General features: G+C 42.8%; 1 protein-coding gene across 1 annotated transcript; it reads left to right on the plus strand.

Moving 5' to 3' along the window:
* Window positions 1-37,397: 37,397 nt before the first annotated feature.
* DESI2 (desumoylating isopeptidase 2) lies at window positions 37,398-111,994 on the plus strand. Its single transcript, XM_075862903.1, has 5 exons — window positions 37,398-37,878; window positions 72,154-72,226; window positions 75,672-75,765; window positions 102,964-103,105; window positions 105,175-111,994. Exons 1-5 carry the CDS (start codon window positions 37,840-37,842, stop codon window positions 105,409-105,411), a joined length of 585 nt encoding a protein of 194 aa, XP_075719018.1. The 5' UTR covers window positions 37,398-37,839; the 3' UTR covers window positions 105,412-111,994.
* Window positions 111,995-144,179: the final 32,185 nt, after the last annotated feature.

A 144,179-nucleotide genomic window follows, 5' to 3' on the forward strand; every position in this document is an offset into this window, starting at 1 on the left:
GCATCTCCATAAAGCTTGTCAGCAGAGGGAAGAATGAAGTGCTCTAAAATTTCCTGGTAGACGGTTGCGCTGACTCTGGACTTGATATAACATAGTGGACCAACACCAGCAGATGACATGGCTCCCCAAACCATCACTGACTGTGGAAACTTCACACTGGACCGCAAGACACTTGGATTGATGCCTCTCCACTCTTCCTCCAGACTCTGGGACCCTTTCATATGAAAACAGGACTTTGGACCACTGAGCAACAGTGTTGGTCCACTGTGTTATACCAAGTCCAGAGTCAACGCAGTCGTCTACTGCATAGGAAATTTTCGAGCACTTCATGCTTCCCTCTGCTGTCAAGCTTTATGGAGATGCTGTTTTTATTTTCCAGCAGGACTTTGCAAAATATTCTCATTTTCTGAGACACTAAATTTTGGGTTTTCATTAACTGTTAGCCTTAATCATCAACATTAAAAGAAAAAATGCTGGAAATAGATCACTCTGTGTGTAATGAATCTATATAATATATGAGTTTCACTTTTTTAATTGCATTACTGAAATAAAAAAGCTTTTTGATGATATTCTTATTCATTGAGAAGGACTAGTATAGTGACCAGGTCCCATGTTACTCTGTGCAGCACTGAACAACTACGAATGACCCCAGTTAATCTGTTGATTTGTAGGCAGCATGGTCACTAATACCAAGGCCCTAGTCTACAGGCAAGAAGCTGAATAGTCCTCCAGCCCGGAAAAGGATTGCATTTTTTTTTTTTTTTTTTTTATAAAAATGTCTATAAGTGTGTTTGGTGCAACTTTCTAAATACTTTTTATTAAAAATTATTTTAACTTTTTGACATACAGCTGCTTTTGTATTCTGTATACAGAGCAGCATCTAGCGCTAGGACCTGAATCCGTCAGGTCAGCGGCACTGACGGATGCAGTGTCAGCGGGTCCTGCGTGTCTCTGACACATGCAGGATCCACCTGTTATCGATTACATCACTGCATAACATCCGGTGCCCGGATGCAGCCTAAACAGCTGATCGGTGCAGGGTCTGGGTGTCCGACTCCCACTGATTATAAACTAATGACCTATGTGGATGGGTCATCAGTATGAAAAACCAGCCCGTGCCCAGACAAACCCTTTAAAGTGTAGCTAAATGTTTGACAAACATCTGACATGTCGCAGCGACATGTCAGATGTTTGGATTGGTGGGGGTCCGAGCACTGAGACCCCCACCAATCGCTAGAACGAAGCAGCTGAAGCGCTCGTGTGAACGCTCAGCCGCTTCGTGTCTGTTCGGCTTTTTCCGGAAATAAATGTATTGGTGTACGGACTCAATAAAAAGTCTATGAGCCCGTACTCCGATACATCGGATTTCCGGAAAAAGCCGAACAGAAACGAAGCGGCTGAGCGCTCACACGAGTTCTTCAGCTGCTTCGTTCTAGCGATTGGTGGGGGTCTCAGTGCTCGGACACCCACCAATGCAAACTTCTGACATGTCACTACGACATGTCAGATGTTTGTCAAACGTTTAGCTACACTTTAATGAAGGCCCCAGATCTGCCATCGTTCTCCTCCTATTAAGCGCTGCCAAATGCAATATTAGGCTATGGGGGACCGATACCTAACAGAAGACCTTAAAGGGGTTGTCCGCTATACCATCATATTTTCAAAAACCCCTTTAACCAGGGGCGTAGCTAGAGGCTCATGGCCCCCGATGCAAAAATTCTTACTGGGCCCCCCCCCCCCGCAAACTTCTCATGGCCGACGGTCCGCTTTCAGCTGCATCGCTGGGTCTCCTAAGTGACCCAACAATGCAGCACTAGCAGCCGGGGCGTCACTAAGGCTGGGTTCACACACACTATTTACGGACGTAATTCGGGCGTTTTAGCATTGAATTACGTCCGAAAATGCGGCTCAAAAGCGTCGGCAAACATCTGCCCATTCATTTGAATGGGTCTTACGATGTTCTGTGCCGACGGTCATTTTTTTTTACGCGCCGCTGTCAAAAGGCGGCGCGTAAAAAAGTGCCTGTCACTTCTTCAGACGTAAATGGAGCCGTTTTCCATGGACTCCAGGGAAAACCAGCTTCAATTACTTCCGTAATGGACGCAGCAAAAGACGCCTGCACATGCCATTAGGGCTGAAATTACGGTGCTGTTTTCTCCTGAAAACAGCACCGTAATTTCAGCCGTAACAGACGCTGCCGTGTGAACATACCCTCAGGGCTTAAAATGTCCGGGAAATAGCCCCAATACATATGTGTCCGCCCCAAAAAAAAAGTGTGTATATGAGACAGCATAGCATATCTATAGCACTACGACCCTATAAACTATGGATAGGATTAGATACAGTGGCTGAGCAGACAGTATCACACATGATAGGATTAGATACAGTGGCTCAGAAGGCAGTATCACACATGATAGGATTAGATACACAGCTCAGCAGACAGTATCACACATGATAGGATTAGATACAGTGGCTCAGCAGACAGTACCACACATGATAGGATTAGATACAGTGGCTCAGCAGACAGTATCACACATGATAGGATTAGATACAGTGGCTCAGCAGACAGTATCACACATGATCGGATTAGATATAGGGCCCAGCAGACAGTATCATACATGATTGGATTAGATACACAGCTCAGCAGACTGTATCACACATAATAGGATTCGATACAGGGCCCAGCTCGCTGACATTGCGGCTCCAGCGCTGGACCCAGGATAGGTAAGAATAATAATTTTGCTTCTTTATGTGTTACTGATTATTTTTGTGTGTTTGTGTTTTTTTTACAGGTTCGGTTGTTGGACTTCGGATACGAGGACTTCAATGACGGCGTTTTTTTTATTCTCAATAAAATGGTTAATGAGGGTTGTGTTTTTTTATTTCAATGAAATATTTTTTCTATGTGCTTGTGTCTTTTTAAACTTTATTATCACCGCCTTAGTAATGGCCGCTGGCTGATTGACAACCTCCATTACTAAAGCGGGGCTTAATGTTAGCCGGTGCAGAGGCTATACTAACCCCCATTATTACCCCGGTACCCACCGCCACCAGGGGTACTGGGAAGAGCCGGGTACAAACCAGTACCCGACCATCTGTAGTGACGGGCAGGCACCGGGGTGACCGCAGGCTGGTAGTATTAGGCTGTGGAAGGCCAAAAACAGTGGCCCTTCCCACCCTTGTAATGCTGCCTGCTGCTGCTGTGTTGTATCTGGCTGGTTATGAAAATTGGGAGGGACCCGACATCGTTCTTTCCAATTATTTTTTATTTTTATTTTTTTTAAATGACGTGGGGTCCCCCCCATTTTCATAACCAGCCAGATACAATAAAGCAGCAGCAGGCAGCATTACCAGGATGGGAAGGGCCACTGTTTTTGGCCTTTCCCCTCCTGATAATACCAGCCTGCGGCCACCCCAGTGGCCGACCATCACTACAGATGGTCAGGTACTGGATCGTACCCGGCTCTTCCCAGCACCCCTGGTGGCGGTGGGTACCGGGGTAATAAAGGGGGTTAGTGTTAGCCTCTGCATCCGCTAACACTAGGCCCCGCCTTAGCAATGGATGCTGTCAATCAGCCGGCAGCCATTACTAAGGCGGTAGTAATATAGTTAAAAAAAAAAACACAAAGACATAGAAAAAATATTTTATTGAAATAAAAAAAAAACCCACACAGCCCTCATTAACCATTTTATTAATAAAAAAAAAGCTGTCATCGAAATAGTCCTGGAATCCGCCGTAGTCCAACGACCGAACCTGTAAGAAAACACACAAAAAATGATTAGTAACACATGTGTTAGGGTATGTGCACACACACTAATTACGTCCATAATTGACGGACGTATTTCGGCCGCAAGTACCGGACCGAACACAGTGCAGGGAGCCGGGCTCCTAGCGTCGTACTTATGTACGACGCTAGGAGTCCCTGCCTCGCTGCCGGACAACTGTCCCATACTGAAAACATGTTTACAGTATGGGACAGCTGTCCTGCAGCGAGCCAGGGACTCCTAGCATCGTACATAACTATAATGCTAGGAGCCCGGCTCCCTGCACTGTGTTCGGTCCGGTACTTGCGGCCGAAATACGTCCGTCAATTACGGACGTAATTAGTGTCTGTGCACATACCCTAAGGCTTAGATACAGGGCCCATGTATGATACTGTCTGTGGGACCCTGTATCTAAGCCTACCACAAGGTAGGCTTAGATACAGGGTCCAGCAGACAGTAATCTTATACAGTATAAGATTACTGTGTGCTGGGGCCCTGTATCTAAACCTACCATGTGATTGGCTTAGATACAGGGCCCAGCAGACAGAATCACACAATCTGTGATCCTGTCTCATGGGCCCCCTAAGCCTGCTACATCGTAGGCTTAGGGGTTGTGCAGTCCCTAAACATTGATGGCCTATCCACAGGATATTTCTTGGACCTAACCATCAGCTATGACACCTTGACCAAACATTTTATCACAAAAACCCATTTCAAATCCGTCGATGTAAACAGCTATATCGACTTCAAAAGTGCCCACTATCGCCCGTGGTTAACCAATGTACCCTTCGGTCAATTTAGAAGAGTACGTAAAAATTGTAGTACCAACGAAAATTTTAAAACAGAGTGCAACATTTTAGAGGGGAGATTTAGAGAGAAGCATTTCCCTCCACAACTTATTAAAGATGCAAGACAAAAAGCTTCACTATTATCCCAGGACTCCTGCCTGATCCCTGCACAGAGAAAACCAGTAGTAAATAAATATAACACCAATTTCATCACAACGTTTAACCAAGGGAACAAAACAATCATGTCAATATTGCACAAGCATTGGCACATCATAAAAAGTGACCCTTACCTCAAAGATGCAATACCCGTTCATCCAAGCATCACTTTTCGACGATCACTAACTCTGAAAAACATTCTGGCACCCAGCAGAATTCGCAAACCCAAAACAATAGCAGCAACGTTTCTTTCCAGACCCAATGGCTCCTACAAATGTGGCCACCCACGATGCCTATGCTGTAATAGTATTAATAACAAAAAATACTCATACACATCAATAGTTACTAAAGAGTCCTTTCCAATCAAATCATCCCTAAGCTGTAGTAGTACATATGTGATTTATCTATTGGAATGTACATGCCCACTCCAATATGTAGGGAGAACGACACAACAACTCAGATCCAGAATAAATAAACATAGATCTAATGTGAACACAGGTTTTTTGAAACATAGTGTGTCTCGTCATTTCACTCACATACATAAATGCCAATTCAATCAAATTACAGTTACACCCATTGAAGAGACACATCACGACGTTCCCAACAGATTTAATAAACTCAAACAGAGGGAAAATTTTTGGATTTTTAAATTACAGACTTTACAACCAAGAGGCTTGAATGACATCTCCGAATCATCATTGGACTAACCTACACCCCAAACGTTTAAGAAAATATTTGAGGCTAAATGATCTCCAAATTTATGCCTGATACGGCATTCATGTGCATTCTCTTATCTAAACAATATATGTCTTTCAAGCGGTTTTTAATATTTTTAATATTTTTAATATCTTACCCACGGCAAGCATAGTTCTACCAATCCGTTCCTTGTCTATGTTCTCCGCTTGGTTGTCCTGGTAACGAGGCCGCGTCCCGGCTTCGTCCACTACGAACTCACTCATATTAATTTACATCCCAGTTTTTAAAAATATGCTGCATACTCTAATTAAAATGTACATTCCAATTCTTAAAAATATGCTGCATACTCCAATTATAATCAGGACGGGACCAGGTTGCTAACCACGCTAAATTGAGTTACCTAATGTTTTATCAGCGCAGCTATATAATAATGCTTATGCCCGGGACGGCATTCAAGTGCATTCTTTCATTTAATACATGCCTTTAAGCAGCTTTCAATGGGTTCAATATCTTACACACGGTTAGTAGTGTTCTATCAATTCGCTCATTTGCTATGATCTCTGCTTGGTTGTCCTGGCAACGAGGCAGCGTCCCGGCTTCGTTCACTCCAAACTCAGCTATATTTTTCATCTTTGTCTTTTATTCATTCTTCACTTATCTCTTTTATTCTTTTAATTGTATCCCATTTTATGAAGAAACATCTAACTTGTATGTTGAAATACATTATGCAATTATAGCCCCGCGATGTGAACATTGTGGAAGTGTGTAAAAAAACCGGGAGTGACGTCAAGATCGCACCTTGACCCCGTCAGATTTGGCGGTTTTTTTCAATTATGTTAATTTGTACCTACATGTTATATAAGTTGTGTCCTTTCTGATATGTACATGGCCTGAGGAAGACGATTGTTCATCGTCGAAACGCGTAGCCACTTTCAATAAACTGAACTTATTAATAACTCGGGACTCCGTTCCACATCATCTCACCACACAGCAGCGCCATCAAAAAGATCCACTTTTTTACCTGCATTTGTTTCTATCCACAGGATAGGCCATCAATAGCTGATGTGTCGCCCGGGACCCGCAATTTAGCTGTTTTGAAGGGGCCGCAGCACTCGTACGAGAGCTGCTTCCCCTTCATTTCACTACTCGCCCACACTGTGAATCGCCGACACCGATTCACAGTGTGACCGGAATGAAGTGACAGGAATGAAGCGGAGCAGCTCTCGTACGAGTGCTGCGGCCCCTTCAAAACAGCTGATTGGCGGGTCCCGGGAGTCAGACCCCGCCAGTCAGGGCTAACCTTACCTTCCTCTTCGGCCGCGGCGGGAGTTCTGTAGTCTCGATACTGTGCGCGGCGGCATAGCGCTGTGACGTCATGCGCTGCGCACAGCGCTTCACGTCAGGACCTCCGCTGCGATCCGGAACCAGGAAGGTAAGTAAAGTATGTTACTATAGTAACAGGGGCCCGCGGCCCGAGTTACTATAGTAACTTTTTATTGATGTGGTGCGGGGGGCCGTGGGCCCCCTGGCTTCGGGGCCCGGTCGCAATTGCGACCGCTGCGACCCCTATAGCTACGCCAGATTGTTTTCTCGTGACACATTGGGCTTCATGCTCGTGGCAAAATTTGGTCAATATATTCAGTGTTTATTGGTGAAAAATTGCAAAATTTAGAGAAAATTTTGAAAAAATTGCATTTTTCAGAATTGAAATGCATCTGCTTGTAAAACAGACGGTTATACCACCCAAAATAGTTACTAGTTCACATTTCCCATATGTCTACTTTAGATTGGCATTGTTTTTTGAACATTATTTTATTTTTCTTGGATGTTACAAGGCTTAGAACATAAACAGCAATTTCTCATATTTTTAAGAAAATTTCAAAAGCCTTTTTTTTAAGGTACCTCTTGAGTTCTGAAGTGGCTTTGTGGGGCCTATGTATTAGAAACCCTGATAAAACACCCCATTTTAAAAACTAGACCCCTCAAAGTATTCAAAACAGCATTTAGAAAGTTTTTTAACCCTTCAGGCATTTCACAGGAATTAAAGCAAAGTGGAGGTGAAATTTGCAAATTTCATTTTTCTTGCTGAATTTCAATTTTATTCATTTTTTTTTCTGTAACACAGAAGGTTTTACCAGAGAAACACTACTAAATATGTATTGTCCAGATTCTGCAGTTTTTATAAATGTCCCACATGTGGCCCTACTGCGCTCGTGGACTAAAACACAAGCCCTAGAAGCAAAGAAGCACCTAGTGCATTTTGAGTCCTCTTTTTTATTAGAATATATTTTAGGCAGCATGCCAGGTTTGAAGAGGTGTTGAGGTGCCAAAACAGTAGGAATCCCCCAATAGTGACCCCATTTAGGAAACTTCACCCCTCAAGGAATTCATTTATGGTTGTTGTTACCATTTTGACCGCACAGTTTTTTCACAGCACGTATTTGAATTGGGTTGTGAAATGAAAAAAAATTAATTTTTTCCAATAAAATGTCATTTGTGATCAAAATTTCTTCTTTTCATAGGGAACAAAATACCCCATTTTGTTGCCCAATTTGTCCTTAGTGCGACAATACCCCATTTGTGGTGATAAACTGCCATTTAGTCCCATGGGAGGGCTCAGAAGGAAAGGAGCGCTATATGTTTGTTGGAGTCCAGATTTAGCTGGATTGGTTTTCGGGTGCCATGTCGCATTTGCAGAGCCTCAGAGGTATCAAAGAAATGGAAACCCACCAAAAGTGACCCCATTTTGGAAACTACACCCCTCAAGGAATTCATTTATGGTTGTTGTTAGCATTTTGACCACACAGTTTTTTCACAGCACCTATTTAAATTGGGCTGTGACATTAAAAAAATGACATTTTTTCCAATAAGATGTAATTTTTTATCAAAATTTCTTATTTTCACAGGGAACAAAATACTCAATTTTGTTGCCCAATTTCTCCTGAGTGCAGCAATACTTCATTTGTGGCAATAAACTGCCGTTTAGGCCCATGGGAGGCCTCAGAAGGGAAGGAGCGCTGTGTGTTCTTTGGAGTGCAGATTTTGCTGGTTTGGTTTTCGGGTGCCATGTCGCATTTGCAGAGCCCCAGAGGTATCAAAGCAATGGAAACCCACCAGAAGTGACCCCATTTTGGAAACTACACCCCTCAAGGAATTCATTTATGGGTAATGTGACCATTTAGACCCCATAGTTTCTTCACAGAACTTATTTGAATTGGGCTGGGAATTTAAAAAAAATATATTTTTTCCAATAATATGTCATTTTAGCTCAAAAATTCTTATTTTCACAAGAAATAAAATACTCCATTTTGTTGCCCAATTTGTCCTGAGTGCGGCAATACCCCATTTGTGGTGATAAACTGCCGTTTGGGCCCATGGGAGGGCTCAGAAGGAAAGGAGCGCTGTGTGTTCTTTGGAGTCCAGATTTTGCTGGATTGGTTTTCGGGTGCCATGTCGCATTTGCAGAGCCCCAGAGGTATCAAAGCAATAGAAACCAACCACAAATGACTCCATTTTGGAAACTACACCCCTCAAGGAATTCATTTATGGGTGTTGTGACCATTTTGACCCCATAGTTTTTTTACAGAACTTATTTGAATTGGGCTGGGAATGAAAACAAAATTATTTTTTTCAAATAATATGTCGTTTTGGCTGAATTTTTTATTTTCACAAGAAACAAAATACCCCATTCTATTGCGCAATTTGTTCTGAGTGGCGCAATACCCCATTTGTTGTGATAAACTGCTGTTTGGGCCCATGGGAGGGCTCAGAAGGAAAGGACCACCATTTGGCCTACTGGGGATTTTCTAGTGCGAAGTCATGTATGCAGAAGCCCCTTAGGTACCAGTACAGTTGAAACCCGCAAGAAGTGACCCCGTTTTAATAACTACACCCTTAAGCATTCATCTAGAGGTGTAGTGAGTATTTTGACCAGAGACCTACACCCCATAAACTGTAATGTGGGTTCTCCCGGGTATGGCAATACCCTACATGTGGCTGTTATCAGCTGCCTGGACACACAGCAGGGCTCAGAGGAGAAAGACGAGGGGGGATAAGCTGTGCGGAGTGCATCAGGGTAAGTCAAATTGGGGTAAATTATAAACCAAGGGATGTATGATAAATTTTAAAACTGACTTTCATACAGAGCTCTGGTTATTCGGGAAACGTGTCACATTGATATATTGTGTCATCCCTTATCGCCATCTTATAGCAGACTTTGCACCTCTTGACTTTTTCCCTTCTTGCCAGTTTGGGGAACTTCTCCTGGAAAGTGTTGCCGCCTTGGTACGATGCGTGTGGCCCCGCTTCCAGAAGTACTGGGTGCCCCCCCTTCTTGGTCCCTAAAGATTAGGTTCTTGATAATCACCTCTTGAAATTCCAGGAAAGTTCCCGTCTGGCCTGCACATCGACGTAGCACGTACGCATTGTACAATGCCATCTGTATGATGTGCCTGGCCAGCTTCTTATACCACACCGCATGGCGCTGTAGGGCTTCAGGATTTGATCTTACAAGTCCATCCCTCCCATGTACCTATTGTAGTCCAGGATGCAGTCTGGTTTGGGGGTGGCCTTTCCTTCATATAGTCTAAACCTGTAGGTATACCCGGATGCACTCTCGCAGCTTATACATCTTCACGCCATACCTTGCCCTCTTACCCGGCAGGTACTCGCGGAATTGAACCCTCCCTTTAAAATGTACCAGGGACTCATCAATAGAAATACACTTCTCAGGGGTGTATGCTTGGGAAAACCGGGCACTGGAACGGTCTAATAGGGGTTTCCGTTTATACAAACGGTCAAAACTGGGGTCATCTCGGGGTGGGCACGGCTCATTATCAGTATAATGTAAGAAGCGAAGTATTGCCTCATTTATTTATTTTTTTAGGTTCCAGTTCAGTTCTGAAGTTGCTTTGAGGGGCCCATATATTAGAAACCCCTATCAAATACCCCATTTTAGAAACTAGACCCCTCAAAGTATGCACAACAGCATTTAGAAAGTTTATGAACCCTTTAGGTGTTTCACAGAAATTTAGAGCAAAGTAGAGGTGAAATTGACTTTTTTTTTTGTCAGAAAATCCTCTTTATACCATTTTTTTTATAACACAAAAGGATTTATCAGAGAAACGCAACTTAATACTTATTGCCCAGATTCTGCAGTTTTGAGAAATATCCCACATGTGGCCCTAGTGCGGTAATGGACTGAAGCACCGGCCTCCGAAGCAAAGGAGCACCTAGTGGATTTTGAAGCCTCTTTTTTATTAGGTACCATGTCCGGTTTGAAGAGGTCTTGTGGTGCCAAAACATTGGGAACCCCCCAAAAGTGACCCCAATTTGGAAACTAGACCCCTTGAGGAATCCATTGTAGTTTTCTTGGGGTGCATGCGGCATTTTGATCAGTTTTTATTCTATTTTTAGGTGGCGTGGTGACTAATAAACAGCAATTCTACTATTGTTTTTTTATTCTTTTTTTTTTACTGCGTGCACCGTGCGCTATAAATGACATATTCACTTTATTCTGCGGGGCGATACGATTACGGCGATACCAGATGTTTATAGTTTTTTTTATGTCTTTTGCGTTTGCACAATAAAATACGTTTTGTAAACAATCATTCACTTTTTCTGTTACCTTATTCTAAGATCCATAACGTTTTTATTTTTCAATCAATAAAGCCGTGCGAGGACTTATTTTTTGCGTAACGAACTGTAGTTTCGATCAGTACCATTTTTCGGTAGATGCGACTTTTTGATCTCTTTTTATTTTATTTTTTGGGAGGTGAAGTGACCTAACAATTGTGATTGTGGTTCGGTTTATTATTATTTTCTTTTACGGCGTTCACCGTGCGGGATAAATAACGAAATAATTTTGTAGTTCAGGCCGTTACGGACGCGGCGATACGAATTATGTATAGTTTATTTGTTTGTTTATATATTTTTATTAATAATAAAGGACTGATAAGGGAAAAGGGGGGATTTTTACTTTTATTACTTTTAAAACTTTTATTTTCTTATTTTTACACATCTTTTTTTAACTTTTTTTTTACTGTATTACTTTGTCCCACTAGGGGACTTGAGGGCAGGAGGCCCTGATCGCTATTCTAATACACTGCACTACATGCGTAGTGCAGTGTATTAGAGCTGTCAGCTACTCACTGACAGCAAGCATAGTGGGTCCTGCCTTCGTCAGGACCCACTAGGCTTCCGTCTATGGCATAGCCGGACGCCATTGTTTGGTGTCCGGTTGCCATAGTCACCATCGCCGGCCGCTATCGCGTAGCAGGCCGGCGATGGCAGCTTAACCCCTAAAAAGCCGCGATCTCTATAGAACGCGGCTTTTAAGGGGTTAATCAGCGGGGACACAGCGATCGGTTCCCGCTGTAGGAGCTGTGACAGCTGCTGAACAAGACAGCAGCTGTCACAGCTCCTGTATGTGTCGGGAGGACGGCCGAAACGGCCGTTACTCCCGAGACGTACTATTAGGTCATGGAGCGCGAATGATACAGCTGCCATGACCTAATAGTACGTCCAGGAGCGGGAAGGGGTTAATGTGGGAAAAGTTGAAGTGAAAACCGCAGTATTTGCAGATGATATCTTGCTGTTTCTCTCACACCCATCTCAGCATTTACAAAAAATCTTTGACTTGTTTCACGATTATGGGTTGTTTGCGGGGCTAAAAATTAATCCGAATAAAAGTGAGTTACTAGGTTTAACGTCTCATAATCATTCAAGGGAATTGGAACTCAAACAGGCGGGTATTAAAATTGCGAAAACCCATATAACATACTTAGGGATCCAGATAGGAAACACGTTGGGATCTTTATACCACTTAAATTATCGACCACTTTTTCATAAAATAAAAAGCGAACTCGACAAATGGGCCACATTACCGCTCTCAATGTTTGGCAGATGTCACCTGGTTAAGATGATTTGATTTGCCAGGCTACTATATCCATTACAGACTTTGCCAATACTATTGAAGCATACGGATGTCAACGCTTTTAATACTGCTATCTCCAAATTTATATGGTCACACAAACACTCCCGTATTTCGCTAGCTAAGTTGCAGTGCTATCATTGGCAGGGGGGGGGGGGGTAAACATTCCACATTTGAAGGGATACAATGTAGCCAGTCTTTTTTGACACATCCTAGATTGGATATATCACACTAACTATTATTCTAACTATAAATTGGAATCAGAACTAGCGGGAGCATGTGATCTCTCGGCCCTTCTACATACTAAAATTATTTCTTTTCCGCGACATGTCAAGGGATCCATTGTGTTGAGAGACGCTATTATGTTCTGGAAGGAAGTGAGGAAAAAGCAGGGCTTGTCCTTTCAGTTATCTAAATATTTGCCTCTATGGTCACATATAGACTTCCCGGCTGGGATGTCTAGTAGCCTGTTTAATATGTGGAAAACGACAGGGTATTACAACAGTGGGTCACATCCTACATGCCTCAGAACCTAGAATAAAAACATTGTCCGAACTGGTGAGGGAATTTGGGATACTGCCAGCACACTTTCTCCAATACATGCAGGTCAAATCTTTTTGTACTACCATGTTAAGAATTTTGGAGAGAGAAGTTGTTGATAACCCATTTGATGATTTTGTTGGCAATGGCCTGCATAGGAAATCATTATCAGTTTTATATAAAACAATTAAAGATTTATACTTAAGAATAGACCCGAATGATCATTTTGATTATTGGAGGCGCACCCTAAAAACACCAAACATTAACACACATCTACTGGAGGGATGGAAGGTAGTAAGGAAATACATCATCAACGAAATATGGAGAGAGACCCATTTCAGACTGATGCATGTGGCCATCTACGCTTTCAACATACCACCCAACGCTAACAACCCACATAGACTGCATGCATGTCCCAAATGTAACCAGCCGCACACTGACCTGTATCATGGCATCTGGTTATGCCCGGATACACAAAGATATTGGAGGGAAATACTCGACTACATCCACAAACTCTGGGATAGAACATTCCCGTTTGCTCCTATGCTACTTCTATTTCATTCTGTAGCTTCACTGGATGCAGAGGAGGAGGGGGCCTTGACATATGTACCATCATTAGCACAAGCGATACTGCTTATTGCCAAAAGATGTATTTTGAAAAATTGGCTGGATTCCAGTGTTCCGACACTGGACCAACTAATTCAACAGTTGAAGGTTTGTCTACATTCAGATAGGCTTGACACGATTACACATAAAGAGAAAAAGACAGCACGCTTCTTCAAAAAATGGAAGCCGTTTCTAATGCAATTATCTGATTCAGCAATTGTAGATGTAGTAGCAGGATTTCAATATACTAAGTGGTATCTTACAGAAGATGTTAACCCCTTCCCGCTCCTGGACGTACTATTAGGTCATGGTAGCTGTATCGTTCGCGCTCCATGACCTAATAGTACGTCTCGGGAGTAACGGCCATTTCGGTCGTCCTCCCGACACATACAGGAGCTGTGACAGCTGCTGCCTCGTACAGCAGCTGTCACAGCTCCTACAGCGAGAACCGATCGCTGTGTCCCCGCTGATTAACCCCTTAAAAGCTGCGTTCTATAGAGATCGCGGCTTTTTAGGGGTTAAGCTGCCATCGCCGGCCTGCTACACGATAGCGGCCGGCGATGGTGACTATGGCAACCGGACACCAAACAATGGCGTCCGGCTATGCCACAGACGGAAGCCTAGTGGGCCCTGACAACACCGCAGAAGAAATGCCTCCCGATCTGACCCCCTTAGACTTTTATCTTTGGGGTCATCTGAAGGCAATTGTCTATGCTGTGAAGATACGAGATGTGCAGCAACTGAAACTACGGATACTGGAAGCCTGTGCTAGCATTTCTTCTGCGGTGTTGCTATCAGTGTGTGAAGAGTGGGAGAAGAGGCTTGCATTGACAATCCAACACAATGGGCAGCACTTTGAACAAATGTTATAAGTGGTCAGAAACGTGTAAATAACTCATGAAAGAATAAAGTAACGTTAAAACCAAGCACACTATTGTTTTTCTTGTGAAATTCTCGATAAGTTTGATGTGTCACATGACCCTCTTCCCATTGAAAAAACTAAAGTTGGATACAAAATGGTTGACTTCAAAATGGCCACCATGGTCAACACCCAGCTTGAAATGTTTCCCCCCTCCCATATACTAATGTGCCACAAACAGGAAGTTAATATCACCAACCATTCCCATTTTATTTAGGTGTATCCATATAAATGGCCCACCCTGTAGAATTGCTGTTTTTTAGTCACCACCCCAACTAAAAATAGAATAAAAACTGATCAAAAAGCCGCATGCACCCCATGAAAACTGCAATGGATTCCTCAAGGGGTCTAGTTTCCAAATTGGGGTCACTTTTGGGGGGTTTCCAATGTTTTGGCACTACAAGGCCTCTTCAAACCGGACATGGTGCATAATAAAAAAGAGGCCTCAAATCCACTAGGTGTCCTTTGCTTCGGAGGCCGGTGCTTCAGTCCATTACCGCACTAGGGCCACATGTGGGATATTTCTCAAAACTGCAGAATCTGGGTAATAAGTATTAAGTTGCGTTTCTCTGATAAATCCTTTTGTGTTATAAAAAAAAATGGTATAAAGAGGATTTTCTGACAAAAAAAAATAAATTTACATTTCACCTCTACTTTGCTCTAAATTTCTGTGAAACACTTAAAGGGTTCATAAACTTTCTAAATGCTGTTGTGAATACTTTGAGGGGTCTAGTTTCTAAAATCGGGTGTTTGATCGGGGTTTCTAATATATGGGCCACTCAAAGCAACTTCAGAACTGAACTGTAACCTAAAAAAATAAATAAATGAGGCAATACTTCGCTTCTTACATTATACTGATAATGAGCCGTGCCCACCCCGAGATTACCCCAGTTTTGACCGTTTGTATAAACGGAGACCCCTATTAGACCGTTTCAGTGCCCGGTTTTCCCAAGCATACACCCCCGAGAAGTGTATTTCTATTGATGAGTCCCTGGTACATTTTAAAGGGAGGGTTCAATTCCGCGAGTACCTGCCGGGTAAGAGGGCAAGGTATGGCGTGAAGATGTATAAGCTATGTGAGAGTGCATCAGGGTATACCTACAGGTTTAGGATATATGAAGGAAAGGCCACCCCCAAACCAGACTGCATCCTGGACTACAATAGGTACATGGGAGGGATGGACTTGTCAGATCAAATCCTGAAGCCCTACAGCGCCATGCGGTGTGGTATAAGAAGCTGGCCGTGCACATCATACAGATGGCATTGTACAATGCGTACGTGCTACATCGATGTGCAGGCCAGAGGGGAACTTTCCTGGAACTTCAAGAGGTGATTATCAAGAACCTAATCTTTAGGGACCAAGAAGGGGGGGCACCCAGTACTTCTGGAAGTGAGGCCCCCGCATCTTACCAGGGCAACACTTTCCAGGAGAAGTTCCCCAAACTGGCAAGAAGGGAAAAAGTCAAAAGAGGTGCAAAGTCTGCTATAAGAGGGCGATAAGGGATGACACAATATATCAATGTGACACGTGTCCCGAATAACCAGAGATCTGTATAAAAGAGAGTTTTAAAATTTATCATACATCCCTTGGTTTATAATTTACCCCAATTTTACTTACCCTGATGCACTCCGCACAGCTTATCCCCCCTCGTCTTTCCCCTCTGGGCCCTGCTGTGTGCCCAGGCAGCTGATAACAGCCACATGTAGGGTATTGCCATACAGTTTATGGGGTGTAGGTCTCCTGTCAAAATGCTCACTACACCTCTAGATGAATGCCTTAAGGGTGTAGTTTTTGAAACGGGTTCACTTCTTGCGGGTTCCAACTGTACTGGTACCTCAGGGGCTTCGGCATACATGACTTCGCACTAGAAAATCCCCTGTAGGCCAAATGGTGGTCCTTTCCTTCTGAGCCCTCCCATGGACCCAAACGGCAGTTTTTCACCACAAATGGGGTGTTGCGGCACTCAGAACAAATTGCGCAACAGAATGGGGTATTTTGTTTCTTGTGGAAATAAGAAATTTTCAGCCAAAACTACATATTATTTGAAAAAAATAATTTTGTTTTAATTCCCAGCCAAATTCAAATAAGTTCTGTGAAAAAACTATGGGGTCAAAATGGTCACAACACCCATATATAAATTCCTTGAGGGGTGTAGTTTCCAAAATGGGGTCATTTGTGGTTGCTTTCTATTGCTTTGATACCTCTGGGGCTCTGCAAATGCGACACGGCACCCGAAAACCGAACCAGCAAAATCTGCACTCCAAAGAACACACAGCGCTCCTTCCCTTCTGAGGCCTCCCATGGGCCCAAACGACAGTTTATCACCATAAATGTGGTATTGCCACACTAAGGACAAATTGGGCAACAAAATGGGGTATTTTGTTCCCTGTGAAAATAAGAAATTTTGATCACAAATGACATTTTATTGGAAAAAATGAAATTTTTTTCATTTCACAGCCCAATTCAAATACGTGCTGTGAAAAATCTGTGTGGTCAAAATGGTAACAACAACCATAAATGAATTCCTTGAGGGGTGTAGTTTCCAAAATGGGGTCACTATTGGGAGATTCCTACTGTTTTGACACCTCAACACCTCTTCAAACCTGGCATGCTGCCTAAAATATATTCTAATAAAAAAGAGGACTCAAAATGTACTAGGTGCTTCTTTGCTTCTAGGGCTTGTGTTTTATTCCACGAGCGCAGTAGAGCCACATGTGGGACATTTCTAAAAACTGCAGAATCTGGACAATACATATTTAGTAGTGTTTCTCTGGTAAAACCTTCTGTGTTACAGAAAAAAAATTGAATAAAATTGAAATTCAGCAAGAAAAATGAAATTTGCAAATTTCACCTCCACATTGCTTTAATTCCTGTGAAATGCCTGAAGGGTTAAAAAACTTTCTAAATGCTGTTTTGAATACTTTGAGGGGAATAGTTTTTAAAATGGGGTGTTTTATCAGGGTTTCTAATACATAGGCCCCTCAAAGCCACTTCAGAACTCAAGAGGTACCTTAAAAAAAAGGCTTTTGAAATTTTCTTAAAAATATGAGAAATTGCTGTTTATGTTCTAAGCCTTGTAACGTCCAAGAAAAATAAAAGAATGTTCAAAAAACGATGCCAATCTAAAGTAGACATATGGGAAATGTGAACTAGTAACTATTTTGGGTGGTATAACCGTCTGTTTTACAAGCAGATGCATTTCAATTCTGAAAAATGCTATTTTTTCAAAATTTTCTCTAAATTTAGCAATTTTTCACCAATAAACACTGAATATATCGACCAAATTTTACCACGAACATGAAGCCCAATGTGTCACGAGAAAACAATCTCAGAATCGCTTGGGTAGGTTTAAGCATTCCGACGTTATTACCACATAAAGTGAAATATGTCAGATTTGAAAAATGGGCTCTGAGCCTTAAGGCCAAAACAAGGCTGCGTCCTTAAAGAGGCTCTGTCACCAGATTTTGCAACCCCTATCTGCTATTGCAGCAGATAGGCGCTGCAATGTAGATTACGGTAACGTTTTTATTTTTAAAAAACAAGCATTTTTGGCCAAGTTATGGCCATTTTTGTATTTATGCAAATGAGGCTTGCAAAAGTACAACTGGGCGTGTTGAAAAGTAAAAGTACAACTGGGCGTGTATTATGTGCGTACATCGGGGCGTGTTTACTACTTTTACTAGCTGGGCTTTCTGACGAGAAGTATCATCCACTTCTCTTCAGAACGCCCAGCTTCTGGCAGTGCAGACACAGCCGTGTTCTCGAGAGATCACGCTGTGTCGTCACTCACAGGTCCTGCATCCTGTCAGACGAGCCGGCACCAGAGGCTACAGATGATTCTGCAGCAGCATCGGCGTTTGCAGGTAAATCGATGTAGCTACTTACCTGCAAACGCTGATGCTGCTGCAGAATCAACTGTAGCCTCTGGTGCCGATGTGGCCGACACGATGCAGGACCTGTGAGTGACGTCACAGATCTGCACTGCCAGAAGCTGGGCGTTCTGAAGAGAAGTGAATGATACTTCTCATCAGAACGCCCAGCTAGTAAAAGTAGTAAACACGCCCCGATGTACACACATAATACACGCCCAGTTGTACTTTTACTTTTCAACACGCCCAGTTGTACTTTTGCAAGCCTCATTTGCATAAATACAAAAATGACCATAACTTTGCCAAAAATGCTCGTTTTTTAAAAATAAAAACGTTACTGTAATCTACATTGCAGCGCCTATCTGCTGCAATAGCAGATAGGGGTTGCAAAATCTGGTGACAGAGCCTCTTTAAGGGGTTAAAGGGACTTTAGGCAGGCTGAAGGTCGTAGTGCCAAGAGTTTAGTTGAAGATAGATAGCTGACGGGTATGATAAGGGAGAAGGTATGAGAAGACCGAACAAACTTTAAAATGCCTGCCAAAGTTAAAATGTTAACTGTTTTCAGTTCTTATTATGTTTATTTTGTATGCATTGTCAAGATTGGACCGAAATGAATACTTCTAGGAAACAATGTACGGATAACAGGTATCTGTTTGACAAAATTTAAATGACATACTCTGTATCAATGAGCACTTTCTTAAAATGTGGGCAATGCCATGTTTTGCTTTTGTATATTGTATGTTCAATAAAATGTTATAAAAAAAAAAAAAACCCAAAAAAACCCCTTTAATGCATGTAATTTATAAATGTAAATACATTTGTAATATACGTAAATTTTCCAAAGTGGCCCCGTTTCCAGATCCTGCCGTGGGGAACTTGACTGGTGACGTCACTCTCTGCACTGGCTCTGGCTGCTTTGTTGATCTTGAATTCTTTGCCGGGTATATGACAGGTCACTTGTCACGTGGTGTATATCGACTTGTTCTGCTCCACAGCCCGTAACACGCATGCGCTGACACTCCTGTTCTCGCGGTCCCTGCTGTTCTCGAGATAACAGCAGGGGCCGCGCATGCGCGTTACAACAGAATAGGCCGATATACACCATGTGACAAGTCACGTGTCGTATACCCGGAAAATAATTCAAGATCAACAAAGCGGCAGAGCCAGAGCAGAGAGTGACGTCAACGGTCAAGTTCCCCACGGCAGGATCTGGAAACGGGGCCACTTTGGAAAATGTAAGTATATTACAAATGTATTTACATTTATAAATTACATGCATTAAAGGGGTTTTTGAAAATATGATGGTATCTCGGACAACCCCTTTAAGGCTGGCTTCCCACAGTATAGATTTGCCGCAGATTTTGCATGCGTTTTTTTTTTTACGTCAAAGCCAGGAACGGAATCTAAACAGAAGAAACATAAGATAAGTATTTGATCCCTTGCTGATTTTGTAAGTTTGCCCACTGTCAAAGACATGAACAGTCTACAATTTTTAGGCTAGGTTAATTTTACCAGTGAGAGATAGATTATATAAAAAAAAAAAAGAAAATCACATAGTCAAAATTATATATATTTATTTGCATTGTGCACAGAGAAATAAGTATTTGATCCCTTTGGCAAACAAGACTTAATACTTGGTGGCAAAACCCTTGTTGGCAGGCACAGCAGTCAGACATTTTTTGTAGTTGATGATGAGGTTTGCACACATGTTAGATGGAATTTTGACCCACTCCTCTTTTCAGATTATCTGTAAATCATTAAGATTTCGAGGCTGTCGCTTGGCAACTCGGATCTTCAGCTCCCTCCATAAGTTTTCGATGGGATTAAGGTCTGGAGACTGGCTAGGCCACTCCATGACCTTAATGTGCTTCTTTTTGAGCCACTCCTTTGTTGCCTTGGCTGTATGTTTCGGGTCATTGTCGTACTGGAAGACCCAGCCACGAGCCATTTTTAATGTCATGGTGGAGGGAAGGAGGTTGTCACTCAGGATTTGACGGTACATGGCTCCATCCATTCTCCCATTTATGCGGTGAAGTAGTCCTGTGCCCTTAGCAGAGAAACACCCCCAAAACATAATGTTTCCACCTCCATGCTTGACAGTGGGGACGATGTTCTTTGGGTCATAGGCAGCATTTCTCTTCCTCCAAACACGGCAAGTTGAGTTAATGCCAAAGAGCTAAATTTTAGTCTCATCTGACCACAGCACCTTCTCCCAATCACTCTCAGAATCATCCAGATGTTCGTTTGCAAACTTCAGACGGGCCTGTACATGTGCCTTCTTGAGCAGGGGGACCTTGCGGGCACTGCAGGATTTTAATCCATTACGGCGTAATGTGTTACCAATGGTTTTCTTGGTGACTGTGGTCCCAGCTGCCTTGAGATCATTAACAAGTTCCCCCGTGTAGTTTTCGGCTGAGCTCTCACCTTCCTCAGGATCAAGGATACCCCACGAGGTGAGATTTTGCATGGAGCCCCAGATCGATGTCGATTGACAGTCATTTTGTATGTCTTCCATTTTCTTACTATTGCACCAACAGTTGTCTCCTTCTCTCCCAGCGTCTTACTTATGGTTTTGTAGCCCATTCCAGCCTTGTGCAGGTCTATGATCTTGACCCTGACATCCTTAGAAAGTTCTTTGGTCTTGTCAATGTTGTAGAGGTTAGAGTCAGACTGATTAATTGAGTCTGTGGACAGGAGTCTTTTATACAGGTGACCATTTAAGACAGCTGTCTTTAATGCAGGCACCAAGTTGATTTGGAGCGTGTAACTGGTCTGGAGGAGGCTGAACTCTTAATGGTTGGTAGGGGATCAAATACTTATTTCTCTGTGCACAATGCAAATAAATATATATAATTTTGACTATGTGATTTTCAGATTTTTTTTTTATATAATCTATGTCTCACTGGTAAAATTAACCTAGCCTAAAAATTCTAGACTATTCATGACTTTGATAGTGGGCAAACTTAAAAAATCAGCAAGGGATCAAATACTTATTTCCTTCACTGTATATATATATATATATATATATATATATATATATATATATATATATATATATATATCCAAAAAGAAAGTTCAGCAGCGATTTAAAGAATGTTCTGTTTTCTTGCATAAGAAATGTATGTTTTATGTTGTTTTTAACATCAACGTATTGTTTTCACTATTTGTATCGATTGATGTCGTTTCGATACTCTTTCTTTGTTGTATCACGTTATTTTGAGATGTATATATCAACCTCATTATTTTAATGAGATTGATGACACTGATTGTATACACACTATATAAATCACTGAACCTGTATGTATCACTATGCTTGAGAAAGGTCCCAAGGTGGGACGGAAACGTTGCATTGCCATGTTGGCTCAATAAACTTCACTTTTTTACTTGGATCTTTGGAGTGCTGCTGAACTTTCTTTTTGGATGTACGTATGGTCTTTGGATCGGGACTATCAGCTGGCACCCTGTATTACTGGAATCTATATACTGAATCAGAGTGCTGCCGTTTTTTCTACTGGTGTGTATTGGATCCTATCAGCTGGCACCTATTTTTTGGAATTTACTAAATTGTTTTCACAATGGAACGAAATGATGTTAATAATGAAATATCGTCTGCCAACACTGCTGTTGTTTTTACGGAGGAGGATATCGCCAGGATTCTGAACGGAGCAGAAGGTGATGTGTCCTTTTTGAGTACACCCTCATTACCGGATGTTAAGCGGAATTTGGAGTTTGAGTCCAAGAAATTGATCAATTGATCAATGTCAAAGATCCAAGTAAAAAAGTGAAGTTTATTGAGCCAACATGGCAATGCAACGTTTCCGTCCCACCTTGGGACCTTTCTCAAGCATAGTGATACATACAGGTTCAGTGATTTATATAGTGTGTATACAATCAGTGTCATCAATCTCATTAAAATAATGAGGTTGATATATACATCTCAAAATAACGTGATACAACAAAGAAAGAGTATCGAAACGACATCAATCGATACAAATAGTGAAAACAATACGTTGATGTTAAAAACAACATAAAACATACATTTCTTATGCAAGAAAACAGAACATTCTTTAAATCGCAATATTCACCAGCTGGGTGAGATTCAGAGACTGCACGACCACTTGACCAATCAGAACGCAGGTATTGTTGTAAGACGTATAACACTTGTCATTCACAGCCAGAATCTGTCCAGCTCCACTGCGCATGCGTCGGATCAGTCCGGACCGGATATGACGTCTCGCTGTAGTAACTAGGATACCGATCGTTGATAAACAAAAGTACTCGTAATATATGCCGTTTTTTCTACTGGTGTGTATTGGATCCTATCAGCTGGCACCTATTTTTTGGAATTTACTAAATTGTTTTCACAATGGAACGAAATGATGTTAATAATGAAATATCGTCTGCCAACACTGCTGTTGTTTTTACGGAGGAGGATATCGCCAGGATTCTGAACGGAGCAGAAGGTGATGTGTCCTTTTTGAGTACACCCTCATTACCGGATGTTAAGCGGAATTTGGAGTTTGAGTCCAAGAAATTGATCAATGTCGATTTACATTTATTAACACTTGGTCAGTATTATAAGAATAAAATGGTTCCACGTGGGATGCGCCCACAGATGAAACCTACTATGCATGTACAACATGAAGAATTTAGATCTAAATATGAGCAACTATCAAATAATTACGCTCTTGATACGATATTATTAAATATGGATTTCCTACATCGAGACCAAATTAACTTAAAGAAAAAAGTTCAAGAATTGAGTGATATATTACGTACCCTTATGTCTATTGAGGAATTTGGATTGCACATGGAAAAACTACAGGTCACTCTCTCTAAAACACGAGCTGAAACAGAGGAAGTCAAAAAACGCAAATGGTACAGAGATCAACTTGATTATAAAACAGGTCAAATATTTACATGGGACCGGGCTTATGATCGAGTGATGGATCCACCAAGGAGGGAACAAAGAGGACGTGGTCTTAAGAATTACATTAGTGGAGACAATCGATATCAGGAACATCGACTTAAGGAAAATGGTCAATACCGATATGATAATCAGACCAATGATTTTTTAGGAGGAACAAGGATGGAGCACAGAAGTCAAAACCCACCAGGAGGGCTGGACATAAAAGAAACCGAGGAAGGAAGAACCCGCTCACAAAAGCAGCAGCGTCAAGTGAATCAGAGGACTGTGTACAACACCCAAAAAATGAATGTAGTGAAACCGTGGTAAATATTTCTTCCCATATATTGTCTGATGCACAATTGCAATTGTTAGCCAGGGGCTTGTCTTTCTGTCCGAGTCAACGTCTAGATTGGTTTCAATTAGAACTTGATTTATATAATTTTATTAGATCAATTAAACTGAAAGTGTGGTTTGACTCTAAGCCCCACGACAATATAGTGGAGACTGAATCTAAACCAATTTGTCTTAAAGACTTTGGTTTATTTAATAAGAGTGGCTTTCAGCCGCCTGTGATATCGAATTCTATTGAAACATATGTGGAGTTAGTCAAGAAAGATCTGTCTAAATTACGTGTACAGAACCATGATTGTCTTAATCACCCTAATGTCACTACTGCAGAAATGACGGCTATGCATGAGTTGATCCATAACCACGACCTCACCATCAAACCCGCTGACAAAGGGGGTGCGGTCGTGGTTATGGATACCGCAACATATTTGTTGGAAGCTCATAGACAGTTGAGTGATACAGATATTTACAAATTATTAAGAACTGACCCTAGGTGTGATATTGAGAAAAAGATAAGTAATTTTCTGACATTAGCAGTTGATGAGGGTATTATTGACTCTGCATTATATACCTTCTTGCTTATAGATCATCCAAACACTCCTTGTCTTTATTTACTTCCCAAGATTCACAAGGGATTAGTGAATCCGCCAGGTCGCCCGATTGTATCTGGTAGGGGTTCTCTTTTAAATAATATCTCGATTTTTGTAGATAAGGCATTGAGACAATTTGCAACAGACACTAGATCCTATATTAGGGACACCACAGATTTCCTTCAGAAATTAAAACAGATAAAACCTCCAGCAGGGGCTCTGCTGGTGTCTTTTGATGTTGTCTCCCTCTATACCTCTATAGGACATGATAGAGGTATGGAGGCAGTGAGACGTAAACTAATGGATTCTGACTATGATAACCCGTGTAGGGAATTCATCATGTCTCTCCTAGATCTTATTTTGACTAATAATTACTTCATGTTCAACGACAAATTTTACATCCAATTGAAGGGGACGGCGATGGGGTCCAATATGGCCCCTACCTACGCTAATATTTTCATGGACATGATGGAGGAGACATGCGTCTATGTGTCCCACCACTTCACTCATGTACTGGGGTGGTGGAGATACATAGACGATGTCTTCCTCATCTGGACGGATACTGTGGCAAATTTGGAGTCTTTTCACCAGTTTCTGAATCAGATTGATCAAAATATCCAATTTACTATGACCTATTCTAATGAAATGGTACAGTTTTTGGATGTCAATGTAATACTGAGGGATAATGTCCTAACTACTAAGCTATATACGAAAGATACAGATCGTAATACCCTTTTACAGTTTGAGAGCTGTCACCCTAAGAACATGATACGGTCCCTGCCATTGAGTCAGATGATGAGAGCAAAACGGATTGTAGATGATCCGAATGATTTAGATATGTCCCTAGATCTCATGATCGCTAATTTTGTACCAAGGGGATACCCTAAACATTTATTACATGCTCACAAGATGAGGATTAAGAGTATTCCGAGGGAAACATTGACTAAACCGTATAAACACATTAAAAGCAAAAGATTACCATTTATATCTACATATAATGTGTTGAGTGGCAATATATCTAGCATTTTGAATAGACATTGGCCTATTATCAAAAATAGCTATAATCATATTTGTGAACTAAACAATCCACCCTTAATGTCTTACCGTAGATCTAAGAATCTACGGGACAATCTTGTTAGAACCAGAGTTGGTGAACAACAGTTAAAAGGGACACAAGCGCTATTAAGGGCTTTAAGACCAGGTAATTTCCCATGCCATAGATGCATTAATTGCAATCTTATGCAGAGGGGTAATACTTTTGATCATCCTGTGACACATAAGCTATTTAAGATTAAACATCATGTAACTTGTGATACAGATTGGGTCATTTATGTACTTTGGTGCCCCTGCCATCTTTTGTATGTAGGGGAAACTACATGTGATTTTAAAACAAGATTGAATAACCATCGGTACTCAATTAGAAAAAAGAAATGTGACTTACCTGTTGCAAAACATTTTACTGATCATGGCCATACTGAAAAAGATCTTAAATTTATGATCCTTGACCATATCCCTGTATCCTATAAGGGGGGTGATCGACATAGGGCACTTCATAAATGTGAACTTCAATGGATTTTCCAATTGAATACCTTGCGACCTAATGGTCTTAACGTTGAATTTAATGTAGCCAGAGTTGCTTCTTGAGACCGTTACCTCCTGTTGTGTCTTGACTTCTGGTGATGTTCTCCTCCATAAAAATGTGCAAAAATGTGTGATACATATATAAAAAATTTTTTGACATATTTTTAATAATCATTTTTCTATTATAGATAAACATGGGACTGCAGGACCACTTCAGATCAACTTTATTGATATTACGATAACCAATACTAGCGATATCTCCGATTGAAAAGTGGTTGAAATGTTCTCTTGCTCAATGTGTCTGTTTTTCAGCATATTAGATTTTTCATTAGTTTCTTTCTTTCCCATGGCTGGGTGATATTTACGGCACATCTTTTCTCTCCTTTTTATATTTATGTTTATTATTTTTAATTTAGTGAGTCCGTTACACGGGTTATAGGTGATACGGTTGGGACCGCGCACACGATGTTGTGTGCGTTTCTTTCCATGAACCTGATTGACGGAGACCGCCGCCCACGGAATGTGGTCGGGATCCCGTCTTCCTCGTGTGGATTCTATCTGTTGATTTATATATCATTATGAATGAGTTTCTGTCATCGTAATTAAGATGTGCGGTAAATAGCCTATTCGCATATAGGATTTATATTTGGGTATATTTACCCGGTTGGTGCTGTATAAAGACAAGAAGAGCAATAGATTCTTTTAGTTAATTCATATTTTCTATCTGCACTGTATGTTATGGCCTTTTCGGAGGATCGATATGTTTAAATGCTTGAAGCAATGTGTCATTTCTGGGTTATACGGATCGACCACATACTATTGAATATTACGAGTACTTTTGTTTATCAACGATCGGTATCCTAGTTACTACAGCGAGACGTCATATCCGGTCCGGACTGATCCGACGCATGCGCAGTGGAGCTGGACAGATTCTGGCTGTGAATGACAAGTGTTATACGTCTTACAACAATACCTGCGTTCTGATTGGTCAAGTGGTCGTGCAGTCTCTGAATCTCACCCAGCTGGTGAATATTGCGATTTAAAGAATGTTCTGTTTTCTTGCATAAGAAATGTATGTTTTATGTTGTTTTTAACATCAACGTATTGTTTTCACTATTTGTATCGATTGATGTCGTTTCGATACTCTTTCTTTGTTGTATCACGTTATTTTGAGATGTATATATCAACCTCATTATTTTAATGAGATTGATGACACTGATTGTATACACACTATATAAATCACTGAACCTGTATGTATCACTATGCTTGAGAAAGGTCCCAAGGTGGGACGGAAACGTTGCATTGCCATGTTGGCTCAATAAACTTCACTTTTTTACTTGGATCTTTGGAGTGCTGCTGAACTTTCTTTTTGGATGTACGTATGGTCTTTGGATCGGGACTATCAGCTGGCACCCTGTATTACTGGAATCTATATACTGAATCAGAGTGCTGCCGTTTTTTCTACTGGTATATATATATATATATATATATATAGAGGCCTTATTGGTCTCCTCTCCTCGATCCAATTCTGGTTTTGGAAAAAAAAATCTGCAGCAAATCTGCACCGTGTATTACTGACGATATCGGCTGAGGATCCCTACCTGAAAGATGATTTTTAACGTGAACGGTCTTATGGGGACTTCATCTATGGGTATGTTCACACACAAAATCAAAAACGACTGAAAATGAAGGAGCTGTTTTCAAGGGAAAACAGCCTCTAATTTTTAGCTGTTTTTGTAGCGAAAACGTTTTTTGAGGCTTTTTTTTTAGCTGTTTTTTCATTGACACAATGCGCCGTTTTTTAAAACAGCGGCGTAAAAAAAAGCCCCATCTGAACTAATTGCCATTTTTCCCATTGAATTTAATGGGCAGATGTTTGTAGGCGTTTAGCTAGCATTTTTCAAGGCGTATGTCGAGGCACTTACGCCCTGAAATATGCCTGAAAACTCTGTGTGTGAATATACCCTATAGGTTTTTGTTTTTTTTAAACATCATTTTTATTAACATTTTTCATATTTTCTTACAAACATTTCACAGAAAAATTGCATCATAAATGAACAGCACGCAACTGCGAACAAAACAAAAGCAAAATAACAACATACAATCATGGCATATACTTTTGAATCTGCTTAGCACCTAAAAACACGACTTCCCCTATCCCTGAACATGACTTAGGTCATCAAAGAGTAGCAATGCCCCGTCTATCCCCTATCTAGACTGAAGTTGTAAGCCTCCTAAAGTGCCAGCCAGAAGCTGCGTATGATACCACGCTGTGTGGCTAAAAGGCGTAACTATTTCCACCACCTCAGTCGCTGTGCATTGCGTTTCTATAAATATTTGCCACTTAGCAAATAACTTCTTGGATCCCTTTTCTTTCTTTCCTTCTTTCTACCTCCACCCTCTTAAGAGCTAATAATTGTTTCAAGCGAGACATGATCATGTCCAGACCCGGTGTATCAGTTTCCAGCCATTTACATAGAAGGCATCTCAAGGCCACCAGTAAAATTGTGTGCACCAAGGGGGGAGGAGATCTCGTCCCTCGAGCACCCTCTTACTCTGGCGGTCGCGCCTTATGGAACAGCAGCGGTTGAGGCGTCATTGGAAGTTTCGCCTTCCAATGATACAAAATATAGCTGTCTACCATCACCCAGTATCGTTCAGCATGAGCACAGCCCCATTGCATTTGGGACAACTCGTAATGCGATCGGGGAAGGACTGCGAAGGTAAAATTTTGAAGCCATATATAGCCGAATGTATCAGTTTAAAATAGGTTTCCCTCCAGCTCTCGTTCATGATCATCTTCCGTACCATCTCCCAACCATCCAATATGATCTCTCCTATAGCCGGATCTTGAGTCCATCGTTCCCAGGCTTTGAACATAGCCCGTGGTCGCGGGCGGACAAAATAATCCCCGAGTACTCTATACAACCTCGAGATAGTCTCCCGAAGAGTCATTGGGCCTATGACCTCATCTAGAGTATGAGTGGTGGCTTCCGTATTCAAATCCCTAAGCCTAGAGGTACAGAATGAGCGCACCTGGAGAACTTGTAAAAAATTAACATTGCCCTCTAAGGGTCTGAGTTTAGCGGTGATTTCTGCCCCGGTTAACCATCTCCTTTCCTCTGTATGCATAAGATCCCCTGCGCTGCTAATACCTGCATCCCCCCAAGAGGCAAAGCTATCCCCACTATCTACTCCCTGTAGGAATTCCGGATGTCCACACAACGGCATATGCTTGGAGAGCAGGTGAGGCAAGTCAAAAAATGTACGAACCGCTTTCCAGGCTAGGACTGTATCTCTCAGAACAATGGAGGTTTTGAGACGGCACGGAAGAGAAGCAACTCTACAGTGTAACAAGGCTTTTAAGTTCCAGGGTGAGGCGTACTCCCCTTCTAGCTCTAAATTGGAATAATGACTCGTTTTATGGAGCCAATCCACTACATGACGAAAGAGACATACCACATTGTATCCCCTAATATTAGGAAACTTCAGCCCCCCCTCATACTTGCCCATCATGAGCTTAGTGAGTGCAATGCAAGGCCTCTTTCCTGCCCATATAAATTTTGTAAATGCGGAATTCAGTTTGGAGACATCCCCATGTTTCGGCAAGAGCGGGAGTGTTTGAAAGGGATATAACAGTCTGGGGAAACTAACCATCTTAATTAAGTGGCACCTCCCCAGAAGGGATATCGGCAACTGACACCATCTGGTGAGTTCCGCCTGTATTTTTTTAAACAGCGGTGGATAAGTCAGGCCATACACGGTTTCAGGCACCTTCCCTAGCTTAATGCCTAGATAAGTTATGCACTGTTTCACCGGGGATATCCCGCATCCCAAGGATTGCCAAAAAGTCCCAGGTAACGGTTTGCCCAACTCCAGCAGTTCGCTTTTAGCTATATTGACTTTGTATCCCGAGCATTGCCCAAAGTCCTGCAAAAAATGAAAGACCGGCAGTAAATGCTCTTGAGGATTTGACATAAAAAGTATAACATCGTCAGCAAACAAGGCTAACTTAACTGCCAGAGACCCCACCTGAATACTTCTGAACACTGCGGACTCTTCCAGAAATCTAGCCATAGGTTCCAGTGCTAGATTAAATAAAAGTGGCGACAGGGGACATCCCTGCCGGGTCCCTTTATACAATTGGAAGGGAGCCGACAAAAATCCTGAGGAGTAAACGCGCGCTTGGGGTTTAGTGTAGACCCCTTTCAAAAAGATCCGAAAGGCTCCCTGGACATTCATCTTATCCAGCACCATCCCCAGCCATTCCCACTGTATGTTATCAAAAGCTTTCTCTGCGTCTAGTGCCAAGAGTGCCGGTCGGGTACCTGGCTGGGGATCATGCCTGCCTGTTTCTAGTACCGTCAACACCTTACGCAGATTAGTCACTGCTGCCCTACCCTTTACAAAGCCCACTTGGGATTTACCCACCAATGTAGGTAGATAAATAGGCAAGCGATTAGCTAAAATTTTTGTGAGTAATTTCTGGTCTTGGTCTATCAATGAGATAGGGCGATATGACCCCGGGTCAAGAGGATCCTTCCTCTTCTTGGGCAGCACTTTTATATGCTCTTAGGGACTTAAAAAATTCTCCCGTGAACCCATCTGGCCCCGGGGCCTTTCCGTTAGATAAGGTCCTAATGGTACTCGAGAGTTCCTCCACCGTGACCTCTGCGCTCAGCAGATCGTTCTGCTCCTGCGTGAGTCCAGGCAACTTTACCTTCTCCAAGAATTCCCTACCTTTTTGGGGGTCAATGGGCGTGTCTGAATTTTTTTTGGATCCACTGTAGGGATTCCGTTGGTGTCTTTAAGGGATCAAATGTGCGACGGTGTATACCTCCCCTTCGCCAGACGTGCTAATAATTTGCCCGCTTTATTGCTGAAACGCATAAGGTCAGCATCAAATTGGGACCGATAAATACTTTCTCTTTTATCTAGCCACTAATCAAATTGTCGCTTCACTTCCCTCCAGGCCTCCACCAGAGACGCTGACGGAGATTGTAAAAATGCCGTGTATGCACACCTTAATCGTTCGCTCGCCGTCTTGTACCCTTCGGTGGTCTTACGTTTAAGATTAGCCATAAATTGTATAATTTTCCCGCGAATTACCGCTTTAGCTGTACGCCAATACAACGACGGGTCCGTACGATGCGACGCATTATCCCCGTCAAATTCCGTCCACCATCCCCTTAGCTTCTGTAAAAAACCCTCATCCGTCGCCAGAAAGGAGGGGAACCTCCATATAAAATCCAGTCCCTTAGCTACTGTGTCGGTCAGAGTAATGGTAATTGGGGAGTGGTCAGAGATTACGAGATCTTCTATTGCCGCGTCACGTAGCCGACGGGAAAAGGCTTCGTTTACCAGTAAGTAATCAATACGCGACCACGATTGATGTACATGAGAAAAGTGTATGTACTCCCTAGCATCAGGGTGTAAACTCCTCCAAGCATCTGTAAGGGCAGTGTGTCTCAAAAAGTATGGCAAGATCCTATCCCTCTGTCTATGCGAAATGGACCCTACACTTCTATCTTCCCTAGAGGACCGTACAGTATTAAGGTCTCCCCCTAGTACCAATAATTTAGTGCGATCCTGCTGGAGTTGGGCTTCCAATTGACCAAAAAACCCTGTGTTGGCCGCATTGAATTTGAATTCTGTCTCGGTAAGGTGAGTTTCCTGCAACAGGGCTACATCTGGATGCAATCTTTTCATATGTCGCAAAAGTTTGGTCCTTTTCTGTGGGGATCTAAGCCCCTTGACGTTCCATGAAACTATTTTCATGTTATTGGGCTATGCCTAAGATGAGCTAAGGTGTCAAAAAGCCGTGATCGGTTCGGGGAGTCGGATCCATCTTTCCCTAATTGCCATGTATAAACATTGAGAACACGGCCAAAACCCGGCCTAGCGAACAAAACTAAACTCTAACTCAAAGCCATCAGACCTTGTTCAAAAGAAATAGAAAAAACGCCTGCGACAAGGGCAGTCAACCCCCTAGTACCCATTGGCGTAAGAGACTTCACTTTTTTCTGTTGTGCACAACACATCCCTCCCTCCCCTTCCCTCCCAGACCTGCGTAGCAAAAATTATAAACCACATATAGTGACAGAGCTACACCAGCCCATCACCGACCATCAAACCCTTGCAGCCGATACCCGGTCTTATATCAGAGGGCCAAACCGCCCAGCTATCGCTCAGATTACCGCATATTATATAGACCTGAACACTGCTCCACTTCAATGCTGCCCCGAACAGCGACCCAGAAACCCCTGCAGAGACCCCCCCCCCCCCCCCGCATATTTGACCTGCAACGGCCCTATCTATTCCCGTAGGATATAAAGGCCTTGTAAAATTCTCGGTCGGAGAGGCACACAAAAGAGAGGGCTTAGAACGGGCCCTAACTCAGGCTCAAACCCCCTGCAGTGTAAATACGGCAATGCATACATTTTGACCTGAGAACAGTTGACGACAAACAAAAATGCTGCAGTAAAAGACAGACGTGCATTCATCAAGCATTATCTGGAAACTTATCTGCGATAGATCGGAACTTTCGATTGATCTACAGCGTCCACAGAACCATCTCATAAGATATAAGGGTCCTGAAAAACTTCACTCGTCAATCAAGAGACATGGACCTGGTGCGGTCCCGCGGCCGTCTCTGCGGCTTCGGAGCGTCCCCTCTGTTCCTGGATCTTCCTCCGCAGTCTCTTCCGGGTGTGGGTAATAAAGCTTCTGCCCAAGCTCGCTCCATAACCAAGCAACTCCTTCCAACTTCTCTTAGCTTGCGACGTGGGCTGTGTTCTGGAATGCGTCACTCCTCATGCGGGGGGGCGGCTTCTACATAACTCTGCCAGCGCGTCCTCCGCTTCCTTCGCTGTGGTAAATGTCTTGATCCGACCACTCGCTTGAAACACCCGTAAAATGGCTGGATATTGCAGGTTAAAACGCACTTTCGCTTGGAACAGCGCGGTACAGATCTTGCTGAAAAAACGCCTGCGTTTCGCAACTTCCGTAGAATAGTCCTCGAAAAGTAGCACTCTCATGCCCATTATCTCCAATGGTCGAGATCTGCTGCGAAATGCCTTCATCAGTGCCACCTTATCATTGTAATCCAACAGCTTAAAGATGACTTGTCTGGGGCGAGGCGAGCTGCTGCCGTCCGCTGATGGAAGATTTCTTGGGTCCGGTCCCACCCTGTGCGCCCTTTCCACCCGGCATGGACGCTGGAGGCCCAATGCTGCTGGTATTGTTCTCTCACTTAGACGCTGCAAATCAGAAGGGACCACCGCTTCTTTCAGACCCACAAGTCGCAGGTTGCTCCTCCTGGAGCGGTTTTCTAGGTCCTCCACCTTGTCCCCCAACTGCGTTGTAGTAGACAGCACCACTTTAAGTTTGGATTGCAGGCGCTCATAATCATCCTCCAGCAGCGTTATACGCTGCTCTAATTCATCAGTCCTGGAAGTTACTTGTGCCAGATCCGCGTGCATGCGGTTAAGAGAAGATTGCACCGTTTTTTCCAGCGCTTTTTGCAGGTCAGGAGCTATCCGCTTAGCCACTTCATGGGCCAGTGCTATATAGTCCACAGGTGCAGGGTAAGAAGAGGCTATGGGCTCTGCAGGGCTTGAAATCGGGAACTGGGACTGGGGCTGCAGCAGCTCCTCATCCTGTGAATACAGCGGGGGAGCAGTGGCAGGAAGCGCCGCCATCTTACCTCCCCTCTCCACGCCCGCGATTAGATCCTCCATGGCTGGCTTGTGTGCGCTCCGGAGGAGGTATCGTTCCATGCAGGCACCACCGGCTACGCTCCTGTGTGCAGGGCCAGTGTCTATCAGCTGTTTTTCACCGCCGAAGCGACTGATGCAAGCAAGCAGGCTAGTTGGGAGCGGGAGCTCAGTCACACGTGTCCTGCATCGCCAGTGCCGGAACCTGAAGTCTACCCTATAGGTTTAAAAGAAGGTTCAACTAACCCTGAAAGAACCAAATTTAAATTGAAAAGATGGGCCAGATTTTTTGTTTATCTTCTGTGTAGTTGCTCCTTTTAAATTCCTTCTATATGCCTTAGGCTGGGTTCACACTGAGTTTTTTGCAGGAAGAAAATCTGCCTCAAAATTCCGTTTGGAATTTTGAGGCAGATTTTACTCTGCCTGCACGCCGATTTTTGCGGTGTTTTTCGCCCACGGCCATTGAGCGCCGCGGGGAAAAAAAAGCGGAATACGCTTTCTCTGCCTCCCATTGATGTCAATGGGAGGTCAGAGGCGTAAATGCCTGAGGAAAGGGCATGTCCCTTGAAATCAATGGGAGCCATTTTTGGCCGTTTTTTGGCGTGTTTTCCGTAAAAAAAACTTCTGTGTGAACTGGCCCTTATTCTAAGCCTTGTGGGGATCTGAGGAGGCAGAGGATGTTTCAGGGATTCAAAGAACAGTTTAAGGCGGGATTCACACGACCGGGTCGTTCCTGAGCCCGAGTGTCGGCCGGTAAAATCGGCCATTTTGCCCGGCCGGTTTGCATTAAGTTTTGCATCCGTGCCGGGCCGGGCAGATCCGGACAGTGACATCAGCGGCAATTCCTGAAGGGGAATCCCCATGTGTTCGGGGATTCCGCTTCAGGAGTTTCCCCTGATGTCACTGCCCAGATATGGACAGAGACATCAAGCGCTCTGTCCAGGAGCGGAATCCCCGAAAACACGGGGATTCCGCTCCTTCAAGGAGCTAAAGTGCGGCTAGCACATGGCAGGAAAAGAGAGTTGGAACCAGCGCTGAAGTGGTAAATCTGCTAAAAACGGGAAACTTCTTCCAAGTTTTAATGTTTGCTTTGGTAAAAACAAATGGACAAAGATATGATGGTGACGGGTGGGTAATGTCCGAAGTACAGAGGGTGATGAGAAAATAGGCGTTGGCCTACGCGTTTCAGACCCCTACTGGGTCCTTAGTCATGGCTTGTAGTTTGTCTGACTGTGCAGTCTAGACTTTTTATAGCCAGTCGATCTCGTCATTAGTCAGTTAATTGCGTTTCAAAGTGGAGGAGAAGGGGAGGAGTCTTGTGGAACGCAATCTTTATTCTGTTACCTAGGCATAAGGAATGTTATCAGGTATGTAAGAGGACGCGGGCCGCCGGGGGTCGCGTGACTGAATTGTATGCAAAAGAATTCCTTTGTTTGTATAAATAATTGGTTTAAAACTGAAAGATGTGTTTATGAATATTTGTGTTCAATATATTTGATTAATTGTTTAGAAATGGTATATGCCAGAAGAGACAGGTAACTCCGTATTTATGGTTCGATCTAGACGAGATAAATTTTGCATAGATTCTTCTTTCCACAGGGGGGACATGACAAGAATGACGATCGAAAGTTTCATTTCAATGTATCTATTGTCAGGTGACTGTATAATACCTAACTGTCGTTACATTATGAAAATTGTTCAGCGGAAGAAATTCCGTTTTTTATTGTTTTTTGTTATTTTGTTAACCTGAGAAACACCGAAAGAACGGGTGACTGGCTTAAAAAGTGGGGTGACGCCTATTGTTGGTTTGGGTAGAGAAAACGATGGATAAATGATTGATTGTTTAAAAAGTGGGGTGAATTGATATGACGTACAATTAAAAGAACAAAAAACTGTTTTTTTCTAATTAATTTTTATTGATTCTTGCTTTCGTTTTTAATTTATATTTTTATTTATATTTATTTTTATTAATTAATAATGATGAGAGAAAGGCTAACATATTTATTGGCTAACATATTTATTGGATTTTGGTATTAGGAGTATTTTGTGATGAATGGATAAATAATGCTAGTCATATTAATAAGCTCTTTTGTATTTTTGCTTGACAGCGCTGTTTTTCAATATTAGAACCTCCCTGCTCTGCTATAGTGGCGTCGCTACAGTAGTAGCAGCAGCAGCTGCAGCTGCTAGCGGCGCCATCGAAGGTGTCGCCGGGCCAGGGTGCTTTTCAAGCAGGGGAAGGGAGCCAGCGCAGCGCTCCCTTCCACCTGCTGTACACCCCGGCCCTGCCACACAGTGTACAGCGATGCCATTCGTCAGAATGGCATCAACTCCTCCTCCTCACATGCACTCTGCGCTGTGAGGAGGAGGAGATAGAGCGCAAGCGCCGGAAAACCCGGCCATCACTCGGGACACATCCCGGTGATGGCCGTGTATTACCCGGCCCCATAGACTTCTATGGGAGCCGTGCGGCCGGGTACCCGGGCGAAGATAGAGCATGTCCTATTTTTTGACGGACGGTTTTTCCGGCCGTCAAAAAATCGGTCGTGTGAATAGCCCCATTAGGGGTCTATTATTCCTGATGCAGCCGGGTGCCGGCCGATTTATGAACGGCCGGCACCCGGCCGGGAAACCCTGCCGTGTGAATGAGGCCTAAAGGGAATGTGTTGCTAGCAAAAAATGTATTTTTTTTTTTTAGTTAAACAATTAGTGTGTAGGTGATTAAACATTGTTCTAATTTTTTTTATTTTTTTCACGAGTCAGGAAATATTATAAATTAGATTCTAATTTATAATATTTCCCAGTGCTGGTCACTAGATGGAGCAATTCCCAAAATTGCAGCATTGCATGTGGTAAAGCAACCACATTGCTTTATGCTGCAAAATTTGAGAAAACTCACTCGCTCTAGTGAGCTCTCAGAATCCCCCCTCCTTTATCCTGGCTAGTGCCGGGAGAAACGAGGGGATTGAACGGTCAAACCTCCTACACTGTGTGTCACCATTTTTTGAGCTAACACACAGTGTAGTAGGTTTACATACAGTAGTAATCACACACTAAAACACGAACATACATAGAAATAACTTACCTGCTCCTGCCGCCGCCGCTCCCTCCGGTCCGTCCGCTCCGTCTGCTGCCGCTGCTCCCAGTGCACAAGTCCGGAAACCGCGACCGGAAGTAGTAATCTTACTGTCCGGCCGCGACTTCCGGTCCACAGGAAAATGGCGCCGGACGGCGCACAGTTCAACTTGGACTGTGTGGGAGCGGCGCATGCGCCGTTCCCACCTAGACGGCGTACACCATAGTGGATGGAACGGGCCCCGTTCGCATTCACTATGGGACTGTAGCTGCCGTATTCCATGTCTGTATGTGTCGTTAATCGACACATACAGAAATGGAAAAAAAAATGGCAGCCCCCATAGGGAAGAAAAAGTAAAAAAATAAAAAAAAGTAAAACACAAACACAAATAAATATAAACGTTTTTAATAAAACACTAAAATCAAACTGATATAGAAATTTTTTTTTTGGGTGACACTGTTCCTTTAATCTCTGAAACATATAGAGACAGCATTGTGCTATAAAACAATGTTGTTTTGGGGGCTTTTTCTTTTGAAATGAACATAAATCACATGTGATCTTCCCCTACACAAAAATATCATGCGATAGTGTGTGATATGCGGTCCACCACTAAATCGCATTTCTATGGATAACATTGCAACGTGAAAATCCCACTTTGCGGTACTCGTGCGATAACGTCATCCTGGATTAACCCTAAATGAGTCACATTAGCGATGTTTTTTTTTACCACACATGAACTGAAAACAGTCGACGACAAACATGGGAGAAAAAAGTAATGGGCAGACACTAAAATAAATTGTTTGTAGAGACCACCCACTTCGTGACGTCACTGTCATCTCGTCATCCTGCCAGCAGCACCTACGCTTACTTGCCAAAAAAAAAGAAAAAAGTACCTCTGCGGCTTCCGTAAGTGGTCATTGCTGGGATATCTGTATTGACACTACGGCCAGTTGAGCGGCGGAAGGAGAGGCAGCAGCTGCTGCGCCGGAACTACTTTGACGTATCATTGTTTAATACCAGTCATGTTTCTATTACGGGAATTGGTCTGAGGTATCGGGAGAGGATGCGGCTTTTACTGGGCGCTGCACGGCTGCCTCCACTGTTTTCATATAACCGCTTCCGCCAGCGTTCGGGCTCCTTCACATCTCTGTGACTAGTGTATAGAGCCCGCTACCAGGTCATGACCCGTGTAGCATCTTCAACCCCGCTGTAACCGGCGGACACCGGACTAGGAGAAAGAGCCTGCTCGAGGGGAGGTACATTTCGGCGGCTCTGGCTGGAAGCAGCCCTCGGTGTTTTGTCCTGTGCGGCTGCAGGAGGAGGCTGAGACCCGGGTTACATGAGGAGAGATGGCCAACCAGCCGGTGATCCTTAATGTGTATGATATGGTAAGCGTGTGGGCGCCACGTACTCCTATATATATATATATTAGTGTTTTGTGTGTCCCAATTTACTCAATTGCTGTTAACGATCAGCCACATTATGAAAACATGTCTGATACATAAAGGTTATGGGAATTGGCGACTGATTTCTGATGGAAACTGTAGAGGTAGCGCTTAGATCGTGTGCTTATGGGCGACCTTCTAGTGGTGGGTCCTTCAGTATCATGTGGTGAGGACATGACAGTCCTATGTGATGGAGAAGTGTGTGCAGTCACTTCTGATAAGTATTTAGGGATGAAGATGTGACTTGTGGCTTCCCATTTATTTTTTTGCTTTGTCAATGAGCCATGTTGGGTCAGAAAAATCATTGTTTAGCAGGGAAAGTTGTGATGACGTGGATGGCTGTCGTCTTATCTAGTATGTTTAGCTTTCATTAGATGGACTGCATTATGTTCATAGTCGCAAGTGGTTGCTTCTTTCCAAGAGCCACCTGTTTACAAGGGGAGCGCAGAAGAGGATGTGAGACTGGTGCAGACTGATTCCCATGTAGAGATGGGTTTCCACAAATAACTGGTCATCATTGTACGACGGTTGTTTAGACGGAGCACTTTTTCCTTTTAGAACCGTGATCACATTTATGGCTATTGGGAGACCTGTCGTTTCTATACTATTGACTGAAAGGCACCTGTTTACTCCAGTGTCTGACATCATACATATTCACATGTCCATCTCAATGGCTGGGAATAATTGAAAACAATGGCGTTCGTTTATTTGCATGTCGCTATACGTGTTCATACCTATAATCATAGTCTCTTCTGAAAGCTCTATTGAATTATAGTGAATAGTATTGTAGTGAACAGTATTGTTGTACTTTGGGGTTTGCCTTCACGTTTCCACTACAATTACAACGCGGTAATTCATTAGTGCATGTGGCAATCTGCTGCCCCCCCCCCCCCCCCCCGACTATAACACAAGTTCTCATTAGCTGCTCGTCTGTTTTTATTAGTAGTTTTTCTTTTTTTTTTTTTTCTTTTTTTTATCCCTTGTAGATTAAAAAGGGAAGAAATACAAACCAGAAACCCTGCCATGTTTGTTTTTATAGCAACTACTTTCTATAGCATATGTTTTTTGGATGTGACCATTGTGTTTCTCATCCCATGCTTGACATTACTGTGTGAACCCAGCCTAAGGATGTGTGGCACATGGAGTTGGCTGCAGACAATTATGTAATTCACACCGTATGACCAATCATGTCACAATGCACACGACCGTAAAATCGCCCGTAATTACGGGCCCATTCATTTTTATGGCCGACGGACACCTTCCCTTATGTCTACGGGAGGGTGTCCGTGCCGTAGAAACCGGCCCAAAAAAATAGGACGTCCTATTTATTTATATATATATATATTTATTTATTTTTTAATTTCACGGATTGTGCTCCTATACTTTATAATGGCAGCACGGCTCGTAAAAAGGGCCGGCTGCCTTACTGTGTAGAAATCTGTTCTGTCAGACCGAAAAATCTTCTCAGGAGAAAACAGCTGCGTCGTTTCAGACGTAAAAGCTCCTCCTCGCATTATGCGAGGCGTCTTTGACGCCCGTAACCTTGAGCTGTTCATTGACTTCAATGAAAAACGGCTCAAATTACGTTGCAAATAAGTGTCCTGCACTTCTTTGACGAGGCATTCGTTTGACAGCTGTCAAACGACGACGCGTAAATGACAGGTCGTCAGCACAGTACGTTGGCAAACCCATTCAAATGAATGGGCAGATGTTTGCCGACGTATTGTAGGCCTATTTTCAGGCGTAAATCGAGGCATAATACACCTCGTTTATGCCTGAAAATAGGTCGTGTGAACCCAGCCTGAGGCCTGTATAGGTTTTCATCCTTTCCGTCAGTTCCTCACAATTTTATACACAAAGTACAATACATAGTAAAACATATGTGGACACCACTCCTAAATGTTTCAGCCACACTAATTGCAAACCGATGCAAAAAAATCAAGCACGTGGGCAAGTAAGCTCCATAGACACACTACTAGTAGTATGGGTTGTACTGAAGAGCTCAATGGCTTTAAATATGGCACGATCGTAGGGTGCTACCTTTGCCACAAGTTTGTTTGTGAAATGTCTTCTCTGCTAGATTTGCCCTGGTCAGCTGTAAGTGCTACTATTGTGAAGTGGAAGTGTCTAGGGGTAATAACATCAAATCTCCTCTACTTTCCTTCTACTGTAATACGCTTCAGGTTTTCCAGATAAAAAAAAAAAATTCCACAAGATTTACGTCCTGTGCGCAAGGGGGCTGTGTAGTAGCTCTATATATTAGATAGTGGTTTTTGTTGTGACTTCTAAAACCATGGGGAGAGACACACACACACACACACACACACACACACACACACACACACACACACACACACACACACACACACACACACACACACACACACACACATCCCAAAATGCCCGTTTTTTTTCATTCTACAAAGTTAGTACAAGAAGAATAATTTCTGAACTTCTTCCACCTTTCATATGACCCATAATTTGTAAAACATTGAAAAACAAGCTGCAATAATTTATTGTAGTTTTTATTTTTCCCCTCTAATGTGGTTGCATAAGTGCGAACTCTCTCTTATAATTGGATGTGGTTGTGTTCAGAATTAGCCAATCACATTTAAACGCCTGTTAAATAGTAGCTGCCATTATTTAAAGTGATTCTGAGTAACCTCATATAAAGTTCAGCTGTTCTATTAGGATTTTCCTGACCTTTCCCTTGTTGCATGTGACTGCAAAAGCCATGGTCCGTAAAGAGCTTACACCACATCAAGTCAGTCAGGAGAAGGGTACCAAAGAATTTCCAAGGCATTAGATATACCATGGAACACAGTGAAGACGGTCATCAAGAAGTGGATTACATTTGGCACAACAATGACCTTACCAAGAACTGGATTTCCCTCAAAATTTGATGAAAAGACCAGATGAAAATTGGTTCGGGAGGCCACCAAGTGGCCTACAGCAACATTAAAGGAGCTGCAGGACTTTCTGGCAGGTACTGGTTCTATAGTGCATGTAACAACAATCTCCTGTATTCTTCATATGTCTGGGCTGTGGGATAGGGTGGCAAGACGGAAGCCTTTTCTAACAAAGAAAAACATCCAAGCCCGGCTATGTTTTGCAAAAACCTAAATCAAGTGTGCCAAAAGCATGTGGGAAAACGTGTTCTGGTCTGACGAGACCAAGGTTGAACTTTTTGGCCATAATTCCAAAAGATATGTTTGGCACAAAGCCAACACTGCACATCACCAAAAGAACACCATGCCCACAGTGCAGCATGGTGGAGGCAGCATTATGGTTTGGGGCTGCTTTTCTGCAGCTGGAACTGGGGCTTTAGTCAAGATGGGGGGAATTATTAACTGTTCCAAATAGCAGGCAATATTGGCACAAAACCGGCAGGCCTCTGTTAAAAAGCTGAAGATGAATTTCATCTTTCAGCATGACAACGACCCAACACATACCTCCAAATCAACAAAAGAATGGCTTCACCAGAAGAAGATCAACGTTCTGGAATGGCCCAGCCAGAGCCCAGACCTGAATCCCATTGAAAATCTGTGGGGTGACCTGAAGAGAGCTGTACACAGGAGATGCCCTCGTGATCTGACAGATGTGGAGCACTTTTGCAAGGAAGAGTGGGCAACAATTGCCAAGTCCAGATGTTACATAGTTACATAGTTACATAGTTAGTACGGCTGAAAAAAGACACATGTCCATCAAGTTCAACCAAGGTAAGGGAAAAGGGAAGGAAAAATTACTACACATAGGAGCTAATATTTTTTTGTTCTAGGAAATTATCTAACCCTTTTTTAAAGCCATCTACTGTCCCTGCTGTGACCAGCTCCTGCGGTAGGCTATTCCATAAATTCACCGTTCTTACTGTAAAGAAGCCTTGTCGCCTCTGCAGCTTGAACCTTTTTTTCTCCAGACGGAGGGAGTGCCCCCTTGTTTTTTGAGGGGGTTTTACAAGGAACAGGATATCACCATATTTTTTGTATGTGCCATTAATATATTTATATAAGTTAATCATGTCCCCCCTTAGTCGTCTTTTTTCAAGGCTAAATAGGTTTAATTCTTTCAACCTTTCCTCATAACTTAAATTCTCCATGCCCCTTATTAGCTTCGTTGCTCTTCTTTGTATTTTTTCCAACTCCAGGGCATCCTTTCTATGAACTGGAGCCCAGAACTGAACTGCATATTCTAGATGGGGCCTCACTAATGCTTTGTAAAGTGGCAATATTACATCTCTGTCCCGCGAGTCCATGCCTCTTTTAATACACGACAATATCTTGCTGGCCTTTGAAGCAGCTGATTGACACTGCATGCTGTTATTGAGTTTATGATTTACAAGAACACCCAGATCCTTCTCAACAAGTGAATCCGCCAGTGTAGCTCCCCCTAGGACATATGATGCATGCAGGTTGTTGGTACCCAGATGCATAACTTTACATTTATCTACATTAAACTTCATTTGCCAAGTGGACGCCCAAACACTTAGTTTGTTTAAATCTGCCTGTAATTCATGAACATCTTCCATAGTCTGAACTATATTACATAGCTTGGTGTCATCTGCAAAAATAGAAATAGTGCTATTAATCCCATCCTCTATATCATTAATAAATAAGTTGAATAATAGTGGTCCCAGCACTGAACCCTGGGGTACACCACTTATAACCGGTGACCATTCAGAGAAGGAATCATTGACCACAACTCTCTGGATACGGTCCTTGAGCCAATTCTCAATCCAATTACAAACTATATTTTCTAAACCTATAGTCCGTAATTTACCCATTAGGCGTCTATGGGGGACAGTGTCAAATGCCTTTGCAAAGTCCAAAAACACTAAATCCACAGCGGCCCCTCTGTCTAGACTTTTGCTTACCTCTTCATAAAAACAGATTAGGTTAGTTTGACAACTTCTGTCCTTAGTAAAACCGTGCTGGCTGTCACTTATAATGCTATTTATTGTCACATAATCCTGTATATAGTCCCTCAATAGCCCCTCAAAAATTTTCCCCACGATGGATGTTAAGCTTACTGGTCTATAATTACCCGGGGAAGACCTAGAGCCCTTTTTGAAAATAGGCACCACATTTGCCCTGCGCCAGTCCCTTGGCACTATACCAGTCACTAGAGATTCTCTGAATATTATGAAAAGGGGGACAGAAATAACTGAACTAAGCTCTTTAAGAATTCTAGGGTGTAACCCATCTGGTCCCGGAGCCTTGTGCACATTTATTTTATTTAATTTAGCTTGGACCATCTCTACATTCATCCAATTCAGTATATCAGCCGATATATTAACAGCACTGGCAGCGGCTACATCAGCTGCTCTTTCTTCTGTTGTATATACAGAGCTAAAGAACCCATTTAGTAACTCTGCCTTCTCTTGATCCCCTGTGATCAACTCCCCATTACCATTATCTAGGGGTCCTACATGTTCAGACCTTGGCTTTTTTGCATTTATATGCTTGAAGAATTTTTTAGGATTTGTTTTACTATCCTTGGCCACCTGCCTTTCATTTTGTATTTTTGCTAATTTTATTACATTTTTACAGATTTTATTAAGCTCTTTATATTTTACAAAGGCTACAGCTGTACCCTCAGATTTGTATTTTTTAAATGCCCTTTTTTTGTCATGTATTGCCCCTTTCACAGAAGGTATAAGCCATGTGGGGTTTAATTTGAGTCGTTTATACTTATTACCTGTAGGAATAAATTTTGCACTATAATAACTCAAAGTAGATTTGAAAATCTCCCATTTATCATTTGTTCCATTGCCTTGCTGATAGACTTCTACCCAAAAAGACTAAATGCAAAGTATTCCTTTAACGGTGTCGGTATTTATGCAACCACATTATTTTTGTTCTTTATTTTTATTTTTACACCCTAAAAGATGTTTGTTTTTCAATACAACTGTACAGATTATTTCGAGCTGTACCGCTTGTAATCAATACTTGTACTGATTTCGTATAGATGAAGAGCACTTTCCTATATTACCCCAGGACGGCTGCATTTGACAAGTCCGCAATCCTTCAGGAGGCTTTCTAAACTGATCCTGTTACTATGATAACCACAAATATTACTTTCTTGATTAAAATGGAAATCATTTTAGGAATCTGTCTGTTAGGTGCATGTGTTGGACTATCTCTGAGGTAGTCCAGAAAATCAAACTAATCACGAGGATGCGGGGTGTAACTTCCAGTGAATTCTCTGATTGTGGAGTGCGGCCATCAAATTTAATTTGACAAGAATGAAATGTAAATTGCAATGAAAGTTGTCGAATGTGTTGCTATGGCAGCCCTAGTCTGAAAAGCTACGCACAATGGGGCATATTTATTAATTCTGATGTATAGCCGAGGGGTACACCAGTATGTTACACTAGTGTAGTATGCGCCATATTCCTCCCCACCACACACTGAATACAACGCAGCTACTGGGGTACAGCACGTGCTATTACATAAGCCATTCACGTTTTTCTATGGTGTACAAGCACCCCCACCACCCCTCCCAGTCGCTACAGCAAGTCCTTCCACCACTTATAGGGCTTGTCCACACGTAACGGAATTGCTGCCGAAAATTTCTGCAGCAATTCCACAGAAACTAGCAGGATTTCCGAAGCGGAAAAACCGCATGTTTCCTGCGTTTTTTTACTGCAATAAATGGTGTGGATTTTGCTGCGTTTTTCTCATTGCTGGGAGATGGTGACATCTACTCTGAAAAACACAGCAATTCAGTCCACTTTCTGCAGCAGGAATTGACCTGCTGCGGGACAAAAAATACGCACCTTAGGTCAATTCGTGATTGTAAATTTTTACCAGCATGTGTTAAATCTCACCCCCTTTGCTGCTACTGAATTCTGCTGTGTATTTTCCATCAGCAATTCCGGACGGAAAATACGCGATTCCGCTACGTGTGGGCAAGCCCATATACTGGCCTCCTGCAAAGCTACATACAAACAGCTTATTGCTGGCTCCTGTATATAGCTTTCTGCTGTGGTCTCTACTTAGACCTGTCTTCTGACATGTTTTGTTTTAGTAAACTATTGTGTTCCCCAAAAAATAACAATTCTGGAGCACCTTTTCTTAGAATTTTGTATCGTACCATTCCATTGTTATTACTCATGGAAATGTATAAGTAAGGCCTCGTTTACACAAGCGTGATGTACGTGCGTGCGACGCACATGCTTTTCACACGTGTTGTACGCACCTATATTAGTCTATGGGGGCATGCAGACAGTCCGTGAGTTTTGTGCATCACGCACCCATTGAAGTCAATGGATGCGTGAAAACCACGCATGTCGCACGGAAGCGCTTCCGTGCGAACTGCGTGATTCGCGCAACAGCTGTCAAACTCTGAATCTAAACAGAAAAGCACCACGTGCTTTTCTGTTTACAAACATCCAAACGGAGTGTCATAATGATGGCGGCTGCGCATCATACGCTGATGACACACTGAGCTGTTTTGTGCCTTTTGCGCACGCAAAATGGCGCTTTTTTTGCGTGCGCAAAACACACACGCTTGTGTAAATGAGGCCTAACTAGGTTTTACCTTTCCCTTTGTTCATATGGTGAGTCCCTACACATTCTGACACTGCCAGCAATGATTGAACCGCATCAGACTGTGTAGTACCAGTGACAGTGGAATGGTAACACCGAGTTGTCAATTGATTCATACATTTCCAGGAGGAATAATAGAACTCTGCATTTTGCCGTTCATCTAAGAAAAGGTACTCCACATTATTTCATGGGTAAGGGCCTGTTCACATCCGTGTTGGTTTTCAGTTCATGGGTTCCGTTGCAGCTTACCGTTGGAGGAACCCATGAATGTAAAGGCAAACGGAACCCATAGCATCCACTTGCCATTACCATTGTTTCTGCTAGAAAAACAAAATTCTTATGGCGCAGAAAAAAAACTGCATTACCATTGACATCAATGGGAATGCAAACGGAAGCTATGGTTTACGTTTGCGTTTCCGTTCATGGGCTTCTCTGACAGAAAGGTCTGATGGAACCCATGACCGGAAGGGTGATGCTGATGTGAACTCACCCTAATACAAGTTTTTACTAAAATAGACATGACTGGAGAGGTGAAAGATCCTTTTTATTGCAGTCAGTGACTGCATGCAGCTACCAGCATTCCAAGTGTTTAACCCCTTAACGCAGCGCTACATCCTGTATTGCGGTGCTTTAAGGTACCGGGACGTACTGTTGCGTCCTGTCTAACAACGGTCACCCTGTCAAAGGACAAGGTATCAGAACTGTGCTATCAACTGTTTGACAGTTGATCGGCACAGTAAGATGGCAGGGGGCCAATCACAGCGGACCCCTGCCGGCGATCGCTGAGATTGGTCAGTCACAGCAGACAGACCAATCACAACTCCCTGAGAACGTGTAAGTGATGGAAATGGATCAGATATACATATGGTATCGCCGTAATCTTATCAACCCACAGAATAAAGTAACATTTTCATTTATAGCGCGTGGCGAACACTGTAAAAAAATGAATAAAAAAAACATCAGAATTGATGGCTTTGGTCACCTTGCTTGCAAAAAAAATGAAATAAAAGGTGATAAAAAAATTGCATGTACCCCAGAATGGTACCAATAAAAACTACAGATTGTCCCGCAACAAATAAGCCCCCACAGAGCTCCGGTGGAGAAAAAATAGAAAAGTTCTGGCTCTCAGAATATGGCGATGCAAAATGTGCAGTGTGTTCCAAAAGCGGATAAGATTGGGCACAGTTTATCAGTGCGACGCCGGCCACATAGCTATGAATTGTTATTTATTTACCGCATTATTATACCCTCATTATGCCCTGATGTGCTCTGCACAGATTACATATGCCCCTACGTGATAAACTGAAATACCAGCAAAACCCTGAACAGAACTACTACCATGCAAAATCTGATCTCCAAATGGCGCTCCCTCCATTTTGAACCCTACAGAGTGCCCAAACAGCAGTTAACGTCCACATATATGGCATCGCCATACCCGTGAGAACCCGCTTAACAGTTTGAGGTATTTGTCTTCAGTGGCATGAACTCGGCACAACATATTGTGCACTAAAATGGCATATAGCTGTGGAAAATTGCAATTTTCACTTTGCACCATCCACTGAGCACTCATTTCTAATAAAAAAAACAAAAAACAGTGGGATCAAAATGCCCACTACACCCCTTAAAAAAATGCCTTGAGGGGTGCAGTTTCCAAAATGGGGGTTACTACTGTTACACTCTACTCTGGTACCTAAGGGAGCTCTGCAAATGCGACATGGCGCCCGTACACCAGTCCAGCAAAATCTGCGCTCTAAAAGCCAAATGGCGCTCCTTCCATTTTGAGCTCTGCCATGTGCCCAAACAGCAGTTTAGAGCCACACATGGGGTATTGTCGTACTCGGGAGAAATTGGCAAACAAATTTGTTTTTTTTTTTCTCCTTTTACACCTTATGAAAATAAAAAATTAAGAGCAAAAAGAGTCTCTATTTTATTTTATTTTTTTTCATTTTCACTGCCTAAGGCCTCATGCACATGGCTGTGCCCGTAATCACGGCCCGCGCTTGTGGGCACAGCCGGCACCCGCGGGCCGCATTTTCATGCCGTGCTCCCATACAAAGTTTGGAAGCACGGCCCGCAAAATCTGTAAAGTAGGACATGCTCCATATTTGCCGGCATGGTTTTACGGCACTGACACCTTTCCGTATCACTACGGTAAGATGTCCACAGCCAATAGAACTGGGCTGGTCCATAATTGTGGACTGTATTGTTGTCCGCAAATAAGTTTTTTTTTTTTTTTTTTTACTGTCGTGTTCATGGGGCCTAATTCTAATATCTATGAAACACCTGTGGGGTCAAAATGCTCACTACACCCCTAGATGAATGCCCTGAGAGGTGTAGTTTCCAAAATTGGGTCACTTCTCAGGGCTTTCTACTGTACTGGTACCTCAGGGGCTCTGCAAATGCGACATGTTGCCCAAAAACCAATCAAGCAAAATCTGCATGCCAAGTAGCACTCCTGCCATTCTGAGCCCTGCCGTGTGTCCAAACAGCAGTTTATGACCACACGTTATGGTATTGCTGTACTCGGGAGAAATTGCTTTACAATTGTTGGGGTACTTTTTCTCCTTTATTGCTTGTGAAAATGAGAAATTCAACATGTTGGTGGAAAGAATGTAGATTTTCATTTTCACTGCCTAATTCCAATAAATTCAGCGAAAAAAAATAGTGGGGTCAAAATGCTCTCTATACCGCTAAATAAATTCCATTAGCGGTGTACTTTCCCAAATGGGGTCACTCTTGCGGGGTCTGCACTGTGTTGGCCCCTCAGGGGCTTTGCAAATGTGACATGGCGCCGCAAACTATTCCAGCAAAACTCGAGCTCAGTCAAATGGAGCTCCTTCCTTTCTAATCCCTGCCGTGTGTCCAAATAGTTTACCACATATGGGGCGTTGGTGTGCTCGGAGGAGCTTGCTTTACAAATGTTTGGGTGCTTTATTTCCTTTATCGTGAAAATGAAAAAATATGAGCTAAAATTAATTAGAAAAAATTTATTTTCAATTTCACTGCATAATTACAATAAATTCTGTCAAAATGCTAACTATAACCCTATAAATATTCCTTGAGGGGTGTAGTTTCCAAAATGTGGTCACTTTTGGGGCGTTACCACTGTTTTGGTCCATCCAGGGCGTTGTAAACACGACATGGCACTGAAAACCATTCCAGCAAAATCTGCTCTCCAAAATCCACATGGTACTCCTTCGCTTGTGAGCCCTGCCGTGGGTCCAAACAGCTATTTATTACCACATATGGGGCATTCCGTAATCAAAAGAGAAGATGATTTACAAATGTTGGTTTGCTTTTTCTCTTATTCCTTGTAAATATTAAAATTTCCTAATGTTTTTTTCAGAAAAAAGTAGATTCATTTTTACAGACTAATTCTAAATGAATGGAGAGAAGTGTATGACGCTGATTGGTCAGCGTCATACTCTCCTCTGTACAACGCCCACTTGGCCATAGAGTAAAACATGCCCAGTTGTCCATTGAGAAACTCATTAGCATAAAGCTAAAATAGGTCATAATTCTGTCAAAAATGATCGTTTTTCTAAATAAAAAACACTGCTGTAATCTACATTACAGCGCCGATCACATCATGCACAATATAGGCCACTTACAATGTGGTGACAGAGCCTCTTTAAGGGGTTTTAGTGCAGGAAGCCTAAACTTGTCTCCAAGGCTGATTTGTTGGTCGCTATAATAACTGAGCCCTGCTAAAAATGATCAGAGAATTGCAATGTTTGTAACTTCCTGATTTTATAATGAAAGAGAAAGTATATCTGCATGTAATTGGCAACAACTGGGTTCATTTCTTGAGAAATTATGATAAACTCTTGGAATTAGCCAGTGGTCACACATTTCTTGTAGTTCTAGATGTACTAGACTATGTTTTTATAGCAGATTCAAATTTGTGGCACGTCATGTTTGCACCAAAACCTTGTGTAAACTGCTTGGTAAATGTGGCCAATATTGTCACCTTAACCCTTCCATGACCAAGGGCAAATTTTCAATTTTTGATATGCACTTTAAACTATATAATAGATTTGGATCCGCCTTGAATGTCACAACTATTTTTACTTGGTCTTTTTACAAGACTTATGAGGCTTTCATTTTCTAGATTAGTTTAATTGTTCAGTGTTACCTTTTTTTATTATGAGCTGACAAATCACTAAAAAATTTTAAAAAATACTTTTTGTAAACATTTTTTTGTGTGTGTGTGTGTGTGTGTGTATATATATATATATATATATATATATATATATATATATATATATATATATATGTGTGTGTGTGTATATATATATATATAGTGTGTGTGTGTGTGTATATATATATATATATATATATATAATGTGTGTGTGTGTATATATATATATATATATATATATATATATATATATATATATGTGTGTGTGTGTACATACATACAATTAGTTCTCTTCTCTCTACGTCACACTGGATCGCTGTGGGGAGGCCTCTATACACACGACTGAAAAAATTAGCAGTCAACAACAAATCAACTATCAGTTTTTCATGCCAGTATTGCATCAATGTGTTGCCCACCTAGATAGTGCCACAGATCTCCCTGTAGATCATGCCCATGTAGATAGCATCAGTGTCTTCTGTAGATGGTGCCAATTAGGGATGCATCGAAACTTGGTTACTGTGCATCCCCAAACGGTTCAATACCGTTTCATGTATTTCGATACGAAGCTGTGTGGCAACACAGCTTAGCATTGTAACACATGAATGTATGAGAGCGGGGCTGCAGCTGTGTGATAGTCATTGCCTTGCTCCTGAGTCCTGGCAAGTGCGTGCCGTCAGGATGATGTGATGCGGCCGGTGCTGCACTAATGAGCGGCGGCACTGAAGACAGAACATGGCGGGCGCACTGCAAAACACCCCAATGTACTGTCTTCAGTGCCTGAACCGCCGCTCATTAGTGCAGTGCCGGCCGCATCACCTCAGGCTGACCGCGCACTTACTGTCAGGAGCGGGGCAATGACTGTATTGCACAACCGCAGCCCCGCCCTATAACGGTGGAGATCAAAGAAACGTCTTATCTCCGCCGTTATTGCCCTGAATGCTGCGATCAAAGCAGAACTGCAGCATTCACTAGAAAATGAGAAGGGGATGCCCCTTGGATTGCGTCACAGGGAATTCCTGTGACGCGATCGAGGGCCATACTATATATCGCCAGACAGCCCAGGGTCCATTGTAGGACCCCATGGCTGTCTTACCATATTTCCTATTGGGGCATACTTAGTACACAGGCAGTTGTTAGAACATACCTATCGGTACACAGGCTAATGTACTGGCATATATCTGATAGTAGCGGAATCGTGTCGGGATAGTGTCGTCCGGGGATTCTGCTCCTCGAGAGAGCCACTGACTTTACTGTCCAAATGGACTGTGACGTCAGGAGCTCTCTCCAGAAGCGGAATCCCTGGCCAGTGCGATCTGACGCCGTGGATTCTGCTCCTAGAGTCAGTTCAGGTGGCGCTATCTACAGCGGGGGGGGGGGGGGCTTTGCTATCTACAGGGGGGGTGGCAGTATCTACAGCGGGGATGGAGCGGGGGCTCCCTCAAGGAGGGGAATCCTCGGCCAGAGCGCTGGCCGTGGATTCCGATGCTTGAGGGAGCTTAGGTGGCGCTGTCTACAGAGGATTTTGCACTGCCTACAGGGGGTTGTGGGTGCCACCATCTACAGTGGGGGGTGTATTCTGGAGCTCTCAAAGCCCTGGCCGACATGAGGGCAGTTCTGTTCACACTGAAGCAGCACTGCACTCGTTAAACCCTTTCCAGGCTGTCAACGTTTTTACACGTGCTAACTGCGCGGGGCATCGGCAGTTAGAACGTATATAAACGTATGGCAGTCATGAAGGGGTTAAATACCCTCCTATGCAATCTTCAAATGTTGGGCCAATACACGAGTCTGGAGGAAGAGTGGAGAGGCACCAAGTTGCTTGCGGTCCAGTGTGAAGTTTGCACAGTCCGTGATGGTTTGGGGGCCATGTCATCAGCTGGTGTTGGTCCACTGTGTTATATCAAGTCCAGAGTCAGCGCAGCGTCTAGCAGGAAATTTTCCAGCACTTCATGCTTCCCTCTGATGACAAACTTTATGGAGATGCTGATTTCATTTTCCAGCAGGACTTGGCACCTCCCAACACTGCCAAAAGTACCAATACCTGGTGTAATAACCACAGTATCACTGCGCTTGATTGGCCAGCAAACTCGCCTGACCTAAACCCCATAGAGAATCTATAGGGCATTGTCAGGAGGAAGATGAGATACATCAGACCCAACAATGCAGACGAGCTGAAGGCCGCTATCAAAGCAACCTGGGCTTCCATAACACCTCAGCAGTGCCACAGACTAATCGCCTCCATGCCACGCCGCATTGATGTAATTCATGCAAAAGGAGCACCGACCAAGTATTGAGTGTATATACGGTACATCCTTTTCAGTAGGAAAACATCTCAGTATTAAAAATCATTTTTGGAATTGGGCTTATATAATCTAATTATTCTGAGGCACTAAATTTTGGGTTTTCATTAACTGTTACCATAATCATCAACATTAAAAGAAAAAAATGCTGGAATAGATCACTGTGTATTTAATCTATATAATATGACTTGAATTACTGAAATTAACGTTTTGAAAGGACTAGTCTATTTTATTTGTTTTTAGTAGCATTAAAAAAATATATATATTTTTTTGGTATTCTCGACATACGGACGCAGCAATGTGTAGCTTTTTTTTAATCCCAATTATCCATCGCTTTTTTAATACACTGCAATACCTCCGACAGCCAGTGCCTAATTGGGTACCAATGAGATGATAAAGCGAGCCTTCTCCATCTGAAACCACTTAGATGCTGCATCGCTATTGACCGCAGCATCCAAGCGGGCTAACCAGTTAGAATAGGAGCCAGGCTTTCTTTAGACAGTCTGGCACCTGCCCGTATCACTTGCGAGGCTTATGACAGCGCTAATTTTAAGTACAATCCTAAAGTCTTTGTACCTTATTTTGTAACCCTCTCCGTAGGGAATTCCGGGTGAAAGTCTGCACCAAATAGTGTTTAGTTTGTTAGAGCTTTTCAACCAGATTTGTCACTGAGGAGAAGACTAAATATAAAAGCCCATACTCTCCTCCCCTTGCATCGCCATAGCGATGCAACACTGATACCCAGTCTAGTCTGTGTTTAGCTGGCCTGTATGGATGATGCTGCGTCCTATGTGACCGCAGCAGTGGTCACATGAGATAAAGCGTCATCCTAGGAGGCCGGAAGCCTTTAGACCAGACATGTGTCGGCCGCGTTTCCCAGCCCGACCGCGATGCAGGTGAATGTGACTCCTGGCATCATAGACCTTTTATGATGCTAGGAGTCTCTGACACCCTGACACCCCACGGAACTGCTGTTCTGCGTTGAACAAAATTATACAGTACGGAACAGCAGTTCCATGGGGAGGCAGGGACTCCTAGAATGATAAAATGTCTGTGATGCCAGGAGTCCCCGTTCACCTGTACCTGGGTCGGGCCGGGAAATGCGGTCGACACGCGGGCCTTTTTTCACGTCCTGAGCTCGGTCATGTGCAAGAGAGCTTACCATTCCTGTGCCATCTACACTTTCATATTACTATTTCAGAGTTTTGCGTTTTGCATATACTCCAAATCACTAGATATTCCAAGGAGTAACAGTGAAAAGGTATACGTTTAAATTACTAAGGTGTGAAATTACTGCCTGTATAAACGTTTAAAATGATTCTTTATTATCAAATTGATTAAAATTGGTAGGGCACAAAGTGCCAAAAGATCCAGGTACAGGCGTTGGCAACCAGATCAAAAGCGCAGACTGAATTGTATGTGAAACAAAGGAGACAGTCAGCACGCACCCATTCATGGATGCCTGATTGTATCAAGGTGAATTATCACAAAAACCAGTTCAGAGTGCTTAGCAAATATTGATGAAATCTGATTGCCACAGATTAGTTAGCAGGCACACTCCCAACGCGTTTCTGCACCATGTAGGGGAGCGTCCTCAGGGGTACGAGTTGCCTGATTTATTAACGTAGAGTTAAGAAAGAGCCTGTCAGCTGATATTCAGCTGTTCGTTAGGTGTAACGGCGCATATGAGACATCTGATGGTGGTCTAATGCGCGCCGAGGAAACTAGGAAGTTTTATCAACACAAGCCCCACCCATAGAGGCGTAGCGTAGTGTCGGGCTGTCCAATGAGGGAGTACGGCGTGTAGAAACCCACGCCCCCACACACAGGGCAGCCCATGGTAACCACGCAGCCAATGAGAGAGATGCATTAAGCATCGCTGGTAACAAGGGGGAGCTCAAGGTGGCCAAAACATACAGCGCCGATATCACGGCTGGAGTAGGCGCCATGAATGCGACACAGGAAATCTAGTGAGCACATCACTGCACACAAATCAGCACAAAAGCGTATCAACGGCAGAAGCCAAACAAGAAAAGGATCATCAGATCCATTATTAGAAAAACCGTACAAGGATGAAATCAGGAAACAGATCTCATGGCACACAGATGTCAGAGAGAAGTCAGCGCCAGTATATTACTAGATGGGCAGAGCATATTATAGGAAAGGAAGATAGGATATAGACTCGTTGAGGCCCAGTGGCTTGATGGTTTGCATCCTGAAGATCCACTGTGCCTCCTTCTGTAAGATACGTCTATCCCAATTGCCTCCTCTGGCAGGAGCATTGACATGTTCCATACCTTGGAACCTAATAGAGGATGGATCTCCCTTGTGATTGTCCCATATATGTCGAGAAACAGGAGTATCAGCTTTCTTCTGAATGTCACAGATATGGTCCCGAATTCTGCGTCTGAACTCCCTTATTGTTTTGCCAACATATTGCATACCACATTGGCACGTAATCAAGTACACCACCCCCCTAGTAAGGCAGTTAATAAATGACCTGTTGGAAAACATGACTCCTGTTACAGTGCTCTTGAATGTTTTGCTTTTCCAAACAGAGCTACATGCTTTGCATCTACCACACTGGAAGGACCCAGTAGCTGTGGTAGAAAGCCAAGTGGTGGCAGCAGGCATCTTCAGATGACTGTGCACCAATCTATCCTTAAGATTGCGGCCCCTCCGAAAAGTGATCAGAGGACGGTCCCCAACTAAGCCACCAACATCTGGTGGCGCTAAAACCTGAATGCATCAACTCAGCGGCACTGACGGGTTCAGTGTCAGCGGGCTCCACGCAGGATCCAGCTGTTTTCAATCACATCTATGTTATGAACTCTATGTTCACACACAGAATATGCTGCGGATTTTCTGCAACAGAAAATCTGCGGCGGAAGCGGAAAAAAAAATGCAGATAAATCTGTCACCGAAATCTGCACAAAATAGTGCGTTTTTTTTAACACATTGCTTCAGAAACCGTTTTATCTGCCGATTTTAGTGTTAAAGGCATGGTGTCGCCCCAAAAACATGTTTTTTTTTTTAAATTTAAACATTTAGTGTGTGGGTGATTAAACATTGTTCAAATTTTTTTTATTTTTTTCGCGAGTCAGGAAATATTATAAATTTTTTCAAATTTATAATACTACCCATTTTTGGTCACTAGATGGAGCTGTTTGGAGCTAGTTCCCAAAATTGCAGCATTGCAACATTGGGTTAAAAGCTATCGCTCTAGTGAGCTCTCAGCAATCCCCCCTCCTTTATCCTGGCTAGTGCCGGGATAAACGAGGGGTTTGAAAGGTTTAACCTCCTACACTGTGTGTCGCCATTTTTTGAGGTAACCCACAGTGTAGTAGGTTTACATGCAGTAGTAAACACACACACAAACACTAACATACATTGAAATCTCTTACCTGCTCCTGCCGCCGCGGCCCGTCCGCTCCCTTTGCTGCCGCTGTTCCATGTGCACTTGTCCGGAAGCCGCGACCGGAAGTAGTAATATTACTGTCCAGCCGCGACTTCCGGTCCACAGGAAAATGGCGCCGGACGGCGCCAATTTCGAATAGGACTGTGTGGGAGCGGCGCATGCGCAGTTCCCACACAGACGCCGTACACGGCAGTCAATGGGACGGGAGCCGTTCGCAGTCCCTATGGGACTGTGGCTGCCGTATTCCATGTCTGTGTGTGTCGTTAATCGACACACACAGAAATGGAACAAAAAATGGCAGCCCCCATAGGGAAGAAAAAGTGTGAAAATAAGAAACAGTAAAACACAAACACACAAATGAAAATAAACGTTTATATTACAGCACTAACATCTTTAACATATAAACAAATTATTTGTGATGACACTGTTCCTTTAAACATTAATTTATAGCAAAGTATATGCGTTTCCGCTGTAAAAACCGCAACAAAACAAATCTGTTGCGGAATGTCTGCTCCCATTGAAGTCTCCGCAGAGAACCAGCAGCATAAATTGACATGCTGTTGATTTGAAAGTCGCACTGCAGAACATATTTTGCATCATGTTATATATATATATATATATATATATATTTTATTTTTTTCCCTCTTCATGGGCATGAGATTGTCTAAATCTCCTTAAAGGGAACTTAACCTTTTTTTTTTTTTTTTTGTGTCGTTACTTATTTCAATGATATTTTTGAAGTTTTTTGCTGTATTTTTTTTTTTCTTCCATATGGTGGAAAGTATTAAAAATTAAATAATAATTTGACATGTTTTCCTATGTTGGCCACCAGAGGGAGCACTTCCCAGAATTACAGCAAGGTGAATAAAGCAAAGCAACCTGACTCACAGCTGCTGTAAATGTGGGAGGGAATCTCACTCCCACCCCCCCCCCTCCCACAAGCCAGAAAAGCTGTCTTCAAATTGCTAAGCAGTGTCCGGCAGCCATTTTGGGTGTGATTCTGCAGCTGGCAGAAGTTATAGGACACACCAAAAGGCTAAGTATATGTTCACACGCTTACTAAACAAAGGGAAAACAGCTCCTGGTTTTCAGCCATTTTTTAAATCAAACTCTCGTCTTTGGCTGCGTTTTTTACGGCCGTTTTTGGAGCGTTTTTTCTATAAAGTCAATGAAAAACGTCCCAAGAAGTGATGTGCACTTCATTTTGGTGGGCGTATTTTTTTACGTGCCGGTTTTGGAAAACGACCACGTAAAAAAACGCCCTGTCGGAACAGAACGCCGTATTTCCCATTGAAACCAATGGGCAGATGCTTGTAGGCGTTCTGCTTCCGATTTTTCAGCTGAAAACATTGTGTGTGAACATACCCTTAGAATGATGACCGTGAAGTGAATGACTTTTCAGTTGACCGGTTCACACGCCGTGTATTTGACACTTTTTTTTTTTTTGCACATTTTACGTGCAAAAAACACACGCTTGATTACACTTGATTTTGTGCGTGTGTGTGCTTGCCGCTGATTCTTCAAAACAGCTGATAAGCGGCTATGAAGTATCAGCGGCGCCCGTGCACGCTCCGCGACACACACACACACACACACACACACACACACACACACACACACACACACACACACACACTCTTAAAGGGGTCGTTCAGGAAAACATGGCGCCGCACCTGTCCTCAGGTCGTGTGTGTGGTATTACAGCTCTGTCCTATTCACTTCAATGGAGGTGAACTGCAATACCAGACACAACCTGAGGACAGGTGCGGCGCTGTGTCTCCAATCCGGACACCCCTGCTGTCCTGAGATGACCCGACGGGGGAGGCGGGTGTCAGAGCCACCCACCGCCATCACTGTAGACAGAATCACACAACTACGGCATGAGGGCAGGGCTTTTCCTGAGTGCACTGTCTATTGTTATGGACAGATTTGGGGTATGTTCACACGACAGCGTCCGTAACGGCTGAAATTACGGGGATGTTTCCACCTGTAAAACATCCCCGTAATTTCAGCTGTAACGGCATGTGCAGGCGCTTGAACGCCGCGTCCATTACGGACGTAATTGGCGCTGCTATTCATTGGAGTCAATGAATAACGGCTCCAATTACGGCCAAAGAAGTGACAGGTCACTTCTTTGACGCGGGCGTCTATTTACGCGCCGTCATTTGACAACGGCGCGTAAATATACGCCCCGTGTGAACAGACAAACGTCTGCCCATTGCTTTCAATGGGCAGATGTTTGTCAACGCTATTGAGGTGCTAGTTTCAGACTTAATTCGGGGCAAAAACGCCCGAATTACGTCTGTAATTAGTACGTGTGAACATACCCTTATAGTCACATGAACCCCGTCTGCATCAGAACCGGTAACCTAGGTCCGATCACATGACAGAGGGGGATCACCAAAAACCCTGTGCACCCTCAGCCCGTCCATCCAGTCCTTTCCTGGTTATATCTGCTTCTGGGAAAGCTGGGTGACCACCATTACCCATCCTACTGGAGTGTTTGGGGATGTGACTAATGAACCTCTCAGTCTCAGCACAACTAGAGAGATTTACCGTTCAGGGGTCTGGGAAAGCTGGGTGACCACCATTACCCCTCCTACTGGAGTGTTTGGGGATGTGACTAATGAACCTCTCACACTCCAGTAGGAAGGGTAATGGTGGTCACCCAGCTTTCCCAGACCACTGAACGGTAAATCTCTCTAGTTGTGCTGAGACTGTTTGGGAATGTGACTAATGAACCTCTGTCTCAGCACAACAAGAGAGATTTATCGTTCAGGGGTCTGGGAAAGCTGGGTACCACACTAACAGCGGGCATATCACCCAGCATTCCCAGGACAGTTACACCATGTGTCCTTTTATACAGAGTCTCCTGCACGACTACAGGGGGGGCCCGTCTGGGGGGGGGGGGGGTGCTGCAAATTATAGGCTGCTCAGCTAAAATAATCTCAAATGCCTTGAAGTGGCAACCGAAACCTAAAAGACCTGGAAGGGAGCGAGGAACTACTGCTCGTATGGATCGAAGAACAGCCAAAATGGCAAAGGCTCAGCCAATCATCATCTCCAAAAAGATCAAAGGTGTGAAGTTACCAGTGAGTACTGCTACAATCAGAATACGATGAAGTGAAGCCAAGTTACCAGCAAGAACTCCCCGCAAAGTACCGTTGTTTAAAAAAAAAAAAAAAAAAAAACAATCCCGTGTCCTGAATAGGTTAAAATTTGCCAAGGAACACATTGACTGGCCCAAAAAGAAATGGCGCAACATTTTGTGGACTGATGAAAGCAAAATTGTTCTTTTTGGGTCTAGTGGCCGCAGACAATATGTCAGACGACCCCCAAGCACTGAATTTAGGCCACAGTACACGGTGAAGACAGTAAAGCAAGGTGCTGAAAAAATCATGATATGGGGAGGTTTGTCCTACCATGGTGTTGGGCCTATTTATCGCATACAAGGGATCACGGATCAGTTTGAATATATCAAATTACTTGAGATCATGTTGTCCTATGTGGAAGAAATTCCCATGAAATGGGTCTTTCAACACGACAATGACTCAAAACGCACCAGTAAGTGAACAACCTCTTGGTTACAAACAAACAAACAGGGTTGAGGTAATGGAGTGGCCAGCCCAATCCCCTGACGTCAACCCCACAGAGAACTTGTGGGGTGACGTCAAAAATGTGTTTTATGAGGCAAAACCCGAAAATGCATAAGAAATGTGGAATGTCGTCCAATCTTCCTGGACTGGAAAACATGTTCAGAGGGGCCAGAAGTTGGTTGACTCCATAGAACAGAGATGTCAAGCGGTTCTCAGGAACAATGGTTATGCCACTAAATATTAGCTCAGTAAAGTGAAATCTGAAACAGTTTTTCAGTTTATACATTAAAGAGGCTCTGTCACCAGATTTTGCAACCCCTATCTGCTATTGCAGCAGATAGGCACTGCAATGGAGATTACAGTAACGTTTTTATTTTTAAAAAACGAGCATTTTTGGCCAAGTTATGACCATTTTTGTAGTTATGCAAATGAGGCTTGCAAAAGTCCAAGTGGGTGTGTTTAAAAGTAAAAGTCCAAGTGGGCGTGTATTATGTGCGTACATCGGGGCGTGTTTACTACTTTTACTAGCTGGGCGTTGTGTATAGAAGTATCATCCACTTCTCTTCACAACGCCCAGCTTCTGACAGTGCAGATCTGTGACGTCACTCACAGGTCCTGCATCGTGTCAGACGAGCCGGCACCAGAGGCTACAGATGATTCTGCAGCAGCATCGGCGTTTGCAGGTAAATCGATGTAGCTACTTACCTGCAAACGCTGATGCTGCTGCAGAATCAACTGTAGCCTCTGGTGCCGATGTGGCCGACACGATGCAGGACCTGTGAGTGACGTCACAGATCTGCACTGTCAGAAGCTGGGCGTTCTGAAGAGAAGTGGATGATACTTCTCTTCAGAGCGCCCAACTAGTAAAAGTATTAAAAACGCCCCGATGTACGCACATAATACACACCCACTTGGACTTTGACTTTTAAACACACCCACTTGGACTTTTGCAAGCCTCATTTGCATAACTACAAAAATGGTCATAACTTGGCCAAAAATGCTCGTTTTTTAAAAATAAAAACGTTACTGTAATCTACATTGCAGCGCCTATCTGCTGCAATAGCAGATAGGGGTTGCAAAATCTGGTGACAGAGCCTCTTTAATGTTTGTTTTTAAAGAAAAATACTGGCACTGCTATTTTTTTGAACAGCCTAATCATTTTTTTTCTTTACTTTCTGTAAAGGATTAACAAACTGGATCAACTTTATTATTTTGATTTGGAATTTAATGTGTACTGTTTCCATTGCATTTGCATTTAGACAAATAAGTTAGGGGGAGTTCACACTCAGTTTTTTTTTTAGCAAGTTGTTTTTTTTGCGCGGAAAATGCGCCAAAAATGGCCGAAAATGCCTCCCATTGATTTCAATGGGAGGCGGAGGCATTTTTTTTCCCGCGTGCAGAAAAAAGAAGGGACATGCCCCATCTTCGGGAGTTCACGCCTCTGACCTCCCATTGACATAAAGGCAGAGAAGGCGTATTTCGTGGCATTTAACGGCAGCAGCGCTCAAGGGCCGTGGGCGAAACGCCGCAAAAATCGTCGTGCAGGCAGATTTTCCGGCTGCAAAAAAATATGTGTGAACCCAGCCTTAGAATGGTTTTGCCTTTTTTTTTTTTTTTTTTTTTAAACTATGCACGCCTGGCTGAGTATTCATATTTATTTTAATGGAGAGAGGGAAATGGGCTGCTGTCAGCGACTGGTCTCCCACCACAACAAAGGTCCAGGTGTGTTGAAATCCAACATGCCTGATCCCTGACGTGCCGCCAGGAGAATTAGAAAGCCCCCATGATCCCGCTGAAATCGGCAGGCTTGGCTGACTTATATTCTCTGTGTATGGTGAGCTTAATAGATATCAATATAGACCAACCCAAGTTTAGGCAGTAAGCCAGTTTCTAGGTGTATTAGCTGCCTGGCTCCTGGATTTGTAAAGGTGCCTGTCTTGAACCTCATGAAAATCAGGGAAACATACATCATTTTTAGTTGAAGTTATGCCTCTTTAAGCCACAGTGCAACAGCTTTGATATATTTTTCTCCTATTGGTTTTGGTAAGGCTTCATGCCCACTTCAGTCTTTTTCTTCAGGGTGCTAGCTGTTTTTCAGACGGCTAGCACCCTGACCCATTAATTTCAATGGGGCCATGCACAATTCAGGTTTTTTTTTTTGTTTGTTTTTTTGACGGTCCCGTTGCTCTGTTCCGACAAAAGTAGAGCATGTCCTACTTTGGTCCGAGATTCCGTGACTGTGGGGCCCATGCAAGTCAATGGGGCCGTCAAAAAAAACTGAAGGCACACGGAAGGCATACGTGTGTGACGGAGCCGTTGCCTAGCAACGGCCGTGTGGACAGAGGTACACATACAGACAGATACGGCACTGCACTAATCGGCAGCCCCTTCTCTCTGTCAGCACTGCTAGAGAGAAGAGGCTGCTGATCAGTGCTGGAACGCAGCGATATTAAGAAAAATAAGTTCATACGTACCCTGGCTGTTGTCTTGGTGACGCATCCCTCTTCTGACATCCAGTCCGACCTCCCTGGGTGACGCGGCAGTCCACGTGACCGCTGCATTAGCACCTATAATATCCCTTAGGCAGCATTATAATCACAAGACATAGTCTGTAGTTAAGAAAACCTATATACGCCTCATATAATTATGTCTAAAAGACTCTTTTAGACATATGTACGTCCAAAAAATATAAATTTTTATTATTCCACAAATTGGAAACCCTCCCAAAGATACCCATACATATACATACAAAATTAAAACATACTTAAAATTTAACAAGTTCCGAAGTCATCAAATGTCCACCATAGCCTAATTATTATAATACTGCATAGTATACATCAGGTAACCTAACAGCACAGAGGAAGAGCATGTAGTCTTTAAAGAGGCTCTGTCACCAGATTCTCAAATCCCTATCTCCTATTGCATGTGATCGGCGCTGCAATGTAGATAACAGTAAAGTTTTTTGTTTTTTTTAAAAACGTTCATTTTTGGCCAAGTTATGAGCTATTTTATATATATATATATATATATATATATATATATATATATATATATATATGCAAATGAGCTTTCAATTGAAAACTGGGCGTTTTTTTTTCGTTATGTCCAACTGGGCGTGTATTGTGTTTTTAACTGGGCGTATTTACGTGTATGACGCTGACCAATCAGTGACCAGTCAGCGTCATACACTCCTCTCCATTGATTTACACAGCAGCGATGTGCAGCCGCATACACAGAGATTAACGTTAATCAAGTGTGCTGATAATGAATACACATGAAATCCAGCCTGGACGTCATGTGTATTCAGAATCCTGACACTTCTGACTCTTTTCTGTGAATCACAGTGCTGCTTCTACCCTTGATTTGTCATATATATATATATATATATATATGTATGTGCACACGTAGTGACCAAAAACGTCTGAAAATACAGAGCTGTTTTCAAGGGAAAACAGCCCCTGCTTTTCAGACTTTTTTTGAGCAACTCGCGGTTTTCGCAGAGTTTTTTACGTCCGTTTTTGGAGCGGTTTTCATTGGAGTCTATGAGAAAACCGCTCCAAGAACGTCCAAAGAAGTGTCCTGCACTTCTTTTGACGAGGCTGTATTTTTACGCGTCGTCGTTTGACAGCTGTCAAACGACGACACGTAAATGACAGTACGTTGGCAAACCCATTCAAATGAATGGGCAGATGTTTGCCGACGTATTGTAGCCTTATTTTCAGACGTAAAACGAGGCATAATACGCCTCATTTACGTCTGAAAATAGGTCGTGTGAACCCAGCCTAATATTAAAAACACCTCCAACCAGGAGCAAAAAAATGTAAAAACAAAATAAAACTTGAGTCCCAGCCAGAGTGCTAGAAGCAGCACTGCTCCGGGACTCCGGCTGGGGAAGCCCCTGACATCACTGTCCATATATAGACAGAGATGAAGTCCCAGGCAGAGCGCTAGTAGCGCTCTTCCCGGGACTCCAGCTCTGGGCTTGCCCCTGACATCACATTCCGGTCCAGGAGGGTCCATGGACCGTGACGTCAGGGGTTCCTCCAGCAGAGGAATCCTCGGCCGAAGCGTCGACCACGCTCTGGCTGGGGATTCCACTCCTAGAGGGAGCCCCAGTGTATATGTTTGGCACTATCTATAGTGTGTGTTAGTATCTACAGAGGGGCTGCCCAATCTTGACATTCTTGTGTGCCACACGCTGCCGAACTGCATTTAACGGCACTTAAACTGGATTGTCAAAATAAGCACATGGAGTAAACGTGAACATTTCCGTTAAGTTTAAACCTAGCGGTATTATAGTAATATAGTGTTTATAGTAGTTAAAATAACGAATTGATTAACAATAATTTTGTATTGTATCAAATTTGAAAGTAATGCGGCTCGTCGACATCACATTTTTTCTTTTTTTTTCTTTCTATGTGTGGCCCGTTTACCCGGCCGAGTTTGAGACCCCTGGTCTGGACACTTCATAACTTATAGATGGAGCATCAGGCTGTGGTGAAAGAGCAATGATGACTGACCTAACACTTTGAAAGGAAGGTTTTATTACTGGAATCAATTCAATTCAATTCAATTCAATTCAAAGAAGCTTTATTGGCAGGACCAAATACATATTAGCATTGCCAAAGCAAGTAAGAAGTAAGGGAATGAGGGATAGGGACTGAGGGATTGGGGGATAGGGACATATCTAGGGTCGGGGTTATACAAGTCCATGGCATATCATGTCTCTCTCAGTTTATGGCATGCAGTGACATATTGTGCCGCTGTGCCCACTGTGGTTTCCTCTTCACCCAGCAGGATGTAGAGTTTCTCTTGCTCTTCCATGGAGCTGAAGTCCGGTAAGAGATCAGAGAGTCTCCTGAAGTGAGTGTCCCTCACTGCTGAGTATTTGGAGCAGTGTAGCAGGAAGTGGGCCTCATCCTCCACGGCCTCCTGGTCGCACTGTTGGCACAGTCGGCTCTCCCTGGGCTTGTAGGTCTGTCTGTGGCGCCCGGATTCGATGAGCAGGTTGTGGGCGCTCAGTCTGTAGCGGCTCAGGATCTGTCTGTCTCTGGGGTTTGGCAGTTTCTCCAGATATGGCGCCAGTTTATATTCCCGCTGTAGACTCCGGTATATTGTCAGTTTCTGGGATGTCTTTATGTCGTTCCTCCAGTCACTGATATATTCCTCTTGGCCTTTGTTTATTGTCTTCTTGATTTCGGCTTTTGTGAGGCCGCGCTGGGTGACATTTTCTTCAGGCCGGGTCAGGGTGAGATGTTCTGGGGGGCCTGGTTTACCTGGGATCCCTTGGTGTAACAGGGCTTTATGGTGATAGGAACTTTGCCTGCTGCTGTGTAGATGGGCCCAGAATGATAGCGCCCTCTTCTGGATTGTGAGGTGTAGTGGGAATCTGCCCAGTTCTGCCCGACAGGCACTATTTGAGGTGCTCCGATGGACTTGGAGAAGGTGTTTGCAGAATTCTAGGTGGAAGATTTCTGTTGGGCTGGAATCCCACCTTGACCAGTCTGGGTATGTGTCCGGACCCCAGACTTCACTGGCATACAGGAGGATTGGGGAGATGATGGAGTCAAAGATTTTCAGCCAGACCGTCACTGGTGGTTTGAGATGATAGAGTTTTCGTCTGATGGCATAGAAGGTTTTGCACGCCTTGTCTTTCAGAATCTCTATGGCTTGTTTAAAGCTTCCTGATTGGTTGATTTCTAGGCCCAGGTAAGTGTACCTGTCGGTCGCTGTGATTGTGGCGTTATTTAGTGTGAAGGTCGGGTGCCTGGGGGATTTTGAGTTTCTCTTCTGGAACACCATGATGTTGGTTTTCTTGGCATTGATGGGTAGTGCCCACGTGGAGCTGAATTTTTCTAGGATTTGCAGGTTGTCTTTGAGACCTTTCTCGGTTGGTGATAGTAACAGAAGGTCATCTGCATACAGCAGGAATTTCACCTGGGTGTCATGGAGGGTGAGACCTGGTGCTGAGGAGGATTCCAGAGCTGTGGCCAGTTCATTGATGTAGATGTTGAAGAGCGTTGGACTGAGGCTGCAGCCTTGTCTGACTCCTCGGCTCTGCTGGAAATCAGCCGTTCTTCTCCCGTTCACCTTCACGCTGCATCTGTTCTCTGTGTAGGAGCTTCTGATGACGTCATAGGTTTTACCTCCTATTCCGCTCTCCAGCAGTTTCAGGAATAGGCCCGGGTGCCACACTGAGTCAAAGGCCTTCTTAAAGTCCACAAAACAGGCGTAAATCTTCCCATGCTTTGTATTGTGGACGTGGCTCTTGATGAGGCTGCGCAGGGTGTAGATGTGGTCAGTGGTGCGGTGGTTTGGCATGAACCCAGCTTGGCTTTGGTGGAGGACATTGTGCTGGGAGAGGAAGCTGAGGATTCTCTTATTCAGGATGCTGCTGAACAGTTTCCCCAGGTTGCTGCTGACACATATCCCTCGGTAGTTGGCCGGGTCGTACCTGTCCCCACTCTTGTGGATTGGTGTTATAAGGCCTTGGTTCCAGATTTGCGGGAAGTAGCCGGCACTCAGCACTATATTAAATAGTTTGACTATTGCGGCCTGTATTTCTGGCGGGCTGTGTTTTATCATTTCTGGTGAGATTCTGTCTAGGCCGCTGGATTTTTTACACCTTATGTCTGAGGTTCTCTCTGTTACTTCTTGCAGTGTTATTGGTGTATCCAGGGGGTTTTGAGAATCTTTAAGTGTTTCCTCCATCGCCTTCAATTTTGATATTATTTGTTTTTGTTCTTGGCTTTGTTCTTCTTTCGGGATATCTTTGTAGAGGTCCCTGAAATATTGGAGCCAGATGTTGCCATTTTGAATATGAAGGTTGTTTTTCTTGCAATTTTTGCCCATGTGTTTCCATAATTCCCAGAACGAGTTGTCATGGAGGGCATCTTGGAGTTGGGTAAGTTTGGTGGAGATGTGCCTTTGTTTTTTCTTTCGGAGGATGGTCTTGTATTGCCTCTGTATGTTGCTGTAGGCCTCCTTCAGACCGGTGTTGTTTGGGTCTCGGTGCTTCTTATTTGAGGCATTTCTTAGGGTCTTCCGTACTTCTTTGCACTCACGGTCAAACCAACCGTTAGGATGTATTTCTTGTGGCCTCTTGTAGTCACATCTTTTCAGGTCAGACTTCTCTGCCATGGTATAGAATATATTATTGAGGTCATTTACGGCCTGATTGACCCCTCCTGGGCTTGTCTCATACACCTTGTTGTAGAGGTTGTGAAGCATCTCCTGCACTTCTGGTCTGTTCATTGTCTCTTTATATTTTATAGTTGACGTTTTGGACCATTTATAAGATGGGGGCAGGTTGAAGAGGCCGGTTTGATGTGGTTTTTGTGCAGATGGTTTGGTTGTGGATTTGATGTATAGAAGTAATTGGTTGTGATCTGACAGGTGCGTTTGTGGAGTGACTATGAGTGCGCCAATGTTTGCGGGGTCCATGTCCGTGATGGCATAGTCTACTACACTGCTGCCTACATGGGAGTTTAGTGTATACCTTCCTAAAGAGTCTCCCTTGGTGCGGCCATTCAGTATGTGGAGTCCTAAGCTTCGACATAGATTCAGTAGTTTTTTCCCGCTTTTGTTGACGGTGCTGTCATAGCTGTTTCTCTCTTTCTGTAGGGAGTTATGACAGTCGGCCTCTGCTCCAAAGATGAAGATGTTTCCATCATTGGTCAGGTAGTCTTTATCTCTCCCCGTTCTTGCATTGAGGTCTCCGTAGATGAGAACGCTGCCCAGGGTCTGGAAATGGGCGGCTTCCCTTTGTATAATCTCAAAGCTGTCTGGGTTGGAGTACGGGGACTCTGGCGGTGCGATGTACGTTGCGCAGAGATACATGTCAGACTGAGAGGTGAGGATGGAGCTGCCTATTCTTATCCAGATGTGGCTGTCTCCTCGCTTCACGGCTTTGATCTGCTCATGGAGCTCCTCCTTGTACCAGACTAATATTCCTCCTGAACACCGACCCTGCTTGATGTGTTTATTTTTCAGGGCGGGGACAGAGATTTCCCTGTATCCAGTGGGCACCAGGGACTCATTCTCTGTCCTAGTCCATGTTTCCAGGAGGATTTGTATATCGATATTTTTCAGTCTTTGGATGAAGTCTGGATCGTTAATTTTGCATCCAAAGGCTGAGGCTATCACTGTCACTAGAGAATCCTTATCAAGGAGCAGTGGTCATAAAACTAACCTGTTGTATTATACTGCAGGCCCACTCTTAGTGCTCATCTGTGTACATGACTAATAGGCAGCTAATCTAAAACCCTTTTAATGGGAATGTTTTACTAGCAAACGGAAACGCATGCATACGTATGACATAAGCAGCAATTTGTAATGGCAGCGTGGTTGGTCAATGATCACCTTGTGTGCCTAGTAGTAGAAAATATTTATTGAATTCAGGTGTCTCATTCAGTCCCATTGCTGCAGGTGTATAAAATCCAGCACCTAGCCATGCAGTCTGCCTTTATAAACATTTGTGAAAGAATGGGTCATTCTAAAGAGCTCACTGAATTCCAGCGTGGCACTGTAATAGAATGCCACCATTGCAACAAGTCAGTTTTGTGAGATTCTTCCACCATAGATATTCACAATAATAACCACTCACAGTTGATTGTAGAAGCATTTAGCAGCCAAAGCTACTCTGACACTTTGTGGCCGACTACCTAAGGTTACAGAGCAGTGGACGAGAGCTAAGGCGCATAATGTATAAAAGGCGCCAATGCTCCGCTGACTCCATAACTGCAGAGTTCCAAACCTCTGGCATTAACATCCGCACAAATACTGTGCATCGGGAGCTTCGTGGCATGGGTTTCCTTGGCCGACCAGCTGCATGCAAGCCTTACGTCACCAAGTACAATGCCAAGCGTCGGATGGAGTGGTGTAAAGCTGCCGCCACTGGACTCCGGAGCAGTGGAAATGTGTCCTGTGGAGTGACAAATCGCCCTTCTCTATCTGGCAGTCTGATGAATGAGTCTGGGCAAATGCCATGAGACTGTTCCCTGCCTGACTGCATTGTGCCAACTGTAAAGTTTGGTGGAGCAGGGAAAAATGGCATAGGGGTGGTTTTTCAGGTATTGCTCTTGGCCCCTTAGTTCCAATGAAGTGAAATCCTAACACACCTTCAGCATACCAAGACATTTTGGACAATTGTATGCGTCCAATTTTGTGGGAACAGTTTGGGGACTCTGCCCGGTGCACAAAGCAGGGTCCATAAAGACATGGTTGGGTGAGTTTGGTGTAGAAGAACATGACTGGCCTGCACATCTGACCAACTCCATCTCTCCCCTTTTGGGATGAACTAGAACAGAGATTGTGAGCCAGGCCCTCTAGTCCAACATCCGTGTCTCACCTCACAAATGCTCTTCTGGATAAAAGGCTACAAATTCTCTGACGCACTCAAAAATCATATGGAAAGCCTTCCCTGAGGAGTAGAAACTGTTTTACCTGCAAAGGGGAGGACCAACTCTATGTTAATGCCTCTGGAATGTCCTAAAAAGCTCATGTAGATGTAGCAATACCTTTGTCCATAATAGAAAAAAATAATTGTGTATGTATAGATATATATAGATAGTGTATGTATGTTTCAGGGCCTCTACAGTAACGTGACTTGTCCCACAGGAAAGTGCAGTTAAAGTGGCCATTAAAGTTTTATTACCCCATATACATAAAATAACACACTTTGTTTTCTATTGAAATTCATGCTAATGAGCTGGTGCTTTCCACTTTGAGATAAATTTATTGTGGCATGTTTGCTATTTATCATTGTAACTCCAGACAGAAGTGTTTACCATAAAGCCACTGATCTTGAGGCCCCATGCACACGAACGTGCTTTTGCGGCCGCAATTCCGCCGAAAATCCACGGGAGAATTCATTCCTATGGGGCCACGCACACGACTGTGGTTTCCACGGTCCGTGCATGGCCCAGTAGCCCGGACCGCAGAAAGAACGGGCATGTCTTATTACAGCCGTGTTCTGTGGTCCAGGCTCGTAGCAAATAATGGCCGCTGCCATGTGCACAGCCTGCAATTTGCAGGCGGCTTGCAAGTGACACTCTGCCCCCGGCCGACCTGAAAATCACGGCCGTGCACATGGCTACGGTCGTGTGAATGAGGCCTAAGATCTTCCTTTTTTTTTTTTTTTTTTGTCCACATTTTTTTGTTACACACTTACGTGCTTTAATAATGCGTACCGTTTGGCCAATTATCATGATTTGCTATTTATGGGCTACCATAACGTCAATTGGCCAGTATAAATTCAGGGAAATGTCAACAATAAAATTGTTTGGTTTTGATCATGCTACCATAAAAAACATTGTTGTTTTGTGGAATCATATGTAAATACTTTTCATAGCAACATCTACAGTATCTATTGATTTTATTGAAAGGGCTACAGCTAGTCAACAATGATTCTCCTCCTGCCGTCTTTCAAAATCTGTGATGGAATTTGATACTTGGCAGTAGGGATGTCACGATACCAGAATTTGGACTTCGATACCGATACTGTGTGTAGTATTGCGATTTCGATTCCGTTTTGTGATTTGAGGTGTGATGATGAATTGTGCCTCCCATTAATAGTAATTAACCCCATTATGTTTCTCAGTCATAATGGGTTAATGTGTAAGGTACATGATGGGGTTAATTACTATTAATGTGAGGCACATGGAGGTTAAATTCATCATCACACCTCATGCCTTACATTAATAAGTGAAAGCCGTTTTTATTTTTTTACAGCATACACTTCATAAATGACGCAATAAAATTGTTGTGCAGGTTATTACGGCCGCGCCAATACCGAATATGTGTGTATTTTATGTATTGAGACTTATTTTAATGTTTATTGTAAAAAAGGTTTGTGTGGGTTTTTTTTATTTAACATTACTTTGTTTTTAGTTTTAAACTTTAATGTACTGGCATATATCCGATATATGCCAGTACATTAGCCTTATGTATAGTACACAGGCAGTTGTTAGAACATACCCAAGTATTCCCTAAAAGGAAATATGGTAAAACAGCCCTGGGGTCCTTCAATAGACCCTGGGCTGTCTGGCCATATATGGTATGGCCCTCGATCGCGTCACAGGAATTCCCTGACACGCGATCCAGGGGCATCCCCCCCCCCCCCCTTCTCATTTTCCCCTGAATGCTCGGTCAGCTTTGATCGCAGCATTCAGGAGAATAGCGGCAGAGATGAGAGGTTTCTCTGATCTCCGCGGTTATACAGCGGGGCTCCGGCTGTGTAATACAACCATTGCCCCGCTCCTGACAGTAAGTGCGCGTGCAGTTAGCATAAGGAGATGCGGCCGGCGCTGCACTAATGAGCGGCGGTTCAGGCACTGAAGACAGAACATGGGGGTGTTTTGCAGTGCGCCCGCCATGATCTGTCTTCAGTGCCGCCGCTCATTAGTGCAGCACTGGCCGCATCTCATCATCATGACGGCACGCACTTGTCAGGACTCTGGAGCGGGGCAATGGCTGTATCACACACACGCAGCCCCGCTCTCATACATTCATGTGTTACAATACTGAGCTGTGCAGCCGGGCAGCTCCGTATCGAAGTACATGAAATAGCGGTATGAAACCATTTGGGGATGCAGAGTATCGAAACCGTATCGAAGTTTCGATGCATCGTGCATCCCTACTTGGCAGTAATCTTTCAGACTCCAAGTAGAGAAGCCAGGGGGGATAAGCATGGCTACTGGGCTAAAAAGAAAAGTAGATAATTAAAGAGGCTCTGTCCCCAGATTATAAATGCCCGATCTCCTACATAATTTGATCACACTATTCCATTTTTGTGGGAGAAGATGTGACCAAAAAACAGCAATTCTGGAATTGTTTTTTATAATTAATTTTTTTTTTATGGTACACTGTGCAGGATTAATTAAAATAATAGTTGTATCGTTCAAGTCGTTACGGACACTGCAATACCAATTAGGGTATGTGCACACACACTAATTACGTCCGTAATTTACGGACGTATTTCGGCCGCAAGTACCGGACCGAACACAGTGCAAGGAGCCGGGCTCCTAGCATCATACTTATGTACGATGCTAGGAGTCCCTGCCTCGCTGCAGGACAACTGTCCCGTACTGTAAACATGATTATACTACGGGAAAGTTGTCCTGCAGCAAGGCAGGGACTCCTAGCGTCGTACATAAGTATGATGCTAGGAGCCCGGCTCCTTGCACTGTGTTCGGTCCGGGACTTGCGGCCGAAATACGTCCGTCAATTACGGACGTAATTAGTGTGTGTGCACATACCCTTAGGTGTGTTTTTTTTTTTTTTGTTTGTTTACTTTCCTGATTGTGTGTGTTGAAGTCTCTCTAGGGGACTTGAAGGCCTAAACCCCTGATGGCTATGCTAAGGCTGGGTTCACACTGAGTTTTTTGCAGGAGGAAAACCTGCCTCAAAATTCCATTTGAAATTTTGAGGCAGATTTTGCTCTGCCTGCACGCCATTTTTCGCCCGCAGCCATTGAGCGCCGTGGGCAAGAAACACAGCGAAATACGCTTTTTCGGCCTCCCATTCCTGTCAATGGGAGGTCAGAGGCGTAAACGACCGAAGGTGGGGCATTTCCCTTTTTCCCGCAAGATTGTTTTTCCGCTCACGGGAAAAAAACTCCTCCGCCTCCCATTGAAATAAATGGGAGGCATTTCGGCCGTTTTTGCCACGTTTTCTGACGTGGTTTCCGCGTCAAACTAGTAAAAAAAACTCCGTGTGAACTCCCACTAATAGGTAGTGAAATGTATTACAACTGGCAGTTTTACACTGATGGGAAGCTGGGCTTCCACACTTAGCAGAGCTGAAGGCCATTGTTAGTCCTCCGGTTGCCATAGCAACAATCTGCACCCCCGTGATCTGGTAGCAGTGGTGCTGATGGGCTTCTAATAGACTGCGGCATCTAAGGGGATAATCTGATCGATCTGAGCTAGCTCCAATCCTGGCGGTTACTGCGGGGAGTCAGCTGTAATATACAGCTGAAACCCGCAGGTCAGCATCTGAGCCTGTGCCACCCATGCAACGTAATTGTACTGCGGTTTGCGGGAACCCCTTCCTGGCTGTCATGGGAAAGAATTCTAGTAAATGCATCAATATAGTTACTGTATATTAAATGTCAGTGCTTACATGTGTGAACTGTAGTTACAGTAATTTTCTTTGGCGCATTTCATCACTTGAGAAAATAAACCTCCCATTTATCTTTATTTTTTTCCTTTTTTAGTATTGGATCAACGAGTACACGGCATCCCTGGGAATTGGTGTCTTCCACTCTGGTATTCAGGTATATGGTAGAGGTATGTCCTTTTTAAAGACCTAAATCTAAATTTTGCTATAATCATTTAGATTGATGTTCCCCTTCACCCCACTTCTAATGTTAATACAGTAATGGTTTTATTTTATAGCGCCATTAGCTTCCAGGGCGCTGTACATAAAAAATCCACAGGGCTTTAAATACACAACTAGCATAAATGATAAAAACCATCAAGTACTATAAGCTCAATCATAAGGACGGGCCCAGACTTAGATGAGGGTAGAAGCTGCTTATAGAGTTGTAGTGTGCACAGGGTCATTGTAAGCTGTTGTGGAGAGGTGGGTTTTCTAGGTTGCTTTTGAAAGTTCGGATGGGATGGGATTGGAGGGGAGGCCACAGAGGATGAAGTTGCAGTAATCTATGGCGGATTATTGTGAGGGAATGTTGTACAAGCATTTTTTGTTGAAGTTAACCACTCATGCTTTTTCACGCACTTGCCTAATTCCCACCACTGTTATTATAGAGATTAATATGCACATTGGGCCTGTCAAATTTTTTTTTTTTTTTTTTTTTTTTTTTAATCCGCTTAGGGCTATGTTCCCACAGGTCGGATATGCTGCTTATCAGTATGCAGCATATTTGACCTAGAACCAGCAGGGGTTTCTGGCTGAAAAAAAATGCACCAAATTGTGATGCAAAATTTCGGCGGAATCTCTGATGTGGACAAAAAAAAAAGCCGACACTTCCCCCCCCCCCCGGGCTCTGTTCTCTGTGCAGTCCAGCCTCCCGTGATGCTGCAGCAGTCATATGGGATGAAACGTTAGGGCAGCTCGCAGAACATAGTTACATAGTTACATAGTTAGTACGGCTGAAAAAAGACACATGTCCATCAAGTTCAACCAAGGGAAGGGAAAAGGGAAGGAAAAATTTCTACACATAGGAGCTAATACTTTTTTGTTCTAGGAAATTATCTAACCCTTTTTTAAAGCCATCTACTGTCCCTGCTGTGACCAGCTCCTCAGATGGGAAGAAAAGAAGCTGTCGCTATGACAGTATAGTCTTTCTTTAGTGGTGTTTTTTGTTTTTTTTTTTGTGGCGGAATGGCAGCGTTTCTGCCACAAAAAAAGCAACATTTGCTATTTTGTCGCTGTTCTACCTTCAATTTGACATCGATGGGTAGTAAATTGACATGCTGCGGATTAAAAAAAATAAGTTGTGGACGTTTTTACATCAGATTGTTTTCCGCAACATGTGGTTGAGTTTAGTTTAACTGTAAATGCTGCAGATTTTCTGCACAGAATTTAGTTGCGGCAGTTCCGCTGCGTTTATGCTAAGGGAGCCCAGCCTTAAGATGAATTCTGAGAAGATTTATTCTAAAGCTCCTTGGCAAAATTTACAATATCAGGTTATCTGTTAAGGAGCTTTGCCTGTGTCCCTATGACAACACTTCTTGTACTCCCTAAGTGTACCTATGAAAGCACTGACCTGCCAGAGTACATGGATAGGAATTGGTGAGGCAGTACCAGAAGATATTCTCAAAGACCGCTCTAAATACAGGAATATTTCAACACGTGTATGTGGTGGTGTTTTTTTTTTTAAGGGACAAGTTTTCTGAAAAAACTGAATTCATGTATCATTGTTGATATGTGGATGATTATGGAAAGACTTTAAAGGGGTTGTCGGAAAAGTAGCTTCAGGAAATGTCCTAAAATAACAGACCAAACCGTATTCACCTGCTAAATTCCCTGCTGCTCCAATGAACCCTGCCAGTCTTCGTTAAATTTTCCTTAAGTGATGACATGCCAATCACTGGCATCAGCGGGCACACGCTGTACATTCCAGCATCACCGCTGAGGTCGTTGATTGGCTGCAGCGTTCACGTGGATTCACAACACGTTATCGCTGCAGGAAAAGTAAGCACAGACCAAGGGAGCATCGGCCCTAGAGCAACAAGGAATCTAACCGGTGAGTAAAGTCTGGTTTGTTTATTGCACTTAGTTGAACTAGACTATTAAATATTATGTTTTTTTTTTTTTTTTTTTTTTTTTTTTTTTTTTTTTTTTTTATAGAACAAACCTTGCAGTACACTAGTCTTTCTTGTAGTAATCCCTATGCCTCCATTCATCCCTCTCAACCAGGGTGGGGATACATAGGTCCTAGAGCAGGGGTGGGGTACCTTTTTTTTATTTTTTTTCTGCAAAGGGCCATTTGGATATTTATAACCTCATTTGCGGGCCATACAAAATTAACAACTTAAAAATGAGCCTGCTATATTTGGTCAAACAATTAAATAACACCCCTAATGTGATGTCTGGAACTGCTTCTCTTGGGTGAGGTGTGTGATGTTAGCTGGTATTGATGACGTTACTACTGCGTCGGTCAGTCTAGAGCACAGTCGACGCTTAACAATGGTAAGTTTTGAAAAGAACTCGCAGCAGTGAGTTGTTCCAACTTACTTAAAAGGGTTTTTCTATCAGGGACATTTATGACCTATCCCGCGGATAGGTCATAAATGTCAGCTGCAGGTCACACCTCTGGGTACGCGCACCTATCTTTTAGAACGGGGCACCCTAAACCCTGTTCTACCTCCTGTTTTGTGGCTGATTTCCAACCATGAAGAAGAAAACCACGTAGCTCGCTGAGCTACGCTGTTTCCATAACTTCCCCTACCCCTCCCCATCACTACCAGACCCCTGCGTGCGTCCATTCCCAGCTGCCTTGCCCAACAGACCCCATGAATGCCCCCCCACAGTATATTCCCCCCCCCACAGTATATTGCCCCCCCCCCAGCAGCTACCATATGAGCTCTCCTCCCATACCCAGTATAAGGCCCCCTTATTTATGCACCTAATAGAAAAATAACAAGTAACTATCCCCGTTCCCACGACAGGTGGCGGAGATCCTTCTTCTCCTCCTCTGCACTGTGAGTGCTTGCGCCGAGCCGTTCGCGGCACAGTGAATGCTGAACCCAACTGCGGACGCAGATTCAGTTGGAAGCAGGACCAGCGTGGTCAGCGCTCTGTGGCAACGGGCCCCGGTCGCAGTTGCAACCCCCTATAGCTACGCCACTGCCTGCCCGGGAGTGGACCAGTCCGGTCACTGACTCAGGTCAGGTGACCGGACTGATCCACACTTGGGCGGGCACGCACCGACCTCACTCAGACAGCCACTGACACCGCCATACTTTGCTCCGTCCGAGTGAATGAGTAGGGCAGACTCACAGCGGCGTTATATGGCCCGCGTGCCGGATGTTCCGCCACCCCAGTCCTAGAGTGTCACCATGTTTAGTAAGACCCGCTGAGGGTCCAATTTGGAATTAATATTTCTCGACCGAATATATTACGCCCATGATTATAGTTATTTAAAATAATGTAAATCAATTAGATTGTCCTTCAAACAAGAAAAACGTTTTATATGAATCCCTATTTGTAAAAAATAAAAATTGTGGGATGAGGCATTAATAATAAACCTTTTTATTGTCCCTTCAGAATTTGCTTATGGTGGTCACCCATATCCATTCTCGGGTGTTTTTGAAATCTCGCCTGGAGATTCTTCAGAACTTGGAGACACATTTAAGTTTAAGTAAGTAGAAAGTAAAATGATCTTTTTTGTGTTTTGGAATTGATTATGGAACAAGGCAATACTACAGCAAATTTCATGCACAATCCCAAATGCAAGATTCGTGCACTTTGGCATTTGTTTTAAGCTTCCCGGTTTAGGCTGCTTTCACACGGCCGTATTTGGAAGCCAAAACTAGGAGTGGGTCCAATACATGAAAGAGGAGCAAATCTTTTTATTTTTCTTCTGTGTAGGTTCCACTCCTCCTAGTTTTGCCTTCCGCGTACTGGTGCACAATACTGCCGTGTGAAAGTCGCCTTATGCAGCAAAACTAACACGTGAGCTACAAAAAAGTGCTAGCCTATTGTGACTGCTCTAGTGGCCAGTGTAAAACGGCAATATTTCAAAAACCACAATTTTTTTAAAAATATTTCTTTTTATAATAACCTGATTCAAATAGTATGTGTAACTTTCTGATGATCCATTCCCTTTTTAATATGCGTGTGTGTTTGATAATTTAAATTTACACAAGGTCTCTGATAACGTTTTGTTTTCTAAGGCTCTATTCACGTTTGTTTTAGTGACTCCATATGTAGTATACATTGCTATCCCCCTCAAGAGACAGAACCCCTGACTGACCACATTGTAAGTCCATGCGGTCCGTCCAGTGCTGTTAATGTCTGCCCCATGAAAGAAGCCTATGAGCCGGTCTTCAGCTAACACTGCCTCTCTGAGCAGAGCCGAGGTGAGCTGAAGTCCTACCATTACAGGGGAAGGGGCAGTCGGCTCAGCGATTGGTGGGACTCTTAGCACCTGTATTCCCCCCCCTCCCCGATCAAAACGTCTGACATTTCAAAAATTTTATGTAAATGAATTACTCTTTAAAATCAATGGATCAATGTCACCGTTGGTTTCCTTCATGCAATGGATCCAGCAGGAATGTTTGTTTCTATGATGGAACGGAGTAATCGAAAACCCAGTGCAGATGTAAACAGAGTCTTAAGCTGTCGGAGTAAAATCCAGTATGCACGGCATGTGACCAATATGCACGGCACGCCACCTCTCCTGGAAAGTACGCAAAGACCGGCTGGGGACATCTGTACGTTGTAATTGTACTATTTTAGTGCAGTGATATATACATAGCAAGGAGACGTTAAAATTGTTACTTTTTGTCAATTTTCCACACCTTTTCCAAATAGCAAATTACATATTTGCTGTCATAATTGAATGCTTTGCTTGTATACAGGGTGCCTTACCTTTTATGAGTATTTATATTGTCTGAAAATGTTTTCTGTTTTTGGAAAAAAAAAATTTTTTATATTCAGTGTTATTTATAAGATTTAGATACAAATACTTAGGCGAAATCGCCAAACAATCAGCACAAAAAAAATCGCTATACATATTAACATTTCAGACATATTTTCACATTACAGATACAAGAAATAAGTTCACCTCATTAACAGTTATCAATTTGCAGTTACACAATTACCTAGTCAGTAGTGTCAGAAAGAGCACACCAGGAGGCCCAGATCTTGTCCAATTTCGTAGGACACTTACGATTCTGATAAAGAACTTTTTCATACGAAAGTATACCATTTATCAAACACTTCCACTAAGTCAGAGCAGGCACTGCAGGCGCCATCCACCTCAACGCAATGGCATTACAGGCCGTAAATAAGGTTTCTTGGAGAAACATTTTCTGGTGGCATGAGTAGGGGTCATCACTAGTCAAGCCAAAAAGGCAAAACAATGGTTCCCGATGGAGTGGGGCCCCCATCACCCCACAAAGATAGGATAAATCCCCCCCCCCCCCCCGAAAGGATGCAATATATGGACACGACCAGATCATATGCCAAAAATCAGCAGCCTCCTGGTGACATCTCAGACATTCAGTAGATGGGATCACTCCCATTCTGTGTAGACGGGTCGGTGTCAGGTAAGCACGATGAGTAATATATAACTGTGTGAGCCTGTTATTAGCAGCAGGTGAGACCAAAAGATGGGAAGACAACATATTGTCCCAATCATCATCAGTGAGGAGAGAGAGAACCTCCAGCCATCTGGCCCTAGTATGTGGGACCCTTTTAGAACATGTTTTCAGCACCAGAGATGAGTAAACACAATACATACGTCCAAATCTGCCATTGGTACAGAACAGGTTAATGATCTCAAGTGTCTGCAAAGTATGATGAGGATACCCTGGAAATTGCACATTGAGGGCTTGTCGGAGCTGCAAATATCTGTAGAAGGACCGAGGAGAAATTTCATTCTTAAACTGCATTTGTTCAAAGGTTAACCACAAATTTCTCTATCAAGTGTGTGAGGTGGGTAATACCAAGTCACTCCCAGAATTCAGCACCATCAAGCTGATACAGTTCACGAAGCATGGGGTTACGCCATAAGGGCCAAGACACAAGGGGTCCCGTTATTCCAAACAATCTTTAGTGCGGTCCATACCTGTTTCGCCACTCGATGCAGTGGAGTAAACCTCAGTCCTGACACTAGAGATTACCCCTCAAGGTACGTGAGCAAGTCCCACACCCCTCCTAGAAAACATTCATCCCCCACGAGTCACCACCGACAACCAGGAACCCGGATTTCTCAGCTGAGAGGCCACATAGTACAAATAGAAATTAGGAAGAGCCATACCCCCAACTCTTTTTTGGCGCTTCAACAGTTCTAGACTAAGTTTAACTCTGAACCCCGTTCAAAGAAAAGATGTCAATATACGATCTAATGTAGAAAAAATGGACCTTGGAACAAGAGTCCAGGTGTGCTGGAAAGTATAAAGAAGCTTAGGCAAAATCAACATCTTAATCAAATGAACCCGCCCAGCAAGAGACAACGGCAGCTTGCTCCATATTGCAGTTTTATCACGAACCCATCCAAGAAGAGGGGTTCGATTCAGTCTTACAAAATCAGCAGGAGTAGGAGCAATGACAATACCCAAATATTTGAAAGTAGGGACCACCTGCAGAGGGAGGCCCTGAGTCACCACATCCAGCCATGCACCATCTAAGGAATAAATCGCTGACTTCCCCCAATTAATTAGAAGACCCAAATGACAGCCAAACTCATCTATAAGGCCTTATTCACATGAACGTGCTCTGCTCCGGGACTCCGGCTCTGGGGTTGCCCCTGAAATCACATTCCGGCCCAGGAGGATCCCCTGACATCACTGTGTATGGACAGTGACGTCAGGGGCTCCAACAGTAGAGGAATCCCCAGCCAAAGCAACGGCAGTGCTCTGGTTGGGGATTCCACTCCTAGAGGGAGCCCCAATGGAGCCATCTACTTGAGGAGTCTGAGGCAGCATCTACTTGAGGAGTCTGAGGCAGCATCTACTTGAGGAGTCTGAGGCAGCATCTACTTGAGGAGTCTGAGGCAGCATCTACTTGAGGAGTCTGAGGCAGCATCTACTTGAGGAGTCTGAGGCAGCATCTACTTGAGGAGTCTGAGGCAGCATCTACTTGAGGAGTCTGAGGCAGCATCTACTTGAGGAGTCTGAGGCAGCATCTACTTGAGGAGTCTGAGGCAGCATCTACTTGAGGAGTCTGAGGCAGCATCTACTTGAGGAGTCTGAGGCAGCATCTACTTGAGGAGTCTGAGGCAGCATCTACTTGAGGAGTCTGAGGCAGCATCTACAGAGGCGTCTGTGGCAGCATATTATTATAGTAATATAGTGTTATAGTAGTTCAAATAACCAATTTATTAACAATAATTTTGAATTGTATCAAATTTGAAAGTAATGCAGCCCGTGAACTTCCCATTTGTTTCTATATGTGGCCCACTTACCCGGCCGAGTTTGAGCCTTTGTTCTTTTTGGTCAGCAGTGGTTTGCGCCTTGCAACTCTCCCATGGATGCCATTTTTGCCCAATGTCTGTCTTGTTGTGGAATCGTGTACACTGACCTTAAAGGGAATGTGTCTCTAGAATTATTTTATTTTTTTATAGTTAAACCATTAATATTTAAGTGATTACACATTGTTTTAATTTTTTAACAAGTCCGGAAATATTATAAATTAGATTCTAATTTATAACATTTTCATGTGCTGGCCACTAGAGGGAGCAGTTCCCAAAATTGCAGCATGGTCAATGTGGTAAAGCAACCTTATTGCTTTATGCTGCAAATTTGGGGTAGACACTCTCTCTAGTGTCCTCACACAATCCCCCCTCCATTATTCTGGCTAGTGCCAGGAGAAGGAGGGGTTTGAATCTTCAAACCACCTACACTGTGTGCCGCCATTTTCTGAATCTCCCAGCCCTAGTTCCACGTTTTCCTAATTTGCGTCCTAGAGCCTTAGCGATGGCATTCAAAGGCCCTGTTCACACAGTTTCTTGCAGGGAGAAAAATTAGCCTCAAAATTCTATTATGAATTTTGAGGCAGATTTTGACCTGCCTTCAGTTTGTGCCACGTTTTTCGGCCGCAGCCATTGAGTGCCGCGGGCAAAACGCAGCGAAAACCGCTTTCTCTGCCTCCTATTGATGGCAGTGGGAGGTCAGAGACTGGAATGCCTGAAAGGGTATGACGCTTTTTTTCCCGCGAGCGTTTTTCTTCCGCTCGTGGGGAAAAAAATGCCTCTGTCTCCCATTGAAATCAATGGCAGGTGTTTTTGGCGCGGTTTCCGCGTCAAACATGCCAAAAAACTCTGTATGCCCACGGCCTTATCCTTTCCAGGCTGGTAGATTTCAATGACTTTGCTTGGCATCTGTATTTGAAACTCTCGGACGTCATGTGCAGCTTTTTGAGACCTTCTAGTCTGCTTCATATTGCCAAACCGGTTCTATTTAAAGGGAATGTGTCGCTAGAATTTTTTTGATCTTTTTTTTAGTTAAACAATTATTTAAGTGATTACACATTTGTTAATTTTTTCACTAGTCAGGAAATATTATAACTTAGATTCTAATTTATATCACTAGAGGGAGCAGTTCCCAAAATTGCAGCATGGTCAATGTGGTAAAGCAACCTCATTGATTTATGTTGCAAATTTGGGGTGGACACACTCTCTCTAGTGTCCTCACACAGTCCCCCCTCCCTTCTTCTGGCTAGTGGCAGGAGGAGGAGAGGTTTGAATTTTCAAACCTCCTACACTGTGTGCCGCCATTTTCTGAGCGACTGCACAGTGTAGGAGGATTAGATACAGTGCTCAGCAGACAGTATAACACGAACATACACTAACATAATACACACATCACATACACAAACATAAATTACCTGCTCCTTCCGCCGCCTCTGCTCCTATGCCTTGCGCCTTCGCTTCCTTGAACATATGGCCGGAAGCCGCGGCCGGAAGTAGTCATCTTACTGTCCGGCAGCGGCTTCCGGTCCACATGAAAATGGCGCCGGATTTCGCTCTGCGAACGAGCTTCGTTTTGGTCTGTGTGGGAGCGTATGCTTCAGAGAATGGAACGGCTCCCGTTCGCATTCTCTATGGGGTTGTATGTGCCGTATTCCATCTCTGTGTCGTTAATCGACACATACAGAGACGAAAAAAAAATGACAGAAGTAAAAGTAAGAACAAAGTAAAAAGTAGAACACGAGAACACAAATAAATAAAATTTATGTTAATATCATATTAAAAGCAATATGATAAAAAAAAAACAAAAAAAAAAACATTTTCATGACACCTTCCCTTTAAATGTTGAGATTCATCAGGTCTGGCAATAGTCGTACTTGGGTGTGACTAGTGAAATTGAATCTAATTGTCTATTAAATTTGGTAAATGGAATAATTAGCTTAGGGGGCAATTACTGTTTCCTCATAGGGCCAGGTAGGGCTGAACAGCATTTTTCCTTCAATAAATGAAATCCTTTAAAAACCATGTTTTATTTGGGTTATCTGTCTAATGTCAAAAGTAGTTTGATGATCTGAAATTGGGTAAATACTTTTTCACAGCACTGTATGTGGAAAATAAGTTCTACAATATAAAGTTGTTTTTTTTTTTAGTTTTTTTGGTGGGAATATATTTACAGTTGGTTCAGAACATATTTCTTTGGGGGGAAAAAAGCCAATTTTCAACAAATGCAATATAATCACGTACTGCATTGATTCCTGAAAATGTAGTGAGATTTGGGTTGAAAGCTGGCGCTTTGATCACTACATGATCCAACCTAGGATGTAATTATGTACTCGCCACATGATGGTAAGTCTTTTGTATAGCTGGTTTTTACTGTGCTTTGTTCAGCTATATATAAAAGCTCGACATAACCTAAGCATGTATGTGGGAGGAGAGCCCCTGCGCACGCCACCGCTTTCATTTAACGAGGATCACCAGGCTTCACTTCAAAGAATTTCTAGATTCAGTCGGTCAGCAACTGAACACTGACTAGATGCCCAATAGAACAATGTTTCTTATTTGCTTAAAAGGCAGAGTGACCCGTAGTAATTAGACGGCATTCATGTGGCTTATGTCACCAGATATTTACACTGCTGACTGCAAGCGCTAATGTTTTATGCTCTGTTCTCCTACAAGTCTGCCAATACAGGCTTCTCATGGAACCCAGTGGCAAAGCTTTGGTGTAACCTTTTTATTCTGTTGTAATATAAGAGATGCATTTATGTCTTCTTGCCTGCCAGCCTATTATCTCCCCCTTCACTACTGGTATAACACGCATATTTGGCCAAGTCAAACTCGCATGTTCATGGTAGAATTGAGGCTGGTAATTGTTTGCAAAATAATCACCTGTCCTATGTCATAAGCGTTTCTTGTCACATACATTTTCTATGTTCAGTCAAATAGAAGAAACCGCGTCTCAGGCACTCCTGCGTCTCTTAGGCCTTATTCACATGAATGTGTTAAATGTTCGTGTGACGGCCATCACACAGTCCTATATAATCCAATGACGTGTTCACATGGCCGTGTTTTAACAAACCGTGTGAAGGGTCTGAGAAAATAGGACATGTCCTATATTTTTCACGCTTCACTCATCCCTCCGTAGACTAGCCTATGGGGGATGCGCGATATCGCGTCCCGTGGCAGACCGCACGGATGCACCTCTGATGTGAAAAACGGCCCTTTTTCACGTCCGAGGTGCGCATCGCTCGTCTGAATCCGGCCTTGGAGTAACACACAACCCAACGCCATGCACAAATTCTGTGTGGTCTCCGCTTTGTTTCAAATTGCGGAAGGTGGTGCTCTGGGGTTAGACAGAATAATGCACGTACAGAAGAAAAATTCCATGGCACTCGCCATATCCAAAATTCTTTATTTGCAAATATCGGTCACAAGATGTGGAGTAGTTAGCCTACGGCCATTTAGTGTGTGCCCACGCTTTGTCAAGGCCTCCCTTATGGATGTGTTGTAGTTGTGGCATTAACCCCTTAACGCTCCATGACCTACTATTAGGTCATGCTAACTGTAGCGTTCGCGCTCAGTGACCTAATAGTAGGTCATGGAGTAAACACGGCGCCGTTCGCGCGGGGCGCGTTCATGAGCTGTGATAGCTGCTGTTTCCGACAGCAGACTATCACTGCTCAATGTGCCGGGACCGATCGCGGAGCTCCCCCGCCGATTAACCCCTCAGAAGCCGCGTTCAATAGCGATCGCGGCTTCTTAGGGGTTAATCCGCCATCGCCGGCCTGCTACGCGATAGCGGCCGGCGATGGTGACTATGGCAACCGGACACCAAACAATGGCGTCCGGCTATGCCATAGACGGAAGCCTAGTGGGTCCTGACAACGTCAGGACCCACTATGCTTGCTGTCAGTGAGTAGCTGACAGTTCTAATACACTGCACTACGCATGTAGTGCTGTGTATTAGAATAGCGATCAGGGCCTCCTGCCCTCAAGTCCCCTAGTGGGACAAAGTAATAAAGTTAAAAAAAAGTTCAAAAAAGATGTGTAAAAATAAGAAAATAAAAGTTTTAAAAGTAATAAAAGTAAAAGTCCCACTTTTTACCTTATCAGTCCTTTATTATTAATAAAAATCTATAAACAAACAAATAAACTATACATAATTGGTATCGCCGCGTCCGTAACGGCCTGAACTACAAAATTATTTTGTTATGTATCCCGCACGGTGAACGCCGTAAAAAAAAATATTAATAAACCGTACCACAATCACAATTGTTTGGTCACTTCACCTCCCAAAAAATGGAATAAAAAGAGATCAAAAAGTCGCATGTACCGAAAAATGGTACTGATCGAAACTACAGTTCGTTACGCAAAAAATAAGTCCTCGCACGGCTTTATTGATTGAAAAATAAAAACGTTCTGGCTCTTAGAATAAGGTAACACAAAAAGTGAATGATTGTTTACAAAACGTATTTTATTGTGCAAACGCCATAAGACATAAAAAAAACCTATAAACATCTGGTATCGCCGTAATCGTATCGCCCCGCAGAATAAAGTGAATGTCATTTATAGCGCACGGTGAACGCTGTAAAAAAAATAGAATAAAAAAACAATAGTAGAATTGCTGTTTATTAGTCACCACGCCACCTAAAAATAGAATAAAAACTGATCAAAAAGTCGCATGCACCCCAAGAAAACTACAATGGATTCCTCAAGGGGTCTAGTTTCCAAAATGGGGTCACTTTTGGGGGGTTTCCAATGTTTTGGCACCACAAGACCTCTTCAAACCGGACATGGTGCCTAATTAAAAAGAGGGCTCAAAATCCACTAGGTTCTCCTTTGCTTCTGAGGCCGGTGCTTCAGTCCATTACCGCCCGAGGGCCACATTTGGGATATTTCTCAAAACTGCAGAATCTGGGCAATAAGTATTGAGTTGCGTTTCTCTGATAAATCCTTTTGTGTTATAGAAAAAAAATGGTATAAAGAGGATTTTCTGACAAAAAAAAAAAGTAAATTTCACCTCTACTTTGCTCTAAATTTTTGTGAAACACCTAAAGGGTTCATAAACTTTCTAAATGCTGTTGTGAATACTTTGAGGGGTCTAGTTTCTAAAATGGGGTGTTTGATAGGGGTTTATAATATATGGGCCCCTCAAAGCAACTTCAGAACTGAACTGTAACCTAAAAAAATAAATAAATGAGGCAATACTTCGCTTCTCACATTATACTGATAATGAGCTGTGCCCACCCCGAGATGACCCCAGTTTTGACCGTTTGTATAAACGGAGACCCCTATTAGACCGTTCCAGTGCCCGGTTTTCCCAAACATACGCCCCCGAGAAGTGTATTTCTATTGATGAGTCCCAGGTACATTTTAAAGGGAGGGTTCAATTCCGCCAGTACCTGCCGGGTAAGAGGGCAAGGTATGGCGTGAAGATGTATAAGCTGTGCGAGAGTGCATCAGGGTATACCTACAGGTTTAGGATATATGAAGGAAAGGCCACCCCCAAACCAGACTGCATCCTGGACTACAATAGGTACATGGGAGGGATGTACTTGTCAAATCAAGTCCTGAAGCCCTACAATGCCATGCGGTGTGGTATAAGAAGCTGGCCGGGCACATCATACAGATGGCTTTGTACAATTCGTACGTGCTACGTCGATGTGCAGGCCAGAGGGGAACTTTCCTGGAATTTCAAGATCTAATCTTTAGGGACCAGGAAGGGGGGGCACCCAGTACTTCTGGAAGCGAGGCCACACGCATCGTACCAGGGCAACACTTTCCAGGAGAAGTTCCCCAAACCGGTGGAAAGGGAAAGAGTCAAAAGAGGTGCAGAGTCTGCTATAAGAGGGGGATAAGGAAGAACACAATATACCAATGTGACACGTGTCCCGAAAAACCAGGGCTCTGTATAAAAGATTGTTTTAAAATGTATCATACATCCCTTGATTTTTAATTTACCCTGATGCACTCCGCACAGCTTACCCCCCTCATCTTTCCCTTCTGAGCCCTGCCGTATGCCCAGGCAGCTGATAACAGCCACATGTAGGGTATTGCCGTACCCAGGAGAACCCACATTACAATTTAAGGGGTGTATATCTCCGGTGGCGCATGCTGGGCACAATATATTAGACACTGAAATGGCATATATATATATAAAATTGCAAATCTCACTCTGCACCATCTGCTGCGCATTATCTTTTACACAGTACATGTGGGGTCAAAATGCTCACAACATCTCTAGATGAATGTCTTAAGGGGTGTAGTTTTTAAAATGGGGTCACTTCTCGGGGGTTTCAACTCTACTGGTACCTCAGGGGCTTCTGCATACATGACTTAGCACCAGAAAAGCTCCAGTAGGCCAAATGGTGGTCCTTTCCTTCTGAGCCCTCCCATGGGCCCAAACGGCAGTTTATCACCACAAATGGGGTATTGCCGCACTAAGGACAAATTGGGCAACAAAATTGGATATGTTGTTCCTTGTGAAAATAAGAAATTTTGATCAAAAATGACATCTTATTGGAAAAAATATCATTTTTTTCATTTCACAGCCCAATTCAAATAGGTGCTGTGAAAAAACTGTGCGGTCAAAATCATAACAAAAACCATAAATGAATTCCTTGAGGGGTGTAATTTCCAAAATGGGGTCACTTCTGGTGGGTTTCCATTGTTTTGGCACCTCAACACCTCTTCAAACCTGGCATGCTGCCTAAAATATATTCTAATAAAAAAAGAGGCCTCAAAATGCACTAGGTGCTTCTTTGCTGCTGGGGCTTGTGTTTTAGTCCACGAGCGCACTAGAGCCACATGTGGGAGATTTCTAAAAACTGCAGAATCTGGACAATACATATTTAGTAGTGTTTCTCTGGTAAAACCTTCAGTGTTACACGAAAAAAATTGAATAAAATTGAAATTCAGCAGAAAAAATGAAATTTGCAAATTTCATTTCCACTTTGCTTTAATTCCTGTGAAATGCCTGAAGGGTTAAAAAACTTTCTAAATGCTGTTTTGAATACTTTGAGGGGTCTAGTTTTTAAAATGGGGTGTTTTATGGGGGTTTCTAATACATAGGCCCCTCAAATCCACTTCAGAACTGAACTGGTACCTTCAAAAAAAGGCTTTTGAAATTTTCTTAAGAATATGATAAATTGCTGTTTATGTTCTAAGCCTTGTAACGTCCAAGAAAAATAAAATAATGTTCAAAAAACGATGCCAATCTAAAGTAGACATATGGGAAATGTGAACCAGTCACTATTTTGGGTGGTATAACCGTCTGTTTTTCAAGCAGATGCATTTAAATTCTGAAAAATGCTATTTTTTGTAAATTTTCTCTAAATTTTGCAATTTTTCACAAATAAAGACTGAATATATCGACCAAATTTTACCACGAACATGAAGCCCAAAGTGTCACGAGAAAACAATCTCAGAATCGCTTGGATAGGTTTAAGCATTCCGACGTTATTACCACATAAAGTGAAATATGTCAGATTTGAAAATTGGCCTCTGAGCCTTAAGGCCCAAACTAGGCTGCGTCCTTAAGGGGTTAAGGCAGAATTCCGATTTTAGTCACTGCTAAACCCTCTGGCTGCAGTAGTCACATGATACATGTGTGTAAACTATTACAAGGAGTAGTTCCGGAGCGTCAGCGCTGGATTGCAGGGGGAGAGGAAAGGTGAGTACTGCTTCTTTTCTTAGGCTTGACTCACACAACGGGGTCTGGGTGTCAGCCGATTAAAAACTGACGTTTTGGTGTGTTTTTCTCTGCCGTATTGCATCCGTTCCAGACAGTGATTCAGGTTTTTTTCACAAATCTATTTTTATTGGTAGCGAAGGAGCAATAGAAAAGCATAACTACAGAATCAGAACGAGATTGATACAGTGCAATACAGTAATTGTGCGATACATGTGATAAACGTTAACAATAAACACACGTAAAGAACAATACAATGACGCTGACAGTCTGAAGAAAATACAATAGGCAATGGATTGCAATGGAGCAACAGACAAGTTTCCAAATATAGTACAGTGATAAGAGCCACCTGTCCGTTCGCGTTCCTCAGGTCCGGTGTCCCATTAGGGCTAGGCAACACTGGAGCGGTGTTTGTTTGTTTTTTTCCCGGAAGTCATGCCAAGGTTTCCACAAATTCAGGAATTTTACATGGTTACCGAGTTCCCAACTAGATAACTTAGTCTTGAAAGTTGGTGTATTATATCTAGCCACTGTCCCAACGTTGGAGGGTCTTCTAATTTCCATTTGAGAGATATTAATAATTTTGCCATCGAGTGTAGGACGGTAGGTAGATTATTAATAGAGGGTCTGAATTGCTGGGAGAGGAACCACAGCATACTCCACTCCGGAGTTCGCTTAGTATCTATACCACGGATCAGAGTAATGTATTCTCTTATTGTATTCCAAAAGGGTTGAATTTGCATTTATGCTAGATATGGGAAATAGTGCCTATGCTTTTACCACATCTCCTACAACAGTTATCATCAGTTGAAAGACCCATTAGTTTCAACTGATGGGGAGTTTAATAACATCTGGTTAGGATTTTATACGAGTTCTCTTGGACTTTTATGCATCTCGAAGGAGCTTAGGCAGTAGCAGGTAATTTTCCAGCCAGCAGGGGTCCTGGAGTGGTCCAGTCAGATGCTCAGTGAGTTTACCACACCAGTATTTAAAGGATTTCTCATGCAAAAGGGAATTGGCCTGTGAACCATGGTACTGCAGAACCGAGGTCAAGGTGGGTATTTGAGTTTTCTTTGAGATGGGTGGCGATATATACGTTTTGACGCTTAGACCAGGGGTGTGTTAGAGGTGTGGATTTTGTCTTGGAGTATGCCGGTATTCAACTCATAGGCATAAGTGGCGAGGGACCCTCTAAGTAGATTATGGGAGAGATAGTCCTGGCAAACTGCCATGGTACCCTGTAGGGTTGGGCTCCGGATCCGGCCTTGTGGTTAAGCATTCGACTAGAAGTACAAAGTACCTTCAGCACCGAGCATATGTCTTTCAATTTGGAAAGGGGGGGGGGGGCTGTATCTTGTGTGCGTGTTAAAGAAGGCCATCTAGCTAAGTGGTTCGCTCTGTAATAAGTTAATGTCTGGGAGTGCGCATCCGACCTGTAGTTTATTCTGTTTTAACTGTGAGAGGGATATTCTGGCTCTAACGTTATTTCCAGGTTTATCTGGAATAATAAGTTATCTGTCTAAAGAAGCTCATTTGTTATTTTATAGGGTATAGTTGACAAGGTGTATAGTACTTGTGGCAAAATGTATGTTTTAATTAAAACATTTCTCCCTAGGGCCCCATGCACACTAAGGTAAAAACGCCCGTAATTACGGCACGTTTTTACGGGCCCATGGACTTCTATTGGCCACGGGTACCTTCCTGTTTGCTTACGGGAAGGTGCCCGTGCCGTTGAAAAATATAGAACATGTCCTATTTCAGGCCGTAATTACGGCACGGACAGGCCCATAGAAGTCTATGGGGCTCCCGTACTTACGGGTGACTACGTGTGTACACCCGTAATTACGGGAGCGTTGCTAGGAGACGTCAGAAAATAGTCACTGTCCAGGGTGCTGAAAGAGATAAACGATCGGCAGTAACTTTCAGCACCCTGGACAGAAACTACCGATCACAATATAGATCAACCTGTAAAAAAAAAAAAAAAGACGTTCATACTTAGCCAGAACTCCCTGCTTCTTCCTCCAGTCCGGCCTCCCGGAATGACGTTTCAGCCCATGTGACCGCTGCAGCGATCACATGGACTGCGCGTCATCCAGGGAGGTCGGGCTGGATGTCGAGAGAGACGCGTCACCAAGGCAACGGCCGGGTAAGTATGAATTTTTTATTTTTTACCTCGGAAAGGGCTGCCCCTTCTCTCTATCCTGCACTGATAGAGAGAATGGGCTGCCGATTAGTGCAGTGCAATTTTGCAGCGAAAACTTGCCCGTAAATACGGGTGGAATACTGGTGACACCGGACCCGTATTTACGGGAGGGAAAAAATAAGTTTGTGTGCATGAGGCCTAACCAAGAGACATAAGGCCTCTTCATATATAAAGTACAGTGAAGTTTACCGCTCAGACGGCACTGGTAACAGTCCAATATCATTCAGTATAGACACTCTCTCCCAGAAAAATGCAGTGGACAGTCCGCAATCCAATGAGGGTGTGGATGGTAATTCTTATCCTTGTAGTTCCACCAAGCTCCTTATCGTCTCCCTCCACAACACCCTCTGAAAAAGATTGCTCCACGCCAAGTTTAATCCATACTCACAGAAGTAACCAGAAATAAAAGCATCAAGGTAAGTAAAAATCTTTAAAATTTCTAGGCGGCACGCCAAACACTCTCGCCTAGAAATTTTAAAGATTTTTACTTACCTTGATGCTTTTATTTCTTGTTACTTCTGTGAGTATGGATTAAACTTGGCGTGGAGCAATCTTTTTCAGAGGGTGTTGCACTATGTGTCTTCCTTTTTCCATCTATTAGAGACATAAGATCCTTTTCCTACCAGGAGTTTTTGAATGTGGAGGGAGACGATAAGGAGCTTGGTGGAACTACAAGGATAAGAATTACCATCCACACCCTCATTGGATTGCGGACTGTCCACTGCATTTTTCTGGGAGAGAGTGTCTATACTGAATGATATTGGACTGTTACCAGTGCCGTCTGAGCGGTAAACTTCACTGTACTTTATATATGCTATTTAGGGTATTTGTTGGATCATACCCAATTTAGTTTTGCCTGCTCCGGTCTGAGAGAGATTTTGTGGGTATTTGAGCCAAGAGAAACCACCATTATATTTGTATAAGGCCTCTTCAGTTTGGAAAGTTGTGCAGATATTTTAAGTAAGAGGTTTATAATTATATAGACACTACTTCCCTGGGTCTGGTGGGATATTTGTACCCAAATCTCTAATCGTCCGATGAGTGCCACCTGAAAAGTGCTAATAATTTAAGTTTATTAATAATTCTTTGACGTACGGTGACATTGGGGACCTCAGGTTTTTTTCTAAATGTATTTTTAAAATTGGAAATGCTCCCAAATTGCTCAAACAGCTCCAGAAGTTTAGGGATTGCCTGAGTGGGGTTTGTGATGAGGATCAACAAGTCATCCGCGAATGCGGCTGTGGAGTGCGTCAGCGAACCCACCTCAAGGCCTTGGATGTCTGGGGATTTGTCAATTTTCCATATCAAGGTCTCCATTACTAAAATAAAAAGTGAGGGAGAGAGGGCACCCCTGCCTGGTGCCATTTCAAAGGTGGGGGGGGGGAGAATACCATTCATTCTAGGTCTTGTGTGAGGGCCTTTATAAAACTTTAGAATAGCATTACCAAACCGTAAAGGGGAACCAAACCTTAACGTTGACATGTAATTCCAGGCAATCCTATTAATTGCTTTTTTCAGCATCTGTTCCAAGGAGTACCAGTGGCACCCCATGCTCCTTAGCATGTGAGATAGCGTTTATCAGTCTAGTTGTATTGAGTTTACCCTCACGGCCTGGGACAAAGCCAGTTTGTTCGGGATTGACTAGGTTTGGTAACAGTTCACTTATACGATGTGCTAATAGCTTTGCCCACCATTTGACGTCTGTATTCAATAAAGATATGGGCCTATAACTATCGCGTTTCAGTGGGTCTTTACCCTCTTTGAAGTATAGTGATGTAAGCCTCTAACGTTTTTCTGGGCAGGTGGTCCCCTTTTAGAAGAGCATCTCCCAAAGATGTAATATGGGGTAGTAAAACATCAGAAGGATTTATAATAGGAAATGGGTAGACTGTCTGGACCTGGGCTTTTACCATTAGAGATAGTTGATAGTTGATAGTACCTCAGAATCCTCTTCAGTTGTGAAAGGAGCTATCAGAGATTCCCGGTCAGCTATCGATAGATAGGGTATGTCGATGGAGTCTAGGAATGAGGACATACGTCTCTCCCTCTCTCCATGGCATGGGGTCCTAACGTTTTGGTATCTTGGTTATACAGGGATGTGTAAAATCTATGAAATTCTGTAGCAATGTCTGGCGTATACGAAACTACTGTACCTGTGTGAAATTTTATACGGGATATAAATTGCTTTTCTTTCTGTATGTTAACGAGTGCAGACATAATTTTGGAGCCCTTATCTCCATGTGCATAATACTTTTTCCAACAAGAAAAAACAAACAAAAAAACAGCAAGTTGTGCTGAGAATAAGGATGCATGAAGTTTGTCAAACAGCACATATTATTTTTTTTTTCTTATGTGCCATGTGTCCTCGCATCACTACTTTTTGCTATTGCCCAATACAGATGTGTCCCTGAGATGCTCCATATTATCATCTTGATAATTGTTCCATTGAATCCTCAAAAAGGATTTGAATTCCTCCGAATCCAATAAGTTTTATGGAAATTTCCAAAACACATTTCTGTCGTGGAGCAGTGATTTGGAGGGTCATAACTATCGGCACGTGGTCCGAGAACTATTGGTTTAATTCTGGATGTTGGGTGATGTGTAAAAAGTGTAGTTGAGATTAAAAAATCCATACGGGAAAATGTATCATATGTCGCTGAATGACACATATATTCCTTAGAATCCAGGTTTGTGATCCTCCAAGGATCACACAAACCCATCTGTTCTTTTAAGTGGGCAAGTGAGGCTGTTTGTCACATGTCGGGAACTATGTGTGGACCTATCCAAATGTGCATCTTGAGCGCCATTGAAGTCCCCTTCTATAATGTTATGTGAAACGTATGGTAGCAGGATCTGCATGATGTCCGTGTAAAATATGTTGATCGTGCCTATCCAGTGAGCTCTCTCTATTGACAATGGGTCATTTAACGAATCAAAGTGCAACGCTGCAGGTATGTCTTTGGTTAGATAGTCCAGAAGTTGTTCCCCCTCCTACACTTTCTGGGACCCCAACAAAGCGCAAGTTGTTGCCGCGGTGTCCATTCTCCAAATCTTCCACTTTGTCTCCGAGTGTCGCCTCGAATGTCTGGTTGCGTTGCACTGTGGATTCAAGGTTGGCAATTGTTTGTTCTGCCCCTTGCACTCTGGTTTCCAATTCCGCTATTTTCTGCACATTACTAGTAATTTGAGTGAGTGCTGAATTGATCGAAGTATGTAGGGCTTCAAGTCTCTTGTCAAACAGAGGGAGCAGCAACTTTGACACCTTGTCTGCCACCGGAGTCGCCTGGATATCATCTCTGTTGTGGGGTCCCGAAGGACTAGCGCTAGGGGACAAATTTGGAGGAGTGATGTCATCTGTTGTATTCGTTAAGTCCTCTGGTGTTTTACCTTTTGTTGTAGGATTGGTTTAGGCGCGGCCTTATCAGGCTTGGTATGTGCTTTCGGTCTTGGAGATGTGGAGGTTTCTGTTCCAAGCCTGTGGTCTGTTCTAAGCTGTCTACCAGACGATTGTTTAGTAAGATATCTGTCCAGATCAGGGTCCCCCCGGACCTGAGTCAAGGAGTGTGGTATGGTTTATATTGGGGTTAGGGTTTCCCCCCCTTAGTTTATTTATCTCTGGAGTTATTTCAGCATGATGGCAACTAAAGCGTCCGGGTTCCTCAAGAAGGAAATATTGGAACGGTTGGAACAAATGTCGCCAGCAGAGCATCCACCAGGTGAATGCAGGGTTCCTGCGTTGTAGCCGTAATGTACCAGTCACTATAAAGAATAGTTTTCGAGCAGTCATATAATGTGTGATCTTTTTGTATAGAATGTGTTCTTTTTCTGTGTTTTCAAACGATAAGGCCATTATTTTGCAATACCAGACATTGGTTATAATTGTTTATATGTTCGTTTCACATGAGTAAGTGCAGGAGCAATTCAGTAAGCAAAGTGTGGCTTTCTGTGTGCCTAGAGATATGGTGTCAGTGAGTACATCAACAGAATTTACTTATCTGCCTCTGTGCGCTGCTGTATCAAATGGCGATGTCACCTCTTCTGTCCTGTGTTTCAACAGGGCGATGAGCTCTGCTCCATTAATATCCCCACCGCAGTTGGCAGGTCTGTGGACTCTACTTCTCCTCTTCCAGCTCACACCCACACTCTGTTCCCAGGTCAGTGAATATCAGGGCGTGCGGCCTAACCGCTGTATGGTGGGTTCTGGGTAGTCCTACCCGGCTCTCTTTTATCCACTTTACTCCCTTAGACTGTGGCCAAGTTACCGCTTGAAAAGCCGTTCATATCTGGCTTAGGATTGTGGTTCTGGTAATCCGGCCAGGAGGTACCCATACAATGGGTATCGGGTTCTCCAATGTCATTGAAGCGCAAATACACCTCCAGATGATCACGCAAAGTAGATATGTTTGTGGGATCTTTTAAGTTTCATTAAGTGACCAAGACCAACTTCTATAGGGGAGAGACAGGATTGATGTGATAGAGACTGGGGCATGGTCAGACAGTGGTCGGCTCTATATCCGCCGCCTTGACACCTGATATATATCTTTTGTATATGATTATAGGTGCCATGTGCGTGCAAAAAATACGTATAATCTCTCGTCAGGGTGGCGAAGTCTCCAGGTGTCTGAGGTGTGTGTCAGACAAAGCCTTCTTTATCCTTCGCATGGCTCCATGAGATAATGAGGGTGATTTAGAAGTGGTGTCATGGTCGGGATCCAGAACACCGTTCAGATCTCCGCCCATGACATCAAGTCTGTCGGCAAATTGTTGCAAAGCATCGAAGGTGGTGCTCAACCATGAGTCTTGGTTAACGTTTGCGTACAGGTTAGCCAGCGTCACGAGGGTATTACCTAATTTTCCCCTTCACAAAGACTTATCTAGCGTTGGGGTCAGCTTGGTGTAACAGAGAATGGAATATTCTTGCTTATGCCTATGTTGGTACTTGTTGGGGATGAGGTATGAGAGGGCTATGAAACCAAAGTGGGAAAAGTAAACGGGATAAGTTAGGAACATGCCAATGTCAAGTGGTTTCTTGTAAAAAAAATAAAAAATATCTCCATGTGTTTTTGGCATAACACTGAATACTTTGCTCTGCTTTTGAGGAGTGTTGAGACCCCTAACATTCAGGGACCCAATCTTTATGGTCGCCATCGCAACGCAATTGCGGTATGTAGAGTACGAGTTCTCCGAATTTAAATGTCATAAAACAATTCTGGGGGAAGTTTAACTGGGTATAAGTAGTGAAGTATATCGAATTCACATAGTGTAGAATAATAGGTGGTAGGACAGAATAGTCCCAACAGACAGAAAAGAGAATATGTGGTATCATGTTGTTGTATGAAAAGTGAGACATATGGGAACAAATACACTCCTAAACCATATATATGCAAATAGTAATTATGCAGGAGTAGGATAACTGTCTTGAACCTGCAAAAAGGGTTAGTCAGATTCAAGGAGAGTCCCAGACCGAAAGCACATACCAAGCCTGATAAGGCCGTGCCTAAACCAATCCTACAACAAAAGGTAAAACACCAGAGGACTTAACGAATACAACAGACCTCATTTCAGGAGATGACATCACTCCTCCAAATTTGTCCCCTAGCGCTAGTCCTTCGGGACGCCACAACAGACATCGAAACCAATACTATATACAAAGAATAAACTTTAAGTCATCTATAAACTCACGTGACAACATCATCGTCTTGCGTTCCAAGAGGGTCAAACATTCATACCCTACATAAACATGATAAATCTAGAGTCCTGTAAAGGTGTTCAGGTCACTGATGAGGAAGCCTGGACATCTAGTCTGCGTTTAGGAGATTTCCTTTTAGTGGTGAACGACCAAGCAATATGTTGCGATAGATCTGGAAATGGAGATTGAAGTTGCATCGGTAGCCAAGAGGGTATATTCATAGGTGGAATGTTCAATCTCTGCCAGAACTTCTCTAGATCATCTGGATGTCTGATAACGACCTGTCTACTTCCGCATAAAGCTGAGATCAAAGGGATAGCCAGCGACATGGGATCTTCCTTTCCCGTAATGTGTCTGTTAACGACTTAAGAAGTCTCCTTTTGGTCAATGTACTAGCTGCTACATCCTGGAAGAAAAGCACTTTAGCACCCTCAAAGGTGATATCTGGGGCTTCTCTTGCTTTTTGGAGCAACGCTGCTCTATCCACATAAATTAGTAGCCCACAAATAATGTCCCTTGGCGGTTCTGTTACTGCTGGTTTAGGGCGTAGAGCTCAATGAATCCTTTCAATAGTGATTTTGCCATCTCATTCCACTCCAATGAGGCCAGAAAATATAGTGACAGCTGCAGCCGGTAAATAGTCTGGGATGATACATTATTGAAGACCCCTTAGTCTATTTTTTTTTTTTTTCTTCTGCTGCGGTTTTCTTGATCCTCTATCAGAAGTGCATTGTTTAGATGATCTTGCCGAGCCAAGAAGCCAAGATGTTGGTTTGTGCAATAACACTGTGTGTGAGGATAGAAGATTGTGTGGTTTCAAGAGATTCAACTCTATGTCCAATATGTTTCAACTCTGCTTTAATATCTGAAAGTTCCTTCAGTAATGGTGAACTTGCTTATGTCAAGCGTTTCTTCAAAAAGTTGGCAGGTATTGGTATCTGTAATTTGATCAGAGGTGACACTGTCCTCATCAGTCTGTTTGTGGGTCAAGTTCAGGTTGGTCCGCCAAAACCTGTTTGCGTCGACCTGCTGGAGAAGCCGCCGTTCTTTTTTCACAAATCTATCCAGATGTTGCTGTTTTTTGTGGCGCTTAGGTGTGCCTAAATTCTCTTTGACTCTTTGGCAGGTTTTACTATTTTAAAGAGTTATGATATTAAAGCAATAAAAAGTGCAAATGTCCCACATAAGTAACAGTATGTTAGAACATGTCTGCCAGAAGTGCACAGATCATGTGTGTACAACAAGTGTCGTGCCCACTGAGAGGCAGTCCAAAATAACAATATATGTACGCACTAAACTGGGGAAGTCCAGGAAAAAATTAGAGCTCCGCTCTGTAGATATTGGTGAATATTCCTGTATGTTGTCTACCAACTTAAGACTGTTGAAGGGAGATGCATATGTAGCATTTAATTTATAGGGTTGCACTGTGCTTCCCAGATGTTAAGTGGTATTCCACTGGCAGTGAACTGGAAGACCATGTGGGAGTAATGTGGCACTTAGAAATATGGGAGCGTCGAGGTGGGAAGATGACCATGTCTCTGGAGCAATGATGCACCGACGGTGGCGAAGAGGGCTTTTGACTGCCCTGGAGTGCTCAGCTCCTGTGTCCCGGAACTGCGATCGACTCACTGCTGTTTCGGCAGGCTTTTTGCTTGGAGTGCCGCAGCCTGAGGACTCCTCGTGCGTGCGCGTTATGTGCTGGACAGAAAATCTAGGTCGCGGCTTAGCTGTTTGTAGGCCACATGTTTTCCACCCGAACGGGCCTGTCTGTTTTTGAAATTCGGTACTTCCAGCCGACAAGCCAGCCCTCCGGAGTGCTAATCAGTTGGTAAATGAGCCAGATGGGGAGTGCAATCCTCTGATTCCCTCCGATTGAAGAGAGATGTCCCGCATCTCCCTTGAAACGTGGCCGCTCACCTCAGCGTCCAGGCCACGCCCCCCGTGTTTCAGTTTTTAATGGCCGATTGTGATCTGCTTTTCACTGTTAAAAACAAATGAATTTTGCGTTTTTGTTTAGTCTCAGCCCATTAAAAACACCCACAGGAAGGTCACATGATCGCCCAGTCACCATTTTCTCTTGCTTTGAGTATAGAGAGCTTTGTCTGATCCCTCAGCTTCTTTGCATTGGTTTCTGGCTTTATCTCTGCTATTTTTTACTTGCTACCATGTCCTCACATCCATTAAACCGTGTACTGCAGCTTTGGCTGATTTCTCGGCAATTCGGACAGCAATCGCAGATGTTAATGCCCTCTGTAGGTAGCACCGCAGTAGGCGCCACCCCTCTGGCCGGGCATTCCGCTACTAGAGGTAGCCCCTGACGTCTGTCCATATATGGACAGTGATGTCAGGGGCTCCGTCTAAGAACGGATTCCCCTGCCGGGGCCTTGGCAACGCTCTGGCGGGGGATTCAGCTTCAAGAGTTGCCCCTGATGTCACTATCCATATATGGACCGAGACGTCAGGGGCTCCATCTAGGAGTGGAATCCCTGGCCAGTGTGTGTGGGGGTTGCTTGTGGGGTTGGTGTTGCTTGTGAGGTTGGGCTGGTGCTTGTGTGGGTGCGTACTATATTGCTAACTTTTATTTTTTATTTTTTGCAAGTTCCACTGGACCTATTGGACTACTTCGTAGATTCAGTGGACTACAACGTCGTGGTGTTTTTTTTTTTTTTTTAATTTTTTTATAAATAATTGACAAACACTGTCCCTCCCTCCCCATTTTCATAACCAGCCAGATACAATAAAACAGCCTGGCATTACCAGCCCAGTGCCCGACCATCGCTCCAGCTCTTCCCAATACCCCTGGTGGCACTGGGTACCGGGGTAATAATGGGGTTTAGTGCTAGCCTTTTTACTGGCTAACACTAAGCCCTGCCTTAGTAATGGATGCTGTCAAACAGACAACTGCCATTACGAAGGCGCTAATAAAGTATTAACAAAAACAGATACAAGAAAATATTTTTATTGAAATAAAAGTTCCCCCACAAGACCCTCGTTAACCATTTTTAAAAAACAAAACAAAAGCGTATCTAAGACTTAGTCCAACTAATCTACGACGTAGTCCAATAGGTCCAGCGGAACCTGCAAAACAAAAGCATAAAGTAAGGCCCCATGCACACAACCGTGCCCGCAATCACGGGCCGCGATTGCAAGCACGGCCGGCCGCCGACTGACAGCCGCATTTTCGGGCCGTGCTCCCATACAAAGTATGGGAGCACGGCCCGCAAAATGCAAAAGAACGGACATGTTCCATAATTTTCGGAACATTTCCACGGCACGGACACCCTTCCGTAGCGCTACGGAAAGGTGTCCGCGTTCAATGAAAGTGAATTGGTCCATTTTTGCGGACCGCAATTGCGGTCCGCAAAGACGGAGGTTTTTTACGGTCGTGTGCATGGGGCCTTAGTAGTATGAAAAATCTTCTCGTCACCTACAGAAGACTTCTGTCTTCTCCCCTGCGCCGTAATAGAAACTATCCCCTCAGGGCATGTTCACACGGTGCTACAAAAATCCTGACGCGTAAGCGTGTCAAATACACTAGCGTTTCTCGTGAAGCTCTCTTTAAAAATACAAGCTTTTTTGACACTTTACGATTTTTGCATGTTTTTGGCACGTAATTAGGACTCCCACTAACTCTGGGAACATTTGGTGCATTTTACTCACCAAAGAATTGACCCGACTTTGCTGCTTTACACAACGCGTTTTTTTAAAACGCTTGCGTAATAAAGCACGTACGTATGAACTCTCTTTCCCATTGATGTAAATGAAAAGCTTACTCCAGCGGTTTTTGATGCGTTTTTTGTTGTGTAAAATGCGTCAAATGCACACCGTGTGAACCTGTCATTCACCACAGGGTCTTCCTCCTGGCTTGTAGCCAAAAATAGGGAGGGGGTGAGTCTCCCACATTTATAGCAGCTGTGAGTCAGGTTGCTTTGCCTGATTCACCTTGCTGTAATTCTGGAAAGTGCTCCATCTGGTGGCCAACATAGGAAAACATGTCAAATTATTTCATTTTTAATACTTCCCATCCTGTGGAAGAAAAAAAAAAATACACCAAAAAAACAAAATTAACTTACTAAAAAAAGTTAATTCTCAACACATTCCCTTTTTAAAACCAATTTTCAATACAATTACAAACTATACTTTCTAACCTATAGACCTTTAATTTATACCTTTTGGTGTCTGAGGGACCGTGTCATATGCCTTTGCAAAGTTCAAAAACACTATCCGCAGCAACCCCTCTGTCCAGGCTTCTGTTCACCTCTTCATGAAAACAAATCAGGCTGGTTTGACAACTTCTGTCCTTTAGTAAAACCATGCTGGCTGTCACTTATGATACAATTTTTGGTTACATTACTCCAGTATATAGTCCCTCAATAGCCCCTCAAACATTTTCCCACAATGGATGTTAAGCTTACTGCTCTATAATTACCCGGGGAAGACTTAGAGCCCTTTTTGAAAATACGCGCCACATTTGCCCTGCACGAGTCCCTTGGCACTATACCTGTCACTAGAGCATCTCGGAATATTATGAAGAGAGGGACAGAAATAACTGAACTAAGCTCTTTAAGAACTCTTGGGTGTAACCCATCTGGTCCAGGGGCCTTGTGCACATTTTATTTAATTTTAGCTTGGACCATATCTACATTCATTGTGCTGTGGATCATGCTGGGCTGGAACAATGAGAAGTGTATGTCACTGATTGGTCACTGATTGGTCAGCCTCATACACTTCTTTACAACACCCACTTGGTCAAAAGTAAAAACACTCCCAGTTGGGCATTAGGAAACAAAATCTAAAATTGCTCATAACTTGCTCAAAAATGATAGTTTTTCAAAATAAAAACCACTGCTGTTATCTACATTACAGCGCCGATCAGACTATGTAGGAGATAGAGCACTTATAATCTGGTGACAGAGCCTCTTTAAAATGGAAACCTGCTGGAATGGTGACAAACGGAAAACCATTATCAATGTTTCCATCACCATTGATATCAATGGTGACGGAAACGGAAGCTGTGGTTTCAGTTTGACTTTCCGTTGCGGGGTTCACCCAACAGAAACCTCCGCCAGAACCCCGGAACGGAAAGCGAACGGTGATGTGAACAGGCCCTGAGTCGGCCTCACTATTTGCTGCGTCGAAAACAATGGAACAGTCGTAACGGTGTCAAACTGAAACCTTTAGCAACGTTTCCGTCACCATGGAGATCAATGGTGAGGGAAATGGAAGCTGAGGTTTGTTTGCCATTCCGTTGAGGGGTTACCCGACAGACACCTCCGACGAAACCCCTCAACAGAAGGGCAACTCTGATTTGAACACAGCCTAACAAATATGATAGGCTTAGATACAGGTCCCAAGTGCATGTGTGATACTGTTTATTGGACCCTGCCTGAAATTCCTGAAAGAATTTTGAAGCAGATTTTACGCCTGCAAAAAAACTGAACAGGGCCTAACAAGGGGGCATCCTCTACTTCTAGTGGAAAGAAAGTTTCTACACAGACATAGATGTTGATTATTTTCTGTAAGAGCAGTGAAACTTTGTGCTAGACTTCAGAATAGGCCTGGGAGTCTTTCTTGAGAGTTATATTATACATTTTGTTTACTAGATTACTGGAGATGGGTTGTTTATTATTCTGATTTGACATGTTAGATTCGGTAAGGAATTATTCCCTCAGATAAGGAAGATTGACATTTGCCTCATGGGGGGGGGGGGCTGCCTTCCTCAGCATTGTGGAATAATAGGCAGGACTGGATAGACCTTTTTTTTTACTTTTATGACCATCAATCGAACAGGTGAATATAGTAAGTTAGGTGAGGTTCTGACCTCTGTTTCTCCATTGCCAGAAATTGAGGCGCTTAAGGGCTTTTCTACGGTTGCCTTCAGTTTGTCAGGTTTTGGTTATTTTCTGTCCGGGTGGCATCAATACACCATAAGTATTCGTGTCCGTGAAAAAAAAATAAAAAAATCTGAAGAGTCTTCAATTCTCAACCCACTGAAAATACCCCCAGGTTGGTCACATATGCTATAAGCAATAGAAAGTGGTGTTTCTGCAGCCATAAGCATGAGAAATATCGTACAATGCTGTCTATTTGGCTTCTGACCATGTCTTATATTCAGGACCACACTGCTCTGGCTCTACATCCTGGCTCCAGGCAACCATCTGAAAAACTGAATGTAACCTCCATTTTTCACACAGACCCATTGACGTCCTATGGGCCATTCCTGTGTGAAAAAACAGACAAATAGAGCAGTCTTCGATTTTTGTTTTTTTGTTTGTTTTTTTTCTTAATCATGGACGGATGGTCTGTAAAAGAAAAAACTGATGTCTGAATTGGCCTATTAACTATAATGTGTGTGTTTAGTCTGGGTGCTGTCCGTTCTACACTTGAACAGCACCCGGATGTGAGAATCTCTTGTCTGAATGAGCTCTTAAATCAAACTTTTCAGTAATGAAGTAGGACGAGCATAGCATGTCGTTGCACTCTCTAGGGAAATGTGAGTGTCAGAAAAAAGACAACGCCTTTGCTGTTACCATAGTTTATAGGGGTTGTCTCACGATGACCACTCCTGTCCATACGACATATTCGGACATGGACGTCAAAGAGAATGCCCCCTACTCGGAATCCCCTCCCTTTCTGTGTGCCAGAGCAATGATCTCTTTAATATTTTATACTGATCTATAAAGTGCAGAAATTCCGATAAAGGCCTGTTCACACCTGCGTCTGTGTTTCCATTGAACAACGAAAATGCCGTAAGCACCGTTTTTGTTGCATGACTAACCCCCTTGGCTCCCGACGTCCACCCGTTGACTGTAAAGGGTTCCATCGTGGCGTCCGTGGTTTTACCGTAAACATGCTGTGCTATTGTTTGTCACTTTCGCCCGAATCTGTGACACAGGCCCCTAACAGAGCCCCCAATGCAGATGAGAACAGGCCCTAATCCACAATACACAAAATCCTTCCATCTGACTTGTCATAAGATTGTCACTCTCGATGACTAACCATTTTGAACAGAAAATATTGACATTTATAATAAAGAATGTTTTATTAGGTCATTATAACAGTTTGGCCCTTAAATAGGACCCACATATTCTCATGAGAGATCCACTAAGAATATTTATGCTGGAACTTTGTCAGCGGTGTGTCTTTTTTTTATTTTATTCTTTTTTTTCCTTTTTTTTTTATATATAAATTTTAAAGTGAAGCTCCTAGGTTATTTCTGAAACTTTTATAAAAGTAAACTCACAGGAGGTCCCAGCAGAATCTCTCTTGCCAGGACAGATGGGCAGTATCTCTGTATGATTGGTGTTTTCTGCTTTTAGAATGTCCATTCCTGAAAATATTATTCCAATTTTGTGACAAATGTGTGAGACCCCACACCCTAAGCACAGTCTAAATATGCACAAAATCAATAAATTGCTGTTCACAATAAGGCTGGGCCTACGTGAAGACTTCTTGAAGCGTAGCTCGGTGTACTCCGGCCTCGTGCACAGGGCCATGTGCGATTTGGCTTGGAATAAGGTGTGTAAAATGGATCCGTATTGCGCCGCTGAGTTCTGGGGGAGGTTTCGTTTCACGGATCAAGTTTGGCTCTAGAAGCGCTGAATTCGCAGTCCGCCATACAGCATACGAAGGGTTCTATGGTCTTCACTAAAGGCTCACAGTGTCACTTCTTGTAAGGGACATCCATTGCACGTTAGTTCCAGCTTTCAAGTTGTACTTTTAGTAAATGATCACTAATAGACTTGGTGTGACTCAATGCTATTATATTCTCTCCCAAACCTGCTCAGATTCTTGGAGAAAAGTGGGGAGAACGAAGTGACGGTTAATGATTTGTTTTTTTTCTAGGGAAGCTATAGCTTTGGGAAGCACAGATTTCACTGAGAATGACATCGAAAAAATAGTTGAAGAACTCGGGAAGGAATTCAAAGGGAATGCCTATCATCTCATGCACAAAAACTGCAACCATTTTTCATCTTCTCTCTCTGAGGTAAATTTGTATGTCCTTCTTTTCCAGGCATATAATAGTCTGATTAGAGGAGGTCCAAGCTCCAGGACGCCCGCTGATCCTAAAAACTAAGTTAGAGGTCCCTCCGGCAGTTTTACATCAAGTAAATGAAGCTTATTTTTCTGCACAGCGGGTGACTGGAAGCGTCGCTGTGCAGGGAAAATCGGTGGTCCCGGCCTGAAGGCTACACAGATGTTTTGAGGACAGAAAATAGCGGTCTAGAAGATACATTGAGTTGTTAAAAATAAAAAAACACCCCACACAAATACTTTATAGCTGCTTGATGGGAATTTTTAGTCATTTTAAAAAGTAGACACCCCCCACATCCCCGAGTAAAAATCACATGCACACGTAACATTGAAGCAATTTTTATGTTCTTCATAAAGTGGTTAGCTGACTTGACAATGATCATACTGTATGGGGACGAATGATCGTTAATATGACTGTTCGTCCCCATACGTTTTGCCTCCTGACTGCTGCACAGACCCTCTTTATGAGGAGATGTGCCATTGACTAGCGACCATGGACTACATAAAAGATGTCGGCTGATCACTGCTCTGTTTTCACAGGTCAATGATTGGGCGAGCAAGCGCTCACACTAACACTCGTTCCCAATCATTGGCCTGTGTAAAGGGGCATTTACTCTGTAGAAAAAAATTTGAGCGGTAAAGTCTGTGTGTAGCCGCCACCTAAAGATCTAGATCTTATTTTTCTTCCATTCTGTCTGTACTTACAATGTACACCTGATTATAAAAAGGACAATTGACCATGAGATACCCCTGACGCCAAAGGTACATGAGCCCGCCTATTTTCAGACCTACACTTTCTTTGTGACCCGATTCGTAAGGCGCAGAATACGCTTCTAATTATCGCAAGTGCTCCGCTGCCAAACAAGATCCAGTTGTTTGCAAAGGTACAAAACCTGCTTAGATTTGTTAAACGTTGCATGAATTCTAGGGCACTTTAGAAAAACAGATTAGATACTTATGTGAACTGAACACATATCCCTACTGGATTAATGATCCTACCATCCACTATATTGTATCTATTAATGGTGTGTGCCCCTGGGACTCATGGGGTTCCACAAGGTTATTAACCTTAGAAATTTCCATGGGGCAGATCTATGAAAAGTGGAGTAGTTGATCATGGCAACCAATCAGAATCCACCTTTCCTTTTTTGGAAGCCCTTTGGGAAAATAAAGCAGTAGCCTTATTGGCTGCCATGATCAATTACTCCACTTTTTTTTTTGCACATCTTTTCATAAATCTTCATTGTCCTTTGCATTTACAGCTATAAAATATATATTTGTTAGCTGTTGTATAAACTCTTTTATATATCCTTCCAGCGGTGGAAACAGATGTGTGTGTGTGTGTGTGGGAGAACAGTAGAACAATTTTTACTATAGCCATATGTGAAAAAATGCGCCAAACATATTCTTCTTGTTTTCCTAGGGGGAAGAAATTTTGGTAGGTAAACTACATAACGCAAAGATAACTTCCAATATATGAAACACTATCCGTATTTGACGCTCGTATTTTCATGCCGCAAATCCGGAGTGTAATGCACTACCCGCAAAGTAACCGCAAAGTAAATGCAAATTCAAGAAATCTCATCTAAACTTTGTAGATTTTTTTTTTTTTTTTTTTTTTCTGCACGGAAATTTGACCTGGGGTGCATATATTAAAATCTGCAGCATGTCCATTTAGCTTTTATGTTTCCACTTGTGAATTGTATCTGACTAGTTTAAACAAATAAAACACTATTTCTGCAGCAAAATATAAAAACCGCTTTCAAAAACACATAAAAAAAAAAACCTGCACTATTTAAGTCCTATTTACTTTGCTGGTACTGTATTACGCTGCGGATTTGCCGCAGGAAAATCTGTGTGGCAAATCCGCACGTAATACGCATCGTGTGCATTTGGCCTTTTGGCTTTCACGAACACTAAACGTGGACGGAGCCGGATGGACCCTGACAGAAACGTTAAGTATTTATGACAGCAAGAATAGTGCAGCCTCTAATTTTAGATTTTATTTTATTTGTTTTGCAGATTCTTTGTGGCAAGGAGATTCCCCGTTGGGTAAACCGGTTGGCATACTTTAGTTCATGTGTACCTTTTTTACAAAGCTGTCTACCTAAGGAATGGTTGACGCCTGCTGCCCTTCAATCCAGTGTCAGCCAGGAGCTGCAGGAAGAACTGGACGAAGCAGAAGATGCAGCTGCTACAGCCTCCACCTCAACCTCTGCATCCCTAATGCCTAGGCCTGGACGACACACCAAGCTATAGGAGAAAATCCATGGAGAACTGACAAACGTTTTTTTTTATTATTTTTTTTGCAAATAAAAGTGTTTAGATTGATCTCCAGCAACTGACACTGCTGTTCTTCAGTGGACAAGTTTTTCAACACAAGGATATGAAAGGTCACATTCATTTGACATATTTTCTGCTCAGGATTATGTTTGTATTCAGGAGTCCACACGCCAGGACTTATACGGTTTCAGTGTTCCTATAGATCTGCCCATCATTGCAGTACTAGTACTAGTGCTAGTACTAGTTTTCCCTTTCAGTATTTTATTGTGGATTTTCCACTCGCCCACTTTTGAATGTTTTTGCCTGCCACTGACCATGAATAACTATTTCCTACTTTTAACTGACAGAATGCAATCCAGTAGCACCTCTATGCAGCACATACTCCGAAGTCTCCACGTATTTTTCATAATCATGTAGAACTATGTTCTATCTGAATGTTCGAGGGTAGAGGATTTGGTCAGATGAATGGGAAAATCACATGTTGCAATAGGTGTGTTGTTCCACCAGATCTTTGAACTGAATTATGGAAACTATGTTCTTATCTAAACCAAATATACCTGTGTGAGGCTGTTAATTCAAGATCTACTAGCTTCATGCAGTTATGTAGGACCATTGGATTATGAATGGTGGTGCTATAGTACTGAATAGCTTGGGGTTTGAAGCAAATCTAAGTTAGCAATTTCCATTTCCATCCTGGTTCGCCGCTGGGGTTTAGAAAGCTAAAGCAGAGCTCCAGTTTTTGAAGACTTCTGATATGTCATCGAGACCTACTACAAAGTTTTATTACTCCCAGCAGCTAAATCGCATAGCCGTTTTGGCTGCCATCTGCCTTTTCCAGCTTTACTTTGAGAGCTGAAGATGGCCAGTGGACTATAATACAAGTCTATCTGCCATCTTCAGGTCTCCCGAGTAAAGCCAGGAGGAGCGGACGTCTCCGAGCCTAGTTCCACCACCGATGAAGTCTGACCTATCAGAAGTTTTCTGTGAACACTTTAAGTAATATGTTGCTATCAAATGTTTTTGGCTTTTTGTTAAATGCCAAAATGAGACTTTCATACTCCACTACTTGAGCGATGGAGTGATAAGCAACAAGTACTGTGCTTTTCATACTAGATCAGGGATTTTGAATAACATTCTGCGCCAAGTCCTTAAGTTTTGTTTTTTACATTTTTCTGTGTAGTAGTTTTAGCTGGTCTGATATATGCCAGCTTTTTCTCTTAGGACCTATTTATGGTTTAAGAACAAATCTATGATTTACCACTTAAATGATGCTTGTAACAATGTGCATGTGAAAGGGGCAACTGTAAAATGTGCGCGGAAAAGAGCAAAACTTCAGGATGATCGGAGTGATCAGTAATGAGACTGAATTCTTTATGGTGAGTCGCAGTCCTGTACGAACACTAACGTGCATCTTGTAATCTAATCTAGTCATGTCAGTGTATGATGTGCAGGGATTACATTATCCTGCCAAGAGTATAGACCTAAATATGGAATTTTATTGCAAAAAATGTAATGAACTTTTCATTTTAGGTCTCAAAAGTTAAAAATATTTCTTTGAGTACTGTGCAGACGACCGAATCAAAGCGCTAATACTGGTCCCGATAAGGTCTCTCCAGCGGCTTACAATGTCCATAGCAAGCTGGCTGCCAGAGAGCATGGCTGTAATAAATGTAGGACGTCAGGGAAAGCCTCGCACGTCACTGCAAGGCAGCCTGCACAGAAGAAATTGTATACTGTGCAAAGCCATATAGTAAAGCAACGACTAATATACTAATGAGTTTATACTAAAGTGTTTCTTTAATCTTCAAATACATTTCATATTCATTCATTTTTATTAGAAAGAGAAAATCCATTTTTTCATGTTTTTGTTTTAGCTATGTCATAAAGTTATATCATGGGCATATGACCACTTCCTGAGATCTGTCAGAATATCTGCATCCTATTGAAGTAAAAAGACCTACATTGGACATGGGTAATCTAGGGAAAATCCTGATATTGGGAAATTTTAGCAATGTGCAGAGATTAACAAATATACAGAAATCTGTAGTCAATGGTAGAAAAGCCCAGTTCTGCTATTTCCCTGTGAGTATGTAGTTTCCATTTGTGTCAGTCAGGGCTCCATTCTGATGGAAAACTCAGACGGAAGGTTGGAAAGGAGCCCTGACGTAGATGTGGATATAGCCTTAGACTTTCAGAATTTTTTGAAAATATAGAAACATGGAAAATTAGAAAACAATCACCAAAAATTCATACGTTTAACATAGGTAATTTTCTGATGACATGTTCCCTTAAAGCAGCAAATGCACGTGCTCCGCTGATTCAAGAGTGAATGTTTGGGGGAGCTCAGCTGCAGCCAACAAGCTTTCAACCATCAGATATCTAGTGTATATGGCCAGCTGCCTTTTCTAAGTGTTCTTGCACACGACCGTGATCGGGCCGCGAAAAACAGTCCGTGTGTCGGCTGGATTTCCCGGCCTGACCTTGTTACATGTGAACGGGACTCCTGGCAGCAGACATTTATGATGCTAGGAGTGTCAGCCTTCCCATGGAACTGCTGTTCCGTACTGAATAAAATGATACAGTACGGAACAGTAGTTCTGTGGGGAGCCAAGGACTCCTCGCATCACAAATGTCTATGATGCCAGGACTACCGTGGTCGGGCTGGGAAATTCGGCTGAGACAGAGACGGACCACTTTTCACGGGCCGATCGCAGTCGCGTTCAAGAGCTGTTACATGTCCCCGATCAAATCATGACCCAGTCAATTTGGTGGAGGTCTGGCAGCTAAGGCCCATTGATGGGGGGGGGGTCCAGGTGCCTACTAATTTGACTGTTTTATAAAGTGCCTGATAAGTCTTAATTTTTTCTTTGGAAACTCACTTTAATATTATTTAATCCATTACTGGAACCATTTGAAGGAACATGGGGTAGACAGGAGTTAAAAAATTATTTGAGAAAGACTAAAAGTGGATAATTTTCTATCTGAAGTGGAAGTGTTACTGTTTAAAAAAAATTCAAAATCCATTCCCATTGAATACAATATGTAAACTTGTTCTTTTGCTCTGTACTGAGGAGAAAATGAGCATAAACTCCTTAACTTCCCTGCTGGTCTGATGGGGTTGGAATATAGAAGCCTCGTGGACAGTGTTCTGAGATGTCTGCATTCGAACCCCCCCCCCCCCCCTTGAGTTACTAAATTTTTCTTTACATATAGAAATGTGTGTCAAGGAACGCTTCAGCCATCTCTAAGATATTTAGGTCTACTAAAAGACACAACTTCTCAGGAGGATTATGTTGTCCTCTTTTTAGTTTTTCATAGGACTGCAGGTAACCCTACTGAGTTATGGTGCACTAAAGAGAAAGTTAACTGATAAAATGAGCTCCAGTACATCTAACTCTCTGTTCACACTTGTGTCATTGCTTCTATTCGTACTGGAGTAATAATGGCTATAACGCAAACGTTTTCAAATGGATCCCAACAAATCCTGATGGATCCCAATGACTTATAATAATGTCCATTGGGGGGTTCTGGTATTTTTAATTGTATTTCTGAGCCCAACATAACATAAAAAGGGAGAACATTGATATGTTGCTGGCCATTGAATTTGAAATCCACTGCATTAGACTATAAAAATTACTTTTTAGAAACGGTTAATACATTTATATGTATTTTTATTACTCAATGAATCCTTGATATTCTAAACTATCTAGTCTTATCACCATCGCCTATGTTTTATTTATTTGGGATCTTAACCAATGGTCTAAGACGCAATGTATTTTTTATGTTAAATAGGACACGTGATCACATGCGTAAGAGAAGAGATCGTGGAAATTTTCATTTAAGTTGAAGAAATTTGGATATTCGTGTAACACTGGATCTGGCTATGAACCGTTTACTTTGTGTTCCCTTAGGCTCGGTTAGAGGACGCCGGTCTTTAGATTTATTACATTCTATTTCCATAAATTGATCGCCAGTAGGCAATCGCTGAATAGCGAAATCATTCAGTTCGTAAACTTTTAACGTAGAATCGTATATTTCGGATCTTATGATAATAGTTCTGTGATGTAAACTGCTTCCAAATTTCTTTTAGTTTTGGATGAAGATTATCCCCAATATAACGCTATTGGATTATTCAACCTTGGTTATGTCTATTGTAAACCATTTTTTCTTGCCATTTGATAAAGCACTGGTTGAAAAATCCAACTTGAAATGAGTCGGTTGTAGTTTCTCTACTGCAGCATCTTTGCCATGGCTGTTCATGCAAAATTTGGGCAATGGTGACCCTGTCGTCTGACACATTGCCTGGAATATGGAGTTTGTTTTCTATCACCACTTAGATCAATGGCAGTGGGTCAATCACTTGGTTGTTCAAGTTGGAAGTGTTCAAAAATGTGACGCAATGGAAATACATTTTATTTATAAAATTTCTCTCCTGTAGTTTCTACACATGGGTTTCTTGTGATGGCTTATCTTACACTACAATCATAGCAGTTACTCGTTAATGGCCGTCAAGTCTGATGGGCCAACTTCCATTGGTTAAAATTGATCATATTAATGCCATACTTGTAGGGATTTTTGCGAACAATTGACTTTGTGCTGAGTTTTTAGTCGTTCATGTTACAACTGTGCCCACCTTTAAGCTGACACTATTGCTGAAGCAATATGGCAACCGGGCCTTCATATGATTGTGTCACATGGAGCCCCAATCTCAATGGAGAAATCCAGTCAATGTGGCAGTATATAGACCGCTTGGAATACAGGATGTAACTTCTGGCAGGGGAGGAGGGGGCATCAGGACATGCGGAAGGGAGGATTTGAGTGGAAACTGCATAGTAGCAGGGCAAGTATTTTTTTTTGTGATTACACTGCAGGAAAATGGAGGTAAGCGCCGCGTTATTGTTTGTATGAAAATGAGATTTTCTGGAAGGATATTGCCTGTTATATGGTCACGTCAGCCCATTTGCCTATACTCCAAGCAAAAAATGTCATTAATAAGTAAATGTGTCGTCAGGTTCTGCATGTACTTATTACACTGATCCACTCGTAACTGCAGGTGGCACCATGTCAAATCAATGTTTGTCATTTTCTGTACTCCATGCCGATCTCTTCGTCATGAAAGAACGCAAAGATGCTTAGAACGTTTGACTATTTGCTGGGAAGAGCAAGCTTCTAATTATTTAGTAAGGATAGGGCAGATATGGAGTCTCGTATGGAAACAATTATTCCTAATAATCGTGAAATATTACGGGATGTTATGCTGTTGCAGGATTTTTAGAATTTCAGCTGCTGGTGTGCCATTGTGGAAATTTCTGCTTTTTAGTAACCATAATTCATGATCTCGTATCTTCCTACTTGCTCCGTAGAGGTGGCACGGTCTGCCACCCGTTCAGCCTTTCATAAACTGTTATGTCATCATCCTTTTATATGGGGGGGGCAATAGATCGTTATTCTTTATCCCTTGACATTTTTCTTCTCCCATTCCCTCTTACAATGTTTCCATGACAAGGCAGCATATCGCAGCCTGTACTACAGCTGGAACTGAGGAATATATAGACGTGTCACTGGGGTAGGGAAAAGTGGATTTCTCATGATTGACAGGTCTGTTAGATGCACTTTTTGTTTGTTTTTGTTTTTTTATTTTATAGGTTGTGACTCTTCTAGTGTAGTTTGTTTTCAGCTGACTCTATGAACACTGCTCAGCCATGGCCTTTTACTGTTGTATGTTTGTGAGATGAGTATTTTCTTTGTCTTTTTGGGCTGGCTACTTTATTGCACTCATTTTTTTTGTCCCTATTTATGGTTCATAGATGTAGCATTTATTTATATGAAACTTGCATTTTACTTTTCACACACAACCCGGTGCACTAATCTTGATGTATAAATATAACAAAGCTTTAGCTTTCATATACAACTGTTTTATTTGGGGTGGGGGGTTTGTTAATCTGATTTTGACTTTTTTTTATTTTGTTTTTTGCACATTTATTTTTATTCGATTTATCTACCAAAGTTGAATATTTTACCCTGGCCTTGCAGACCTTTTTTTGTCCTACTTCTGAGGGAATGCATGACATATATATTTTACATATTTATCCTTACGTATGTATCCTCAATTGGATGCATATAAAAAAAAAAGTCTACGTTTTATTTAGGATAAGGCTATGTTCACACCTGTATTGAACCATTCCGTCGTTCTTCCCAGTCAGAGGAGCAGAACAAGGGAATAACGGAACCAACGGTTCCATTGCACAGTGGAACTCGCCGGTTGACGACGGAACCCGTAAAAGGTTCCGTTGGGGTGTCCGTGACTTTACCAGACACAATAGCGCAGCGTGCTGCACTATTGTCTCTGGTAAACTCTTGTAAACCCTGCCGGATCTGCGACAGAGGCCCCTAATGGTGCCTCCGATGCAGATGTGAACACAGCCTTAGAGGGACTGACTTTTTACATATTTGTCTTAGGATGTGTTCAGTAGTAAATGAAGACTTAATTGCTCAAGTATTTCTTATGGTTTAGGTTACCACAAATAAATAGCCTATATGTTTCTCTTCTGTCTGCTGCTGAAGGCAAAATAGTAGGGTCCTTGAGATACTACTAAGACTTGACTATGACAACAGGGCTACCAAGAATGGTTTAAAGGATCAGATCGGATGGCCATAGACTGAAAGGTCTTTTGGCTGACAGATCAGATGCCCCATTCCCCTATTACTATGCATGTTTGACTTGGCTATTGGGGCTATCATGAGCGAATATGTTGCTGCTTTTCCTGAATTTGCCCATTGTAGGAAAGAATCAACCATTTACCAGGGCTAGTATTTCTAATAAATAATACATTTTGGATTACTGAAATCATAGTGAACACCACGCATTGAAACGTCTAGTATTTAAAATGTTGACATCTATTCATTTATGACTTGTGCCGCCTATCTTCTGGATTCACTACTTATTACAAATATTCTAAAACCGTCCAATTAGCATTATATTTTATTTACAGTATTATTTTATGTCCCATTACACTCAAGATACCGCGTTATAACATTTACTACGTTTTGTGAATAATCCAGGTTGGTAAAGCAAGCCTAAAAGTCATGCGTAATGTTTTCTGTAACGTTTGCCAGTATGAAATGTCTATTTATTTTTTTCTGTAGAGGAGGTTGTATATGTAGTAAATCCATAATGACCGCCTGGGAGGTGGCCAAGTTAGTGTGAGATTATTAGTTGGAAGTGCGTATGCTTTGAAGATATTGATCGCAACACAGACAATCGGATGTATCCATATTTCCTTTTTTATCTGCTTAGTACAGCTTTACAATGCAGGAAGAAATCTTCGTGTTAGTCTTTCCATCCAGATGACATTCAAACAAAAGACAATGTTGGCTTTCTTTCTCTCGGAAACTTGGTTGGGCTGGGTAAATTTGACTTTTTACAGATCTAGATCTACAGTAAATCGGTTTCCACTGGTTACTTTTGAGAACAATTTATTCAACCCATTTCATAATCAAGGATTTCTTCTGTTTTTATTGGCGTTAGAACATGTATTGAATCTATAAAGTCGTCTTTGTAGTTTTTCAGTACTATTTTAGTTTTTTTTTTTTTCAAATACACTGATCTGATAATACATGTACTGTGTAGTTCTACTTTTATTTTCATACTTGATGATTGTTTGTGTTACTATTATGGTTGACAATTGAGACGAGCCATAGTAACCGTAATAGGATTGTTTACAGATTCTGGTTACGCTTATCAGGGTTAAATGGGTTGTCCAAGAGTTTAAAAACTGTAAGTAGCTGCAGGAAATGTATAAAATAGTAAAACAAACATTACTCAGCAGTTTAATCCTCTTCTGCTCCAGTAGTCCCTAACTGTTTATTGTCCTGCAGCAATGACATCCTGTACAACCACATGACCACTACAGCCAATCGTTGGCATCAGCGGAGATGCTTGCAAGTACGGTACGTGATCGCTGAGGCCAGTGATTGGGTGCAGCGGTCAGGTGGCTGTTCAGCATGTCATCACTCCAGGAAAATAAACAGTCTGGCGGGGACCACCACAGCATTGATGCTGGAGTGGCAGGGGATTTAGTAGGTGAGTAATGGGGGGTTTATAACAAAATTTCCTGCAGCTCGTTGAATTTATTCAACTCTTTCACAACTTCACTATTAAACAGAGTCTCAAGTTTTATGTAAATAAAGTTTTTCTACTGTATAATGAAAAGTATACTTTGGTTTAAAGGGGTTGTCCAGTGGAAAAAAACATTTGATCAGTGGAGGGCTGACTCTCGGCCCTGCCGCCAATCGGCTATTTGAAGGGCCGCGGCGCACGGGCAAGCATTGCTTCCCCTTATTTCTTACCCAGCTCCATACTGTACAATGCTCTGCCCAGATGATGCGACTCCTTCAAACAGATGATAGGTGGGGATGCAGAGTCAGCCACCCGCCAGTCAAATATTTATGGCCTATACGAAGGGACTACAAACTAGTCTTGCTAAATGACCCGTTCACACAGTTGCATAGCTCATTTACCCAGTGTATCAATGCTCTTGCTTATGTCGGGTAAACCTGATCAGAATAAGAATCCAAACCTCTGCATGTAAACTAGAATCCTTTCATTCACTGACAGCAAGCCGACCTTTTGAAAAGCTGAATAATTGATACACAAAGGGTACGAGAAATTTTTAAATCTTTTCATTATGCGATAAATGAGCTTTATTTCAATTAAAACCGGAAACCCCTATTAGGTTTTGTTCAGACAGCGCAGCTTTAGTGCAAGTTTTGCATATACTTCTTTTTTTTCTTTTTTTTTTTTTTTTAACTGGTAGTATATATTAAAGAGGCTCTGTCACCAGATTTTGCAACCCCTATCTGCTATTGCAGCAGATAGGCGCTGCAATGTAGATTACAGTAACGTTTTTATTTTTAAAAAAACAAGCATTTTTGGCCAAGTTATGACCATTTTTGTATTTATGCAAATGAGGCTTGCAAAAGTCCAAGTGGGTGTGTTTAAAAGTAAAAGTCCAAGTGGGCGTGTATTATGTGCGTACATCGGGGCGTTTTTAATACTTTTACTAGCTGGGCGTTCTGATGAGAAGTATCATCCACTTCTCTTCAGAACGCCCAGCTTCTGCCTGATCACGCTGTGACGTCACTCACAGGTCCTGCATCGTGTCAGACGAGCGAGGACACATCGGCACCAGAGGCTACAGTTGATTCTGCAGCAGCATCAGCGGTTGCAGGTAAGTAGCTACATCGACTTACCTGCTAACGCCGATGCTGCTGCAGAATCAACTGAAGCCTCTGGTGCCGATGTGTCCGACACGATGCAGGACCTGTGAGTGACGTCACAGATCTGCACTGCCAGAAGCTGGGCGTTCTGAAGAGAAGTGGATGTTACTTCTCGTCAGAGCGCCCAGCTAGTAAAAGTATTAAAAACGCCCCGATGTACGCACATAATACACGCCCAGTTGGACTTTTACTTTTAATCACACCCACTTGGACTTTTGCAAGCCTCATTTGCATAACTTGGCCAAAAATGCTCGTTTTTTAAAAATAAAAACGTTACTGTAATCTACATTGCAGTGCCGATCTGCTGCAATAGCAGATAGGGGTTGCAAAATCTGGTGACAGAGCCTCTTTAAACAGGAATAGTAAGAGACTATGGGGCAGATTTACGAAAACCGGCATTTCATACGCCAGTCTTCGCCTGAAGCCTGCAGGAGTAAAATATGACAATTTAAGAAGCACGTCTCCAAAATAAACTTGTGCTGTCCGTACGTGACAAAGGGAAATCTACGCCACCTATGAGCTGGTGTGGGTTTTTTTTTCTATAATTTACGCTAATTTCTGCCGTAAACTATAGTAACTTTGGCTGGAGATGGCCCTGTCCCTTCTGCTAAGCCCACCAACTTGTTAGAAAAAAGGGGCGTTAACCACAAAAAGTTTCAAATTATTGCATGAATGTGGCGTGCGCCATAATTTGAGACTTTTAACGCCAGAAAACTAGCGTAAAGCCCTTCATAAGTTCCCACCACTAAGGCACTGTCAACACCTAGCCAGATCCGTCATACGATGGATACCACCAGAGCCCAACGGGTACTGACTGACAACGAGCTCCATCGGTACTGTCGTGGTTGATATAGCTTTGACGGGAAAAATAGCGCTGCATGCAGAACTGTTCTTCCTCTCCATGCTGCCGGCGGAGGCTCCAAACCGCACACCAGTGTGAATATCGCTTTATACTGCGCCAAAACTGCGTTATGTGAACAAGCCCTACAGCTGAACTGACAATTTATGCTTATAATGGCTTGTTTTGTTTTATTTGCATTGATATTTCTTTGATGTTTCAGTCACTGCTTTATCACCTTTTTGCCATTTTATTTCAATTTAACGAATACTTTTTTGATAAAATGGTGCAGATACTGCCTTTTATGGGCTCTTTTTCCACCTGAAGAGAAAATAAAACTGTATTTTTTTAAACAATAAATAATTGTGTTGGTTAAATAAAGAAATTTAAACACCGTTTAAGAAATGTTTTGTTTTTATTGTGGGTAATATTCCAATTCATCATTCAGGGAAACTGTTTTGTTGTTTTTTTTGTTTGTTTTCTAACCTTTTATATCATTGGTTATAAAATTTGAAGGGTTTGTTTTGTCAAGACTACTTACAAACTGCCACTGAAATCGGACCAAAGTGGAAAGAAGAATTATGAGGGAGAAGTCCTCATCCACCATCAGGAACTGATGTGATCTTATAGACTTCCCTTTTGGGTCAAAAAAATTTATATGCCCTAATTAAATTTTCTCAGCAATATAACCTAGTGAGGATCAAAGTAGACTTTATATACTCTCAGGCTCAACTTTTTTTTTTTTTTTTTTTTTTTACTGGAAAAACTAAAATATTTACTTACATTGGACTCGGTTAATACATCCGCTAGGAAAATAAGAAATTCATTGAACCTTGGTCCACGATCTTATGATTCCTCCCACTTCACACTAAGCAAAGATTCTGAGACTGTTTTGGACCACATAGTTCCTTGAACAAACTTTGGCAGGTAAGGTCCCCTTATAGTCTAAATGGACTTTAAGGCCTTTCATGAAAACCAAACTTTCCGCACCACTCCCTACATTCCTTACATTTCGTGAGGTTGATCCACTGGGATTCAGCAAGTCTGCTTGTCCTCTATACTGTTTTATCATCACTCTGGCTCCAAAAACAGACAGCAAAATATCTAAGGGGATCTTACAAATAAATGACTCCTGGGCCCCATATCCCCTTTGTCTTATCTATTCTATTTGTGTAATGTTTACAACAAGTTTCCTTTTTGGATAAAAAAAAAAAAAGTTGAATGAAGACCTAAAAAAAAAAAAAGCTGCAGACCAGTCGTAACAGAAAAAACAGGCTATGTTAGCCTTTTTCTAGAAAACATCTAAAAAAGACACCCAGTTATGGAACAAGATTCTTTGGACTCATGAAACCAAGATGAACTAAACCAGAATGATAGGAAGAGTACAGTATGGAGAAGGAAAGGAAGTGCTCATGATCCGCGGCATAACACATCTGTTAAAAATAGTCGAGGCAGTGCTATGGCATGTGCATGTATATGGCTGCCAATGGAACTGGGTCACTGGTGTTTATTGATGATGTGACACTGGAAAGTAGTAACAGGATGAATTCTGAAGTGTAAAGAGCGAGACTTTTTCTTCCAAATGAGTCAATTGCTGCAAAATTTATGGATATAGACCTAAAACATCCCCCAAAAGCAACTTCTTAAAGGAAAATCTAACCTAGAAATGAATGATAAAAAGTAAACCGGAGATATATTTGCCCCCACTGTTAGTCTGCAGATTTTTTTTTGCATGTTCTTGAAAAAAGGCTTGTAGAAATTCTGCAGAGAACTCTGGTTAGTTTCCTGCTGATCTGTTCCATTTTTGGCTTGTGACCAGTAAAGGGGGTTAATAATCTTTTTGTCCTACTACAGACAGGGCAATTGGGGGAGGCTCTAGATCCAGCCAGTTGTCTTACAGCAAAACACAGGCCAATGATTGGGGGGGGGGGGCAACGACAAAGCTGAACTCCTGGGACACATTTGAGCTTTTTACCGTTTTTATTAACCCCTTAAGGACGCAGCCATTTTTGGACCAAATGACACCACTTCATTTTTATAATCTGATGTGTCACTTTATGTGGTAATAACTCCGGAATGCTTTTACCTATCCAAGCGATTCTGAGACTGTTTTCTCGTGACATATTGTACTTTATGTTAGTGAAAAAATTTGCTCGATAAATTCAATATTTTTTGTGAAAAACACCAAAATTTAGAATTTGCAAAAATGTGCATTTTTCTAAATTCAAATGTATCTGCTTCTAAGACCGTTATACCACACAAAATACTGACTAGTTAACATCTCCCATATGTCTACTTTATGTTTGCATAATTTTTTGAACATCCTTTCATTTTTCTAGGACGTTGTAAGGCTTATAAGTATAGCCGTAATTTCTCACATTTTCAAGAAAATTTCAAAAGCCTGTTTTTTTAGGGAACAGTTTAGATCTGAAGTAGCTTTGAGGTTATATATTAGGAACCCCCGCAAATGACCTGATTTTAAAAACTGCACCCCTTAAAGTATTCAAAACAGCATTTAGAAAGTTTCCTAACCCTTTATGCGTTTCACAGAAATTAAAGCAAAGTGGAAGGGAAATTTGCAAATTTCATTTCTTTTTGCAGAAATTCAATTTGAATCCATTTTTCCTGTAATACTGGAGGTTTTTACCAGAGAAACACAACTGAATAACTATTGCCCTGATTCTGCAGTTTTTAGAAATATCCCACATGTGGCCCTAGTGTGCTACGGGCCTGAAACAAGGGCCCCAGTAGCAAGGGAGCACCTAGTGGATTTTTCGGCCTTCCTTTTCTTAAATTATATTTCAGGCACCATGTCAAGTTAGAAGAGGTCTTGTGGTGAAAAACAAAGGAAACCCCCCGAAAGTAACTCCATTTGGGAAACTACACCCCTAGAGGAATTCATCTAGGGGCGTAGTGAGCATTTTTACCACACAGGTATTTCATAGATTTCATTAGAATTGGGCAGTGAAAATGAAAAATTACATGATTTTCCAATAAGACGTAGCATTAGTTCAAAATTTTTCATTTTCTCAACAAATAAAGGAGAAAAAGCACCGTAACATTTGTAAAGCAACTTCTTCAGAGTAGGGAAATACCCCACACGTGGTCATAAACTGCTATTTGGACACACAGCAAGGCTCTAAAGGGAAGGAGCGCCATTTAGTATTTGGAGTGGAGATTTTACAAGATTCGTTTTTTGACACCATGTTGCATTGAGCTATAGTACAAGTACAGTGGTACCCCCGAAAAATTACCTCATTTTGGAAACTAGATACCTCAAAGAATTTATCTAGGGGGTGTAGTGAGCATTTTGACCGCACAAGTGTTTTGCAAAAAAGAGTAAACAATAGGTGTTGCAGATTGAAAATTGCCGTTTTCCACAGATATGCCATTTCAGTGCCCAATATGTTGTGCCCAGCTTGTACCACCGTGGACACACATCCCATAAATTGTTAAGCGGGTTCTCCAGAATACAGTAATACCCCATATGTGGTCATAAATTACCGTTTTGGCACACTGCCAGGCTCAGTTGGACCACCATTTGGCTTTTGAAGCGCAGATTTTGCTTGGTGTTTTACTGGTATTTCTGCTTATAACGTGGGGGCATATGTAAGCTGGGCAGAGTACATCAGGGTATATGTAAGCTGGGCGGAGTACATCAAGGGCATATGTAAGCTGGGCGGAGTGCAACAGATCATACATAATAGGATGATGTAATAATGGGGAGAATGAATAATCCATGGATTGGTGTGGTACGCTTTGAACCAATCCTTTATACACAGGCCGGGTTTATTGGGTATTATACAAAATATCTGCGCTCCAGTATTGCCTAATCTTTAACTTCTTCACTAGCCTTATAAGCAGGACAAGGCCCTAAAGTTTCCTCATATCCGCTGCATCTACAGGGTCCACCTGTGGGGTCCAGCAAATGACGATGTGGGGTATTCATTGAAATTCTACTGGACCTAAAAAATTAGTCTGGGCCGTCATTTAGCATTATTTTGCATCATTGCGTTTTGAGAGTCATAACATGTTATTTTTCCGTTGACGGAGCTATGTGAGGGCGCGTTTTTTGTGGAAAGATCTGTAATTTTTATTGGTTCCATTTTGAGGTACATGCGATTTTTTTTTATCAGTATTTATTCCAGTTTTTGGGAGATGAGGAAACCAAAAAACAGCAATTCTAGCACGCTTTTTTTTAAAATTTTTTATATTTTTTTTTTTTACAGTGTTCACCGTGCAGTATAAACAACATTTTAACTTTATTCTGCGGGTCGATACGATTACAGCGATACCAGATTTATATTCTTTTTTTATGTTTCACTACGTTCCCACAATAAAAATACTCTTTTCTAAAATAAATCATGTTTTAGTGTCGCCATTTTCTGACAGCCATAACTTTATTTTTTAGTTGATATCGCTGCGGGGGGGGGGGCCTGTTTTATGCATGACGAACTGTAGTTTCTATTGGTACTATTCTGCGTTACTTGCAACTTTTTGATCACTTTTTATTAAAAAAAAATTTAGACAAGATGACCAAAAAATAAAATTTTGTCATATTCAATTTTTTTTACGGTGTTCACCGTGCGGTAAAAATAATGTGACATTTTTATAGAAACGGCCGTTCCGAACGCGTCGATAGCTGTTATGTAGTTTTTTTTTCATGTTTTCATTTTTTTTCTAATAATAAAGGAGTTGATCAGGGAAACAGGGCGATTGTTGTTTTTATTAGTTAAAACTTTTATTTATTTATTTTTCTTTAACATTTTTTTAACTTTTTCTTTTACACTGACCTGGGGACTTGAAGATCTGGCCTTCTGATCCCCGGTACAATACACTGCACTACTTATGTAGTGCAGTGTATTGTAACTGTCATTCATCATCTGACAGTTAGCCTATCAGGTCCTGCCTCGGGCAGGACCTAATAGGCTTCCGTACCTGGGCAACCAGGAAGCCTAGCAATGGCTTCCTGGTTACGATAGCAACCATCGCCACCTGCGATCCATCGCGGGGGGGGGGCTCGGGGGGATACAGAGGGAGCTCCCTCCCTCTGTCAACCACTTAATGGCGTCTGCCGCATTGGACAGCCGCATTGAAGGGGTTAAATGGCTGCGATCGGCGGTAACTGCCATCGCAGCAGGATGTCAGCTGTGTATGACAGCTGACAGCCGCTGAAGATAAAGCGCGCACAACTCCTGTGCTCGCTTTATCTACAGGCCATGATTGTACGCCCGTGTGCGGGAACTAACTTTGAATTTGGACGTACAGTCACGCCCAAAAGCGGGATGGGGTTAAAGCTGAAAGTCTACATTTCAATCACACCTTTATTGCTTTTGTTTCAAATCCATTGTGGTGATATTTTTTTTTAAACTCGTTTTATTGAAAGAATTGTACAATACAAACGTCCATAGTACATGGCAGGAAATAAACACATTTATGTATTCATACACATTTAACACAGATGCATAGTAGCTATGGTGGTTTTTAACATGTCATAACCCAATAGATCACATAGTTAGCCCTCAGAAACAACACAATAACATCCCAACGGGCAAAATACTTTCCCAGGCCAGTTTGATTTGTTCCATATAAATATAGAGATCTTATAAGTAACCAGTCATGCAACACTCGTCCTCCTCAATGCTGCAGCAACTGGTCCCTCAGGTCTGTAAATCTATGCGGAGTATACAGGGTACATGATGAATCACACCAAATCTGCCATATTTTATAAAATTTACCAACACACCCTCTTTTCTTATATAATACTCGCTCATATGGTATAATGGTATAATGGTATAATTGATCAGCGATTTCCATTTCGTCACCCTAGGAGGTCTCTGATCCATCCACCGAAGTGCGATGGTCTTCCTTGCCATAAACAACACTTCGTGCAATAAAATACGCATGTGAAATGGCCATTGATCTTCAGGCAGCACCCCAAATAGACAAATCTTAGGTGAAAAGGGGATCGGCTGCTTCACCACTTCCTCAACCACTTTCAACACCTCCCCCCAAAAGGCAGCCACCACTGGACAATCCCAGATCATATGCCAGAAATCAGATCTGGGAAAACGGCACCTGTGACATTCAGTGCTAGGATATCTGCCCATTCTATGCAGTCTCACCGGCGTGAGATAACTCTGATGAACTATAGCTAATTGGATCATTTTGTTATTTGCCGCCGGTGACACAGACACAGGAGATGAAAGTACATCCTCCCATTCCTCCTCTGTCAGATCTGGTATCAGGCTCTCCCATTTATCTTTTACCGGTAATTTGACATTGGCCAGTTTAGCATGTATAAGGGCCGTGTAGACCGCAGAGATCAGCCCCCGGGGGCCCTGCGATTTAAAAACTCCAATCAAAGGGAATCGTGAGAATTCTTGATCTGACCTAGGGTATTGACTTGCGAGAGCATGTCGCAGCTGCAGATATCTATAAAAACTTTCCCTAGGAATTTGGAAGTCCTCTTGCATTTGCGCAAAGGATTTAAGGACATTATCCTTATACACATCCCCAATTCTACGTACCTCAAATCCATCCCAAAAAGAGGGGGCCTGCCCCTCCATTAGATGTGAAAGAAGGGGGTTATCCCATAATGGCATGTCCACTTGTACATCCGCATATGCATAAATTTTTTGGCCGCCGTCCATGCCTGCACGGCCGCCTTGTGGATTGGGAGCATTCTTTTATAAGTTCCCGGGGAGCTTTCTATCACTGGCCAAAGGTGCACTAGATGCAAATATGCAGCGAGGTGCTGTTCCCTCATTGGTAACGGGTCCGACCCAGTCCATAGCTGTAAATATCTCAACTGCCCAGCTAGATAGTACATAAACAAATCCGGTAGTGCCATTCCCCCCTCCTGTTTGGGTCTCTGCAGAGTAGCCAAACTAAGTTTGGATCTATTGGATCCCCATATAAAAGCCGGGAATAATGCATGTAGGGTTTTAAAAAAGGCCTTATATACCGGTATGGCTGCGTGCTCCAGAACATACAGACATTTTGGGAGAATAACCATTTTAATTAAATTTACACGACCCGTCACTGCCAGTGGAAGTGCCCCCCACACCTTGAATTTGAGCCTGATATAGTCTAACAGAGGCAGTATGTTGGTGATTCGATCATACCTATGATCTCTGTTTATGATAATACCCAGATATTTAAAGGACGACACTACCTGCAGGCCGTGCTCAGCTTCCGCCCACCCCACTTCCTTCAAGGGCATGAAAAATGATTTGTTCCAATTAACATGTAGGCCAGAAAATCTACCGAATTGGTTTAGGATTTCAATAGCTAGCCCCAAGTTGTCTTTCGGGTATGACATATACAATATCACATCATCGGCGTACAAACTAATCCTCTCCTCTCGTCCTCCCACCACTATTCCCCTATATTCTGAGTGCGTTCTTACACGTATCGCTAAAGGCTCAATAGCTATTGCAAACAAAAGCGGGGAGAGAGGGCACCCCTGCCTGGTACCTCTACGGAGGTGAAAATAAGGGGACATTATACCATTAATCAAAATTTGTGCCCTCGGATCCTTATACAAGATTTTTACCCATTTAACCGGTTAAGGACTAGGCTGTTTTACAGCTAAATGACCAGAGCAAATTTCACAATTTTGCTATGCGCTTCTTTAGATGACTATAACTCAGCAGGTGAATAAAGTTCATCTTTGAATTTTACACTCTTTTTAAAGGACAGATAGGGCTTTGTTTTAGTGGCATTTGTCAGTATATATAATTATTTTTTTTTTCTCTAAAGTGGGCAAAATTGGAAAAAAATGCAAGAATTTAACAATTGCGTCGGTTTATGCTAGCATTTTTCACACACGGTATGGACCACGGACAAAATTAATCTCCTTTCACATTCTTCCACTTCTCCCGTGCATGGGGATACCAAATATGTGAGCCTTATTCACTGTGCGGGCATGTGCCAGGGCTTGGCATAAAAGGAGGCTTTTTGGCCTTTTCGGTCCAGGAATTTTGCATTTGATTTTATAGCCGTATACTGTTTTCTGGGGGGCCTAATGCTGCTGAAACATTAGAAACACCCCATAAATGACTTCATTCACACAAGTAGACCCCACAAGGTTTCCTTCAAGGGGTTTATCATATTTTTAGACAGTCCAGTTTTCTTCTGAAAGTTTCTTGAATAAGATGGAACAAAATAAAATCAGCACTTTTTTAGCAAATGCGTCAGTTTAGGCTAGCATTTTTCACACACGGTATAGACCACGGTCAAAATTCATCTCCTTTCACATTCTTCCACTTCTCCCGTGCATGGGGATACCAAATATGTGAGCCTTATTCACTGTGCGGGCATGTGCCAGGGCTTGGCATAAAAGGAGGCTTTTTGGCCTTTTCGGTCCAGGAATTTTGCATTTGATTTTAGAGCCGTATACTGTTTTCTGGGGGGCCTAATGCTGCTGAAACATTAGAATCACCCCATAAATGACTTCATTCACACAAGTAGACCCCACAAGGTTTCCTTCAAGGGGTTTATCATATTTTTAGACAGTCCAGTTTTCTTCTGAAAGTTTCTTGAATAAGATGGAACAAAATAAAATCAGCACTTTTTTAGCAAATGCGTCAGTTTAGGCTAGTATTTTTCACACACGGTATAGACCACGGACAAAATTCATCTCCTTTCACATTCTTCCACTTCTCCCGTGCATGGGGATACCAAATATGTGTGCCTTATTCGCTGTGCGGGCATGTGCCAGGGCTTGGCATAAAAGGAGGCTTTTTGGCCTTTTCGGTCCAGGAATTTTGCATTTGATTTTAGAGCCGCATACTGTTTTCTGGGGGGCCTAATGCTGCTGAAACATTAGAAACACCCCATAAATGACTTCATTCACACAAGTAGACCCCACAAGGTTTCCTTCAAGGGGTTTATCATATTTTTAGACAGTCCAGTTTTCTTCTGAAAGTTTCTTGAATAAGATGGAACAAAATAAAATCAGCACTTTTTTAGCAAATGCGTCAGTTTAGGCTAGCATTTTTCACACACGGTATAGACCACGGTCAAAATTCATCTCCTTTCACATTCTTCCACTTCTCCCGTGCATGGGGATACCAAATATGTGTGCCTTATTTACTGTGCGGGCATGTGCCAGGGCTTGGCATAAAAGGAGGCTTTTTGGTCCAGGAATTTTGCATTTGATTTTAGAGCCGCATACTGTTTTCTGGGGGGTGTAATGCTGCTGAAACATTAGAATCACCCCATAAATGACTTCATTCGCACAAGTAGACCCCACAAGGTTTCCTTCAAGGGGTTTATCATATTTTTAGACAGTCCAGTTTTCTTCTGAAAGTTTCTTGAATAAGATGGAACAAAATAAAATCAGCACTTTTTTAGCAAATGCGTCAGTTTAGGCTAGCATTTTTCACACACGGTATAGACCACGGTCAAAATTCATCTCCTTTCACATTCTTCCACTTCTCCCGTGCATGGGGATACCAAATATGTGTGCCTTATTTACTGTGCGGGCATGTGCCAGGGCTTGGCATAAAAGGAGGCTTTTTGGTCCAGGAATTTTGCATTTGATTTTAGAGCCGCATACTGTTTTCTGGGGGGTGTAATGCTGCTGAAACATTAGAATCACCCCATAAATGACTTCATTCGCACAAGTAGACCCCACAAGGTTTCCTTCAAGGGGTTTATCATATTTTTAGACAGTCCAGTTTTCTTCTGAAAGTTTCTTGAATAAGATGGAACAAAATAAAATTAGCTTTTTTTTTTTAACAAATGCGTCAGTTTATGCTAGCTTTTTCACACACAAAATGGACCACGGACAAAATTCATCGCATTTCACATTCTTCCTCTTCTCCCGTGCATGGGGATACCAAATATGTGGGCTTTATTCATGGGCATGTGCCAGGGCTTGGCATAAAAAGAGGCTTTTTGGCCTTTTCGGTCCAGGAATTCTGCACTTGATTTTATAGCCGCATACTGTTTTCTGGGGGGTGTAATGCTGCTGAAACATTGGAAACACCCCATAAATGACTTCGTTCACACAAGTAGACCCCACAAGGTTTCCTTCAAGGGGTTTATCATATTTTTAGCAAGTCCAGTTTTCTTCTGAAAGTTTCTTGAATAAGATGGAACAAAATAAAATCAGCACTTTTTTAGCAAATGCGTCAGTTTATGCCAGTATTTTTCACACACGGTATGGACCACGGCCAAAATTCATCTCCTTTCACGTTCTTCCACTTCTCCCGTGCATGGGATACCAAATATGTGTGCCTTATTCACTGTGCGGGCATGTGCCAGGGCTTGGCATAAAAGGAGGCTTTTTGGCCTTTTCGGTCCAGGAATTCTGCACTTGACTTTATAGCCGCATACTGTTTTCTGGGGGGTGTAATGCTGCTGAAAGATTAGAATCACCCCATAAATGACTTCATTCACGCAAGTAGACCCCACAAGGTTTCCTTCAAGGGGTTTATCATATTTTTAGACAGTCCAGTTTTCTTCTGAAAGTTTCTTGAATAAGATGGAACAAAATAAAATTAGCAATTTTTTAGCAAATGCGTCAGTTTATACCAGCATTTTTCACACACGGTATAGACCACGGACAAAATTAATCTCCGTTCACATTCTGCCACTTCTCCCGTGCACGGGGATACCAAATATGTGGCCTTATTTATCACATAGAGATGTAGGAGGGCGGACGATAGAAGAAGATTATTTCACATATCGCTTTTTTTCAAAGCTGGTTTTACAAAACTCAACAGAGTTTCTATAACACTTCCAAAATATCTGCTCGTCCACACTTACATTCTGCTCAGGGGTGTAGAGTTGCAGAAATAAATTATTCAGGGAATTTATTAGCGGTCTTATTTTGAACAACCGATCCCGGTTTGCATCGGTACTTGGGGGGGCCTGTGCGTTGTCATTGAAGTGGAGGAACCTCATTATTGTCTCATAACGAGACCTGGGCATTACTGCAGAATATACTGGGGTGGCTTGGGCGGGTCTTGTTGACCAGTAAGACCTAATGGAGGGCTTTTTGACAATACCCATATTTAGGGTGAGCCCCAAATTTTTTTTTAATTCCTGCAAATTGGTGGGCGTCCAATCTCTGGCATGGGTGGATGAAGGTTTCTGCCTTATATATTGCGTGGCATATAAATTTGTTTCGTGGACAATCTGATTTAGGATGTCGTCCGTTATAAATAAATGGAAGTAATCCATTTGGACAAAATTTGTATTGTCCACGGTTATGCCAGGAGTGGCAGTAAATCCGTGGATTCTAGGCCCAAAAGATGGGGCAGGTGCCCATACAGGAGCCTGGACTGGAGGGACCAGGCTGTCCCGTGCTACAGCGCTACTTGGCCCTGCGCTTTCATGTTCTGCAGTTTCGACTGCATCAGGGACAACGTCCCCTGAAGATGAACCTGAAGTGACGCTGTCATCGTCACTACCTAAAACAGGTTCCATCTCGAACGCCATCTCTGATGCGGTCTCCGACTCAGACCACAGCATGGCGTATGCCTCCTCGGCGCTAAACAACTTCCTCGCCATAACGTAACTAACACTAACTAAACAAATTTTATTTTTTTATTTTTTTTATAAAACACACAAACTAAGGCCCCATGCACACGACCGTGCCCGCAATTGCTGTCCGCGATCGCGGGCACGGCCGGCCGCTGACTGACAGCCGCATTTTCGGGCCGTGCTCCCATACAAAGTATGGGAGCACGGCCCGCAAAATGCGAAAGAACGGACATGTTCCATAATTCCCGGAACATTTCCACGGCACTGACACCCTTCCGTAGTGCTACTGAAAGGTGTCAGCGTTCAATGAAAGTGAATGGCTCAGTTTTTGCGGACCGCAGTTGCGGTCCGCAAAAACGGAGGTTTTTTGCTGTCGTGTGCATGGGGCCTAACTGCTATATATATCTACACTACCGCTAACAAAAAAATAAACCGCTATTGCTATATATATTATATATATGTGGATATATATATAATTATATACTCCCTACCTGCCTATTCTAATAGAATAAAAGAAAGAAAGGTAGATAGATAGAAAAAAAGATAGATGGATAGATAGATTGTATAGATAGATAGAAATCTATCTATACAGAGAATGTTTTATAGTGTAACTGTTTGGTTTTTTTTCACTGTAATCTTCTGGCAGCAATTCTCCCGAGTCTCTTTTTCTCCTCAAACTGAAACAATATTTGAGGAGAAGAAAAGAGGCAGGAGATTTACTGCCAGAAAACTCAAAATAAAACAAATGTGGTCGCTGTGATTTTCACAGCGACCACATGTTCAGGGACCATCAGATTGGTCCCTGATACTCTGCCCAGTGCCCAGAGCTGTTGGTAACAGCGAGGGCACAGGGCTGTGTGCACGCGATCGCGGGCACAGGGCTGTGTGCACGCGATCGCGTGCACACTGTTTTATAAGCAGAAATGCATGTGATCGCTGTGATTGGTTGTCACAGCGACCACATGTTCAGGGACCATCAGATTGGTCCCTGATACTCTGCCCAGTGCCCAGAGCTGTTGGTAACAGCGAGGGCACAGGGCTGTGTGCACGCGATCGCGTGCACACTGTTTTCTAAGCAGAAATGCATGTGATCGCTGTGATTGGTTGTCACAGCGATCACATGTTCAGGGGCCAAAAGATTGACCCCTGACATTCTGCCCAGTGCCCATGGCTGTTAGCAACAGCCAGGGCATAGAGCTGTGTGCACGCGATCGCGCGTGCACAGTCTCTGAAGTGCGGCCGTATATATACTATACGCCGGACTTTAGAGACCCTGACCGCTGGCCGTATATTTACGGCCAGCGGTCGGGAACCTGTTAATGAATATCGGACCAAAACCAAACCTCTGTAATACTTCAAACAGATATGCCCATTCAACAGAATCGAAGGCCTTGGCCGCATCAAGAGATGCCATTGCCCAGTCCTCCTTTAGTGCCTCTCCTATTTGAGTCAAAATTTGAACCTTGCGTATATTATCAGATGTGGATCTCCCCGGCATAAACCCTGCCTGATCCGAATGAATGAGTTGTAATATCACCTTGTTCAATCTATTTGCCAGTACCTTTGCAAGTATCTTGTAGTCTAGATTCAGTAATGAAATAGGGCGGTAAGAACTACATTCACTAGGGTCTTTGTCAGGTTTTAGTAACACTACAATTGTGGCATCATAGAAACTGTCCGGTAGTTTCCCCTCCCTCCGGGCATAAGAATACATAGAGCATAATGGGGGAATGAGCTGGTCAGAGTAACGAAGATACACCTCCAATGGTATCCCGTCTGGTCCCGATGCCTTACCCTTTGACATATCCCTTAATGCCTGCGTAACCTCATCTTCCGTGATATCGAGTTCTAACATATCCCTGCCTGCCTCATCTAACTGCGGGAATTCCAAGTCCTGCAAGTATGATACACACTCGGACCAATCATACGTAGACTGTGAGGAATATAAGTCCCTATAGAATTGAGTGAATCGAGCCGCTATACTAGGGGTATCAGTCAGCTCACGGCCTTGACTGTCTTTAACCTTTAATATTGCTGAGCTCTGAGAACTGTGGTGTATTAAATGAGCCAGCAATTTACTTGATTGGTTTCCCAATTCAAAATAGGTCTGCCGAGCAAAAAACAATTTCCTATCAGCTTTTTCTTGTAATAATAATAAGTATTTACGGCCCATCGTCAGCCATGCATGTTTATTCGTTCAGATGGGTTTCCTATATACTCGCCCTCCAATGTTTCACATTGCTGTGCCAACTGACCCTCTTCCTTTGCCGCTTCCCTTTTTATGTAGGAGATTGTAGATCGCAAGCAGCCTCTAAGGTAGGCCTTCAGGGTATCCCATAAAATATTAAGATTATCACACGAGTTATTAGTATCCTGAAAAACCTCCAGTTGATCTGGTATGCGATCCTGCGGCCCTATCAGGGTAAGCCAGAATGGATGAATTTTCCAGCTACCAGTCCTCACAGGCCCTGGGTGAATGAAACGTGCAACCATCGGAGAGTGATCTGACACTCCCCTTACTTCATAAGACACATCCGTTACCATCGGGACCATTAGAGCGTTCCCAAAGATATAATCTATACGAGACAGGGAATTCCTACCGATAGAATGACATGAGTACACCTTTACATTCGGATGTTTGCACCTAAATATATCTAACCAACCCATTTCTTGAAATAGCAAATTCAACTCTGTTGGAGACACCGATGTATCCCCACCATCCATCACACCTCTAAATCTATCACATTTGGGATCCATGACCATGTTAAGGTCCCCCATGCCCAGTACCGTAGCTTGTGGGTAAGCGGCAGCAAATGCGGCAGCCTCATGTAAAATTCGTATATTTGCCGGAGGAGGAACATATAGGCCCAACAATACAAATGGTATAGTGTCGATGTAAGCATGTATAAACACATATCTACCTTCCTTATCCACTTTAACTTTAACCGCTTCCCACCTCAGGGATTTGTGGATTAATACCGATACCCCCCGGGAGTAGGACGTATGGAAAGAGTGTGAAGACCATTGGATCCAAGGTCTACGCAATAATCTCGCTTTGTCTGGGATTAAATGCGTCTCTTGCAGACATATTATAGAGGGATTAAATTTACGGATACATGCAAAAATGGCTGCCCTTTTCCTCGGGGTACCCAGCCCCCGTACATTCCAAGACACAATCGATATAGACGCCATTAATGAGGCCGGATGCTATGTCTGCCTCGGAGGGAAGATGGCTCCCGACTCCTGCATATTAACCATATACTTTCCCTAGTGACCTTTCCCCACCTTCTGTGTACTGTATGACTTTTTAGACATTTGCATTCATAAATGAGTATAATTTCGCCTAAATACGGCATTAAAAACATAAACGACAGAACTAACATATAAACAGTAAATTGTATCGACAATGCGAGATGACACATAGGCCATTGCCGAATCATGCCCTCCTCGTGGCACCAAAGTGTAACGGGGAAGGCCCCGTGCTATTAGGCAGCATTAACGTATCCTTCCCTATCTACACCTTCAAACACCATAATACATCTTAAGCCCTTTCCATAACTTCGTACAGGAGGATAATAAATCCAGCAGCAGTGTAAACAATATATCAGCAATATTTAAACGTAATATGCGTCCTGCGCATATACCCGGATCTCTCCTGCAGTCCTTCAACTGGGGCCCCTTCTTACTTCGGCCGGATCACTCCTTCCCACTATAGGCCAAGCTCCATGAACCGAATGGTAACAGATTGAAAGTCCCGACAGTCCATTCAAATGAAATGGGGCGGAGAAGAATGCCCCTTTTCCAGGGCCTCCGGAACCATTCACCCGCCGGATAAGACTTCAAATTGGGTGTACCATAACATTGGAATCCCTCCTTAAACACAGGAGATCAACCAGCAAAAAGAAACCTTTTAGCCTGCATCAGGCGCAGAAGAAACTCCAGCATCATCTTAAATTCCAGCACTTTCCATCTTCCCCCTCCAAAGGGGTCACACGCGGCGGGGCGATCTCCTCCCTCTCACCCAGTCGTCGGCTTCCAGCGGAGAGTTAAAAAAGATAGAACGGTCGTTATCCACTACCCGCAGCCTTGCAGGATACGCCATAGAATATGGGATATTGAGATCCCTCAGCCGCCTTTTCACCGCCATAAACGTAGCTCTGCGCTTTTGCAGATCAGCCGAGAAATCCGGGAATATGGATATAGCAACGCCATTATATTTAATACCTTGCAGTCGGCGGGCTTGACGCAGGATCATGTCCCTGTCGTTACAATTAAGCAACCTGGCCAACATCGGCCTCGGAGGAGCCCCAGGTGGAGGCGGTCTTGCCGGCACTCTGTGCGCCCTTTCTACTGCAAAGGCCTGCGAGTAAGGTGCATCTGGCATTATCTCTTTCAACCACTTAGATATGAATTCGCCCGGATCTTGGCCCTCCGATTTCTCAGGCATTCCTATTATCCGGATATTATTCCAACGCAGCCTATTTTCCAGATCATCATTTTTTTGTTTTAATAACTCCGTCATGGATTCCAGATCTGTAATCGCACGCGGCATGGCCGCCATCCTGTCTTCCACCCCAGACACTCTGTCCTCCACATGTGTCACTCTTTCTCTCAGGGTCTGCATATCCTGCCTTATGAGGCCTATATCAATTTTCACCTCCTCCATCTTACCGGTCAGCGAGGTCTTGCATGCTGATATGGCTGCCAGGAGTTTGTTCATCACCTCTGTCGGAGTAGGTTCCGGTTCTGTCTCCTCCACCACCGCTGAGGAAGATGTCGACCCACAAGGCGTCTCACTGCCCTTTGAGCGCTGCTGCAGGGAAGCACGGCCGCCATCTTTGATTTCTTCCCGGACATAACTCTGTAGCTTTTCCGCGGCCGTTTGACCTCTCGTGGGGCCCATAACTCCACTCTTACCACCCGACTGCTGCCTGGATCTCCGGGACGTAATGATGAAGGTAAGGAACGATCAGGATAGTCACAGGATCAATATAGCACGGAACCACAGCGGAGCTCTCAAGTCATGCGACTGCTCCCGTTGCGCGCCAAGCCACGCCCCCCCATTGTGGTGATATTCAGAGGTTAAAAAGTGAAAATTGTCATGTATAAATACTTCTGGGCCAGACTGTATTTAGTACAGTTATAACATTAAAACCACTGACAGGTGAAGTGAATAAAATTATCTTGTTATAATGGCACCTGTCAAGGGGTGGAATATATTGTGCAGCAAGTGAACAGTAAATTCATGACTATGTGTGTGAAAGCAGAAAAAATAGGCAAATGTAGGGATCTAAGCGACTTTAACAAGGGCCAAACTGCGAGGGCTAGACAACTAGGTCACAGCGTCTCCAAATCAGTAGGTCCTGTAGAGCGTTCCCGGTATGGAGTGGTTAATCACTACAAAAAGTGGTCCAAGAGAGGTTATATGGGCGCCTAAGGCTCATTGATGTGCATGGTAGCACAAATTGCAAAAAAAGTTATTGCTAGCTATGATAGAAGGGTGTCAGAACAAACAGTGCATTGCAGCCACAGACCTGTCATAGTGCTTATACAGTCATGCTGACCCCTGTCCACTGCCGAAAGCGACTACAGTAGAGCAATGAAACATGTTTTAATTTACATCATGTGGACAGCCGGGTTTGGATGCGTCACTTAAGGGAAGAGATGGCAACAGAATGCACTATAGGAAGAAGGATGTAATACTGTGAACGCGTTTCACAGTACGGAGCAGTGACCGGAATGAAAGGGAAGAAGCGGTCACACGAGCACCTCAGCCTCTTTAAAACAGATGATCAATGCTGAGAGTCTAACCCCCACCGATTAGATATTGATGGGCTTTCCTGAGGATATCCACTTCCTTGCACCCACCAGTTATTCACTTCCTCTGCCACTTTAAGCCATGCTTCTGCTTTTGCAGTTAACCCATGATCACTCAACTATCCTTTATTCATTTTTATGAAATCTTTCCACATCCAAACAACCATCTTTCAACATCCCTGTCTTTCTAAACCTCTCTTCACAGTTTGTTGTTGCGTCCTTGCCCACCCAGTTTGCCACGATTTCTGTGGTTGTATACCACGGGGTTCCCCGACACTCTGCCCTCTGAGTTCCCCATTATCAGGACTTAACCGCAGAAGTCCTTGTGGTACAACCTACAGGATATTGATAACAAATATCCAACCCTTCTGTCACCGACGGAAATTTGTAGTACCTCTGTCACCTACGGATAGTGGTGTTACCAATGGACACTTGTAGTACCCCTCGCTGAGTCAGACGTCCCTGACACTCGGCTGCTGAGCCGGACTTGACGTAGCTGGCACTCAGCTCTCTCAGACCAAGCGAGCAACAGTGTAACCTTTCCTTTGATCCTTAACGATTTTACACAACAGCCAAATAATAAATGAAATCAACAACAGACCTATAACAATACAAAACAAATCCAACCGCCACCAATTCATTGCAGTTCTATTCTACAAAGCCTTCATCTTCTTCACCTTCCCACACAGCTTGCAGGACCACACTCAATGGACACACTACCGGACCTCTGAAATTAGGTTTCTTTATTAGTACAATTTTCTCTAACTGCCCAATCTGCAATCCCCGAATGATTTCAAAAGCCTTTATATGTATGTTTAAACTTCTCTCAACCGTCCGATCAGTACAATAGAACTGCAACTTAGGGGTCTGACAAACCTCAATCACTGACACAATCCTGTACGTTCCTGTAGTAACTGGGGCCTTCGTAATAAACTACACGGGCCCCTGTTACTATAGTAACTGACAGTACTTACCCTCCCTCTTTCCGGAGTGCAGTGGAGGTTCTGCGCACAACATCCCAACACTCAATGGAGTGAGGACCTCCGCTGCGGCCGAAGAGGAGGGTAAGTTTAATATTACTGTCTTGCTGAAGGTGATGGGTCGGGATCCGACTCCCGGGACTCCCGCCAATCAGCTGTTTTGAAGGGGGTGCAGAGCCCATACGAGCGCTACTTCCCCTTCATTCCGGTCACTTTCTCACACTGAATCGCCGACATGGACGTGTCAGCGATTCAGTGTGAGCGAGTGAGGGAAATGAAGTGGAAGCAGCGCTCGTACGAGCTCTGCACCCACTTCAAAATAGCTGATTGGCGGGAGTCCCGGGAGTCGGACCCCGACCCATCAGCTATTGATGGCCTATCCTGAGGATAGGTCATCAATGTTTAGGGACTGGACTACCCCTTTAAAGCCTACCGTGTCTTAGGCTTAGATACAGGGCCCCAGCAGACAGTAATCTTATACGTGAGAAAAGCTGTACTTGCGAAACGCGCGCCGGGACGCTACCTTACCTTCTGGGTCACGTAATCACTCCATATAGCATGGGTAAGTTACCTACTAATTACTCACTAGATTCTGCATTTGTTCACTTAAACCTCTACCGCTCATAAATGCATTTAAGTCATATAGTGACTTTCTATCTATCTTTACCACAAGAGGCGGTTTTACATTCTGAGTAGGTTCATGTGGCATGTGGACTGTTAGTGCTTATCCTTAGTCTTGGCAATAAAGATGATGTCATTAACTCATGTTCTATACACTATATCTGTATTTTTCATTGTACATGTTGTTATACTGTGCACACAAATGGTGGTCCAGATACAGACTTGGTTTGTAGATTCTCTGTAGTTTGTATGTAATTAATACATTTTCTACTTTGTGATAAACGATAGTAGCCGACTCCTTTTTTCTCTAGTTATTATAAGATTACGGTTTGCTGGACACTGTATCTAAGCCTACCTTAGGCTTAGATACAGGGTCCAACAAACAGTATCACACATGCACATGGGCCCTGTATCTAAGGCCCTGTTCACATCACCACTGCCCTTCCCTTGAGGGGTTGCGTCGGGTTAACCCCTCAACGGAAACGCAAACCTTTAGCTTCCGTTTGCATCACCATTGATCTCAATGGTGATGGAAACTTTGCTAATGGTTTGCGTATGTCACCGTTGTGAACATGTTCCGTTGTTTTGGCGGAATCAATAGCGCAGTCGACAATGCGAAACAACGGAACCCTGCCACAGCGGTGACAAACGGAAACCTTTAGCAACGTTTCTGTCACCATTGAGATCAATGGTGAGGGAAATGGAAGCGAAGGTTTCAGTTTGCCTTTTCTGTGGGTTACCCGAAGTAACCTCTCAACGGAAGGGCAGCGGTGATGTGAACAGGCCCTTACTAATTTTTTTTGGTGTTATTTTACAGGTTCGGTCGTTGGACTACGTCGGATGCGAGGACTACTTCGATGGCAGCTTTTTTATTCTCAATAAAATGGTTAATGAGGGAAGTGGGAGTTTTTTTATTTCAATAAATCTATTTTTTTTTGTCTGTATTTTTTTAAACTTTATCGCTACCACCTTACTAATGGCCGCTGACTGATTGACAGTGTCCATTACTAAGGCGGGGCTTAGTGTTAGCCAGTGAAAAGGCTAACACTATCCCCCATTATTACCCCGGTACCCACCGCCACCAGGGGTGCCAGGAAGAGCCGGTTACGATCAAGTACCCGACCATCTGTAGTGACGGTCAGGCACTAGGGCGGGCGTAGGCTGGTAGTATTAGGCTGGGAAAGGCCAAAAACAGTGGCCCTTCCCACCCTAATGCTAGGCTGCTGCATTGTATCTGGCTGGTTATGAAAAATGGGGAGTCCACACGTCATTTTTTTTTTATAAATAATTGGACAGCACGACGTGGGGTTCCCTCATTTTTATAACCAGATAGATACAACACAGCAGCAGCAGGCTAGTATTACCAGGGTGGGAAGGGCCACTGTTTTTGGGCTTTTCCAGCCTAATGACACCAGCCTGCGGCCGCCCCAGTACCCCTCCGTCACTACAGATGGTCGGGTACTGGATCGTACCCGTCTCTTTCCGGTACCCCTGGTGGCGGTGGGTACCAGGGTAATAATGGGGGTTAGTGTTAGCCTCTTCATGTCTAACGTTAAGACCCGCCTTAGTAATGGGCATTGTCAATCAGCCAGCAGCTATTACTAAGGTGGTAGTTATAAAGTTTAAACAAAGACGTAGATAAAAATATTTTATTGAAATAAAAATCCCACACAACCCTCGTTATCCATTTTATTGAGAATAAAAAAAACGCAGTTATCGAAGTCGTCATCGAATCTGAAGTAGTCAAACAACCGAACCTGTAAAAAAAACACAAAAACACAAAAATAATTAGTAACACATAAAAAAGGAAAATAATTCTTATACTTACATTTCCTAGGTCCAGCGCTGCAGCTGCAATGTCAGCGAGCTGGACCCTATATCTAATCCTTTCGTGTGATACTGTCTGCTGAGCCAATGTATCTAATCCTATGATGTGAGATACAGTCTGCTGGGCCCTATATCTAATTCTCTCATGTGTGATACAGTCTGCTGAGCCGTTGTATCTAATCCTATCCATAGCTATAGAATCGTATTGCTATAAATAGGCTGTCATATATATATATATATATATATATATATATACACACACACACACACAGACATATTTTTTTTGGGGGGGGTCACACATGTATTGTGGCCATTCCCCCTGATGGTTTAAGTTCTTAGTGACGCACCTGGCTGCTAGTGCTGCATTGTTGGATCACTTAGGAGACCCAGCGATGCAGCTGAAAGCTGCGGGCCATCGGCCATGAGAAGTTTGGGGGGGGGGGGGGCCAAGAAGAACCTTTATCTAAGCCCCTGTATTCACCCTTCTAAAAATGTTTATACTGTCGACAATATCCTCTCATGCCACTCATACCATTAACTCAAGATAAGAAGATTTACGTATCTCGAATCATTCATCACACAATAGTTTTCAACATAACTCTGGACAAGTGACTGCATCCGGGAGATTGTTCGTCACAACAGCTAATACAAGGCCTCAACAATACAGGAGTTAAAGGGTTTGTGTAGGAATACGTTTCTTACCGCATTTTTGTTGTTTCACTGATGCACCGATGACTGACCTTCCAGTGACTGCTATCGAACAATTAATCTCCCGGGTTTCGACACCTACTCTGATTTGTGCTCCTCTAAGGTTTCAAATAATCCATCTGAACCAGAGGCATACTTTGATAACATTATGTTCCCAACCCTGGATAGTGAACATGTCCATTTTTTGGAAGCTGATCTGACTATAGAGGAAATTACAGAAGCTATTAGTTCCTTTCCAAGCAGGAAAACCACGGGTGTGGACGGTCTGTCAATAGAATGGTATAAATTGCATGCTGACCTGATTGCCCTCATTTGCTTACCCTGTTTCAATCCTTCAGTGGTGGTACTACTCTCCCCCCGTCTATGAGAGAGGCTCCTGTAGTGCTGATCCCCAGGCCCCGTATGGATCCTACAGCCTGTGGCTCATACCAACCTATTTCATTCCTTAATGTGATATTAAAATGTTAGTCAAAATTATGGCAATGCACATGCAAAATATTATATCTCATATATTATTCATCCGGACCAATCTGGTTTCATGCCTAGGAAGGCCACTGATGTTAAACTTCAGAAACGCTTTACCAACATATCATCTACTATAGAGTCAGATGGCACCGGAGTTGTTGCCCCTTTGGATCTTGAGAAAGCATTCGACTCGGTAGAGTGGTCCTATCTGTGGTCTGTACAAATTTGTATTTGGCCCCAGATTTATCCGATGGGTACAGTTACTATACTCCCAACTGCAGAAAGTATTTAAAACAATTGTCACATTTCCCCTTCATTTACGCTAGCCCTAGGGACTAGGCAAGGTTGCCCGCTATCTCCTCTTTTTGCATTGGCCATTAAGCCACTAGCAGTAGCTAAAAGAGCCTCTCCTGAAATAAAGGGCTTCAAGGGTCTCTCTCTACACAGATGATACACTTCTATTCCTCAATGATCCAGGTCCATCTCCACGGACAATATTATCTTTGTTTGATTTATTTACATCCTTCTCTGGGCTCCGTGTGAATTGGTCAAAATCTTTGGTAATGGCGATAGACAATGCAGCTAGGAGTGTCGTACTTCCTTCCCAGATACAATGGGCAGATAAAATTACTTATCCAGGTATAGTGATTGGTTCCGATATTTATTTATTTTTTTACCTGACAATGTCACTCCTCTGGTACAGCGTCTCTGGATAGACTTTGATAGATGGAAACACCTCCCCTTAAAGAGGCTCTGTCACCAGATTATCAAATCCCTATCTCCTATTGAATGTGGTGGGCGCTGCAATGTAGATAACAGCAAAGTTGTTGTTTTTTTTAAAAACTAGCGTTTTTGCCCAATTTTGAGCAATTTTATATTTATGAAAATGATCTTTTCAATGGACAACTGGGCGTGTTTTCTCGTTTTACCAACTGGGCGTGTATTGTAATTTTACCAACTGGGCATGTATTGTGTTTTTACTCACTGGGCGTTGTGAATAGAAGTGTATGACGCTGACAAATCAGCATCATAAACTTCTCATCGTTCCCACCCAGCTTCTTTCACCGCTGACACAGCGTGACGTCACCCACAGGTCCTTCAACCTTGTCGTCGGACAAAGAAGATACATCGGCTCCAGGCGTCCAAAAGGTTAATATGCTCGTTTCTAGGGAGTTTGCTATGCTTACCTGCACATGGTGATGCTGCTGCAAATTCAACTGTATATATTGGATGGGTATTACCCTCGTACAATTCATATATAATATGTTGGAGTAATTCACACTAGGTGTACACCACCAATTGTCAATACATGAATAAAGGAACAGGGGGCGTAAGAAAAGTAGTGTGTTTCATCAATGTAAAAAATAAAAAATACTTTGTTTTTAATAACAATTCAACAATAATGTTGGATGTAAATCACGTTGCGCCAAAGTCCCCTAAATTGGCACACTATGACAAATTATGTCTAGATTGAATTGCTCCGATTCTTTAGATGTATGTGTCTGGCCTCCACCATTGAGTGATTTGAGGAGAAATTGTAATAGTCCCTTGGCCAGAAATGTAATTATATAGACCACTGTCAATGGTGGAGGCCAGACACATACATCTATAGAATCGGAGCAATTCAATCTAGACATAATTTGTCATAGTGTGCCAATTTAGGGGACTTTGGTGCAACGTGATTTACATCTAACATTGTTTTTAATAACAATTCAACAATAAAGTATTTTTTATTTTTTACATTGATGAAACACACTACTTTTCCTACTCCCCCTGTTCCTTTATTCATGCAAATTCAACTGTACTCTGACGCCTGGAGCGGATGTGTCTTCTCTCTTCCGACGCCAAGGTTGAAGGATCTGTGGGTGACGTCACGCTGTGTCTGCAGTGAAAGAAGCTGGCTGGGAATGATGACGTCACCCACAGGTCCTTCAACCTTGGCGTCGAAAGAGAGAAGACACATCAGCACCAGGCGTCAGAGAGTATAGTGCAGGTAAGGATAGCAAATCTCCCTAGAGACGAGCATATTAACCTTTTGGACGACTGGAGCCGATGTATCTTCTTTTACCGACGACAAGGTTGAAGGACCTGTGGGTGACGTCACTCTGTGTCTGCTGTGAAAGAAGCTGGGTGGGAACGATGAGAAGTGTATTTCTATTCACAACGCCCAGTTGGTAAAAACACAATACACGCCCAGTTGGTAAAAACACAATACACGCCCAGTTGGTAAAACGAGAAAACACGCCCAGTTGTCTATTGAAAAGCTCATTTGCATAAATATAAAATAGCTCATAACTTGGGCAAAAATTATCGCTTTTAAAAAGAAAAAACTTTGCTGTTATCTACATTGCAGCGCCCATCACATTCAATAGGAGATAGGTATTTGATAATCTGGTGACAGAGCCTCTTTAACAGTTACAGGCAGAAGTAATCTGGTCAAAACGAAGTCCCTACCTAGATTTTCATACCTCTTTTACAATTCTCCAGTATGTCTACCATTATTACTATTCTCCAATATTGACAAAGATCTCAGAGCCATTATTTCACAGGCGGTGCTCCTAGAATTGCTCTGAGTACACTACAGCAACCCACTGAGCAGAGGGGGCTAGCCCTCCAAAACCTCTATCTCTACTTGCTTGCTAGCCAACTGGTGTATGTTTGGTGGTGGTTTACCCATAGACATTTTAATCCCTGTACTGAGCTGGAAGCTTTGCTTCTTATAAAGCCCTGGTGAACTCTATAGACGGCACCCCCCAGGACATATACTTACAATTCCAATGCAGGCTACTCTGAAGGTCTGGCAGAGATCGAGGCTGCTTTTTAACTCAGGAGGAGCGGTCCTGGTCACCTAGGGCACTACTCTGGTATAACACGCTTCTGCCACAGTTACTTCCTAACCCTAGTGAGTGGGCAACACTGGGTATATTGACTTTGGAAGATGTTGTGGTGGAAGCTAAAGTAGCTACTTTTGTACAACTTCGGTCCAAACACCAGCTCCCGACAGATCTCGGGTTCCGTTATTTCCAGCTTAGACACGCTCTTTGGTCGCAATTTGCAGGATATAATGTCAGAATATGTACATACCCAGGGGAGCATTGGGTGATGCAGGAGACGTTGACTAAACCATTATCCATACTTTATAGAGTGTTGTTAACTGTATCTTCTAATAAAGTTGATAGAGCCCTGGACTGATGGTCTCAGACACTTTCCTCTGTAGGTCTCTCTGAAGGTCTCCTTCCTACATATGTTCTGGGAGTGTCCAATTATTTATACTTTCTGGACCAAAGTACTGGAATTTCTTGAGCTTAAAGTAGGACTCCATCGTATACTTGAAACCAGAACGTGTCTTCTATTACTGGTGGAATAAATTATACCTATTGCGGCGGTTAGGTCTCTCATGATGCTCCTATTATTTTATGCTAAAAAAAACTATAATTCTGCATTGGAAACATCGTAAAGTTCATAAGTTGTCAGCATGGATTACGTTAGTAAACTCTGCCTTGCCACTATGTAAACTCCCTTATGAAGCACGTGGATGTCCTGATAAATTTATGAAAGTGTGGCGTTCTTGGATAGCCAACCCTCATACCAGCTTATCGACTTGAGATAGCCAAGGTTGATTGGACCTGGAGTTGCTGATGTCTCATTTTGGTCCTCCATTCCTCCACCGACTGATCCTCACCAGATTTGATTTTATATGCACTGCTGATAAGGAAAGGCTGGCTGATAGAGTTTTGTTTTTGTAGTTTAACTTATATGCATATCAATATATGGAAAAATGAAATCCGTGTGTTCTTTGTTAATAATTGACCTTGTACACTTGGTAACATTGTATTACTTAATATATAAAACGCTCAGGGTTTTATACTTTTGTATTTGTACCATTGTTTTGCTATGAGGTCTTAATAAAATGATCTTTAACCCCTTTAGGACGCAGCCGGTTTTGGCCTTGTGGCACAACCGATTTTTTCAAATCTGACATGTGTCCCTTTCTGTGGTAATAACTCCGGAATGCTTTTACCTATCCAAGCGATTCTGAGATTGTTTTCTCGTGACATATTGTACTTTGTGATAGTGGAAAAATTTGGTCGATAAATTCAATATTTATTCGTGAAAAACACCAAAATTTTGAGAAAATTTGCAAAAATGTGCATTTTTCTAAATTTAAATGTATCTGCTTATAAAACAGATAGTAATAACACCCAAAATAGTCACTAGTTACCATTTCCCATATGTCTACTTTATATTTGCATCGTTTTTTGAACATCCTTTTATTTTTCTAGGACATTACAAGGCTTAGAACTTTAGTAGCAATTTCTCACATTTTCAAGAAAAATTCAAAAGGCGATTTTTACAGGGACCAGTTTAGTTCTGAACTGGTTTTGAGGGCCTTATATATTAGAATCCCCAAATAAATCACCCCATTTTAAAAACTGCACCCCTCAAAGTTTTCAAAACAGCATTCAGAAAGTTTCTTAACCCTTTAGGCGTTTCACAGGAAATAAAGCAAAGTAGAGGGGAAATTTACAAATTTCTCTTTTTTTTGCCAAAATTCATTTGTAATAAAAAAAATTGTGTAACACAGAAGGTTTTACCAGAGAAATACAACTTAATATTTATTGCCCAGGTCCTGCAGTGTCACGGTGCGGGGTGTGGACCCACTGGGCCGTACCGTGTAGCGGGGTAGCAGCTGGCCAACAAGGTACAAAACAATGTCTATAGTTCTGAACGGGTACCTTACGCAATGTAGACCGTGGCAGGAGCACAACTTGACTTTCACAGCAGGTGACGCCGCGGATGCAGCGGGAGGACACAACTTGACTTTCACAGAAGGTACAATAGCATGGGATGCAGGGTACAGGCAGCGGGAACGGGTAACACGGGAACTGGAAAACACTGGGAGACGTTTAGCAAGACAAACCAGGGTATACAACAACGCTCAGGCAAGGAACCAGTGGGCAGGACCCCTTATTATAGTCCAGCAGCCATTTGGGTTGATAATTGATGTTAGGCAGCTGGACGCGTACTGGCACAGTCCGAGGACCCGGAAGAGTGTGCCGGCGTCTCCCTGGAGGGAGCGAACGCCGAGAAGAGGGACGTCCATGGCCGGGATCGTCAAGGGGTAAGTCAGAACGACGACCCCCGGCCATAGACGTAACATGCAGTTTTTAGGAATATCCCACATGTGGCCCTAGTGTCCTAATGGACCGAAACACCGGCCTCAGAAGCAAAGGAGCACCTAGTGGATTTTGGGGCTTGCTTATTTTTAGATTATATTTTAGGCACCATGTCAGGTTTGAAGAGGTCTTGTGGTGCCAAAACAGTGGAAATACCCCAAAAGTGGCCCCATTTTGGAAACTAGACCCCTCAAGGAATTTATCTAGTGGTATAGTTAGCACTTTGACCCCACAGGTATTTTGCTATATTTATTGGAGTCTGTGAAAATGAAAATCTACTTTTTTTCTGAAATAACATAGATATTTTTAATATTTACAAGGAATAAAGAAGAAAATGCACCCCAACATTTGTAAAGCATCTTCTCCCGATTACGGAAATACCCCATATGTGGTAATAAACTGCTGTTTGGACCCACGGCAGCGCTCAGAAGGGAGGGAGCGCCATTTGGATTTTGGAGCGCAGATTTTGCTGGATTGGTTTTCAGTGCCATGTCGCGATTGCAACACCCTGGAGGGAACAAAACAGTGGAAACACCCCAAAAGTGACCCCATTTGGGAAACTACACCCCTAAAGGAATTTTTCTAGGGGTACAGTAAGCATTTATACCACACAGGTTTTTTGCAGAACTTAGTAGAATTAGGCTGTGAAAATGAATATAAACATTTTTATCCACTAAAATGTTGCATTTTTTCATTTTCACAAGGGATAAAGGAGAAAAAGTCGCCCTAAATTTGTAACGCAATCTCTCCCGAGTACGACAATACCCGACATGTGGTAATAATTAATTTTTTTAATAGAAATTAATTAACCTATGCAGGACTGATCCTTTTTTGCTTTTCCACTTTAGTTTTTCACTCCCCGCCTTCCAAACGCCCTAACTTTTTTATTTTTCCATGAATTGAGCGGTGTGAGGGCTTATTTTTGGCAGGACGAGCTATAGTTTTTATTTGTACCATTTTTTGGTACATGCAACTTTTTGATCACTTTTTATTTAGAGCTTTGGGGACCAAAAACAGTGATTTTGGCGTTTCAAATTCTTTATTCGTTCGTAATGCGCTATAAATGAACATTTTACTTTATTCTGCGGGTCGGTACGATTACGGCGATACCATATGTATATAGTTTTTTTATGTTTTGTAGCGTTTGCACTATAAAATCACTTCTTTATAAAATAATTTATTTTTTGTGTCACCATATTCTGAGAGCCGTAACTTTTTTTATTTTTCAGTCAAAAAAAGCTGTGTAAGGCCTTGTTTTTTGCGGGACGGGTTGTAGTTTTTATTGGTACTATTTTGTGGTACATGCGACTTTTTGATCACTTTTTATTCTATATTTTGGGAGGGGTGGTGACCAAAAAATAGTGATCCTGGCATTGTTTTTAGGTTGTTTTTTTTGCGGCGTTCACCGTGCGGTAAAAATAACATTATAGTTTTAAAGATTGGGTCGTTACGAATACGGTGATACCAAATATGTGTACTGTTTTCTAACGGTTTCATTTTTTCCCTATAATAAGACTTTTTTTTTACACTTTT

Source organism: Rhinoderma darwinii, chromosome 4 (assembly GCF_050947455.1).
Source record: "Rhinoderma darwinii isolate aRhiDar2 chromosome 4, aRhiDar2.hap1, whole genome shotgun sequence".
In the NCBI taxonomy this organism is placed as follows: Eukaryota; Metazoa; Chordata; class Amphibia; order Anura; family Rhinodermatidae; genus Rhinoderma; species Rhinoderma darwinii.

Coding starts and splice junctions, on each gene's coding strand:
- DESI2 (XM_075862903.1), top strand. CDS start 37,840: ATGGCCAACCAGCCGGTGATCCTTAATGTGTATGATATG. Junction 75,766..102,963: donor GGAGACACATTTAAGTTTAA/GTAAGTAGAAAG, acceptor TTTTTTTTCTAG/GGAAGCTATAGCTTTGGGAA. Junction 103,106..105,174: donor TTTCATCTTCTCTCTCTGAG/GTAAATTTGTAT, acceptor TTTGTTTTGCAG/ATTCTTTGTGGCAAGGAGAT.